The following is a 121896-nucleotide window of genomic DNA, read 5'->3' on the forward strand; positions in this document are numbered from 1 at the left end:
ATGTGATTATGTCCATAACCATTATCCTGTATCAAGCAGTTTTTTTAACAAATTTACTTACAATTTTGCTTCGACTCTTATACTTTTATATTCTGATTATTCAGTTCAGATACACAAGTGTTAATGTCCGTTTGTCCTACCGTTTCAGTGCTTCGATTTTATGGATGTTGTCATCCTTGTTTTCGTAAAGGAATGTTTGATTTTTGGAACTATCAAAAAAGAATATCAATGTAATGATCATTTGTGATGACCAAAAAGTAATTAACATACATGGCAAATATGTAAAAAAAAAAATAATAAAAATTGAAATGGTTTAAAAAAAAACAAGGATGACAATATCCATAAAAGCGAAGCTCTGAAACGGTAGGACAAACGGACATTAACACTTGTATAATGTCAGAACTGAATAATCAGAATGCGAATGTATAAGAGTCAAAGCAAAATCGTAAGTAAATTTGTTAAAAAACTGCTCGATACAGAATAATGATTATGGACATACCTACATTTTTAGGACTTGATTATACAGTTGCTTCGCTTATAATATTGTACCTTGTTGTCCCAGGAATCAGTATACCAAAAATCCGACCAATCGGATAATTAGGTCACATACAAATTTGTTGTTAAAAATGTAAAAAAATAAACATGTTTAAAAAGGACGTACGGACATTTTGGTAATGATTATAGAGTTGCTACGCTTTCTAAATTGTACCTAACTACTAAAGGAATCACCATGCAAAATTTGAAATCGATAGGACAATTATACAATGTCTAAATTAACGAAAAAAGCTATCCGTGACGGACGGACGGACGTACGGACGGACCGACCCTAATTATAGAAAAGCTTCGCTTTTAATAACATTAGAGTAGTGTTTCTTTTTATTAGGGCCTGTATCACATATGATAAATAGGGACCTGTTAAAGGTTTCTTCAAATTGGAATTTGACCCTCTGTTGTCAGCTAGGATTATACACGGTCTAGTTACCTAAATAATAGAAATATATTAGAGGGACCAAAACTGGCCTTTTTACCAAGAAAACACTTCGTTGAATTATTCTAATTTTTTAAGATTTAAATTAAATTTATTTAAATAAACAAAATTTCTTCAATATTTATTAAAAGCAGGAAATTAATGTCCTGATTTTGACTGTTTTGAAACAGTTTATATTATGAATTAAGCCCCCAAAGGCTAGGTGTTTAATATGAAATGTAATCAAATGAATTGACTTTTTAAAAAAATCTTATAAAGAATAATAATACAAGCTATAAAACATTGAAGAAAAATAGAATAAAAACATTAACCATAAACAGTAATTAACCTTAAAAGAATAAAACTTGAAATCTAAGTATCTTATAATCTATTCTAGCCGGAATACCCACTTAACTCCGAAGGAATTTCCGTTGAAGTCGAGATACGCAGACTTATTTCAGTCAGGGAAAAGGGATAATTAATAATTTGTAAACAAGATGCATACAATCATTTGAGAAAATTTAAAGATATGAAAATATGTGTGTGGCGTAGGATGCCGCCAGCCAATTAATCGATATAGAGAAGCTTTTTATAGGTCCAGTGAAGGTTTATAACTATTTGTCGTCAGAGGGTATTACCATATTCAGATAAAAAAATAACCCCCCCACCCCCTATAAAAATAAAAATTTTACTTCTAAAAATAAGATCAAGAGTGGAGGGACGATTTAGTCCTGTCCCCTCCCCTTCTTCACTCAAGTGCCCGTAGAAGCCTCTAGGGGCGTAGCCGCTAGTATATAGATAAGCTTATTACTGATTGGAATGTTTATTGAAATCCTTTGCTTAATTTAGAACGTCCTTAAGTTGCATATAAAATGATGAATATATGTAAAGTCATTTTACTGATTCCATTATTCCGAATTTTAGTGTTGCTTCTTATTAAACCATTAGGGGCTTATGTTTCAGTGTCTGCGTATGTTTGTATGTGTGTGTGTGTGTGAGTGTGTGTGTCTTGGTCCCCTAATACGCCTGCGAATTTTAAAACTTTGCGTTGCTGTCTTAGTCTAGACTTAGATGTCCTCGTATTATGTGAATTAGAATTTATGACACATATTATAAAATAAAGGATTAGTGAGCATTATCTTTTGTTTGTGATTAATAAACAAAAAAAGAGACAGGATGATAAACATAATGTGAAAATCAATTGAATATTAAATGTTACAAAAATACTTGAAACAATGAATTTCCTTTTCCTTATTTTGCTATTTCGGTAAGTTTTATTATTAGTTTTATTTTTTAAACTAGATGAAATCTAATCAAATAGAGCCTTTAGCTGAAAACATATTCAGCCCCAAATTAATTTATTAATTAATAACTTCAAAATTCTTTTCTTATGTATAAAAAAGTAAGTTTGCTTGTCTGTTGCTTAATTTTTCAATAACTACCAATCCAAATTAGTTCTCTATTTCAGGGAAGCTGCACAATTGTTCCGATATGGTTTAAGGCTATTTTATTTTTATATTTAAGAAATGAGGTGTTTTAGGCTATTTTCCCAATCCTCTAGATGCAAGGGGCACAGCCACTAGTTTTTATGAACACTGAACAGACATTTTGTAACTAGTTGTACTACAGATTCATATCAAATTTTAGATTATCCAGTTCTTCATTATTTGCAAACAAACCTTTAGCTGGAGCAAGTTATAAACCTCCTACAAACATATCCATAGGTAGGATTATTACAATTATATTTTAACATTGTAAAAGAAAAAATTACAACAATATTTCATGGAAAATAACATTAAGAGTATTATTAAAAAATACATATTTCATTCGTCAATATTTAGATGAGATCAAATTTTTAATAATAAACACATACCCTATTCTAAAGTTTTTGATCTCTGAGACTAAAAATAAGAAAATTTTCAAACTGTAAGAAAATATCCTTGCTATGAATGCGTTTAATTCAAGGGAAGAAAAACTGTAAAAAAAATGCTATGAAGTAGTATATTGTCTTGGTCTTAATTTTTCTGAAATGATAAGTGTTCTACTGACAGCCACGATCAATATGTAAATAAGACAGCTTCGTAAATAAAAAAAAGAATTAAGAACATTTAAAAATTGCTTTATTTATTTGCAGAATCCCAAAGACAACCTTTCAATTTAGGTATGTTGGATTTACGCGCATTCTATTGCTTTGAAATATCACATTTAATAAATAATCATATGTGAGATATTTCTAGCAATAATCATTATTTTTTTCTAAGCTTTTCAAGTCAGGAAAGGGAAGCAGGGTCTTCAATTTGAGAAAAGATTAATGGCCGACTTTTTCATGTATCTTTTTATAAATATAAAAATTGTAGAATTAAAGCAAATAATTTCTGCCTAAATTAGTAACTGCTTGTTTAACAGGATTTAAGCAATTTGGCTGATCGAAAAATACCCATAAAAAGCCGAGTATCATTTTGATAATTTGTAAAAAAAAAATTATATAATCCAACAATTTAACAAAAAAATCAGTATTTCAAGAAGTAGTGCCAATTGAGAGAAATGAGCAAACTGAATCACCAGCTAAGACAAACCAGAAAAGAAGAAAACCCTACAGGGCTGTTAGGTAGGACTGTGCCGTTTAACTAAACAATGAAATTCACATTTTTGTGAAAAATTGTATTTTTTTCATATTTTTAAAATAGCGTTTTATGCCTCGTTAAAGTCTTCTGTAACTCTTTTACTCTTGTTACTTTTTTGTTACAGCTAGTCTTTTTAACACAAAATTATAATTTATAACGCCACTGTTTGCATAATGTTAAATAATTGAATTGTTATTTTGATATAAATTCTAAAACGTTTTAAAAATATTATTATTATACCAGTTGTGGAGTTGAATTCATTTTTATAGAATCAGAAATATAATCAATGATTACGGTTTTGACCCTCTAAAAAAACGTAATCCCCTCTCTTGGCGAAGATATCATCAACGCCGCTATGATTTTTTAAATGTACCATTGCACTTTCAATAGAGGCGAAACTAGAATGGTACATTTATGTTTACATATCAGCGTATTCATAAACATTGATTTCCTTATTTAAATCGACATAATAGTAATGGTATATTCTAGTTATTATTTTTGTTTTACATAAAATTTTTTAATTATAAATAGTATTTTATACATTCCTACGATTAACATAATTTAAAAATAGTATGTATAATTTCATTTATGTCAATGTTAAAAGTGTAAACCACCATTCCAGTTTCCCCTCTCTTGAAAGTGGAATAATACATTTCAAAAATCGTATCGCCATTGATGATATCATCACCAAGAGAGGCAAAATTGGAATGGTAGATTACAAAAATCATATCGGCGTTGATGATATCATCACCAAGAGAGGGAAAAATGGAATGGTAGATTACAAAAATCATATCGGCGTTGATGATATCATCACCAAGAGAGGGGAAAGTGGAATGGTAGATTACGTTTTTAGAGGGTCAAAACCATAATCATAGATTATATTTCTGCTTCTAAAAAAATGGATTCAACTCCCCAACTGTATACCAATATTTATTTTTGGCATATAGAATAGTCAAATTGCAATGCAATTTCTAAACGTTATTTTATTGTTTCTATCCTTGTTGACCATGCATATAACCGAGGTACAGTCCACGCATAAGGTTTCCCAAGTTATCCAAAGAAATAGTGAAAAGTCTGCAGCATGTGGAAGAAATACAAGAACCAAGTTTATTCGATGTTGAGGAATATATCTCTTTAACTTATTGAGTCATATGAATAGAACTAGTTAATTTTCATATCATTTAGAATAGTTATTTTTCGCATCGTAATATAAACAGCTTTCTGCTGATATAAAAATATACAATTATAAGATTAAAACCTCGAGATGCTAAAAGCACGGGCTAACAAAATTGGCTTTAATATTATGATTGTACATTTTTATTTTCGAAGATAACTGGAACATGATTTATCAGTGTTCTAATCCAACGTATATTTATCGGTTTCGAAGCCATACTGGAAAATGCTGCAGCTAGGCTTAAGATCTTTAGAAAATACCCTCCTTACAAATTTGTACTACAAAATAATACTTTCTTATGAGCCATCGACCCTTCCTTCTTTATTAACAGTTTGTTTGAATTGCGTCTAAAAGACAGCTTCCCTGATGATCTTAGCCAATCAAGTTCAGTCTTTTTTTAGATCAAAGACTAACACAAACTGACCTCTATCCTGTTATGTAAATAAAAGGTCAAAAAATGTAAATTATAATATGGAATTGAACTTTGGGTTAATGAAATATTTTTGTAATGATTAGAGGGAGAAAGAAACAAACAATTTATTGGAGAAGATTCGTTCCGAGTCTGGAGAAACCGAAGCTAGGATAACTACTGGACAAATTAGACTTCAACATGTTATACAAGTTGGAACAGGTAGATGGTAGAATCATACAAATATTAGGTTTACTAAGCTATTAATATAAATTTAATTAGATTTCAGTTATACAAGTTGGAACAGGTAGATGGTAGAATCACACTAATATTAGGTATACCAAGCTATTAATATAGATTTAATTAGATTTCAACATGTTATACAAGTTGGAACAGGTAGATGGTAGAATCATACAAATATTAGGTATACCAAGCTATTAATATAGATTTAATTAGATTTCAACATGTTATACAAGTGGGAACAGGTAGATGGTAGAATCATACTAATATTAGGTTTACTAAGCTATTAATATAAATTTAATTAGATTTCAGTTATACAAGTTGGAACAGGTAGATGGTAGAATCATACTAATATTAGGTATACCAAGCTATTAATATAGATTTAATTAGATTTCAACATGTTATACAAGTGGGAACAGGTAGATGGTAGAATCATACAAATATTAGGTATACCAAGCTATTAATATAGATTTAATTAGATTTCAACATGTTATACAAGTGGGAACAGGTAGATGGTAGAATCATACTAATATTAGGTTTACTAAGCTATTAATATAAATTTAATTAGATTTCAGTTATACAAGTTGGAACAGGTAGATGGTAGAATCATACAAATATTAGGTTTACTAAGCTATTAATATAAATTTAATTAGATTTCAGTTATACAAGTTGGAACAGGTAGATGGTAGAATCATACTAATATTAGGTATACCAAGCTATTAATATAGATTTAATTAGATTTCAACATGTTATACAAGTGGGAACAGGTAGATGGTAGAATCATACAAATATTAGGTTTACCAAGCTATCAATGTAGAATAGATTATTCAAAGTTGTATGTATAAAATTTGTAAGCTATAGTTGCTGCAGCGCTATTCATAAACAATTGTTAAATAATAATTTTTTAATGTGAAGCTTTTCTATAATCAGAGTACGTGCATCCGTAATGGATAGCGCTTAACATGAATATGAACATGTTAGGAATGTCCTATTCCAACATTGCATGGTGATTCCTTTAACAGTTAGGTACAGTTTGAAAGCGTGACAACTCCAAAAAGTTAACCTTATGTCAATTTAAAACATGCTTATTTTTAACTTTTTTGATAACAATATTTATATGAAATCATTTTCCTATACAATTTTGTTTAGAGTTGTAAATTGATATTCTGCTTGTTAGGTTCTAACCCTCTACCACCTGGTTTTAGAGATTTGCTTTTATGTCATCCTTGTTTTATTTTAGAAAAGTTTGAAGAGCCAGAGCCAGAATTTCTAATTCAAGAAGTGGAAGAAGTGAGAAAACCGAATGTTCAACCTGTTTATAATGGAAAGGTAAATATGTTTTTATTGAGTGAGTATTATAGATTTTAGAATTAGTTTTGTTTCATCATAAACGATTTGAAATATTATTTCGTTCAGATCTTTGGTTTTGAACTTATCATGTATTTGAGTTTTTTTTAAAAAGCCTTTATTTCATTCATAACAAATTTTATCTTTAAAACATGGAGCAAGACAAGATTTTTGGGAATAATACCTCATACAGTTTTTGGTGTTGCATATTTTCCCCCTAAAACTGTTTAGGGTTTCTATGGCACCCCCATAATATCCAAACTATATTTTATTAAATTAGGGATTACCGTCCCCTATTTAATGGGAGGGTAGAAACACCCATTTATCTTTAGTTCTGTCCTCTTTTTACTTCTTTTAAAACTTAATTCTCTGTGTTGTAAGTGTAAGAAAACTTACTAATTGAATTAGGCGAAGCATAAAACTAAATCTCGGACATGGAATATGGTTCCCGGACAAAAATATTTTACCAGTCACAAATATTACCTGAATATTCTTTTTGATAGTGCTTATCTGCCCAAAGGCATGCTGTAAATATTATTAATGAATAAATAATGAAATTTCAAGATGAACTTCAACTTTAAACTGACAAAAAAAATTCTTTATCCATTTCCTTGAACATGAAATAAGAGCACAACGTGTATAATCTAAACAATTTAACCCGAAGTATGAAATAGAAACCCTTTTAAGATTCTTATCATTGAGATTAATGGACTTATAAATGAATCCTAATAACTTGATTGGCTAATAGCAGCCAACCTGAACGGTAATTAGTAGCAAAGCAACTCTATAATTCACTTTGTCCGTCCGTCCGTAACTTTATGGGGGAAACGTGATTTTCTCAGCTCAAGATAGACAGCTGAAATTTTTAGTGAAGATTCCTATGACGTATGCCCATCTAATCTATACATTGTTTTGTCCACCTGTCTGTTATTTGGGGTGCTAAATCGATTCCTATTTTTCAAGTTTTCGTGATTTTCTCAATTCCTTTTCAAGATAAAGGGCTGAACAGGGATTAATCAATTTTAGATTATTTTCACGAAGTTTTGATATATGATTTGTCTATTAATGAGGGTGCTAGATCGATCCTAGATTTTTAGGTTTTCTTGATTTTCTCGATTCTTATTCCGGATTCATGGCTGAAATTATCAGGAATTGAATATGCTCATATTATACATATATCTATCAAGTTTCATTAAGATTTGTCTATTAATTTGGGTGCTAGATCGATTCCTAGATTTTTAAGTTTTCGTGATTTTAAAGGTTTTCTGTTTTTGCATATTTTATCATGTTAGATGTTTATTGTATGAAACTGTTTTATAGTAAATTTTTCCCAATATCCATTCATAATATTGAGCTTCGCTACTTATGGATGTTGTCATCCTTGTTTTAAATTAAAATATATGTTTGATTTGTTAAAATTTCACGTAAATTTTAATCTAAAAAATATTGTGATTGTTGGATTGTTGCGCTACATATGAGTTAACCCAAAATATCTTATATTTTATTTATCAGAAAGAAAGAGAAAATCCGACAACACTAAGAAGAGAAGAGTCCGAGGAAGGAATACCAGTGACTAGAATGACAGAGGTGTATGAAGAAAAAAGAATGAAAACAAGACGTGTCACTCCAGGAGAACAGAGACAAGATAAACGGTAAATATCTTCTTTTTTTGGTGATTCATAGCAAGGGAAAGTTTAAAGAGGTTAATTTATTTGAAGATGGAACTTCCAGCTAATTGTAGGTCAATAAACAGTCTATTAAAGCAGGGGCGTCCAAGCTTTTTTATATGGAGGGTAGGGGGGGAGGGGGGGGGGGAAATTTTGAAAATAAAAATTTTGGGGGTGCCGTAGGCATTTTGCTCATTTTTTTTTTTTTTTGGGGGGGGGGGTAATCTTTATTTCATAGAGGCATTTTTTTTTATTTGGGGGGGGGGGGGTAAAAATTAAAAATCCAAATTTTTTTTTTTGGGGGGGGAGGGGGGTAATCACCCCTTTACCCCCCCCCCCTTCGACGTCTATGTATTAAAGAACAAGGATGACAAAATTCATAGGTAGCGTAGCACAAAAGAAACATGGGTGGACAAACGGAAAAAGTGGGTTAAAGAGAAGATGTTCAGTAATCATAAAAAAAGAGGGAATATGCAATTAATATTTTTTAATCACGAAACTTGTAATAAAATAAATAGTTAAAACAGACTGACGGACCAAGTAAAATATACACTTGATGCTCATTGGTAGAGGGAATCACCAACAAATATTTTAACTGTCTATCTTTAATAGCAGCTGAGAAAATCACATTTTCTGAAAGCGTTACAGACGGACAGAAAAGGTGAATAAGAGTAGCTTAGCTACTAAAAATATATTTTAGAGTTTACATTTGTAACAATTTGAAAATTTAAATTTTAGGGTGTTACCGAACTTGCAAGAGGTACAGCCTGTTTTTCAACCTAAAAGAACAAGGTAAAAATTATATAAAATTGTTAGGTAATTTCACTTATACCGAAAATGGATCACATAGAAATAAAGTATGGTTAGGTTAGTTTTGAGATTCTCTAAGACAAGAACGTCCAAGGGGGTGGTAGTGTCAAAGGGGTGATTTCCCCACACCCCTTCCCATTTAATGTTCAATGGGAAATAAAATGAAAATTACAATATTATTATTACTAGAGTTGGCTCAATATAACTATATCGCTATTGGCTAGTTTTCTATAAGTACATATCTATTTATCTATTTCTCAATAAATCAATTTTCCTCCCCCGCCATTACTATCTAAAAGAAAGAAGTAAATATTTATTGATTTAAATGATTTCAAAAAGTTTTTTTTTTAATTATATTTTTTTCACATTACCACCAACAAAGGGTTAATATGATTAAAATTTTAGTTTTAATATTTTAACACGAAGAAAGTGTCGCCACAATCGAATTCTTTTAAAATACAGTTTTCTTATATTTACTCTATTATGAACGTAAATTTTTTATTTATGAAAAAAGGATTAAATACTTCACTGTAATTCAAATATCAACATGAAGTGAAAAACTTAATTCATTCCATAAACAAATAGAATAAAGGTCTTATCGCTTTGGTAAATGAGAGTTTAATGAGGATTATTGGAGCACTATGAGTTTTAAACACTTTACCATTGGAAGATTCGAGCTCATTTATAGACGTTTATTTCCTATATAGATCTGTCATGGATCTTGATGCAATAAAGCATGCCGTTTTGTAAATGTTAAAAATTGGAAGATTTTATTAAATAAAAGTAATCGCAAATATACTTAGTAAATGAACAATATAATTCAACATTGATAAAGGAGACAGTGGCACTAAATGCTGCAACTTTAATTATACTTTTTTAGTTTGTTTGAAAGTGACCAAGCTGATTTTACTTTGGATTCTCCTGTAGATTTCTTTCCTGAGGGAGACAGATTTGATGAACAGTTTTTTAATCAACAGGTAAAGATATTAAATGATAAAACTACTTAGGTTATTGTCTGTATTGTACCTTATTTCCAAGTATAAATTTTTACCTATTCTGCTGCAGTTACCATTGATTTCCCAATCCCAATTGGTTAATTGTTAACTGGATGTTTATATGACTAATGCATCACATGAAAAAATGTTCATTATGATATAGTTCAAACGCAACTCAGACCCCTAAATTTGTTCTTCTAAAAGTCTACTGACATTACATTAGGGTTCCTAAGACTTCTTCCTTTCTGTAGATTTAAATCATTGGTGGTAAAGTTAGAACACTGCTGGTTTGTACAACCCTAGCATGATTTAATACAAGTCCTAAAGCTTTAAGCCAACAAATACGAGAGCGTATGACTTTGGAGACCAGTATAATTTGTAGTCCAATACCCCTCCCTCCCTCCGTCCTGCATTACAAGTAAGAGTATGACTATGGCAGGTGTTAAACTCTGTGAACTCTGGCCCACAGAGTATTTTTGGCGACCCGACACCAAACAACATTAACAAAAGAAAGACAAAATACAATTCACATCTCAATTCCAAGAATGTTCCTCAGCAGCCGGAGCAGCTAACAAGAGGTGACAGCCAGCAGCCACAATATGGACAGTTCAGGTTTGATTTTTCATTCTGACAAAACACTAAATCATTATAAATTTTTTTCTAACTTACTATCAAATCTAAATATACAAAGTTTTATAACTATAATAAACTGTTTTATTTTAGTTCCAATAAGGATACTTTAACCGGGCAAGATGTGGATGGAAAAAATACTCAGATTATAATAACTCTCAACCACAACCCAAATATCAAGGTAAATAAAATGATCTTACAATGACAATTAAGACCATTTTTGCATAGCTGCAAAGAATATGATTTTCAAAATGGCTCCGAAATCGATTCATAATTCCGCTAAATTAAAAACCGTTGTTGAGCCGTAATAAAAAGATATATCAAATCTTGTTATAGATAACTATTAACTATCCACGAAAGTATGAATTTTATTGTATAAGTCAGACTCCTGTCTTTAATTATAGCAAAGAATATCTTATTTTCCCCTATGGTTCTCAACTGTAACACAATGTAACAGATGGACGGACGGAAAAGGCTAGTACAAGAGTAGCTCTGTTACTAGTTTGTTTATGCAGGTGTGGAGCGAAAGTGATAAAGGTGGCTGGAAGAATAATTCTGAGCCTTCTAAGCCTGTTGGTCCACCCGCTACTCCTCCAGGTTATGGAACAGGTAAATTAAATTTATATGCCAGATATGTACTGTTTTTCAGCCTTTATTGAAAAACGATCCACAACAATGAAACATATACACAACATTCAATATAGAATGTCTGTTTCGAGGCTAACAATTGCATCTTCCCTAAAACTGGTTTTAGGCAACTATGGTGGAATATGTTTAAATAATTATTTGGCTTGTTGGTTATACCTTATACCTGTATAAGACCCCTATGTGTACAGCCGCTTGTGTGTCCGATGAATAATCAAAGCAATATTTGTAGATCGTCCAGGTAGCAATTCTGATGAACTTATCATAGCTGCTGTAGAGGCTGAAGAGGATTCAACTGAGACTAGGAATAGAGATCAGGAAGATTATGTATATTTTGATGAGAATTCAAATCAACTTTTGGATAGTTATGGCTTTCCACTCTCACAGGTTAGAAACATAGTTTTGTAACGGTAAGAATGATTACAAAAAATTTTAGATTAAAAAATCAATGTTTATTATTTCTTTAATTATTAGCCTTAAACTCATTTAGGAATAAGTCAGGAATTATAATTTTCTCAATGTTTTAGGATACTACAAATCGACCGGCATCAAACAGACTAAGGTCAAATGGAAGACGCAGTTTTAGAATAACAGAGAATACTCTAGAACAAGCAAAGAGCAAAAGTTATGAAAGTAGAAATGAATTAACCAGGTAGAACTTTAAAATAATAAAAATCCAAATAAGTAGAATGGGGTATAAACACCATTATCTGATTTATTAAATATTTTTTTTACAATAATTTCATACAATTTAGAAACAACCAAGATTTGTTACCACCAGTAGCAAGACCACCAGCCGGAGCAGACTCAATCAATTTTAAACTGCCAGAGTTTCCAATACCACCGCCAGTTGGTCCCTCAGCTGCCCCATATAAATCACAGCCCATTACAATATCACTAACAACACCCAGGCCCCAGCCACCAAGTCCTCCCCCACGACAACCCCCAAGTCCTCCCCCAAATTTTGTTGTGGGCCCTCCATCACCCCCACCAACTTTTATAACAACAACCCCAGATCCTATTGACAGTTATTATGCTCCAACTTCTTATAAACCACGGCCTGTGCAGCAAGTGCCTTCTATTCAGTCAGCTGACACAATTTACAATGCTCCAATACAATCAGCTGACACTAGTTACAACGCTCCATTACTATCAGCTGACACTAGTTATAGTGCCCCTGTCCAATCAGCTGATTCAAGCTACAGATCTCCAATTCAATCAGCTGATACCAGCTACAGTGCACCAATACAATCAGCTGATACCAGCTACAATGCACCAATACAATCAGCTGATGCTTTTTACAATGCTCCATCTACAAGCTATGGTGCTCCTATTCAGTCATCTGATAATAACTATAGAGTGCCTAAACAGTCAAATACATTTTATACTAACCCATCCTCACAATCAGATGTTTCACTTTCTACCTCAAGATTTACCCCAACCCAATCATTTGCTACCAACAATCAAATACGACTCTCTCAACCAGTTTTAAGTAATGATTTAAATGTTGGAATTTCAAATGCTCCAGTTAGCAGTGGTCAGTTTTATGGTGTGCCATCATACAGTCAACCTGCTCAGGACATTAGGCCTTCATATAATCCACCTGCTCAGGATTTTAGGCCATCCTATAATCCACCTGCACAAGACTTTATACCATCCTATACTCCGCCTGTACAAGACAACAGACCAACATATAATCCACCTGTACAAGACTTTAGACCTTTGTATGCTCCAACTGCCCAGGACAATAGACCATCATATAATCCACCTGCGCCGGATAATAGACCATCATATAATCCACCTGCACAGGATAATAGACCATCATATAATCCACCTGCACAGGATAACAGACCATCATATAATCCACCTGCACAGGATAATAGACCATCATATAATCCACCTGCACAGGATAATAGGCCATCATATAATCCACCTGCACAGGATAACAGACCATCATATAATCCACCTGCACAGGATAATAGACCATCATATAATCCACCTGCACAGGATAATAGACCATCATATAATCCACCTGCACAGGATAACAGACCATCATATAATCCACCTGCACAGGATAATAGACCATCATATAATCCACCTGCACAGGATAATAGACCATCATATAATCCACCTGCACAGGATAATAGACCATCATACAATCCACCTGCACAGGATAATAGACCATCATACAATCCACCTGCCCAAGATGTTGCACCATCATATAGTTCTGTTGCTCAACAAGATGAGGGAAATCGTCAGGAATGATAGAATAGAAATATTTTCTACTATGATAATTAGGGTTGGGCCGGATGACAGATATTCGGCTGATTTCTAATACCGGATATCTGGTATCTGGCCTGATAAAACTTAAAAATTAAATAACTTTTAAGTTAATCCTACTTCTAGGCAATTGATCTAATAAACTTTCTTGGGTAGGTAAAACTTACTTATTGCTTTATAGTACCAAGAATAAAAACATAATGCCTGTAACTGTTTGTTAACAGGGATTTTTGTTGTATATTATAAAAGATTATATTGCCGGATAGCAGGCCATATTGTTTCAATATCCAGTATCTGGCCAGAAATCCGGCCGAACACTAATGATAATATTTCAGGTTCAATGTTGTATTTGTTCCTTAGATAAATTTTTAATAATAATGCCTCCATTTAAAAGTAACAGATCTCGATAACCACTTGACCGATATGGTTCTCTTTCACAACAAAGATTCATATAGGTCTGGGGGAGGTTTATAACTAATTTTAGGAAGAGTACCTTTACCATAGATTTCGCCCATATAAAAAATTACCTCCTCCCCAAATATTTTTAAAAACTGTTTCTTCTCTATACAATATGGAAAGTGGATGGTCGAAGTGCTTACATAGCTTACTTAGGCTCCAGGGTGAAGACATTGTTATCTAACACAATAATAAATCTATCTTATCATTATATGCCCAGGGAGGTGATATCCACTACCATGTGCACGTAAACTCCCCCTCTCAGCTTCAAGATGTGGAAGGTGCAATAAATGGTATTAGCAACCCCAGCCTTGCTGGCCCCCCAGCCCCACCACCTGGTCCCCCTGCCCCACCACCATTTACTATACCCACTACAAGGCGTCCCAGACCCCCGCCAACGGTTGTTATACCTCGTCCGCCTGTACCTGTCAAACCAACGTACAAGTTAAAACCAGTCAGTACTATTAGTTTAAGTCCCATACGGGTGCCGCAAAGTCCCCAGGCTGCGGATGTAAATAAAGCATGGAGTTGGCCACCTAAAATGCAGGTACAGTTTTTCGATTAAAGTTGTAACATAACATTTCTTATTTTACAAATTTTCATTCAAGTAATAGGGCGACAAAATTAATCGAGGTTATAATTTATCTATAATATATTAACCTTAGCATATGGAATAGAACTATTCGGAACTAACTTATTATAGGTTTTGTCATGTGCTCCACACTACACCAGGGAATAAATTTTTACGTGATAATGTTAAAAAATGCGGTTCAGGGAAAGAAAACGAAGTTGCGGGATTCATCGTATTTTCACAATCGATTTTTTAGAAAATGTGTCCCACAGGGGCTAGAAATAGGAGAAAAGCTACTTGAAAATACGAAGAAACCCGCAACTTCGTTTCCTTTCCATGGTCCAAAAATGCGACTAATTATTCTATAAGCTGATATAGAGAATATGTCTCTAGATTTTCTCTATTATTGAAATATCTTAACAATATTTTTTTATATTTAGGAAATGTTGAAACTAAAATGTGTTTTCTGGTGTGATTTTCAACAACAAGAGTTTCAACATCATCACTGAAACCAGAACAACTCAACATTTGAATCTCCAACCATTTTTTGTTTAATAAATTAAGCAGCATCCAAGATGTTATTGTAATTTTTATGTTACTGACTGAGCACAGTGCGTATGAAGGTGCTTTTACTTTAGTGTCAGAACCTAAATTAAGACATAGTGCATTTCATTACCCTAGGTTAGGTAACATCATTCTACTTTTCAATAAAATCCAAAATGCAGCCGTTTTTGAAAAAATTAGATTTGAAAATTTCAAGTTCAATTTTCACCCACTAGGAGTTATCGCATAACCATGACAAGAAAAGCAAAGATTATTTATTTAAAATTTTGAACAAGTTTGCTTTTATAAAGTTATTGATAAAACCACTCCTGAAGTGAGTTGATTCATGGCCATTTTTATCAGTTGCTTTGCTAAGGTCACGGAAATTCACCCTTAAATAAATCATATATAGAGAGGTTTTATGACAGACTTTATAAAAGCAAAGTTGTTCCTTATTTTAAAAAAAATAATCTTTGCTTTTATACGGTAACTCCTAGTGGATGAAAATTGAACTTAAAGTTTTCAAATCTAATTTTCTTAAAAACGGCTGCATTTTAGATTTTATTGTAAAGTAAAATGAAGTTACCTAACCTAGGGTATTGAAATGCACTATGTCCCAATTTAGGTTCTGACACAAAAGTCAAAGCACCTTCATACGCAATGTGTGAGAGACGGACATGCTCTATTTGTAGAGAAGCGACCTACACAAATGATTTATACACCAGCTTTGCTTATGCAAATAAGTCCTAAACATTGTTTTAATATTATTTTATGTAATTATTTATTCTCATTGTTATTTTTAATTAGTTATTATTTTGTTAAAACTAACAAGGATGACAACATCCATAAAGCGAAGCACTGAAACGGTAGGACAAACGGACATTAACATTTATATAATGTCAGAACTGAATAATCTGAATATAAATGTATAAGAGTCGAAGCAAAATTGTAAGTAAACTGCTTGATACAGGTTAATGTTTATGGACATACTTACATTTGATTATTATTATTATTTGACTTGATTATAGAGTTGCTTCGCTTATAACATTATACTTTGTTGTCCCAGGAATCAGCATACCAAAAATCAGATCAATCGGATGATTATATCACATTAAAATTTGTTGTTAAGAAAGTAAAAAAAATCAACATGTTTAAAATGAACGTACGGACATTCTTGTAATGATAATAGAATTGCTACGCTTTCTAAATCGTACCTAACTACTAAAGGAATCAAAATGCAAAGTTTGAAATCGATAGGACAATTCTAACATGCCTAAATTTACGAAAAAAGTTATCCGTCTGGATCTACCCTAAAAAGTTGCCATTGTCGTATACCATTGTTATTTGTTGCTTGTTAAAATGAATATACATTTAATTATAATAATACTTTTAGTTATATGTATTGTCACTGCTTAAGAATTAGATGAAGTGATTCTTAAACTTCCTTGAACATTAGCAATTTAATATTTGGCTACAACCAAAGAAACCTTGCAAGAATATTCTATTTTTAACCCTCCTCGTAAAAGGAGCTTGATCTAATGAAATTACTGCACAGTAATAATCCGAATGCGTCAAATGAGTTGATGTGCAAAACTTTGTTTTATACTTTATATCTTTCTAACATGGTTTATACAGCTGAAATTCATCTCGAATATGAAATGGTGCAACCTTACTGGTGGATACTGAATTTGGAATAGCGTTGCCCACATGTTGCAAATTAAGAGAAATAATGTTAAATAGTATAAAACTAGGTAGGTTTGTACTATTTAGGCATAATTTATGTCCATTATATGAAATTTATGTGATCAGGGCTGATAAATTATCTACATGTGGGTAAACAATTTTTAAAAACCGAGATCTTATTAGCGGTTTGATGATTGTATTTAAATGTGTTGATATTGGTTGGTTTATAGCAACACTTTCCAACCAATTTAAGAGATTAAGAATAGAGATGTGAGATTGAACATGGGCTAACTAACTTAAATCATTACAAAGATAAATACAATTATTACAATATAAGGAAGTAGGACTTATGGTACACCTCAGCATGACAACGTTCACAAAGTGAAGCTTAATATAACTGCATTGTTGGACATACAAACAATTAAAGAGTTTTAACATTTTTGACATTGAAGAAATAAAATCTTACTTAGAAATCTGAAAAAAAAGTTTAAAATTCTTAATTTTAACATACGAATTTTCTTGTAATTATATATTATATTTGTATATTGTTCTATAGTGTTATAAAATCCCTGCCAACAGTTAAAATGTATAAGAATAACTAACATGACAAAATGAACGAACAATGTTACATACAGACAGACGTACTGAGGTAGGGATGGACGGACAGATCGACCGTAAAGGTAAGAAGGCTTAGATTAACTATATGAAGATAAAATAGAATTATGACAATTGGAACTGTTCATGATAATTGTAAGGTTCAGAATGAGAGACTGACTGACCTACCAAAATTGAAATATTCCTGACATTAAAGACTTTTGAGATAAAATCAACCTTATTCGACGTTCACTCAAAGCCCCAAAAATAATGGACTTAAAAGTGTATTAAACTGTATATAAGACATTTGCGAATATATTGATACCATTAATTTGCCTCTTAAATAAAAAAAAGTATGTTTTTTTTAATATTTTTCTCTTGCTACAAATCAAATTTCAAATTTGAGTCACCAAAAATCCTAAACTAATTTTTGCTCTAGAAGAATCAATTTTTGGAGTTAGAAAGTGCTTAATACCTCATTTTAATCGCCTGGCATTGCTTTATAATATATAGGAAATAACTTGGTTGTTTATAGAACAGCTGACTAAAAAATTGAGGTTTTGTGATAAACCCACTTTAGTTGTTGCTCCATAAATGATATTTTTTTTCCCAATTTTTTTGGCTGTAAAGAAGCTTTATATATTCATATAACATCCACCTAAATTTGACTTTTGGTATTTTATTTATAACATCACCAGAGGGAATTGAATTTTGGAAAATAATATCAATTTATCTTTTACACTGCTATGCATTGTTCTTGTTCTTGTTTCTAAAAAATATTTATATTATTAAAAAGAGAATTATTTAACGCTTCTATAGGTATGTTTATCATTTTTCTAGGCTAAATATAACTATAATTACACCATTTTAAAGTTAGACATCATAACATATTAACACAATTATTGAATCGGTCTGTATTATTAAGCTGGCAACCCTTAAAACAGCTGCATTTCATTATCCTATTATATAAAGTAGTAAGCTTTCTTGTCTTCAGCTTAAGATTTCGACAATTACAGTACCTATTGAGTTCTCTGTTTTATGGAAGCTTCTTATAGGTCCCTGGATAGTTTTGGAATTTTGAAAAAAATATCAATTTATATTTTACACTACTATGCATTGTTCTCGTTCTTGTTTCTAAAAAATATTTTATAATTAAAAAGAGAATTATTTAACCCTTACAGATCGGGGGGGGGGGGGCTCTTGGAGCCCCCCCCTCTAGTTTTTTCGATCTCATGGAGTGCTGTGACTTTATGACTTTTTAAGTTTAGTAATTATACGTCAGCAAGAGTTGATTTTATTAGGATATCTGGTCTGTGTCGGTCGTGGTGTCCGGTCAAAGTCGGTTGGGTAGCACCAAAATTAGAAAAAAATTCTAAAAAAATCTTAATTTCTACATTATGACTTTTGTGTATAAGGAGAAACCCAGGAATAAGGTATAACCAACAAGCAAAATAAATCCAAAATAATATTTGGGGGGCAAATGGAGAGGTCGTCAATTTAATGATGTGTTGCCCCCCAATGACAGCTGAAAAACACGTATAGGTTTCGTGATTTTCTTCCGAATTAATTTTGTTATTGGTATACGCTGGGAGAAACCTAAAATTTTTTTGGTGAATACTTAGATATCAATGACCTTCTGAGAAAAAATGTGTTATGACCATTTGACCGCTCCCTGACCGACTTTAAGACCGATTTTTGTCCGGCTTTTACTACAGACATATATCATGAATATCGTGGCTTCTATTACAGCTAGAGTCCTATAATTTTTTTTGGTAAATTCTTGAGCAACATCAAACAGATAAAAATATTAATCGGCGCCACCAACCGCCGTTTTACCGCCGTAACCGCGGAAATTGGCGGTTTCCGTTATTTGCCGTTTTTTGGCGATGATCAGAAAAAGTAATTTTTTTGATATGAAAAATAAAAGTTCGTCCTAAAATTTGGTCATCCTAGCTGCAAAATTGGCCGCTCTACAGCTGTTTTAAAATTTAGCGGCTGGCCGCTAAAAAGCGGCTAAGGAGCGGCTAAGGAGCGGCCTGGCTGCTATGACTAGAAAAAGTAATTTTCTCTAAAAATACACATGAACCACCAGAAAAAATTTTTACGTCTTTATCTGTAACAGGAGCCGAGATAGAGGGGGGTGCTCTTTGACCCCCCCCCCCCCCCCAATCTATTAAGGTGGGAATTGGGGCCCGAGCTGTAAGGGTTAATGCTTCTATAGGTATGTTTATCATTTTTCTAGTCTAAATATAACTATAATTTCAGTATTTTTTAAACATCATTATATTCAAGTTATTGTAATTTTAGATAAAATATCAATATCAAGAACTATTGGAACAATTTTTACCTTGCAAAACAAGCTGTTATAAAGTGTAAGATCCCTCACAATACCTATCTGTCTGTCTATAATGCATTACACATGTAATGCTAATAAAGAGGATGCTCTAAGAGTGCTATTATAATGTGAACTTCTCATAATTGAATGGGCTTCCTGAAACCAGAGACCATGAAGTTGGCCTAGTCACTACAAGGGGGAGTGCAGGAATATCCAGGGGGAGGTGCTTGCAAAAGGGTAATTTTTTTAGGGATGGGGGTAATCACCCCCTATAATATATTATGGAGGGTATAAACCCAGCCGAGCGCTGCAGCCATAGTCATTATTTTGTAGACAGAGGTATAAAAAATTTCAAAATTGTAATATTATTAAAATAGCAGTCACTCCTAGGTTTTATTTAAGCAATGTCCACTCCAATGTTTTTTACTCCGACGTTTGTCCACCTCAATGTTTTTCCACTCCTACATTTGGCATGGAACCGATTGTTGGTTGGGGTGCTAGTTTGATTCCTAGATTTTTAAGTTTTCAGGATTTTTTACTTCTATTAAAAAAAATTTAAAAGGCTGGGTTTATACCCCCCATAATATATTATAGGGGTGATTACCCCCATCCATAAAAAAATTACCCTTTTACAAGCACCTCCCCCTGGATATTCCTGCACTCCCCCTTGTAGTGACTAGGCCAACTTCATGGTCTCTGGTTTCAGGAAGCCCATTCAATTATGAGAAGTTCACATTATAATAGCACTCTTATAGCATCCTCTCTATTAGCATTACATGTGTAATGCATTATAGACAGACAGATAGGTATTGTGAGGGATCCTACACTTTATAACACCTTGTTTTGCAAGGTAAAAATTGTTCCAATAGTTCTTGATATTTTATTTAAAATTACAATAACTTGAATATAATGATGTTTAAAAAATACTGAAATTATAGTTATATTTAGACTAGAAAAATGATAAACATACCTATAGAAGCATTAAATAATTCTCTTTTTAATTATAAAATATTTTTTAGAAACAAGAACGAGAACAATGCATAGCAGTGTAAAATATAAATTGATATTTATTTCAAAATTCCAAAACTATCCAGGGACCTATAAGAAGCTTCCATAAAACAGAGAACTCAATAGGTACTGTAATTGTCGAAATCTTAAGCTGAAGACAAGAAAGCTAACTACTTTATATAATAGGATAATGAAATGCAGCTGTTTTAAGGGTTGCCAGCTTAATAATACAGACCGATTCAATAATTGTGTTAATATGTTATGATGTCTAACTTTAAAATGGTGTAATTATAGTTATATTTAGCCTAGAAAAATGATAAACATACCTATAGAAGCGTTAAATAATTCTCTTTTTAATAATATAAATATTTTTTAGAAACAAGAACTAGAACAATGCATAGCAGTGTAAAATATAAATTGATATTATTTTCCAAAATTCAATTCCCTCTGGTGATGTTATAAATAAAATACCAAAAGTCAAATTTAGGTGGATGTTATATGAATATATAAAGCTTCTTTACAGCCAAAAAAATTGGGGAAAAAAATATCATTTATGGAGCAACAACTAAAGTGGGTTTTTCACAAAACCTCGATTTTTTAGTCAGCTGTTCTATAAACAACCAAGTTATTTCCTATATATTATAAAGCAATGCCAGGCGATTAAAATGAGGTATTAAGCACTTTCTAACTCCAAAAATTGATTCTTCTAGAGCAAAAATTAGTTTAGGATTTTTGGTGACTCAAATTTGAAATTTGATTTGTAGCAAGAGAAAAATATTAAAAAAAAATATTTTTTGATTTAAGAGGCAAATTAATGGTATCAATATATTCGCAAATGTCTTATATACAGTTTAATACACTTTTAAGTCCATTATTTTTGGGGCTTTGAGTGAACGTTGAATAAGGTTGATTTTATCTCTTTTGTAGTTGTCTTATTTTATATCTATTATCTGTTACAATATTTGAAAAGGGAAACCCAGAGAGAGAAAGTGTAAAGAAGTTGTATCAACTTTTTTGCTTTTTATTTAAGATAGCTAGCCGGTCCTTTCAGTAAGTAGTAGATGTAAAATTTTTCATAGAATTCAGATATGCAATCGGTTTTTTTGTAGACCTCTTATTTTTTAAGTAATTTAAGTTTTTTTAAAAAATAATTAAGTCGGTTTTAAGGTACTAAAACGCAACAAAATAAAAGAAGAAAATAGCCAGTATAAACAAAAATAGTAAGATCTTTAATTTGACACCTTACTTTTAAAATTCTGTTGAGTAATTGTTGAAAAAATCTATTTTTTTAACCTCGGTTTAATCAAAACATTAAACCTAAATATTTTCTCATACAGACATAAAAAATATGGGTTCATATATACCATTAGAATGAGAAAAATAATATGAATCCATTGTAAGCAAAATTGAAAAAGTTTAAAAAAATTGTAATAAAAGATAGAAAAAATAAAAAAGTTATTTTAAGAATTGTAACTACTAAACTAGCCAATCACAAATCGCAAAAATTGACGAATCAGGAAGCTTAATCTATAAAATTAACCTATAGAATTGCCAGAAAAAAAGGATAACGTTCATACAATATATACAATAGATACTACAATAAATATAGTGATATTAAAGAACATGTAAAGAATGAAAAATTATGAACAAATATGCATCAGTCTGTTTATAAACTTCAAAACAATGCAGTTAAAAATACATTATTGTTTCTTGTGTTTAAAAAATATCTGCTACATTGCATTGTCTTTTGTTTAGGTTTTGTTCAGGTTTGGTTCAAGCTAACCCTTTAAAGCCGAAAATTATGATTCTTAAAATAAACTTATTTTTTTTATTATAGTTTTATAAAACTTTTTCAATTTTGCTTAGAATAGATTCGTAATATTTTTCTGATTCTAAAGGTATATATGAACCCATGTTTTTTATGTCTGTTTGAGAAAATATTTAGGTCGAAAGTTTTTATTAAACCGAGGTTAAAAAAATAGATTTTTTCAACAATTACTCAACAGAATTTTAAAAGTAAGGTGTCAAATTAAAGATCTTACTATTTTTGTTTATACTGGCTATTTTCTTCTTTTATTTTGTTGCGTTTTAGTACCTTAAAACCGACTTAATTATTTTTTTAAAAAACTTAAATTACTTAAAAAATAAGAGGTCTACAAAAAAACCGATTGCATATCTGAATTCTATGAAAAATTTTACATCTACTACTTACTGAAAGGACCGGCTAGCTATCTTAAATAAAAAGCAAAAAAGTTGATACAACTTCTTTAAAAAATTGAACAATGAAAAGATCTAGTGTTGTCTATTTCAGACAAATTATTATAACCGGGTTCTAATGTTGAGCTCATTGCGAGAATAATAAATCTATAAATAAAGATGTATGACCAGACAACTACCTGGATCCCCTTGTTGGGGACCTCTTTCGTCTGCTAGCAAATTGCTTTCTGCTATTTTGTAGCGACTTAGCTGTGTTAATATTCCCGTTGATATTGGTTTATTTTCAAAGACCCAATTGACATTCGGCAAAGGGTCCTCGAGATGGGGGACAAACAGTTATCTAACCCCTTCCCTGTCTGGAGTTTTACTTTAATGCAAGAATCTTGAATAAAAGGATTACATTTGAAATAATCTGGTATTGTGGGAGTGATTGCTGTCCATTACACTTCAACAGCCGAGGAAAACTAAAGGGAGCTGTGTCTCCTTTTCTGCCCAAATAACATTAACCAGGGCTTAGGTAAAGTAACGCATAAAGGATACATACCCCTTACTTAATTACGTCTTTTGTCTTGAAATACTAACTTTGCATGGTAATGAAATGCGCCTTTTTATGGACAACTCTTATTATAAATGTCTCACGCCTGACATAGCAGCAGATAGTACTATTTTTACTGACGTTAGTATGACAAAGAAAAACACAAAAAATATAATAACAGCTATTTAAATTTGACATATATGAAAACTTTAATTCTTGTAACGACACTTTATAGTTGTTAAACGTGTATCGTGCCTTTTCTTCCAGACATCACCATGTCAAGAAAAATTAAATTAATTGTAGATTTCTGTTATGTAAAAATGGTTTTAAGATGTATATATTGATGAATGAAGATATCGGTTATGACGTATTGATTACCCTCATTTTAAAGTAGTTTTGGCCTTGAGAAAAGTCCTTTGTAATTCCTAAATATACAAAATATGAAGTTGAGAGGTGATCATAAGTATGATAATAGTACTGCAAACTGATGTGACAGATATGAATTATTGATGGGATTATAGATGTATGGTTGATATGTGAATGTGTGAAGAATATTTCTCCCTGTCTGGGGACTGCAGATTTGTTGGGTTAATGTGGTTATATTCTACATACATTTACAGGATGGGAACAATAAATTATTACTTTTTAAAAGATTTGAGTAGCATTGCTCCTGTAAGTAACATTTTCCAAGATATTAAAATATCTATAGAGCACATATGTACAAACCTCCCTGTTAAAAGTGGTATGAGAGTCTTCCTATCACAACCCAGAATTGTTTGTAAACACCCCTTCGATATCTAATTTCATTACAACTGCAAATATCATATTTTAATAATTACTATTTCAACCATCAGATAAAACAAAGACTCTTTATTTTGTAATTTGTTTTCTTATTTACTTTGCAAATAGTCCCTGCACATCAGAGTAGTTTAGCTTAGTTGGTCACCCTGTACAAATACTTAGTCCCTGCACATCAGAGTAGTTTAGCTTAGTTGGTCCCTCTGTACAAATACTTAGTCCCTGCACATTACAGTTATTTAACTTTGTTGGTCACCCTGTACAAATACTTAGTCCCTGCACATCACAGTAGTTTAACTTTGTTGGACACCCTGTACAAATACTTAATCTCTGCACATTACAGTTATTTAACTTTGTTGTTCACCCTGTACAAATACTCAGTCCATGCACATTACAGTAGTTTAACTTTGTTGGTCACCCTGTACAAATACTTAGTCTCTGCACATTACAGTAGTTTAACTTTGTTGGTCACCCTGTACAAATACTTAGTCCCTGCACATTACAGTAGTTTAACTTTGTTGGTCACCCTGTACAAATACTTAGTCTCCGCACATTACAGTTATTTAACTTTGTTGGTCACCTTGTACAAACACTTAGTCCCTGCACATTACAGTAAGTTAACTTTGTTGGTCACCCTGTTCAAACAATTAGTCCCTGCACATTACAGTAGTTTAACTTTGTTTGTTACCCTGTACAAATACTTAGTCTCTGCACATTACAATTATTTAACTTTGTTGGTCACCTTGTACAAATACTTACTCCCTGCACATTACAGTAGTTTAACTTTGTTGGTCACCCAGTACAAATACTTAGTCCCTGCACATTACAGTAGTTTAAATTTTTTGGTCACCCTGTACAAATACTTAGTCCCTGCACATTACAGTAGTTTAACTTTGTTGGTCACCCTGTACAAATACTTAGTCCCTGCACATTACAGTAGTTTAACTTTGTTGGTTATTCAAAAAATTAGTCCCTGCACATTACAGTAGTTTAACTTTGTTGGTCACCCTGTACAAATACTTAGTCTCCGCACATTACAGTTATTTAACTTTGTTGGTCACCTTGTACAAACACTTAGTCCCTGCACATTACAGTAAGTTAACTTTGTTGGTCACCCTGTTCAAACAATTAGTCCCTGCACATTACAGTAGTTTAACTTTGTTTGTTACCCTGTACAAATACTTAGTCTCTGCACATTACAATTATTTAACTTTGTTGGTCACCTTGTACAAATACTTACTCCCTGCACATTACAGTAGTTTAACTTTGTTGGTCACCCAGTACAAATACTTAGTCCCTGCACATTACAGTAGTTTAACTTTGTTGGTCACCCAGTACAAATACTTAGTCCCTGCACATTACAGTAGTTTAACTTTGTTGGTCACCCAGTACAAATACTTAGTCCCTGCACATTACAGTAGTTTAACTTTGTTGGTCACCCAGTACAAATACTTAGTCCCTGCACATTACAGTAGTTTAACTTTGTTGGTCACCCAGTACAAATACTTAGTCCCTGCACATTACAACACTTTACCCCATCAGTCTTATATACTTAGCAGGCTTATTAACACCAAATACAAAATACATTTGTCATTCAGGCTATTTACTATTGTACTGGAACTAAAACAAATATTTTATCAAAAAGGTTCAAAAGGCACTTTTATGACTTTCAAAGTAATTAATATCATAAATTTAAATACACAAACCCCTTGTCTTTATGTATTTATCATTATATAGAAAAGGTTTTAATTATTCATATCTTTGAAATAATTTTTTTAAGGCAATGAATAAATTGCGGACTGAGAGTAAAAAGATATCATTGCTTTTTAAAGTCAAATTTGTGAAAATATATAATAGAAAATGTGATTGTATTAAAATTCTATTCATTTTATGTATTAGATATTATGTCAGGACGACATCATCATGACAGTGTTATAATATGTCAAAACTGCAGCTCAGAGGTATTTCTAAAGTTTTATCATTTTTACGTCAGTCTGCAGCCGTCTCGATTTGAGAAACGATGGCTTTCAAGCCCAGATTTTAATAAGAAACTAAAAAATAAAATAAATATACTGAAGCTTTTACAAAATCCTATATTTTTCGTGAGTTAAGGTGTTCTAAGGCTTACGCTAGGGTAGGAAAAACTTGGTAGGCTAGCCTAGCGGCATTGGATTTGGCCTCAAACAAACATGTCGTAATTTGTTTTTGTTTTAAATATAAAAAGGATGGCTTTTTGTTTAAGAATAAAGTAAAAAATCTATTGATAAAATGGCAGCTCGGCTACAAATAGGTGAAAAAACCGCGGCTATAAAATGTTTACTTTTTTGCGAATTTTGGTTTAACGGAACAGGCAGCTGTAAATTGACCAAAAATAGTTCAGCTCTAATTCTTTGGATAAATAACCTTTGCATATCTTTATATCCCTGTCTTACCCTGGATGAACAATTATAAGATAAAAAGTGATTAATTCCTAATAAGTTACTCATAAAATCTAAACCAGGATGGCAAAATACATACTAAGGGTATGATAATTTTCTATTGATAACTGAAAAACAGACGCACGGATATGAACTTTTTGAAGAGTAGATGCTCATTCAGTGCCTAGTTGTCAACTTACATCTTCAGAACTAAACCTAATAGGCTAATAAGCAAACTTATTCAATCATATTTCCCTTACAGACAGATTTACAAACTTATACAATACAAAACCTTTTATGGACATCTGTACTGAGCAGATATTATGACTTATATAACAGTTTCGCTACTTACTAGTCTGATATTTGATCATCGTAAAAGGAAATATGAAGAAAGACTGAGATATTCAAACTTGACCTTCAAAGACAAGGCCCACATTCATTAAATGTCACAAAATTTTAACTTTTTTTACTTGTTTTCTCCCATTTTCCTATGTGCCTTTAATTAAATATATTTGTACAGTAATATATTAATTTTAATATATTAGATATGTGTTTATATCAATAATTTTCATATCTCATGTTAAAATAAATCAACTACTATAATTCCTTCAAAGTTGTTATCTACCATATTTTGTAATGTAATAAAAGGTTGTTTGGTGAATTGGTTTGGAATTTTATCTAAGTTATTTAATCAAGATCTAGAGCTAGCTAGAGATACATATGTAGATTGCTTCACTAACTTTCATCACTAAATAATCTATATACGGTGATGAAAGACCCCTCTAAAATTTAGATGTTAGTTTACAGTTGACAAATTAAATTTTTGATTTTTGTACAATATATGTTTAGTGTTTAGTTTATGAAAGTTAAAATATACTGGGTATCTATAAATAAGAAAACAGATGCAGTTATTTACATAAAATGTTGAATTCAATGGCGTGATGAGGATTTCTCCAAACTCCTTAAACTAAAATCGAGGGGGAATTTTATAGATAACAAGATAGGTGTATTTTTATAATTAGGAGGGGGGGGGGGGGGTAGAAACAGCCTCCTAGATGTCCACCAACCAACCACTCATAAGTTAAACAAGTGTCCTTGAGGCTTTAGTTGGTAAGTTGACCGGCGAACATTTTACTTTTACACCCCACTTAACTTTAGGTTGGTGAGACTTTCTTAGTTTGACACCCCTTTAGCTATATTAATGGGGGTGTAGACCGTGAATTGGGGCGTACGAGCACCCTATATACACCTCTTAATTCAGCTAGAGGGTGGATTGTTTGAATTAAAACTAATAAACTGTAAACAAACAAAATTTACATTTCGCTTTAAAGGATGGTATCTTTGTAGGTTTGTGTGTGAGTATGTGGTGATGTAATGAGTCATAAATAGTGAATAAGAAAGACGGGTATAATTCTGACAAATAATCATTTATCATAAAACCTAATAATTGTATGAACATTGTACCTAATGTATAATCTTTGAAAACTGTTGAGGGCATAAATTTATTTGATAATTGACTATGTATATTTAATGCATCATTGGATACATTTAATCTTTTTAAAGAAAAAACAAGGATGACAACATCCATAAGTAGCGAAGCACAAAAAATCATGGATGGGATTACGTACAAGTAGATAAAGTGTATTTATTAAGATCAAGAATAGATTTATCCTTGACTTAAAAATTTGGAAAATCGGACTATATGGAAAAATAAGGGAAAAATTTAAAAATAGCCAAAAACCTGCAAAATGGCAGTCTGACCAACATGGTTGTCTTCTTTAAACGTCAGGAAATTAAATTTTGATATCTATAACTGAAAAAATTTGAAAATCGGACCATAAACACCAAAGGTATGGAGAAATATGTAAAAAAATACAAAAATAGCCTAAAACCTGCTTAAAGGCAGTCCTACCATCATAGTTGTTTTCTTTAAACGACAGGAAATTAAATTTTTATATCTATAACTGAAAAAATTTTGGAAATCAGACCGTTAACACTAAAGATATGGAGAAAAATGTGAAAAATACAAAAATAGCCTAAAACCTGCTAAAAAGCGGTCCGACCGCCATCGATGATATATTAATAGTTAATTGTGCTCCTTAATAATAAGAACGTTGTCATAAAATTTCAGCCTTATATCTTTTAAAGGAGCCAAACTAAGACGGACATTTCAAATTATAGAGTAGCTTCGCTACTAAAAAGAATTGACTGAGCTTTAGTTTATATTTTCATTCTTCTTTAGGTGCAAACTCCATTACTGCAGCGTTCTATCCCAACGATAATAATAGGTAAAAGTGACTGAGTAAAAAGCTTTTTTCAAAGCGACTCCTATAAAATGTTGTATGAAGATTCGTATGACAACTGGGAATCTTTGCTTTGCAACTAGTTATGAGCCATCCTTGTTTTTATACAAATCAATAAGTTTCTTTATATTTATCGACTCCCTTCTCCCTGATAGATTAATTTTGACATATCGCATTATGATCTTACGATGTACATTCGCTTCCGCATATTATCACAACAACAGCATAGATTTAATGACCACAATGGCAAAAATGATAGGGGTTTTTAATTATATGAGAATGAAGTAGATTTACAGTAAGTACTGTTGTAATAATATGCTGTTCTGGTGATTTGGGACAAAGAAACATATGCAGAAGTGAAAGCAAAGTTGATATTCCATAATCGGTCAGCTGAATATAAGTTGCCGATTGTGTACACAGTTTTCTCATCCTTTCTCAATATTTACTACCAGCCAAAAAAGCTATAAACCTACAAAAAATCTAAATTTTAAAAATTGAAATTTTGAATGAATAATACATTCAAATTTGGATTTTTTTTGGAAATTTTAAGTTTTTTAGCTAGTAGTAAATATTGAGATAGGATGAGGAAACACCGAGGAAACTGTGTACAAAATCGGCAACTCAAATTCAACTGACCCATAATCCTGTTAACAATTGTAAGATGAGATCCGTACAAGAGTGAGGGGAGGAAACACCACGGACAATTCAGATGTCACCCATCTACCTAAAATACAGGTCTAATATAAAAAATGGTATACCTTGCAAATACCTTGTTATTTAAATTTCAAGCATTACATAGATTGATAATAATTTGGTTGATGGTGCCATGTTTGTCCTGAAATTACTCATTCTTGTTCATATATTTACATGACGCTGTAGCTAATGTTTAAAAATCGCGGCCTACATCAACCTAAATATATCTTTAACTATTATAACTTTTATTTATATAGGAATGTAGAGAGCTGGAAGAGGTACGTGTGGACAGTCTGATTATAGATCCACCTGTAGAAAGAAAGAAAAGTAGGGTATGCGAAGCTTATTCATAAGTTACTGTAAACCGCCGTTATATTTCTCTCTCCATGGATTGGTTGGTTATTAGAATCCTCAAAAAAAACTATTTCAATCAGTGTGGCGTGCACAGCGATTCACCGGGGGGGGGGGGGGGGGGAGGTGACAAAAGAGGAAGGCATGCCTTCACAATTACTGGATATAAGGGACCAATGTTATAGCCCTATACACCCCCCTAATGCTCGCCACTGATTGTAATTAAACTACAGAGGGTGTTTATTAATGAAAGGGGAAACAGCCAGCTTATATCAACAACGAAATTAATTCGGAAAAAAATCACGAAACCTCTACGTGTTTTTCAGCTGTCGGGTGTCAACACAACGTGAAATTGACGGCCTCTCCATTTGCCTCCCAAATATTATTTAAGATTTATTTCACTTGTTGGTTATACCCTATACCTGGGAAAATGCAGTTTGTACTTTCTTTTCTCAATTTCAAAGCTATTTGCTCCTGTCAAATTGTTTAATTTTTCTAAATAAGCTTCACCTCTAAAAATGAATTACTTGCATATTGTCCAATACTTAAAACCAAATCAGAATTTTAAAATCGGGTTCACTGGTGTCCTGGATAGAAAACAGGTTTTTTTGAGTTACGTATGACAAGACCTATATTTCTATGACCGGACGTGTATGACGGTTCAGCACATAACTTCCATTAAATCACAGCAGATCATTTTTGTGGATTTTTTTAAAATTACTTTTTTACTCAGATTTTCATAGTTTTTCCCCAAAAAATCACAATGTTCTCATATTTACAGCTTAGTTAATCTAAATTGATTCAAAAAAAGGTATAGTAGATGACAGCTGAATCAAAGATTATGTTATTATCAATAACAAGATCTTTCAGAATCAATTAACTAATCTAAGATTTGTAGTCTAGAAGTTGGGTAAAAGTTATTTGAAGTTGTTATTTGAATTAATGTCTAAACAGTTAAATAAAAATTAAGTTTGTTTTGGTAGTTAACACAAAAAAAATACTCACTTGTTCCACCAATGAACTTTAAACTAACATGCTTCAGAATCAGCAATGATTCTGTATAAAGTTTTCCTTGTAATATTGACAAGTTATCTTGCTCAATATTGGTTTCTTGCTGACTTGATGTATAAATAGTTCCTGTGTTATTGTTTGTTACTGCCCATCATCATTGGAAACAGTCGTTTCAGTATTGTGGCTGCTTTTAAAGGTTTTGATGGGTTGTGGTTGCAGTTGAAATGATGGTGGTTGTGTGAAATTTTTGCTAGTGTCAGACACAGACTGCACCAGATTCTTGTTCACTCTGGCCTTTAAGGTATTCAGGTAAACATTGTAACCTGAAAGTATTGGGACAGGGTGGTGTTAGCTGTTTTGGGTAATGAGTTTGGATCTACTGCAGTTCAGGGTAAAATATTGCTGATAACGAATGCTTCCTGGTTCATGAGGTGACAGTAGATAGCTGTTCTCAGAGCAGCTTTTCCAGCAAACAGTAGGCTGTCCAAGCTGGCATTACTAAATATGGAACTGCAGTAGAATATCAGGGACTGGCAAATTGCTTTTTATGTATTTACTATGACTTACTTTTCTTTCCCTCAGGTGGAGAGAGCTTAAAGCATTTTGTTTTTGGGGTTTAGTTTGTTTCTAAGCTCCTTAACAAGATGGTCGATATAGAAAAGATTGTCACATGTAACACCTAAGAACTTAGGATGTCTGACTTATGGTACTGTTTCAACAATGACTACAGTGTCTGCTTCATTTGAAAAGGTGGTAAAGAATATTGTAGATGATTTGGCTGGAGAAATGAATGGGTTCTGACTTTTTAACCTATCATGAAGAACTGCTAAGAAAACTTTTATGTCCTTGACATAAGGATAAATAAGGGGATCTATGCTGTTTGAGTTGTCAGCAGAGAAAACTAGATGTAATTAGAGTGAGGTGTTGGCATTTATGATAGGGGGGGGGGGGGGGGGTAAAATGTGGTGACTCGTGCCACGACATACCAGCAATTTTATTTTGGGTGCTACTCCCTTAGTTTTAGAGATAATTGGATAAAATCTTAGAGGTATCTTTCAAAAAAACGGCGGCGGGACCGCCGCTCCCGCCGCCCGCCGCCGTTTTCCGCCGCCACCAAAAAATTTTTTTTTTTTGCATTTCTCGCCGAATTAGGCAATTTGGAATCATTTGAGACCATGTTATTTTTTTCAAAAATTTTTCCCCTTACAAGCAGCCCTGCGGGGGGAATTATATATTTGAATTAAGAAAACGGCGGCGGGACCGCCGCTCCCGCCGTCCGCCGCCGTTTTACGCCACCAACAAAAAAAATTTTTTTTTTGCATTTCTCGCAAATATTTATTACTGACCCATCAAAAAAGATTTTGTTCCAATATCTTCAAAAGCACAGGTGAAGTACTGAATTTAAGATATACCTTGATATACGAGAATTTGAAAAAAATGACTAAGTCCCCCCGCAGGGCTGCTTGTAAGGGGAAAAATTTTTGAAAAAAATAACATGGTCTCAAATGATTCCAAATTGCCTAATTCGGCGAGAAATGCAAAAAAAAAATTTTTTTTGTTGGCGGCGTAAAACGGCGGCGGACGGCGGTCCCGCCGCCGTTTTCTTAATTCAAATATTTTTTACTTACCAACCTAAAAAGATTTTGTTTCAATATCTTCAAAATCACAGGAGAAGTACTGTATTTAAGATATACCTTGATATACGAGAATTTGAAAAAAAATGACTAAGTCGGGGGGAGAAATGCAAAAATTTTTTTTTGTTGGCGGCGGAAAACGGCGGCGGACGGCGGGAGCGGCGGTCCCGCCGCCGTTTTCTTAATTCAAATATTTTTTACTTACCAACCTAAAAAGATTTTGTTTCAATATCTTCAAAATCACAGGAGAAGTACTGTATTTAAGATATACCTTGATATACGAGAATTTGAAAAAAATGACTTAAGTCCCCCCGCAGGGCTGCTTGTAAGGGGAAAAATTTTTGAAAAAAATAACATGGTCTCAAATGATTCCAAATTGCCTAATTCGGCGAGAAATGCAAAAAAAAAATTTTTTTGAAAGATACCTCTAGTTGGGGTAATAACTGACCCAGCCCAAAAGATTTTATCCAATTATCTCTAAAACTAAGGGAGTAGCACCCAAAATAAAATTGCTGGTATGTCGTGGCACGAGTCACCACATTTTACCCCCCCCCCCCCTTTACAGTTCAAATAGTGTATGGTATATGACCCCTCCTCAGCCTGTTTGGCAGATTTGTATGCATATTTAGATCCTCTGATAACAACAAATTGTTGTCTACCTCTAAGGTATTCACATAAAAACGTTACATGTACTCATTCAAGTCTAGTGCATTAATATTATGCAGTAGAACCTCATTGTTTACAGTGTCAAAAGCCTTTGAAAGATAAAGTATAACAGCATCATTCAGGTAGGGACAAATCATGCAGGCAGGATAAAGAAGTGACACAGGGCAGTAGCTGGAACCCTAATTGTCAAGTTTCCCTGGTTTCAGTAATGAAATAATTTTACCAGTCCTCCATATGCTTGGTGTCTAGAAGTGATTTACTTGTCAATACTACAATGAAAACATTGTACTAAATCATTGCTGATTCTGATTTGTTTAAACTTTTTTGGTGGAACCTGAGAGGAACCTTGTATCACATCCAGGATCTATGTTTTACCTACAAATCTTAAAATAGTCAATTGAGGTTATTAATCTTGTTATAGCTGTCATCTATTATACTTTTTTCATTTTGCATGAATTTAGAATAACTAAGCATGAAATGTGAGAATATTGTGATTGTTTTTTGGGAAAAACTATGAAAATAATTAAGAAAACGGCGGCGGGACCGCCGTCCGCCGCCGTTTTACGCCGCCAACAAAAAAAATTTTTTTTTTGCATTTCTCGCCGAATTAGGCAATTTGGAATCATTTGAGACCATGTTATTTTTTTCAAAAATTTTTCCCCTTACAAGCAGCCCTGCGGGGGGAATTATATATTTGAATTAAGAAAACGGCGGCGGGACCGCCGCTCCCGCCGTCCGCCGCCGTTTTACGCCGCCAACAAAAAAAATTTTTTTTTTGCATTTCTCGCAAATATTTATTACTGACCCATCAAAAAAGATTTTGTTCCAATATCTTCAAAAGCACAGGTGAAGTACTGAATTTAAGATATACCTTGATATACGAGAATTTGAAAAAAATGACTAAGTCCCCCCGCAGGGCTGCTTGTAAGGGGAAAAATTTTTGAAAAAAATAACATGGTCTCAAATGATTCCAAATTGCCTAATTCGGCGAGAAATGCAAAAAAAAAATTTTTTTTGTTGGCGGCGTAAAACGGCGGCGGACGGCGGTCCCGCCGCCGTTTTCTTAATTCAAATATTTTTTACTTACCAACCTAAAAAGATTTTGTTTCAATATCTTCAAAATCACAGGAGAAGTACTGTATTTAAGATATACCTTGATATACGAGAATTTGAAAAAAAATGACTAAGTCCCCCCGCAGGGCTGCTTGTAAGGGGAAAAATTTTTGAAAAAAATAACATGGTCTCAAATGATTCCAAATTGCCTAATTCGGCGAGAAATGCAAAAATTTTTTTTTTGTTGGCGGCGGAAAACGGCGGCGGACGGCGGGAGCGGCGGTCCCGCCGCCGTTTTCTTAATTCAAATATTTTTTACTTACCAACCTAAAAAGATTTTGTTTCAATATCTTCAAAATCACAGGAGAAGTACTGTATTTAAGATATACCTTGATATACGAGAATTTGAAAAAAATGACTAAGTCGGGGCTGCTTGTAAGGGGAAAAATTTTTGAAAAAAATAACATGGTCTCAAATGATTCCAAATTGCCTAATTCGGCGAGAAATGCAAAAAAAAAAAATTTTTTGAAAGATACCTCTAGTTGGGGTAATAACTGACCCAGCCCAAAAGATTTTATCCAATTATCTCTAAAACTAAGGGAGTAGCACCCAAAATAAAATTTTTTTCAAAAATTTTTCCCCTTACAAGCAGCCCTGCGGGGGGACTTAGTCATTTTTTTCAAATTCTCGTATATCAAGGTATATCTTAAATTCAGTACTTCACCTGTGCTTTTGAAGATATTGGAACAAAATCTTTTTTGATGGGTCAGTAATAAATATTTGCGAGAAATGCAAAAAAAAAATTTTTTTTGTTGGCGGCGTAAAACGGCGGCGGACGGCGGGAGCGGCGGTCCCGCCGCCGTTTTCTTAATTCAAATATATAATTCCCCCCGCAGGGCTGCTTGTAAGGGGAAAAATTTTTGAAAAAAATAACATGGTCTCAAATGATTCCAAATTGCCTAATTCGGCGAGAAATGCAAAAAAAAAATTTTTTTTGTTGGCGGCGTAAAACGGCGGCGGACGGCGGTCCCGCCGCCGTTTTCTTAATTCAAATATTTTTTACTTACCAACCTAAAAAGATTTTGTTTCAATATCTTCAAAATCACAGGAGAAGTACTGTATTTAAGATATACCTTGATATACGAGAATTTGAAAAAAAATGACTAAGTCCCCCCGCAGGGCTGCTTGTAAGGGGAAAAATTTTTGAAAAAAATAACATGGTCTCAAATGATTCCAAATTGCCTAATTCGGCGAGAAATGCAAAAATTTTTTTTTTGTTGGCGGCGGAAAACGGCGGCGGACGGCGGGAGCGGCGGTCCCGCCGCCGTTTTCTTAATTCAAATATTTTTTACTTACCAACCTAAAAAGATTTTGTTTCAATATCTTCAAAATCACAGGAGAAGTACTGTATTTAAGATATACCTTGATATACGAGAATTTGAAAAAAATGACTAAGTCGGGGCTGCTTGTAAGGGGAAAAATTTTTGAAAAAAATAACATGGTCTCAAATGATTCCAAATTGCCTAATTCGGCGAGAAATGCAAAAAAAAAAAATTTTTTGAAAGATACCTCTAGTTGGGGTAATAACTGACCCAGCCCAAAAGATTTTATCCAATTATCTCTAAAACTAAGGGAGTAGCACCCAAAATAAAATTGCTGGTATGTCGTGGCACGAGTCACCACATTTTACCCCCCCCCCCTTTACAGTTCAAATAGTGTATGGTATATGACCCCTCCTCAGCCTGTTTGGCAGATTTGTATGCATATTTAGATCCTCTGATAACAACAAATTGTTGTCTACCTCTAAGGTATTCACATAAAAACGTTACATGTACTCATTCAAGTCTAGTGCATTAATATTATGCAGTAGAACCTCATTGTTTACAGTGTCAAAAGCCTTTGAAAGATAAAGTATAACAGCATCATTCAGGTAGGGACAAATCATGCAGGCAGGATAAAGAAGTGACACAGGGCAGTAGCTGGAACCCTAATTGTCAAGTTTCCCTGGTTTCAGTAATGAAATAATTTTACCAGTCCTCCATATGCTTGGTGTCTAGAAGTGATTTACTTGTCAATACTACAATGAAAACATTGTACTAAATCATTGCTGATTCTGATTTGTTTAAACTTTTTTGGTGGAACCTGAGAGGAACCTTGTATCACATCCAGGATCTATGTTTTACCTACAAATCTTAAAATAGTCAATTGAGGTTATTAATCTTGTTATAGCTGTCATCTATTATACTTTTTTCATTTTGCATGAATTTAGAATAACTAAGCATGAAATGTGAGAATATTGTGATTGTTTTTTGGGAAAAACTATGAAAATATGGGTAAAAAAGTAATTTTCAAAAAAAAACCACAAAAATGATCAGCTGTGATTTAATGAAAGTTATGTGCTGAACCGTCATACAAGCCCGGTCATAGAAATATAGGTCTTGTCATACGTAACTCAAAAAAAACCTGTTTTCTATCCAGGACACCAGTGGGTTATTAATAATGATTTGCTCTCGTTTATGCATAGATCCCTTTCAGACACCCGAAGAAGAGGCAAAACTAAAAGCAAAGCGACAGTTCAATGAAGACCTAAAGGTAGATTTTTTTACACCTGAGAGTAATATTACTAATTCTTGTTTGCTGGCCCCGAGCAAACAGAACAGATTAAATTTATCTTTTTCATTTTGTTTTTAATACACGTTTTTCAGTAAAGCTCTAAACATACTAATAGAACTTGGAGCCATACTGAAAAATAAATTTTATAGTAAGAATTACCTAAAATCACACCTTTTCGTTCAATACCATTCCTTTTTAGGTTTATATAGCAATGATAATAATAGTTCTGCTGTCAACATTAATAACAATAATAAAAATTTACTTGGTTGCCCTGGCCTCACCACAAAGCGACGAGTAAGTATACCTAGTGGCTATTAGTTATAGGAAGCTTGTAACAAATGCATCATTTTTTTACTAAAAAAGTTTATAGTTTAATGAAACGAGGATGACAACATCCATAGAAGCGAAGCTCTGGAGTGTTGGGACAAACAAAATTGACCACTTCCAGTAAAAAAAAACTACTTAAATACAGGATATTGGGATCATGGAAAGAAAACGAAGTTTCCGGTTTCGTCGTTTTTTCACAGTAGCCTTTCTCCTATTTCTAGCCCCTGCGGGGCAATCATTAACATTTAACCTTCAAAAGCTACTGTGAAAATACGATGAAACCGGCAACTTCGAAACACTTTTACAATCAACATGTTTTAAATAACCGTACGGACTTTCTGGTATATGAGGATTAAAGGTACCACGCTCTATAAAAATCAGAATGGCAAGTAAAAATTTGACAAGACAATAACACAATTAAATTAACGCTATCCGTAACTTACGAACCTACTTCAAAATTGGAAAAGCTTCGCAGATATAGATTTTAATGAATTTAAGAATATTAAAACTTACTTTGCTTGTATTTTTGGAATGAATCTTATGTAAATATGAATAAACAAAAGGATGCTTTGTTTAGGCCAACTTTCAGACCACTAACACAACAAATAGGTTCAGATTTCAAATACAATGGAAATGGATTTCTACCATGCAATGGGTAAACATTTTATGCCTTCTTAATATTTTAAAAATAGTTATTTTAAAAGCGAAGCTTTACTATAATTCGGATCAGACTGGCTGTTACGATATAATCTTTTTTGGTACATTTTGAAATGTTAGAATAATCCTTTTGATTTTAAACTTTACAGAAATTATGTCCTGATCGCAACCAGGAAATTTTAGGCGATTCGAAATAAAAAATCTTTAAAAAATATCTTCCTAGACTTTTTCGGACAAAAAATTGCCAGAAAAAAAAGTCTTCTAGTAACATTAATCTTTTCAGTGCTGCGTGTAAAATGATCTATTTATTTGTATCATGACTAGGTATGTTCCTTGCCAACCTGACCACCTGTCACCAGAAGTGAATGCAGAAAGAATGGCTGGTGCTATGACATAAAATTATCCTGTATATCGTGTTCAAATTATATCAAATAAAGTACTGTTAACGTAATTTTTATTTTATGATTTTTTACATATCACAGATTTTAAAATATTTTAATTTACATAATTTACAGAAATTTTAAAAAATATACAATTTACAAAAAGGATTTTTGGTGCTTTCCATCAAAGTACGTATCGAGTAATCAATGAGTCAATACCCTAGCCTAACCTAAATTAGTAATAATATAACGAAAACTAACACCCCTTATTTCCAATATTTGTATGTGCTCGATAAGGTGCTTTGAGGGAAAACTCTGGATATTCAGGTTGCTAGATACTATCTGGCAAGACTTTTAATAAATAAAAAGTTGGACATCTTTTATTAATGAAAGAAAATATCAAAATAGTATTTATTTATTGGCGTGTACTTTAAAAACAAGAAGTGCAAAAGAATATATATTTCAAAAGCTTTATAAGTAGGTATATTCTTAATATTACCATTAGATAAATAATTAGCATTGCTTAAAAAATCTTTAATCTAAAAATGGTTTTCATAAACTTTTTATTGATGATGGTGATTGAAAAATAACTGAAGAATGTTGCTGTATTTACTATTCGTATGATTACTTCCAGTTTTTAGCCATAAACCTAATAATCCAGGGAGAATTTGAGAGTCCAACTATCACCAACAGCAGTCCATAGCACAGCAAAACAACCAGCACCTTATTTGAAGCTATCCAGCCGAAAAAACGGTTTCTTTGAATCTGTTGCTGGTCATCAGCTGATTTTGTACTCTTGCCGCAGTACACCATCAAATATCTAAATCAAACAATATTTTATTCCTTTCATTCAGAATAATAAAAAGAACAAGACCTAACTATAAAGGATTTTTCTCCTGCAAAATCTCCTCGCTTTTTATGACATTTAAAAAAAAAAATTTTTTGGCTTTTAAGACCAATATTCGTATTAAAACAGTTTCTAATCTAGATATCAGATCTATTTAATTTCTTATTTATCTAGTTCTTGCTTTTTTTAGTTTAGGCATTTGTTAAACCTTTATTTTAAGTTAATCTTTAAAAAAAACCAGGAGGATTGCCAATCTTTAAAATCAAAATCAGTAAATCAGCACCAAACAAGATGTAGCATTGTTATTTTGCCTGGCACAGATAATAATTTTTAAAATATGACAATGAAAACCGCCGGAAGCAAATTTTCATACACTCTTTGTACCTGGCATGTACTAGTCTATTATCTCTGACCAGGATGTGATGTTCTGGAATACTTCCTCCTTCACTATCCTCTACTATTCCCCGCTTAGGACAATCACTGTGGATCTAGTAACATTAAAGTTTTTAATGCAATACAAAATGAATTTAACACAAAAAATAAAACTAGGTATACATTACAATTTATCTATCATACGATTGTATATGTTTATCTTGAAGTTATACTTCATTAAAGCTTTTGTTGTAAGAGAAAATAATATATAAAATCGGACTCACCTTAACATTTTCATGGTTAATAACTTGGTTGATAGATAGGCAGGACAGAGTTGAACCAAGCAAACTCCTGCTCCAACCAACCCCACTAAAATCAAATTAAAATTAAATTGGCCAAAGTTCGGGGAAATGTTTACAAAAAACAATTGCAGTAATATATCTCATATAAAAGATAAGTAGATTAAATTTCCAACATGAAACATCAATTTGCAAATAGATGAAGTTTAAGAGAAGACTAATGAGAGTATTTTCCCTTAGAAATTTTAGAAGTGTTTCTCATATACCTAGCATTTGAATAGATCCAATTTCCCAACATTTATAGATGAACAAAGAAGGTAATAAAATATCTCACCTAGTGCTGTAGTTCAAACTTAAAATAAGATCACTTGACAAATAAATGCCCTCACCAAACTTTGATGTCTTCGATCTGAAAATTTAAGAAGTTTCATATTTCCGTCTATTAAACAATCAGCTGTGCCAATTGAATCTAGGGCTTTTTAGAAAAAATGCCTGAAACCACCCAATTACTTTAGTGAAAATTCCCTAAAATGAAGAATCAAGATCTTAATTGGTTAACAAGATTTCAACGGACATTAACAAAAAACCATAATTTTTCATCTTTAGACTTAAGAGGATAGGTTATCAAGGATAAAAGTGTCCTTGTGGCCATATAAATGACAATTTGCCTCTTTGAAAAAAAAGGCAAATAAATCTTTGATACTGGGAGTAAAACTAAACTCAGGCAGTGTACCTGTGTTGTTGAAGTCCATGATTAAGAATGCTGAACCAGTTGTCCAACCTACTTCCATGAAAACCATGGAATGTTTCTCCAGACTCGCATCTTGCATCCCAACTAAAATAATTTCAGTTGATAAATTTTAGAGAAAAATGGAAAAATTAAGTAGGTATAATTTTGTTTCAATACCAACTTTCAGGGCGACCACCGCCTTTTTGATATTAATATTGAAAATAACGTACTACAAAAAAAATACAATGAACACAATAACGTACATTTTTTGAAAAAATAACGTACCATAAACCACATATACAATATACATATATCTATAATACAAAACAGTACGATGTCTTTCGGTCTGTCTGAAGCTTAAGATCTCGGTATTCGATGAACTAATTGGGATCTACTCTTCAGGGAATTGATATCCTATTATATAAAGTAGTAAGATTTTTTGTTTGTGGGATATGGTCCTCCTTTATATGGAAGCTTCTTATGGGTCCCTAGATGACTTTAGGCTATTAGATTTTTATAGATTTCGGGTTTTAGGCTATTTTTATGTCCTCCAAATTCCTTCCAATATAGAGCCTCTAGATGCTAGGGGAGGAGTCGCTAGTCTATAATACAAAGTAAAACTATATCTGTCTGTCTGTTTGTAACGAAGGATATTGCTAACCGCTGAACTGATCGGGTTCTCCTTAACAGGGTAGCTTCTCATAGGTCATGGGAAGGTTTATAACTACCTCCCCTAAGAAAATCTACCCCAATTTAATCATGTAAATAGTACCACCTAATAATGAGGTTTTTATTCATTTATCTAAGTACGATTAAATATTCCAGCAGCTTCGCCTCTAGCCTCTAGGGGCATCACCCAAAAGGGTTTTGTAAAGTCCCCCTCTTATAGGTATAGAATTGATCGTTCGTATTTTGTAAAAAAAAAAAAAGAAAAAATGAGTGAGTTTTTTTTAAAGGGAGTTTACTTGTTATATTTTACAAAAAAAAAAAAAAATTTAAGGCGGAATTTTTTTATGGGGGTTGGGGTTGTCCCAACCCCCAAATAAATAGCCTAAAACCACAACAGGATCAGTAGGTATATTACCTGAAAAGCAGAACCCAATCGGTTCATCAGTTGCCGAGATCTTAAGATTAAGACAGACAGACAGACATTGTTTACTTTGTATTATAGAAAGTAGTATCTCATTCCTATAAGTAAATGAAAACATAAAAATCAACTAAAAATGATCTCGCTAACTGATGAACAAATGTGATACTCCTTGAAAGTGTAACTTCTCATATGTCATGGTATATAAGGTTTGTAATTACAATTAGTTTAGAGAAATTTTTTTTTGATATTTAGTGAAATACTTGATTGAGTTGAGTTTTTTTTATTTTACGGAAGCTTCACAATGACGTCATAGATCCTGGGATAAATTGGTAAAATGGCGCGCGAAGCGCGCAGAAATTTTTGAAAAATAGTTTTTATGAAATACAATAACATTAATGATTACTAATACTAACCATACATTACAGAAAAACGTACAATAACGTATACTGAAATGTTCATATTGTACACAAAAATCAATAACGAACAAAAACGTACCAAAAAACCTAAAAATGGTGTTCAATATGAACATATTGAACATAACGTACATAGTGGTCACCCAGAACTTTTAAAAATAACAAGGAATATTGTTAATAGGGAAATCCTACCTTTCTGTATCTTTTTTTGAAACTTCCAGAATGAAGTTAGGCTTGGGATGATTTTGTTTCAACTGAATTCCAATATTTTTCAAAATGTCCGGATAACTGGATTGTTTCAGAGTTCTAAATCAAGTTTAGGTTATTTTCTTACCGTTTCGACAATACAAAAAAATAAAATGCAGCGACAATATTTCGGGAACAGACTATTGAATTTCTAGACGTAAAACAAGGATGACAACATCCATAAGTAGCGAAATAAAAAATTCACCAAACCTTCTTGCGTATTTTTATATTTATTAATATTCTTATTTTGTAGATTGATAGACAGACCGACGGATAAAGTAAATAAAACCTCTTTGAACAATTTGAAATTTTATTTTTCATACAAACACAAGCTAAAATTTAAAAACAGGGAAGATAAAAAAATTAAAATTAAACGAAAAAAAAAATTTAAACCATCTGAAAAACAGTCTTATGAACACAAGAACCACTTTTATAAATTGAGATAGATAATGAATTTTATAAATTGGGAATTTAATTTTAATAGATATAAATAATTGCAAAAAAAATATAAGTTGTTTTTCTATTATGCTTTCTTCGAGCCTTTGAACACATTATTTTACATAAGTAACATTTTACTGAACAAGTAAAGAATATCTACCTCAGTTTCAGCAATGATTGGCTACCCTCAAAGATCCATCTCAGTAGATTCAATTGTTTTGGTGTTAATTTACATTTTCTTTTTTCAAGTTGATTCTTTAAATCAACTAAAGTTGGATAAACATTGACAGCTTCTTGGATACCTTAAAGAATAATTGAATGAATGGAATGTTATTTAGTTAAAAGTTAGCAGCCACATGTCTAATAGTATTCATAGATAATAATTAGTATACATCAACCTCCAATAAAATCGTTAATTTGTACAAAGTATATTTTTATAAAAGCGATATGAAATTGATTTTCATGTGATGTGTTATAATAAACCAGCATTAAAAAGTGATATTTGGCTGATGTATGTATTTCATAAGATACTCTTAGTGTCGCCTATGCATTAAAGAAATGGCAACTTGTATCTACAAAATATTTTCTTCAATAATTGAATATATGAGAAATTAAAAAGAAGCAAGTTAAGTTTATGTATATACCTTTAATATCCTTATTTCCAGCAGAATCCAGGTAAAATGGAGGGAAAGGTGATAAGGACGAATCATGTCGGTAGGATATAGCTGCACCAACAAACAAACTTAAAATTAAATATTATTATTACTTTGCATATTTGTAATTGTCTACCTACCATAGTCTTGACAAAAAAAAGAAAAAGTTGAGATTATACCTAACCCATGAAATGTTTACTTTGGATGAAAAATATATATTTATCAAAGGGGTGGTAAGTTGTAATAATTTTAGCAGTTTGATTAATGTACTATTGCATTTTACAGCATTTGATTATGTTTTGCCGTGTTATTCATTTTGCACTTTAAACTCAACAAAACATTTAATGTTATTTCTTCAAAAATCGCTTAACATTTAAAAGTTTTATTAAAACCAAGGCCTTGCAAGGTAACTCATTTTTTAGTTGATATAACTATATTAAACAAAACCTAGTAATTTCACAAAAAAAACTCAAAATCACTGCTGGAAGGTGCTTAAAATCACTTGCTTTGGTTCGTGTATATACCTAGTCCCTTTTATAGTTTAATATTTACCTTAACTGAACATCACAAGCAATGATATCTCTATGTAGACATTCAAGAATTGCCTCACTCGTTGTACTAAAAAATTTTGAATATTTTTTTTCTTTCTTTATACTACACTAGTGGCTTCGCCCCTAGCCTCTTAGAGGTATAATTACATCTTCTATTACTTACCCAGCAGAACGAATCACAAATTTTCGCACCTACCCAGCAGGAAAACATTTTGCGATTAAATTCGCGAAATTCGTAAATTTCGTAAAATTCGTAAAATTCATAAAATTCGTAAAATTTGTAAAAAAAAAAAAAAAAAAAAAAAAAAAAAAAAAAAAAAAAAAAAAATGGGGGGGGGATTTTTTTGTTTTTGGGGGGGTTGGGGGTGACCCACCCCCCAAGAAAATAGCTTAAAACCACCGCAGGACCAATAGATATATACCCTGAAGAGTAGAATCCGATCGGTTCAGTGGTTATCGAGAACTTAAGCTTCAGACGGACGGACAGACATCATTCTACTTTGTATTATAGATTAACATAGTTGGAAGTCTGTATCAAAAGATCTCACTAGCTGCTAGAACGTTATGGTTCTCCATTCCTATAAAGATTGTTATATATCAAGGAAAGTTTTTTATGTCTATTTTTTTAATATTTAAAGAAATACAATTAGGGTTGTGGGGTTATACTCTTCTCCCTTAAGAACTCGGACCCTAAAACCACCAAATAAATAAGAAAAAAAATAACTATATATTTCATAAATGTACCTTGAATCAAAAAATATGTTTTCTTTCTCTTTGGAACTGGTCGAAATAAAATGGCCTCGTGAGCGCAACATTACGTCATCATAATCAGCTGATCGAACAATGACGTCATCATGATCAGCTGCTCGGGGCGTAATGGCAGCTTCAGTCAAATCGTTGCTAGATCCGCTGTTTTCAGGCATTTTTATATGTTTGTATCACGATGCTTTTTATGTTACTTATCCATTTTATCTGAAATTTTTAATAATCACTTAATAAGAAAATAAATAGGTATAAAAAAACTTATTTAAGTTAGCTTTGCGAACGGTGCAGCAAATAATATGTTTATCAATACAATATTAGGAATACTTGTAAAGTTAAAATATCACATTGATAATAATTGTATCACAATAAAGAAAATAATTAAATGTTAAATGCTCAGGAATGGGGTATTCCTGTCCAGTTTTTTGTTTAGGAATGAATATTTCTTACCCGAGGGAATAAATGATGGACCGATAGGTCATCATTTATTCACGAGGGTAAGAAATATTCATTCCTAAACAAAAAACTGGACAGGAATATCATTCTCATTTAAACAAAAACTCATTTTTATGCTAAATTATATGTATTGAAAATAAGTGTTCTTTTCAAAAAAATATTATAAATATGAAAAAAGGAGATTATTTTCTTTCTGTTAGTAATTAATAAAAATTATAAAATCTTCCAAAAAAAATTAAAAATCTTCTAAAATCATACCAGGGATATAAATGAGATACCAGGGAAATAAATGAATATTTACATCCACTATTTAAGGGGTTGTTTATATGGGAATGAGTGTTCAATTACACATAAGTTTTTATTAGAATCTGTGAAAAATATGAAATATTTACAACTTTAACTATTAAATCATTTTTTAACTAAGTAATGATAACTCTGCAATTATTCTCTCATTTCTATGAGACCTTCCATCTCCAATTTCACGAGTAGTTTATCCGCCCTGACAAATATTTAGTTTACTATTTCTAAGTTAATTTCAATTACAATAAATTTTAGCCACTAGAAGCACACTACCACTAGAAGCACACTGCACTAACTAGATACCTAAGTAACAAATGACATGATAAAAAGAACCAAAAAAAAGGCTTTTACCATACAAATATTGATTTTCATTATGTATTGTCAATTTAACATGGCCTTTTTATGGTATTTTTTACGTAATTGCCACCCACGTACAGAAAATCAGTTGGGAGGACATACATAAATAAAATTAGTTATAGAGGAGCTGAGCTACTAAAGTCATACATCAATCTATATTTTTTTCTAAATTAAGTTATTAAATAAAAGGCCAAAAGTAAACTTTCCTAGCAGTTGCACTGGTTTGTTTGATCATATCCAAAAGATCCAAAAGCTTCTTCACACCAATATTTGCTCTTCTTTCCCTTAACATATATTTTGTAATAAAATGATCAATATCGGCGCGTAAACTTGATTACTATTAATCATAGAAAAAAGTTTTATTTTTCCCTCAAAAATGCCTTGTTGAGAACCAAACCTTTCCAACCCCGTCCCCCTGTATTGGCTGTATTAGGGGGGTGCATCATGCCCTTTTCAAGGTAGATGTATACTATACATTGTATAGGGGTATAAGGGGATGGACATCTTTTGGCACGCCTCTGTACAAAACTTTACCTTAATTGATGTTCAATTCTTCTTGCACCATCGGCATCAAGTATTCTAGCTTGTTCTATTACAGTCATCAACTAAAAGAGTTTCTAAATTAAATTTGAAATGCATAACGCAAACTTTTGACTGTAAGAAAGATTTATCTTACATAGACCTTACTATGTAATGCATAAAAATTACTTGCCTGGTCCCCTCTATGAAGATTAGGAATATGAAGAACATCAGTGAAAGCAGTTATCATTTCCATTTCATCCAGCACCTCTTTCCTGCTCGTTGTCGCAATAATCAACAATCTTTTACCCTAGAATAAAAATTCTTGTACTATTATGTGAAAGAAGGATAACAACATGCATGAAAAGCGTAGCTATTATTTCAATATAAACTAAGAGATGGACGATGGAGTAGGAATGGATGCAAGGAAATTTAGGAAAATTTACATGTTCGTAGCAACCGTGAAATCCTATTTCCTTCCCCCATACAAATTCTTAATTTAAGCACATCAGATGAGCGGACAGTCTCAGTTGTAGAGTAAAAGAGCTCATTTGGTATTCATAAAGTTTGAGCAGAGAAAAAAATTTCCTCTTTACATTTTTGTACAGTCGAACGTACATTTCAATTGTAAATAGCATCGCTACAAGAAATTATAAAATCGTTGAATTCTAACCCCAATTTGATAATTGACATTTCATTATCCTTTTATGATGATAAGATAGTAAAAGTATTGAATAACAAAATTAAATATTTGCACATTTATAATTTTAATATTTGTTTGTCATTGCCTTATCAAATTCAATTAGTTTAAATAATTATAATTGCTTGATATATATTTCCATCACGTCTCCCATTTATTTCTGTTCAATAAAAACCGGTTCTGAACCCAAAAAATTATTATTACCTACTTACCTAGTAGAATTTTTTATGAAAAAGTAAAGAAAGAATCATAGGATTAATTTCTTTTTCGTTGGCCAATACCTCCGCCCCTCTGAGCCAACAAAAAAGAATTAATCATTTCCGTATTCGCGGACAACTGTCCATAAACGCTAATTAACTCTACTTACTGGAGGTGGCAATTTCTTGAGAAGGACTAACAACGCTTGCAATGTAAGATTAGAATATCTTGGACCTATAAAAGTTATATTTCATTATGCTCACAATCAAGCAAACTTGTTAGGAACGATGTCTTTATAGTTAAATAACTTGTATGTAATTCAAAAATATATCAAGTAGGTACTTTCTTTATATCGAAGGTAAATATGTATACAGGAGTGAGTTTTAAGGCTTAAAACAGTAGTAAAACGATAAAACTTTAGTTAAGATAAATTTTTTTTTGTCTAAGGTTCTTTTCAATAAGGAATTCACATATTTAGATAATATTATCGTTCTACTACTGTTTTTGAGCCTTAAAACTCACACCTTTACGGAATTTTAGCACAACCTACGGTCTACCTCCCCCTTTATAAGGAAAGAAACATAAAAAATTTTATTTTTTCAAACGCTTAATAAAACTTACCAATAGGTCCATAGTCCAGCAATCTTTCAATATTATCTACTAATACACAAGACATGCTTGACCTAAACAAGATCAAGTTTTGACTATACAGAAAATCTTTAAGATAGTTATTTTTGTGATTATACTTTCTCATAGGTGGGTATGCCTAATTTATAAGTTTGATTTTGTTTAGATGGATTAAAATAATCCATAGGTCACTGAGAATGCTATACTAAAATATGATGTTGAAATATTAATATCAGGATTTGGAAGCTTATACCAATAACATTTCTTGATTGATTAGCCATAGTTTCTAAGTGTTTGAACTCAAGTCGTCATGGTGTAGGTTGAGACACTTGTATAGACACCTACCATATTTAAAACCGGCAAGGAAGGGGTAATAACGAGGAGCCCTCCAGAGACAGTATATTAAGTCATAATATACTGAAACGTGGAGCTTGAGCTGGCTATAATAATCTTACAAAAGTGTCTCGTATTATTCCAGGAGAGTCTTAGGTCTAAACTCTAAGAAACTGTGGCTAATCAAACAAAAAGCAAGTATATTACCAATCGATGCCCCCTAATAATAAGGAATAACATTTCTTTTGTGTCCATGGTTGTAATTTGTATTACACTACAATCCAATTCCACATATGACGAAACTAAAACTATCCACGACATAAACAAGCTTTACCTGTAAGCATCATCAAAGACCTTCTTGATGCGAAGACATTTAGCAGATTCTGTATATCCAACCATATCCTCTGGACTACAAATCTTGATGAATGGAAAGCCAGAATTCTTAGCAAGTGTTGCTGCAAGTGCTGTCTTTCCTATACACAAGTTTTATTTAATTACGGGGATGGACAGAAAAAAATGTATCATGTTCACTTTTAAGAACTAAGGCATGCGCCTCTAGCCTCTATGGGGCTCTACAATGGAAAATAATATAGCCTAAAACCAACCTAAGATATGTATTAGACGTCAATAAAAAACCTAACTTTGTCGGACCACCCATCTCCGAGATTTTTAGCTTCAAACAAAAAACTTTTCTACTTTATAATATACTAGCGGCTTCGCCCCTAGAGGTGATAAAAAAAATTAAGGTGAAATTCGTTAAAGGACCAAGGAAATCTTCAGCAAAAAAAAAAAAAAAAAAAAAAATGTTTTTTTTTTTGTTTTTTGGGGGTTGGGGGTGTCCCACCCCCCAAGAAAATAGCTTAAAACCACCACAGGACCAATAGGTATATACCCTGAAGAGTAGAATCCGATCGGTTCAGTGGTTACCGAGATCTTAAGGGACAGACAGACGGACAGACAGACATCGTTCTACTTTATATTATAGATAGACTATTTGACACCCATAAAGGCCTCTAGGTTTACTTGTTGTTGAGGGTGGGGAAGTTAACCTCCCCCATATATACCTATTCAATTTTAGTTTATGTGTGGCGGAATCGTTTTTGTATAAAGCCGATATATCTTAAGAGAGTGGTGGAACTCTCCCCCAAAATAGTTATACACTTTTCCAGGACCTCTGAGAAGCTACATTGTAAATGAGAACCATATCAGTTTAGCGGTTAGCTACCTCCTTCAGTATAAACAGTCAGACAGAAAGACAGACTCATTGACATCTTGTAACTTTTACACAAGGATTAAATATTTATAATTTAATGTCCAACAAGTTGCTCAATACGAAATGGTAGTGAAAGTTGTTTTTCTTTATTAAGCAAACACTTATTACTATCTCAAATAAAGTTAGATTTTTATACCTGAGTTTGGAGCACCTTCAATGAGAATGCTGACCAGAGGAGAGCCGTCATCACTGGCAGCCTGCTGGACAAGGAGCTTAGCATCGTCCAGGACACCTTGCACCTCGGGACCCCACAGGATAACTCCCCTAAAGTTTGGAAATTTAAAAAAAAAAATATATAATATCTGAAAATAAGTTGACGGGACGGTCACTTAAGTTTAGGTACCACTGCATGCTTTAAAAATCTTTAAGGGGGGGGGGGGGGAAGTTTGTACAGTTATAGGAAATGAAATTCAGTACCAAATTTTGCCCTGGCCGTTTGGGCTTGTTTTTATAGTTATCAACCTAATTCTTTTTGTAAGCGCTCTTATATGATTGGATCTACCTGTAAAACTCTAAAATTTCATTTTGGGACTTTCCCTTAAAGGGGCTAGTGGAGCAAAAGACCCCCAAACACTAAAATTTTAAGTTCTGAGCCTATTTTCAGAGATATTGAGACGATTTTTTTAATGAAAACAAAACCGAACTAAGTAGCCAATACAAATTTCATTTTGGGACTTTCCTTCTAGGGGCTAGTGGAGCAAAAGGCCCCCCAAACACTAAAATTTTAAGTTCTGAGCCTATCTTCAGAGATATTGAGATGATTTTTTTTATGAAAACTTTTTTCACAAAACCGAACTAAGTAGCCATTACAAATTTCATTTTGGGACTTTCCCTTAAAGGGTCTAGTGGAGCAAAAGACCCCCAAACACTAAAATTTTAAATTCTGAGCCTATTTTCAGAGATATTGAGACGATTTTTTTAATGAAAACACTTTTTAACAAAACCGAACTAAGTAGCCAATACAAATTTCATTTTGGGACTTTCCTTCTATGGGCTAGTGGAGCAAAAGGCCCCCCAAACACTGAAATTTTAAGTTCTGAGCATATTTTTAGAGATATTGAGATGATTTTTAAAATGAAAATATTTCTAACAAAACCGAACTAAATAGCCATTACAAATTTCATTTTGGGACTTTCCTTCTAGGGGCTAGTGGAGCAAAAGACAAACACTAAAATTTTAAGTTCTGAGCCTATTTTTTGAGATATGAGATGATTTTTTTAATGAAAATATTTTTTACAAAACCGAATTAAGGAACTATTACAGATTTTATTTTGGGACTTTCCTTCTAGGGAATAGTGGAGCTAAAGGCCCCCCAAACACTAAAATTTTAAGTTCTTAGCCTATTTTTAGAGATATTGAGACGATTTTTTAGTGTTTGGGGGTCTTTTGCTCAACTAGCCCCTAGAAGGAAAGTCCCAAAATGAAATTTGTAATGGCTACTTAGTTCGGTTTTGTTAAAAATATTTTCATTTTAAAAAATCATCTCAATATCTCTAAAAATAGGCTCAGAACTTAAAATTTTAGTGTTTGGGGGGCCTTTTGCTCCACTAGCCCCTAGAAGGAAAGTCCCAAAATGAAATTTGTATTGGCTACTTAGTTCGGTTTTGTTAAAAAGTGTTTTCATTAAAAAAATCGTCTCAATATCTCTGAAAATAAGCTCAGAACTTAAAATTTTAGTGTTTGGGGGTCTTTTGCTCCACTAGCCCCTTTAAGGGAAAGTCCCAAATTTCAATTTTTAAAGTTTTACAGGTAGATCCAATCATATAGGAGCGCTTACAAAAAGAATTAGGTCGATAACTATAAAAACAAGCCCAAACGGCCAGGGCAAAATTTGGTACTGAATTTCATTTCCTATAACTGTACAAACTTCCCCCCCCCCCCCTTTATATCTAAAATTGGTACAGAAATTGAAACAAATTCAAATGACTTTTAAAGGCGTTAAAATAATTACCTCGAGCACATAGCATCAAGAGTATCCTGTGAAGAACCAAAAGCAGGTTTAACATCATTCTCGAGAGCATGAAGGAAGTCTGCTCTTGTTACACACATCTTCTCTGCGGCCTCGCTGTCTATCTCAACCTTAAAGTAATAATATTAAGAAAGAAATATAAGAAAAGGATATTTTAATCAGGATTCTTAAGGGAAAAGACAAAGAACGATAAATTGGTATACAGTACATTCTCCATGATGAAGAACACATTTTCCATTCTGTAAAAAGGGGCAGAGGGGGGGGGGGGGGCGCAATGACTTCAGAACTTAAACAGTGAACAAAATGGTCTAAATATTGAGCTAGATTCTTGAAACTTGGTACATAAGCTAGTCCTATAGGTACTACATCTAAATGGCAAAAAATACAAAACTTTTTGTTTTTAGGTTAGGTTAGGTAAGAAGAACCCTGCGGAAATGGGATTTTTAGGCCTTTTTGGTCTATTTTGAAATCATTTTTTCTAAATTTTGTGTTGTCATATATCAAAATATAGGATTTTGAGTTTCAGTCCCCAACTTGCTCAATCATCTTAAATAATGTCCTTATGAATAGACACAGTGTATTCTAGAAAAAAAAATTACAAAAAGACAATAAATATAAGTTTCTAAACTATTGTTTTAAATGTTTAAACTAGGGATGGCAATCCATCAAATTTTTGGACCAGATTCGGATTCTTACAAGAATCCGTCCAAAAGATTTCCGCGGATTCCGGATTCTAGCAATATTTTAAAAGGTTTTTTTTAAATTTAAAAATTTAAGTGCTACATATGTCCTAAAAATTAATGTTCTTGGTGTTCTCTATAATTCACTTCCGAGAATCGAACCAGATTTTAAAAGATATTATACATGGATAATCTTTGCCTTCAAAAAGGGGGAGTTGAAAAAAAACACTCAAGACGCTAATTTTAGCCTACCATTTAAGAATTCAAATCCGCTATTAAAAAACGGATTCCGGATTCGGATTCCCAAATTGGCCTAAAATTGGGCGGATTCCGGATTCGGATTGCCAACTGAACATTACTAGCTTGGAACACTAATCAAATTCATTAAAAGTACTAAAAGTTTTGGACTGAAGATTATTAAGCGTGGCGCATCCGCTCGTCACCGGGGAGGTGATAGGTTCGAATCTCGGGCCGACACCACGCCATAACTAAAGACATTAAAAATGGTTCCTACTGCTGCTATGTCAGGTGCACGACATAAATAGAATAGGGGAAATGCCTTGGCCCATAAACAGACGCAACTCACTACCATGCACATTTAGGACTTCTTAGACAAAGGTCGTGCAATCAAAGGGTTGGATGTCTGATGGATGTTACTTAACCTAATACCCTTGGGTGTTAGAGTATCGCATCCCAATTACACTTGGATGATGCTCTGGATTCTCTAGATGATCACTTAAATCGAAGGAGAATCCCGCCCTTATGAGAAATAAGGTGTCTATAAAACTTTGGATACCAATGCAATTTACATTCCAAAGCCACTCCAATCCTGAGTACCTACATTTTATAGGTTTATTCTTCTAAGGGTATTTTCCTATTATTTTTTGAAGGGGGGGGGGGGAAGCTTTAAGTCATCACAGTACTAGCAGGAATATTATCTGAAAAGCGCAAACTAATCGGTTCTCAACAGTCATCGTGATCTAAAGGGACAAACAATTGGAAGGACAGTCGTAATTCTACTCTGTAAAAAAAATGTAAGTAGATTCTAATTTTGAAATATTGAATGTTTGTCTTACCTTTGATGATGCTTTGACCAGCCTATTGAGAGCACAGGACTGTGCAGCCCTCACTAAACCTTCAATCTCTGCACCAGAGAAATTCTTGGTGATGGTTGCCAACTCTGTCAGGTCAACATCAGAGGATAGCTTCTCATTCTTTCTCATGGTTCCCGTGTGAATGTTCAGGATTTCCAGTCTTCCGTTTTCCTTAAGTCAAATGTTATTGTTTAATTATAATTGTTAAAAGCCAAGCTTTTCTATAATTAGGGTTGTTCCGTTCTATAGATCTGATTTTTGGAATACTGATTCCTAGGACAATAAAGGAAAATACTATAAGCAAAGCTTCTCTGTAATCAAGTACTAAATTAAAGAAGTACAATGTCCTTTAAGCAGTATCGTGTTATGCAACAAATTTACGTACAATTTTGAAAAAAACTTATACATTTATATTCTGCTTATTCAGTTCTGACACAAGAGGTAATGTTCGTTTTTAACACCGTTTCACAACTTCGCTTTTATAGATGTTGTCATTCTTGTTTATTGTATGGCTCTGCTCAACTAAATGTCTAAACTTACCTTTGGGAGGCCAATTTCTACTTGAACTTCTAATCTGCCAGGTCTAAGTAAAGCTTCATCAATCATATCTTTTCTGTTGGTCATACCTTTATAGCAAATTTGAGATGTTTTTTTTTTATATTAAAACAATAGGTACCACCAATGTATAAATATTTCTAAATAATTGAAGTCAACAAATTTTGAACCTATGGCAGTTCCGACTGATTTTTAAGTTAGGTTTTCCCCCTTAATTTTTATTACTATCTCTTACCTTCGACATCTCTAGTTTGCTGCATGCAAAAAAAGATAATAAATTAATATGATTTGATAATAGAATTATGTAGTTTAAAAGATCAATTCTTTTAAGCCAAATTAAAAACATAAAAGAATATCAAAGAAAGAAACATTATCATATAAATAAGTTTTACCAATAACAAGGATATTATTAAGTTGATCCACACCATCAATCTTTGAAAGAAGTTGGTTGACAACCGTGTCATTGACACCAGTGTTGCCAGCCACTGAGCCTCGAGTTTTGCAGATAGCATCGATCTCGTCGAAGATTATGATGTGCAGGCCAGAATTTACACCTTAACATTATTTAAACTAATGTAAAAGACATAATAACCTTATTTGTTAGAGAAACTTAATTTTTTTTAGACTAAAGTCAGAGAATAAGAGGGGGGGGGGCGAAAGTGACACTTTTTGAAACCAAAACTAAAAGTCAACAAAGGAACTCCACTCAAAAAAGAGTTACAGGTCTGAGATTTTGCATGGCAGTAGCTTTATAGGGGTAAAATATGGAACTGTGAAGAAACGGCGGCGCAACCGCCGAAAACCGCCGTTTCCCGCCGAAATTTTTTTTGCCTTTTCCCGGCGGTTTTCGGCGGTTGCGACGCCGTTTCTTCACAGTTCCATATTGTACCCCTATAAAGCAACTGCCATGCAAAATGTCAGACCTGTAACTCTTTTTTTAGTTGAGTTCCTTTGACTTTTAGTTTTGGTTTCAAAAAGTGTCACTTTCGCCCCCCCCCCCTTTTTATATACTGTATTAAAAACCCAGCCCAGTAGATTAGAATATGTTATGTAATATGTTCCACTTTCCATTTAATTTTTTGTAATATTGTGTTTTTAGACTATATAGTATAGGTATACCTTTTACTTTTCAGTGGTAACTACAAAAAAAAAGATTAGGAATAATATGCGTACTTTTATATACAGCTAAATAAAATCATGATTATCCCGATGTCAATATATATATATATGTATGTCACTTGAATCTCCTCAACTAACTTATGTTAACTAAATGAAAAGTCCGAGAAAATATTAAATTAAGTCAACACTCAAGGTCATCTTCTAATTGAAAAGAAACATTTTTCCCTACTACTTTTTGGGGATTAGAAAAGAGGTGTGTTTAATATTTATCTTACCTAATCTTTTTTCATCGTCCTCTGCTTCTTGGAAAAGTTTTCTAATATTAGCCTCAGATTCTCCAACATATTTGTCCAGGATTTCAGGACCATTCACAATTTTTGGTTCTCTAGACAACAAGATGATATTATATACCTTGAGGCATATGTTTCATTAAATAAGGTCAAATTTTTAACAGCTCGTTCCATCCAGAATATTTTTAAAAACTAATATATATACTAATACCTACGCACACCTACGCTAACTCAAAAGGTTATAATTAAATCAGGAAAACTTTAAACACCGTTTGTTGTTTGATTATTTCAACCAAAACAGAAGATTTATTTTCTTATAACTTGGTCGGGGAATGAATCTAATCTTTTTATATAAATATCTTGCTTGAATAAGTACTAAAGATCTCCAGATTAATAATGCAAAGGAATTTGAGGAATTAAATTAACATTACGGGTCCTGACAATGTCACATTGATAAAATATACAATATTGTAATAATTTCGATTTTATATTTAAGTGTAGGTATTAAATCAATTTATCAAGGGGGGGGGGGGGAAGTTCTGACACATTTGCGTAAACCTGGTGTATAGGCTTTATCTTTGGACTGAGAGGATAGGTTATTAGGGATAAAATCATTCTTACATGATGAACTTCCCCCAGATTTAAGATTTTTTGGATAGGCCTCCAGGTGGTCTCTCTACAGGTAAAAATGAAAAAAAATTTTTTTTTTAAGAGTTAGATGTCAGCTTATGAGACAAAATATGTATGTTTTTTCTTCAAATATGTGAATAACAATCAAAAAGAAGCATATTTTGTTTTATAAGTTAACCTGTAACTCTTCAAAAAAAAATCTTATTTTTAATTTTTACCTGTACAGAGACCACCTGGAGGCCTGTAGCTCCGGAACCTGGAGGCCTATCCAAAAAATCTTAAATCTGGGGGAAATTCATCATATAAGAATGATTTTATCCCTAATAACCTATCCTCTCAGTCCAAAGATAAAGCCTATACACCAGGTTTACGCAAATGTGTCAGAACTTCCCCCCCCCCCACCTTGTATTCAAAAAGGTTACCTACCTTGCATTTAACATTTTTCCTATCTGCCTGGCCATCAAAGTTTTACCGGTTCCAGGGGGTCCATACAACAAAATACCCTAAAAAAGAAATACCTCCAAATATTTCAATTAAAATAAAACCTTTCAATTCTATTTTAAAGATTTTTGCTAAAGAAAAATTTCTCAGGCTCATGTTTGTAAAGCACTTTTCTGAGAAATAATTTTAGGTTAGTTTTAAAATCTTTTTTCTTCTGTTTAAAACCCAAGGAGAGCAGCTGTCATAAATATCCATAGGTGTATATTCTACACGGGATACACTGCAAAAGGGGGTAAGGGGGGGGGGGGAGGGTAGAATAAAAATGTATGGAAGGTGAAAATAAAAAAAAAGAAAACGATCTGAAAACATTTTTTCCATTTTATCTCCCTCCTTGGGGAAAAAATTGAAAAATATGTGGGAGGAGTAAATAAATAAATAAAATAAAGATTACTGATAACTTTTTTCTATTTTTCCCCTTCCTTGGAGGAACAAACTAGTGGGGGGGGAATGAAAAATTTTGCAGCAGGGGATAAATGATTCTTGAATATACACCCATGTAAATATCTAAAAGAAACTTACCTTAACATGCTTGCAGCCAAGGTCTTCCATAATTTCTGGTGGAAACACTCGAGATGCAAATGCACGTCTAAACAAAAAGTTAGTTATATTCATAGCAGCCTCAATGAAAAATACTCAAAATCCTATGCACTGAGTGGTTCTCAACTTTTAAACTAACCTGAAGATTGCATTGAATTCATTGCCCAGACCACCAATCCCCATCTTAGTGAAGTCCCAGTCAGGATTTATTATAGACTGACGTTCAACCTACGAAAAACAATAATTCTATTTTATAGGTTTGTAGGGTAAGGGGGGCTGTTTTCGGTAAGGGGCTATTTTCGGTAATTTCGACCCAACTTCGGAAAATGTCAATTTTTACCACGTCGTCAGACAGAAAAAATCATAAAAAAAATTTGAATTTTGTGAGATGAATTTTAAGGGTACTTTTTAAAAGTCAGACGAAAAAAAAATTCAGTAGGTAGTTGATCGACCTACACAAAAATTGGTAAGACCTAGAACTTTCTTGTTAAAACCCTTTAACTAAGAATTGCCCGCTCTATACAAATCCGATGAAAGCTTTAAAATAGAGTTGATATTTTTTTCAAAAATGACAAAAGTTGGCGCCAGGGGAAATTTCGGTAATTTCAAAAGAAATTATAATTCAACTTTTAAAGAGAGTGTCAATGTAAAAATTTCTCATCATATTATCAAATCTTAACATTTTCTAAGCACCTTACAATAAACTGATCAACCAAAAACGTCCTATTAACAAAAATATTAAGGATTTAAGCCTTGATTTTTCGGTATTTTGGGAGGGAAAACTGAAAAAAAACAGGGAAAATCTGAACGTTTTTCTTTATTAAAATGTTTCTAGGGATATTTAAATTGTCATATATAGTTTAAACAGTTTACTTACTGTTAAGCATTTATTTTATGACATAAAATTGTTAATTCATGTTGTAATAGTGTAAAAATTAGGTAATAAAGATTTAATTAAATTCGTATTATTGACAAAAAAATACCTCACTGTCTACAAAGGGTTGAATCTTAGAGGTTATTTGAAATGATAATATCCTTTTTTATTGTGTCGGACAATAAATAACTCACTTAGGAGATTTAAATTACACATTTACCAGACTGTTTATAAAGAAATATTGCACCTTTATTAGTTACTTTGTAATTAAAGGTGGGCGATAGATGGGCCAACTGAAGTTACTTGAATACTTATAAGAAATCCCGTTTTTTGCTTTTTTATTGTATTTGATATTAAATAAAAAATATTGCTTATTTTATCAATTTCTAAGTAACTATACATTGGTTACAAGCAAGGATTGTGTAAAAAGTAGGCTTAACCGTTAGGAAAAATAGAGAACTATGTCAAAAAGTTTAGTTTTAGCTAGGTATAGAAGGAAAAAAGACAATTAACTGCTCATTTATGTAGTGCGGAAATTTTTCCCTAATCTTGCACATAGTAAAAGTCGGCGGAAAAAGCCGTTTTTTAAGGAAACGATAGCCCGTTTTGCCCTAACTTTGAGATTATGTGAATGAGATACTGTTAAGGTTTGATAATCTGATGAGAAATTTTTTCGTTTACAGTCCCTTTAAGGTCATGTTTTCATGTTTTTTTTAGTCAAATCTAATATTCAATAGGTATAGGCTTTTTAAGAATTAGGCCTAAAAATGAATAGAACAGGTTTAAAACAAAAAAAATTAATTTTATTTTTTGAAGCAAATTTTTGTAAAAATATTTTTGACATAGATGGAATAGTCCGATCTTTGTGAAATTTTTTGTGGATAATCCCAATAACATAGACTAATTATGATTTGTTAAACTTGTTTGGGGCTAAATATAAAGTTCAATTTGAGGTTTTTCAGGATCAGACCTAAAAAGTAATAAACACGTTTTTTTCTTATATTAATTTTATGTTTTTTCAGAAAATTAAAAAAAAATATCGAAAATTCTCGTCATTTAAAAAAATCATTTTTAACATAGAAGGAATAGTCCGATCTTTATGAAAATTTTTGTGGATAATCCTTATAACCTTAACTAATTATGATTTATTATGCTTGTTTGGCCGCTTTTCATCGATTTTTTTAGGTTGAAAAAAATTTACCCAGAATTGCCCCCCCTACCGGGTAATTTTCAGTAATTTCTTTAAGTCCAATTTCGACCAACTTCTAAATCCCCTAGGATAACGTCCTTTTAGGACCTGATAGTCCTTTCCGTAAGCTTTCTAATGGGCTTGGTTTCATTTGAAAATATTAATATTTAATATACCCCATTTTTTTTCAATAAAAACTGAAAAATTATCGAAAATTCCCCCCCCCCCCCCTTCCCTTACTCTAGGTATACAAGATGGCAATTTTCGCGACAGTGGCAGTGCTGCCGTTTAAAATCCAGGCCAACTGTTTCTCACTAATCCAGCCTATTTTAACAGTGCCGTTACTCTTTTTATTGCTTATGTTCAATATATTATGTTGTGGGTAACTAATTAAAACAAATAATTTACCTTTCCCTTACTTTTGCCCGTCAGCTTGAGGAGACTACCCTCCATTTTTTCAAAGATAACAGCCGAGTTGGGTAGAAATATTCCACTCTCTGAACTGTGTGGCTTCAATGCTTTTCCAGATTTCAAGCTTTGAATATCAGTGCAGAATATTTCTTTCACTGCAACCTAACAAAATATACCTGTCAATTTTATATGTGATATATAGTAAGTTATTTTCAGTAGGTATTAAAAAACAACTTTGCCCACTAGAAGCGCATTAATATGGGAAAAACAACATTAAACATAAAGAAAATTATTATTTTCGTTCAATAAAACGTCAGTAAAATAGTTTGGCATTACCTCTTAATTGATAAAACCTGTTATTGTAAAACCTAGTAAAATCCTATTATCTAAATAATCCTACATTGGCTTTTGACAGATATAGCTGCAAGGTATTAGCGATACCAAATCTAGGAATCTAATTTTAACCTGCAAGAGCTTTTTATCACTGTACCCAAAGGCCAGAGATTGTCCAAGTGTAAGAGCCAGGTGTCCAAACTGATTCTGAAATTCTTCTGCCATTTGATCACTGTTAAATTCATCATTTGCGTTGTTTTTCTTCGTAAAATAATCAACCTCGAGGGTAACCTACAATATTTAATTAGTAAGAGATACCTTCAATTCTCATTTACAATATAGTTTTTAAAACAATACCGACCTGAGTTATGTATGCTCTAGATTTATCAAATGTATAAGGTCTGACCCCAACTTCTTGTCCAACAGAGAGCATGGCCCACTTTCTTTGTGGCATAGAAAATCCCATCTCACCTAAACAAAATATAATAGATAGAAGTTAGGGTACCTAGATAAATTAAATAGAACGAGAACAAATCAGAAATGTTGTTAGTGTGTTGTTGTAGTTCTGGAGTGACGGAAAGGTTCGTATTTATTTATGGGATGAGTGCTTTTCTGTTAGGGGGGTGGGATTTTTCTAGCGCGATTTCTATTAGGAAAATTTAGATATCCACTCCAAAAATGGTTTAACTAAAGCCAAAAAAAGGCTGAGCCGCGGACAAGATTTAGCTGATCTATTTAAATAAAATGTATTATTGTTTTCATTGAACACTTTGTATCGTCTGGGCCACAGGATGTCAGTATATCAACCAAGATCTCGTTAATGGATGTAAAAAAAATTCATGGAAGTTTTGTATTGGTACAGGAATTTTTTTTTTGTATTTGAACTGACTAAATAACTTTCATGCAGGGTGTCGGAGCCGTTTAATTTTGATGCGGCTCCGGGGAGCCGTATCTGGAAATACGGCTCCGGCTCCTACCTTAATATTAATATATCAATTTTTGTTCATTATTGAATTTGATAAAATAAAATAAATACAGGGTGCCGGAGCCGTATAATTTTAATGCGGCTCCGGCTCCGGCTCCAGCTCCGGCTCCTACCTTAAAATTAATATATCAATTTTTTTTCATTATTGAATTTGATAAAATAAAATAAATAATATAAAATATTTTGCTTTAATTTGATTATAGCTATATAAAAGTATAAGGATGTGTGTCTATTTGTTAAGTAACAATAGTTTTTCAGTTTATTATATGGAAATAGACCGTTGCCAAATTATAATATTACTTTAAAAAATCATTTTTAGCTAGTCCGGAGCCGGAGCCGTTTTTGACGAAAAATACGGCTTCGGATCCGGCTCCACCAAAAATGTTGCTGCTCCCGGCTCCGGCCCCAGAACACTGATAAATAATATAAAATATTTTGCTTTTATTTGATTAAAGCTATATAAAAGAAGAAGGATGTGTGTCTATTTGTTAAGTAACAATAGTTTTTCAGTTTATTATATGGAAACAGACCGTTGCCAAATTATAATATTACTTTAAAAAATCATTTTTAGCTAATCTGGAGCCGGAGCCGTTTTTAACGAAAAATACGGCTCCAGCTCCACCAAAAATGTTGCTGCTCCCGGCTCCCGCTCCGAAACACTGCTTTCATGGATATAAAACATTTCCAGATATCCAATCAAACCTAAAAAAATTAAAATAGAGCATGCCTGGCTGAATGGAAGGATCTGTAACAATGGAGAATATGAAGCTGCGTCCAGGTGCAGGAACAACCTCCAGATGAGGGGTGCTTGTAGGATCATAATCTGCACATAATCCTTAGTTTCAATTATTAGTTTAAGTTAGCAAAATGGTTTAAAAGAAACAGCTATAGTACCTAATCAACTTACAAGATGTGATTAGAAATTCTTAATTATTTCTGTTAGGTTACACTCTGAGACGGTTCAATCAAACTCCAACCTAGTCCATCGCCTAACCTCGGTGTGGGTGTTTCCCTAATTGAACTATCATAACTTATTGTTTATTTTGTTATCGAATGCGGACTAAGTATTGTTTACTTTATCAAATTAGTGCAATTGCACGTATGAGAAATTTGTAGTCTAACCTGCTATAAATTTTTAAACGCACAGGTCATATCAAAATGTTTTATTATTGAGATACGCATCTTAGAAATATCACTTCCTTTCTATTGAGAATTTTCAATTCGGGCGTTTTCTCTCCTATTCTTTTTTATCAAGAGGTATAGCATCATTCAGGTGGATTTTGATCGATTTTTAAAAGGTACAACCCGTGATTTTATTAAGTAGGTAAGCAGTCGACGTTAAGCCTTTTTACTTTTGTTGGTGAATCAGATCACCAGCTTAATATGACAAGGATCAGTCCCTAAAGCCGACACCACACCCCGATTACTTCTGCTATGAACTTCGGGGCATTTAGTCACCCGTAGACTTCGAGCTGACATTTTTATATTCTTCTTAGTCTCTGAAAAGATTGAGGTCTAGATTACAGTTAATCTTGATTATTAATGATTAACTAAATTAAATTACTGTCTGCAAATATGAAAACATTTTGAAGGAAAAAGTCTTTGAAATGATGTTGATGGGAAAACTCAGATTTTAATCTGATATTATTGTTTACTTGTATACCTATAAGAACCTTTTTTATATATAATATCTATAATAGAGATTGTACAATATTATATATCATAACTAATTACGGTGAAAAAGGGTAATCTATATTTTAACCAGTCAAACTTTACAGATTATAAATTGGACAATATAAACAACACTGATAATAAATAAGTATCTATTTAAAACATCCATGCAAATAAAAGACACAGAGAGTATTCAATCACACAATTATTAAATGCCACCTATAGTAATAATTAGAAAAAGTGCTAAATCAGTTCTAAACTATTTAAAGATTGTCATTTTCCTATGTCCAATGTTCTTTGATTTGTTTGGGCTATTTTTAACCAACTGCTGCATATGTAGAGACAGATGTTATGTCTCCTAGTTAAAAACAGGACACACAAAATCCAAAACAAACGACACAGCTTAATGACAACAAATTACGATACAATGAGCTTACAAAGTACATTGATAAATAAATACTTGACTAAAATCGATCACATTGTTGCTCTTCAATAAAACATAAAAATTAATTGAAATTAAAAGTTTGTCTTTTCTTAAATTAATTGAAAGGGACAAATTCAAGAGGGAAATGAAAGGATTGCAATTGAATTTCAAAATACAGCTTTCCTCTTTAACACATTTACCAAACAGTTTAACTAAAACCCAATCATCATAGACAATCATACACTTAATTTACTTTGTGTATACACCACGGTTGCTTTATTCATAGATACTTGAAATTTTAAAAAAGAAAACATTACGTACTTCACTTGTACATTTTAAATTAGCATTTAATGTGTGCTCTACAATTAATTAGCTTGTTTAAAGTTTCTTTTCAAAGATGTTATTAAAGATTTTACATTATTATTGTCATATTTTTAAAACAGTGATATTAACATCAAACAATATTCTCTTTATTACCTAGGGTAAGGGGGGGGAAATTTCGGTTTTTTTTCGGTTTTTTTGAAAAAAAATGGGGTAAATATTAATATTTTCAAATGAAACCAAGACCAGTAGAAAGCTTACGGAAAGGACTATCAGGTCCTAAAAGGACATTATCCTAGGACTTTTAGAAGTTGGCCGAAATTGACCGCAAAAAAGTTACCGATATTTCCCCACCACCGGGGGAAATATCGGTAATTTTTTTCAACCTAAAAAAAATCGATGAAAAACGGCCAAACGGCCAGTCGAACATAAATAATCATAATTAGTATAGGTTATAGGGATTATCCACAAAAAGTTTCATAATGATCGGACTATTCCTTCTATGTTAAAAATGAATTTTTATGAAAGACGCGAATTTTCGATTTTTTTTTCGAAAAATTTTTTTTTAAAAACTTAAAATTAATATAAGAAAAAAAAGTATTTTATTACTTTTTAGGCCTGATCCTAAAAAAGCTCACATTGAACTATAGATTTAGCCCAAAAAACATGAAAATTGATTAAAAATTGACCTCAAAAATTGAATTTGAAGCAAAAGTGTCATCTTTGCAAAAAATCTTGACTACATTTTAACCTTAAAAAAATCGATGAAAAAAGGCCAAACGACCAAACAAGCGTAATAAATCATAATTAGTATAGGTGATTGGGATTAACCACAAAAAAAATCATAAAGATCGGACTATTCCTCCTATGTCAAAAATATTTTTTTTTCAAAGGACCAGAAATTTTGATTTTTTCCTCGCAAAATTTTGATTCAAAAAATAAAATTAATTTTTTTTTGTTTTTTATCTGTTCTATTCATTTTTAGGCCTAATTCTTAAAAAGTCCATATGGAATAATAGATTTGACAAAAGAAAACATGAAAACATGACCTTAAAAGTTGAATTTTAATTTCTTTTGAAATTACCGATTTTTCCCCCGGCGCCAACTTTGGTCATTTTTGAAAAAAATATTAACCCGATTTTAAAGCTCTCAACGGATTTGGAAAAAGCGGGCAATTTCTAGTTTAAAAAGTTTTTCAGATCAGCTCTAGGTCTTACCAATTTTTGTGAAGGTCGATCTTTACACACCTACTAAAAAATTTTTGGAAAAAAAAAATTTTTCGTCCGACTTTGAGACCCAATAAGTACCCTTAATATTCATCTCACAAAAAATTCATTTTATACTTTTTTGTAGGCAATTTAATAAGGAACAAATTTGCTTTTATGTTTTTTTCTGTCATTTGAAAGGAACATGGAGAAAAAGGTCATTTAATGAAGGTAGGTCGAAATTACCGAGAATAGCCCCTTACCGAAACTTCCCCCCCCTTACCCTATGCTGTTATTAAAGAAGGAAAATGGCAATAAAAAGATATAACCTACATATTTTTTTCTCAAGTTGTATCATATGAAATGGGAATGGTTAGGATTTACAACATGAATTATTGTTGACAAAATTGTGTATGTATTTGTTATTATCGAATATTTAATTATATTTGTCCCCACTCAGAGCTAACGGCGAACAGTGCTTTCATGTTCAACTGAGGTCCAACCAAAGGGTTCATCTAAAAAAAACAAATATTAAAACATTTTTTTAAGTAGCGAATCTTCTATAGGTATAATATTTCTAATATATTTATTTCCTTACGTCCGTTTCTATTATAATATAAACAAAAATCTGATTTACTCAGCTTTTATGAAAGATACTCGCATTTGAAAAAGGTTTCTAATAAACATAATAATGACCAGATCTAATTTTAAAAAGAAAATTGCATCTCAGTATGGTTATTATTAATGAAGAAAATCTGAGTTACACAATTCGAAAATTCTGAATTTACTTCCAAATTCTAGATTTTACAAGATTTGATTAATTTGAATAAATTTGCATACTTTATTCAACTTTATATAAATCAGAACCACTTACAAATTGGTTAGACTCGACAATTTTACATTTCAGTTAAAAAAACACCCAAGAATAGTTAGGACAATGACTGACAATGTAATATTACTCGCCATCTTTACAGTTGCCTTTTGTAGCCTATAGAATTTGAAAATAGGGGGAAGGGGGTATGGGATAAGGTAAGAAATTTTTTACAATAGGTAAAGATTTTAGGGCTGATAAATTGTCTGAAATTAATATCATGTTGTTAAGACTTTTTTTTGAATAGCAGGTATAAAGAATTGAAATCACATTTTTTTTTAAAGCAATAAGAACATACCTACCTACCTACCTATATTTCTTATGTAACAATATTTTTATATAAAAAAGATTTTTTTTGTGATAAAAGTAAGAGTTTACTTTATTGAAACTGTAAGTTTGATGTTCTGTTTGAACTATTCAATTATCTTAAATATATAAAGAACGACAATCTTAAACGTAACAAGAGCAACAAAAAGATAAAAATTCATCAATAAAAAGCTAGGTTAACTGTATTATAGAAAATATTATGAAATTGCTGTTAAAATTTGCATCAAAATCTACTTTTATATGACAATGTTGCTGACAGTCGAAATAATTCTAGTTTTAAAGTTGCTGTGCATCTTAAATATACTTTTTCAATAAGACCAATCTTCATACTCTTATAATACGGTTTCTTTTGGTGTAAATGAAATCAATCATTTAGCAAGAAAGTTTTCCAATGAAGAAGGATAATGAACTTTAACTTGATTAATATCTTTTCTTTCTTCATATATTTTTTATTTTTATTTTATGTGTTTTATTGTGTTTTGTGTAGGAAACAAAAAGAGGATGTTGCGCGTATAAGACACTTTTTTAAACCAATCCTGAAACTGTCCCCTTTAATGCTGTTCTTAAAATAAAAAAAAACTTTTTAGCATCCATCCTAAGTACATTTCAAGGGATTTTAAGGGGTCGTAGGCTAAAAGAAAAAGATTACTCTTTAGTATTAAATTGTAATGCCATACGTATACTTCCACACTGGTTACCGTAGTAGCAGAATTTATCAAATATGTTACCAGGGATGTAAGTAACATGTATCGTATCACAAACAAACAAAAAATGTTATTTTTTTAGTCGATCTTTTACAAAACTCAATTTGTATGTTACACTTTTTCACTAATTTTAAAATCTAGAGAGATCACACCTGTGCGGGTGCCACGTAGCAACACAGCCAGAACAACCAACAATAAATTAAATAATGATACCTGTGCCACGTAGCAACACAGCCAGAACAACCAACAATAAATTAAATAATGATACCTGTGCCACGTAGCAACACAGCCAGAACAAGCAACAATAAATTAAATAATGATACCTGTGCCACGTAGCAACACAGCCAGAACAACCAACAATAAATTAAATAATGATACCTGTGCCACGTAGCAACACAGCCAGAACAAGCAACAATAAATTAAATAATGATACCTGTGCCACGTAGCAACACAACCAGAACAACCAACAATAAATTAAATAATGATACCTGTGCCACGTAGCAACACAGCCAGAACAACCAACAATAAATTAAATAATGATACCTGTGCCACGTAGCAACACAGCCAGAACAAGCAACAATAAATTAAATAATGATACCTGTGCCACGTAGCAACACAGCCAGAACAACCAACAATAAATTAAATAATGATACCTGTGCCACGTAGCAACACAACCAGAACAACCAACAATAAATTAAATAATGATACCTGTGCCACGTAGCAACACAACCAGAACAACCAACAATAAATTAAATAATGATACCTGTGCCATGTAGCAACACAGCCAGAACAACCAACAACAAATTAAATAATAATACCTGTGCCATGTAGCAACACAGCCAGAACAACCAACAACAAATTCCTGTCAACATCAGGGATACCTTAACAGAGAGGGATACTTCATTTAAAAATAATTATTAAACCTCCAGCTTTAATGCCTTTATATAATAATGTTCCTAATATAAACTGTGTTTTAGCATGCTTTTTTAGTCAAAATTATTCTCTATTTTTATTTAAAGATTGAAAGCTTTTTTTTCTGTAAAAATTTGAACTGTACCTGGATGACACTTTTGTGTGGACTAGCTGGGATAAACATGGGCAGGATACCACCCACTACCCCCCACAGGAGGGTAAAGAAGAGGACAGGGACTAGACTAGCCCCCATACCTCTAACTCTGAAATCAAGACAATATTTTAAATAAATAAAATTAAAAATACTTCATAAATATTTAATAAAATCACAATTATAATAATAACTATAAGACTGCAGATTAAGAATTGGATGATAAAAGTATTTAAAGTTTTAAAATGGATTATATCTTTAATATTTTTACTAATCAATACTGCAGCTTAAATAATATAATTCTATCAGATCAACAATGAGCAGAACAAAGTTTTTTTAAAGCTCACAAAAAGAAAAAGTTAGGCATTGTTTTTTTTTTAAATTTCTGGTTCTTTTCTTATACATTTAATTAAATGGTACGGTGGCACATACACTTTCTTTATGTACAATAACATTAACTACAGTCCCAATTAAAATCTAAAATGTCATAAACACAGACACACACACGTTTTGAAAAATTATAAAATGAAAAAGGAAAACCACAGCTAAATCAGTAAGAAATGCAACAGAGTTGTATCAATAAATAATTTCTAAATCACATTATAAATAAATAATCAAAAAATCACCAATAAATAAGTACTCACAAGTTGACTAAAGATCTATAAAAAATAATTCACCAGAATCAATAAATGGCTTTAGTTTATATTACAGCAGCAAAAATGGAATTCGTCTTTTCATCTAAATTGCTGACCATTACAAGAATTGAGAAAGAAATAAAAATCAAAATCCATTCATTCAACAATAAAATAATCATTGCATTTAACTTAAATTTGAATGAGATTTGAACTTGTAAATGAGTTTTGTGTCCACTATATTATGAAGAATTTAATCCTCCAAATTTCTGAAAGCATTCTGCATAGCCTCATTCAACTCCTCGTAGTCGGCTTTGATCTTAGCCTCACCGTCCTTAACAGGATCCTAAAAAAAGATAAAAATATAGTAGGTAATAAATCTTTGAATAAAACTGCAATGCCAAAGCTAAGCAACATGAACAATCTAACCGACAATATACATTTGTACTTTTTTATACGGTATAAATGAAAGTTGAGTCTTTAGGCTTATGTAACAATAATAAAAAATATCTTTAATTCAACAGAAATCTTTTCAAAATCCCATAATTTGATTTACTTGGTCATTAATTAAATTAAATTCGGTTACAATCTAACAATTCTTCATTATTTTGGCTGAAAGAGCTTATGCTCATTAGTTTTACCCCTCAACAAAGAATATAAATTCATATTTAATACAGGCGTGTTATGTTTAATAAACCTTGCTTTCCCCTACTCTGTCCGTCTATGTGTACTATTCGTTTTTTTCAAATATCTTTGTCATTTTTTATAAAGCTAGATTGATATATATTCAGAACAAAACACACACATTAATGCGAATTATTCATGTATTTTGTAATGTCCACCTTGTTTTACAACTATGTTTTAGATAATAATAACAAAATCTTAATATAAACTAAACATTGTTCTGATGATAATCTATTCTAATGTTGCCGAGACAATATTTAATCATAATATTAATCTTCAAGTAATCCATATTTCGGGGAATTCTGTTTGCTTTTAATTATCTTTCTAATTTATATAAATCCCATGACTTTGTACTTTACTAAACAGAAGAAAATTTTAAAATTTAGTTTTTAACGAAAATAAAGGGGTGTGGGGAACGAATGTGCGAAAATGCTATTTAAAAAAAACTAGGTATCCTTAATCACAAAGGAAATTGACAATAAAGGTGGTACACCACTGAAATCTAGCATAACAGTAGCTTCAGGTTATCAAACTTATACATTTATAACATGATTGACAATATACATTAAGTTTAACAAATTGATGATGGCTGTATTATATGAAAACATAAAATGAAAAGAGCAACAATTAAAATTGGTTTACATACCTTTCGGTTATATTTACTTAAAGGATGGCTTTTCAGCATAAATTGTCTATTATAATAAAAAAAAATCCACGACCAGGATCAGCCTTTACGTACCTAAGTATAAAATCGAAATAAAAAAAGTAAGTATAAAATTGAAACAAAAACTTCTTTACTAAATTATTACCTTGAATTTCATGCTAGCAAGCTGATAGATTATGTTGCTCATGGCCTCTCTGATGACATTCCATGTGACCTTGTTGTCCTGAGTAGCTGTGGTCTCCACGGCGTGCCTGGCCAGGTCGTAGAAGGTGATGATGTTCTTCAGCATACCAACGGTTTTGTAGAAGGGGCAATACCTACAAAATAAAACGTCTAGGTATAGTAGCGCAATAAAAAAGGTTATTTTTTGTTGTTGAAAATAAAGCATAAGTATTTGACATATTTACCCAATCGTTTGACAGAATTAGTTAATAACATACCTACCTTTGTTATACTAACCTAATAAGTTAAAATTACTTATTTTCTTTAACATAACAACACAATTACCTATCGTAAGGGCTGTAACCGTTCTGTTGCAAGAAATCGTCCTTGAGTAGCTTGGCGACCTCCAGAGTAATCTTATCAGTCTCACCCAAGGAAGCCTTACCGACCAGCTGCACGATATCGGAAAGGTCCTCTTCCTCCTGCAAGATCTGCTTCACCTGAAAAATAACAAAGTTTAAAACTTTAAAAACCCGCAAATCTGAGTGAAAATCTACAAAATAGTTTTGTTTGGGCATAAAACGGTGGACTTAACACAGGGCAAAAAAAGACATTGTGAGAAAATCAATAAGGGCTAAATTCAAGTGTATATTTGCTGTAATATTTTAATTGTTTTAGGACGGGAGGGGAGGGGACATTGGACTGTTAAGGCGGGGGGGGGGGAAGGGAGTTTTGACACATTTGCGTTAACCTTGTGTATAGGCTTTATCTTTGGACTGAAAGGATAGGTTATAAAAGATAAAATCATTCTAATATGATGAACTTCACTAGATTTTTTGAAAATTCCTCCGGGTTCCGGAGCTGCAGGCCTCCAGGTGGTCTCTGTACAGGAAAAATGAAAAAAAGAGTTAGAGGTCAACTTATAAAACAAAATATGCATCTTTTTGAATGTTATTCACATATTTGAAGAAAAAACATGTATATTATGTTTCATATGCTGACCTCTAACTCTTGAAAAAAAATAATTTTCTTTTTATCTGTACAGAGACCACCTGGAGGCCTGCAGCTCCGGAACCTGGAGGCCTATCCAAAAAATCTTAAAACTTCGTGAAATTTATCATATAAGAATGATTTTATCTTTTATAACCTATCCTCTCAGTCCAAAGATAAGGCCCATACACCAGGTTTACGCAAATGTGTCAAAACTCCCCCCCACCCCCCTCCTTACACTAGTACCCAACGTTTTCTTGTTCGTTGGCTAAATTTGATTTGTTGGTTCAAGTTGTTATGCTATGAGGTTGTACATCAATTTATCGCCAACTGTTTTTATCCCTTAAGATCACTGATTTGTTTACAGTTTGTTGTTTCATTGAAAATGGAGTCATATTTCTTTTAAGATAACTTTTTTTCTAATACAATGTTAACTAGATTATTATATAATATGCGCAAAACTGCTTTTAAATCCTAGTGTCTGTGCCCTCTTGGTCGAAAATTAAACAGCCCAAAAAATTAACAGGGCGTTAAATTAATAGTTCAAAATCAAATAAATACAAGCAAATAAAATAATAGTTAATTTGTAAATGATAACAAGACAAATATCTTATCAAATACTACAAAACTTGATCAAACTGTTTTTTTAGAGAATAAAAGAGGAGGTACATCATTAAATTATAAAGAGATATAAAATGCTACGCATCTGAAAAGATAATACAACTAGACAAAACAAGGAAATAAGATAAATAAGAAGAGGAGAATTAATGTTAGTCTAAGAAAAGTTTTGTTGAACTTGGTTAATCAAGACTAATTTCCAGTAGTTTTCTCTAGCAGCAAATCTCTGCTAATCTAATCTAATTGAATAAATATTGTTCAAGTCTTCTTATATAATTACAATTTGTTTGAGGCAAAGCTATTCTTTTTTTTACAATGTCTGTCTATCCTCCATTTTAGATACGGGTAATATTAAATTATATTATTGTTTTTGTGAAAGTTCCTTATTTAATAATTGATTGTCCCATTAATCGCTGCGTCCGACCGTTAGGGGAAAGATGTCTTAATGTCTAGTCTGCAACATGAGATATGATTCTGAATTTAATTATACTTTTTCCCAGTCAAATAATCATTTACTTTGCAAATGTACATCTGTATGACTGTTTAAAAATGCAATAGAATGTTTTAGATTTCTGTATTTGCTTTTTATGGATGTTGCTTTTCTTAATTTTAATTATAATCGACTGTATACATATAACAAACTTTAAGTAAACAACACAGTACTGATTAACCAGATTTTTAATCGAATTGTCTAACTATTCGAGGATTAATCTGAAGCGGATTGTTTTTTCTTTTCTTTTTTCAACACTAAAATAAGTGGAGGGTCGACATAATCTTTAAGTAACCCTAGAGGCATAATAAACATAATAAATTGTATTGACCAACCTTAGTTCTGAGAGCAACAAACTCTGGGAAGTTCTTCTCATAGTAATCATCTAGAGCTCCAGTGTATTTACTGTATGACTGCAGCCAGTTAACAGACGGGAAATGCTTTCTCTGGGCAAGCTTCTTGTCAAGACCCCAGAAAACCTAAAATTGAGTTTGATTGAAAACTTTATTTCTATGGCATTCAATGTAAGCATTATTTTATATGGTTACGTTCTGGCTATTTATGCGACATTAAGCCACACTGCGTTATATACTAGAGACGTTAAAAATCGAATCTACAGGTTGTTTGTCAATTGTATAACATTAATAAAACATTAAAAAGGAGCAACTAATTACCATGCAAAAATAATGCTTCCTGACAAGAGTTGTAAAATTAAAGGATAGATTGTGTAACTTACATAACTTATGATACCCACAGCGTTTTCCTCACACATTAAAACTTTAAATTAAACTCAGATCACTTTTTGGGGCAACAATGGCCAAATGATCCAGTGTCCCCCCTTCAGTGAAAGATGGACGGGTCAATTTTTTCAATTTTACCTATATTTATGTTGTTATATCCATAAATTTAATCTCTTATTACCTGTACAATACCAAGAGTAGCAGCAGTGACTGGATCTGAGAAGTCACCACCAGGAGGAGACACAGCTCCAACAATACTGACACTTCCCTCTCTCTCAGGATTACCTATACACACATATAGCATGTTGTTCATGTGTTCACTAAAGTTTCTCATGTATGGAGATGAGATACAATTTTAGGACGTAAAGGAATTTTATTTGTAAAGATATTATTACCTAATACTTAAATCAATAGGTCGGTCTCGGATATAAATATCCTCATTATATTTTTGTTGAAAACAAAAACATATGAAATTTTTTTTTAATAAGTGAATTCTTACTTAAGGTAGGTACAGCTAGGCTATTTTGGAGAATTTATGAACATGCCTAAGATGTTTTTTTACTTACCCAAGCATTTGACCTTTCCGGCTCTCTCGTAGAAACTGGCAAGCCTAGCTCCCAGGTAAGCGGGGTAACCAGAGTCAGCAGGCATCTCAGCAAGACGACCTGAAATATTTAATACATTAATAATAAGTTCTGTTGTTTAGAAGATGTACCTATATCCTGTTTACCACATGCTTTTTGAACAAAGAAAATAATAGCCCAGTAAACAACAAAATAGCACATAATTTGTCAGTATGTATGTTTATAATTATATGATGAAAAATTTTACTATTTACCTGAAATTTCTCTGAGAGCCTCAGCCCATCTACTAGTACTGTCAGCCATCATACTCACATTGTAACCCATGTCCCTAGATACAAAAAATATTTTGGTTAGAGAAATAGAAATTTCAAAGGTCGGGGTAAAAAATATATCTCAACGAAAGATAAACTATCTTTCAATTAAACATATCTTATTTAGCAGCTTGAAAAAAATTGTTTAAACCTTTTTCTTTAGGTAAATCTGTTATTAGTTTTTACCTGAAATATTCTGAAAGTGTGATACCAGTATAGATACTGGCCTCTCTAGCGGCTACGGGCATGTTACTGGTGTTAGCCACCAAGGTTGTACGTCTCATAATGCTTTCGGTTTTGCCATCAATTTCAACTGTCAGTTGGGGGAAATCCTAATCAAATAAGTCAAATTAAAGATAAATTCACAGACAGATAAACATTGTCAATGACATAGTAGAAAATGACGAATCTTTGTCTATTATTGCCGTAATAAAGAAAAAGAACAAGTTATTTGAAATATTCTTTATATACCAAGTTATTTTGAATATAAATTGCTAAAATCCTTTATTTTTTATCCCACAAATAAAATTTACCTAAGTTTAAAATAAATACAAATTTCTGTCACGCCTTGGCCTTTATCCTTCAATAGCATTAAATCTTTATATGGAAATCATACCTCTCACAGTCTCTCTACCCTTAGTAGGCTCTTATGTATGTTTAAAAATATATATTTTCACAAGTTTTAATGGATTGTCATAAGCTCCGATAACAAAATGGATGCATTTTTGTGCATAAAAAAATCTTAAAACCATATGTACATAATACACAATATTTTTTAAAGCCTTGAGGCTTGCATACTACAAAATGTTTTTTAAAAGCTTAGTAATATCCTTCAAAATAATGTTAAGGTGAAAAGTATTTGTTTATCACTGAACTAATAATTAATATTTTGAAAGTACGTAATTACCTGCAATACTTCGCTCATCTCATTACCACGTTCACCACATCCAACATAGATAATGACATCAGAGTTAGAATATTTAGAGAGAGACTGAGAGATAACAGTCTTGCCGCAGCCAAAAGCACCAGGAATGGCAGTTGTTCCACCCTTAACAAGATAATGATTAAGTTCTTAATATAAAAATACTTGAAAAAAGTTTATGTTATGCATAATATATTAAACTATCCCTCTCTCCAAATCTTATATGTTTATTTATTTCTTTGCATAGAGGTCTTGTTATTGTTTACCTGAACTGCAGGGAAAAGACCGTCCAGAACTCTTTGTCCAGTTAGCAAAGGATGATTGCAGGGAAGATTTTCTGTCACTGGTCTGGGCTGTCTTACCGGCCAAACCTGAGTATTTTAATGTTGAATATCTATAAAAATTGAGGAGTTACTTGACATTGAAAGATTGGATGTTTCTAGACAAAAAGAAAAACCAATGCAAACTACATGGATACAGCTAAAATATTTATTTCCAACCAAAAAGTACCTGTACAAGGGTGTAGGGAGTCTTAACACCATCAAACTCTGTCTCAAGAACGACATCTTTGATGGTATAGTTGCCTGGTGGTGCAAGATAGGTGACTGTACCGCGGGCCTTGGGAGGCAGCATAATGTCATGTCTGATAAGATTGTTCTCCTGAAATATTGGAGATAACATAAAAATAAAGGGGGGGGGGGGGAAATGTGGTGACTCGTGCCACGACATACCAGCAATTTTATTTTGGGTGCTACTCCCTTAGTTTTAGAGATAATTGGATGAAATCTTTTGGGCTGGGTCAGTAATTACCCCAACTATTGGTATCTTTCAAAAAAAACGGCGGCAGGACCGCCGCTCCCGCCGCCCGCCGCAATTTTCCACCGCCACCAAAAAAAATTTTTTTTTGCATTTCTCGCCGAATTAGGCAATTTGGAATCATTTGAGACCATGTTATTTTTTCAAAAAAATTTTTCCCTTACAAGCAACCCTGCGGGGGGACTTCGTCATTTTTTTCAAATTCTCGTATATCAAGGTATATCTTAAATACAGTACTTCTCCTGTGATTTTGAAGATATTGAAACAAAATCTTTTTAGGTTGGTAAGTAAAAAATATTTTAATTAAGAAAACGGCGGCGGGACCGCCGCTCCCGCTTTCCGCCGCCGTTTTCCGCCGCCAACAAAAAAATTTTTTTTTTGCATTTCTCGCCGAATTAGTCAATTTGGAATCATTTGAGACCATGTTATTTTTTTCAAAAATTTTCCCCTTACAAGCAGCCCTGCGGTCCCGCCGCCGTTTTTTTTGAAATATACCAATAGTTAAGGTAATCTGACCCAGCCCAAAAGATTTCATCCAATTATCTCTAAAACTAAGGGAGTAGCACCCAAAATAAAATTGCTGGTATGTCGTGGCACGAGTCACCACATTTCCCCCCCCCCCCCCCTATCTTGAGTTTATTGCATACTTACTACCTATTTACCTTTATATTTTCTTTTCAAGAATATTACATGAAGAAATTCTTATGTTATGCAATGTTAAAGAGAAAAAAGCTTAGCATCTGTTTCATAGTTGAAATATCTCACGACAGTATAAACATCCAAATATCTTTTATACCATAGGTATAAGTCCATACATATTAAAAGCTGACAGACCTATTATTTTTTAAAATAAAACTTTTGTTCCTTTAATGTCAGTATATATCACATAAATGTGATAAAATTAGCTTATATTTATAATTAGTTTAAATTGATTGTGAACCTTATAATCTAATAGAACGACTACTTTTTAGTACAAACTAGCGGTTTGTATTGGAACTTGGAAGAGGTAGAGAGGAGCCTAAAAATGGATTGAAACCATCCAGATGGGCCTAAGACTTAAATCAGAATATATAATGGCCTAAAACCATCACAGGAGCTATATGTTGCTTACCCAAGAAATAAAACGCAATCGATTCAGTAGTTAGTGAGATCTTACGCTTCCGACAAAAAACCTTACTACCTACTTTATATATTAGGATACTAAGTTTTACCTGAACAACGCCATAGACATCACCTCCAGTAATGTGGGATCCAATTCTGAGCTTACCAGGCTGGAAATCCCATTGTTCGGTAACACTCAAACTGGGGGTGTTGATTCCCTAAAAAAATAAAAAAGTTCAATACCTTAACACTAACAGTTAAGTTTATTACAAGTGTTTCACAAAACATAATCATAAGTTTATTAGTATTATATCTAATAAGAAGAAATGATCTACAAGAACATCAAATGGTTATTACCTATAGACCTAGTGGTAATATCGTTAACATTTTATATTCTCTCAAATGAACAAGATTTACAGGAGTCAGCTGTATTTGACATACCTAAGCAGCGGATTTTATGGGTTTTTTTCTATCAATTTCTAATTATTATTTAGAGTGTAATTTTAATACACATGGCAAGAAATTATCCTCCCTCACTTATTTATCTTATAAATATAAATTACCTTAGGAATATAAATGCTCTGTGTCAATTCGTTGATGTCCTGTTGTAAAATAAAGATGTCCTTACAATGTTAACTATTAGAAAAAGTTAAAATGAATTCTATTAAAAAAATATCAATATTGATTGAATAATTCAAGAGAATATATTCATTATGAAAGACATGTTTCCTTGAGTGGACGCTGAATTCCATCAAAAATGGATCCCATAATACCAGGACCAAGTTGTACAGACAGAGGCTTCTCAGTTCTCAAGACTGGATCTCCGACGGTTACACCGCTGGTCTCCTCATATACCTACAATACGACCATTACTTTAAATCTCCAAATATGGCATTGTTTTAAAACTTGTTTTGTTACTTTTTGTTGCTGAAACTAGGCCCTGTGCATTATCAAAAGCGAAATTTAAATACAAACTAGCAAAATCATCTTTTAATGTCAAGCCGTCATCTAGAAAATCAAAGAGCATCATCCCATTGTTATGGGATGCGTTACTCCAACGAATACAATGGATATTAGGTTAACTAACATCCAACCATTAGATTGCACGACCTTAGTTTAAAAGTCCTAACTGGACATGGTATTTACATGCGCCTTATTACCCCTACTCCTATTATTAGTGTCACGCGTCTGACATAGTGACAATAGGTACCAATTTAACGTCTCTCTAGTATGACTCTGATCAGCATGGTTCAGACTCGAACACGATACCTCTCCGACAGCAAGCAGGCATTTACTCTAACTGTATGCTGTAAGTTTCAGCGGCTAAAGTTTAACCTGAATTGTGGCCATGTCCTGTTCCAGCCTAATAATCTCTCCTACTAGTTCGCTGTATCCAACTCTGACCAACTCGTACATGCTAGCTCCGGACATCCTTTCGGCTGTTACTACAGGACCAGACACAGCGTATACATATCCATACTAAATTAAACATGATTTCATTGCTAAAAATAATTGTTAGAGAATGTTCAAGATGAAGATGTGTAAAACAAAATGCATAGATATTTCTCTTTGAAAATAATCCATTTAAATTCCTATGTTAATTAGATACGTAAATTTTTATTTAACAACTTTTTTCAACTCAAAACTTTCTCTATGCATGCCTGTCTCTATGTTAATATTCAGAGAATTATTTTCTACCAATTCAAGACCATCTAATTTTAAAACAACTTCTCCCTCTTCAGCTATCTTTGAAAAATGAATGGTTAAGCATAAAACAGAAGTTTTTTATTTTCCTGCCTAATAAAAGTAACTTTTTACCTTGGATTCTTTGTCTTCGTCCCTAATTTTAGGGAGACCCTTTCTTGCATTTTCCATTGCCCCAGCCATTTTTGCTGAAAATTAACAACATATTTTAAGAATCTACAACAATCTATGTACTTTCGGTAAAAATGTTACCTACCCATATAAAGCATGAAAGATCAGACATAACGTTTGTAAAAGAGAAGTTCAATGAAATGCAATTATTAAGATAGTGTGCTAAAAGTAGTGAACCTTAAAATGTTTTTGATGATATTCTATAAATATAGGTTAGTAATGAAGATAACCAAAATAAAATTAATATACGATGTGGGTTTTTATAATAAACAAAATGTGCAATTTGTGAATATATAGTTTTTATTTTTAACTTAATTTTCAATAGAAATTAACGAGAGAAGAGATAGCATGAAACTGAAAAAAAAAACATTATTATTTAGGTGACACTAATTATTATAAAAAAGGTACTTCGGATGGTTTAATGCTAGATATGAAGATTAGGGCCCTAGGGGTGAAGCAACTAGCGCGAAAATAAAGGAGACAATAAGAAAAAAAAGTTTGTCAGTCCGTTCCATACTATATATACTTACTTGAAAAGTTATAAAATACAGCTATATAGTAATAGAATTTTTGTTAGGCAAGGATAACTAATAAAGATGATAAAACTACCAAATGGTGGTAAAATCTAGTTTAAACCAATTGCTATTTTTTGTGATGAAATTTGACATTAACAAGTTTAAAACAGAGCTTTGAAATCACACAAAAAATCAATTTGTTGTACACATTATCTGGCTAAATATCTCATAATTTTCACATAAATTCATATGATTTTATTATAACAAGTGCTAGTCATGTTATATTAAAGAATATCGGAGTCACATGAGAGAATATAGAGAGGAGGAGATAGCTAGAGAGAGAAGGAGGTTGTTTCTTCTGACAGAATTGTGAGTGTGTCTAGTGTCCTTATGAGTGTGTGTGTGCGTGTACACAAAATCAGCTGATTAACGTATTTTTTCACTTTAATTGCAATAGTAAAGCTAGCTCTTACACAAATTATTTCTTTGTGTTATAAATAAAGTATCAATGGTCTCAGTATCAATTATAGCTTTCAATAAATTCATATTCATATAAATCAACTTTTAAATAATTCAAGAAGAGAAAAAATCTCAACTTAATATAAATGAGTAAGAAGTTAAAAGAAAACAGGAAGAGAAATCATTTCCAATGACTAAAGAATGTATATCTAATTAAAACTAGATAAGCTATCACTTTCTAAAGATTACTTATCTCATTTCAGTAAAAAAAATTGGTAAAAGAATACTGAAAGGGTTAAATAATTGTGGGGAAGGGGGAGTTATCGATCAATAAAAACTAGTTTCAGTGCCAGCTTGTTGATCCGTCTGCTAGGCAAATAATTTATATATCGTCTGCTTGTTTGTAAACACGAAAAATAAAGAAGCTAATTGAGTCAGAGTTTTCATAATTAAACGCTGATTAACAAAAAGAACACGAAATTAGGGAGGGTTCATTTTTTCTAGCGGCGATTTCTCTTGGGAGCGTGGGGGTAACTTCTCCTAAACTAGATAAAAACTTTACCAGGACATTATAAAGCTTCCAAGACACAATGTCCGATAAATTGATGAACATCCCAAATGGTGATACACAAAATTACCCCTTCTGTAGATTACAATAAAAGGTTAAAACGTTAGAAACTCAACTTAATGAACCAACCAATCAAACTTCAATAAAAGTCCTCAAAGTTGTTGAGCTAACAAATAAGAAAGCGTTATTATAAAACTATGAGGACCAATGTTTCCTCCCTGTAAAGCTTTACTTTGAAGAACCGTATTTTGTCCAGCGATTAGGGAGATGCTGAGCTATACCCTGAAAGAACAAGGATAACAACATCCATAAAAGCGAAGCTCTGAAACGGTGTGATAGACGAACATTGACTCTTGTCAGAACTGAATATACAAAGTTTGATTATAAGTTTTGACAAGATTATACGTAAATTTGTTACAAAACTTCTTCAATACAGAATTCTTTTTAAAGGACATACTAACATTTTTAGGACTTGCTTATAGAGAAGCTTCGCTCAAAATATTGTACCTTATTGTAATAGGAATCAGTAATTCAATCGGATGATTTATCACATAAAAGATTGTTGTTAATAAAGTAAAAAAATCAACACGTTTAAAATGGACGTACAGGCATTCTGGTAACGATTAGAGAGTTGCTACGCTTTCTAAATCGTACCTAACTACTACAGGAATCATCATGCAAAATTTGAAATCGATAGGAAAATTCTAACATGCCTAAATTAACGAAAAAAGCTGTTCGTTACGAACTGACGTATCCCCGATAACAGATATTGCCTAGCTAATTGTAGCAGAATAAAAGCTTCGTTCATTTTTGTTTCCTTTTGCAATATATCACCAATATTTTCAAAGCAAAGCTTTTCTATAATTTTTGTGGGTCTATCCTTCCGCTCGTAAAGGATAGCTCTTTCCTTTAATTGAGACATGTTATATTCTCCTATCTATTTCAAACTTGCATGATGATTTCTTAAACAGTTAGATAAAATTTAGGAAGCGTAGCAACTCTATAATCGTTACCAGAAAGTCCTACGTCTATTTAAAACATGATAATTTTTTTCTGTCAACTTTTTGACCTAATCATCATGCATCCAGTACGTAATTCCATTTACCTATCGTTTATGTTTCAAATGACATATCTTATATAAATCTATATACAAAATTTTCTTGTGCTTTGCTACTTATTGATACATGTTGCCATTTTTTAAGTTCCAGATAGCCTATATAGTATATATTCGTATAAAAATTGTGAAAAAGGAAGTAAATTGTTATCTGAAACTAGTAATTGTTCTCTTCTAATACTTTTTCCAATACTAATCAGATTTCAGTTTCAATGGTTTGATTTTACGTATTTATTTTATATTTAGTTTTCTAGCATCTAGTGGCTCCGCCCCAAGGTTCTTTTTTAAGTTATTGTTTTAAGACAAGCCTTTGATTTTTTAAGTGCTATTTTTCTTGGATGGTGCCCTAACACTTACCCAACTAGGTTTAATATAACAATAGATCACAACCCCCTACTTTAACATATCCTAATTAGATAAAAGATGCGCTATTATACTCAAAAATGTATATAGATCTAAGTTCAAGATAAGAGGCCAGGATTCTAGCAAGTAATTCTAAATGAACTATTTCTAGCAACTCAATACCTTTATTTCTCCAACTTATGCGTACTTCGTCTTAAAACCAGTTTTACTTCGATTTAATTTAACCCGACAAATTTATTTGCAATTTATCTTACAACTTTGCCAAAAAAACTCATATATATAGTTCCATTTTTTCAACAAGTTTTTATAGAAAAGATAAGCAAGAAACTTATAAGATAGCAAAAGTTTAGGAAATATAAATTGAATTGTGTGGGTTCAATCAAACTTTACTTTCAGGATATTATGGTTGTATTATCTGGAACAAAATATTTTCAGGTGTAAATTGAAAACTATTGGTACATATTTACCTCTTTTGGTCTTCTTTGCCTATTTGTTAATATTTTACATTTAATTAGTAGTGTATATGCTGTATAATTAGGGCAATTTCGTCCATTCGTGCAGCTACGTTCTTCTGATTATTGACTAGGAAAATTGCAATGCATTAATTGCTCATGAAATTACAGCTGTTGATATTCTTGTTTTGGAGCCCCTAATAGACACAATTTTCTTGTTGGATAAAATATTTGTGAAATCAGTTGATTGATAAAATGTGAAATCTATTTATAGAAAGATGCAGAAATGATGTTGTTTAAATAAATATAAAATGCATCCAATATCTTATTTTTATGCCAACAGATTGATTTATGGACCAAATCTTGTGGACCAAATAATTTACATTTTTAATTCAAATTAGGTATAAAATACTTTTTTTTGAAAGCAATTTAAAACAGAATGGGAGGGGGGGGGGGGGCTGGAAAAAACGGGATTGTTGTGACAGACAAAACTACACACAAGTAACTTGTAGGGGAACTTCGCTCTAATAAATAATAAAAATGTTATTTTGTAAAGAAGTCTATAGACATGAACTGTAAACTTTGAATGAGAAACTTGTTTAGTTTTCTGGTAAACATTGGTATGTCTTTATTTTATTTTCATTTTTATAAAAATTTACATTTTCTTGTAAACATTGTTTTTGACAAAATATGATTATAACACACATAAAAAATGTTCAAGTAAATTCCGAGAAAAATGTAAAGTTTTTTATACCTATAATATTTTAATATTAGAAATATTAAAATACCATTTTGACGACATATGTGTTAACTTAAGTTAAAAACAAATTTTATTTTAATTACTTGAAATTTTTTTATGTTTTTTTTACATTTTCGAAAGGTTGAATACCTTTTTTCATATAGGTATCTAACACATAAATGAGGTTAGGATGTATTCAAACATAATTGAAAATATAACCTATAATCTAAAAAAAATAATTAAGATAAGGTTTTAAAAATAAAAAGAAGTGGCTTAACTATCCTACCTAGTACAAGTTTGGGATATGTTATTTTTTATAAAAAGAACATCCTGTTGTTATGCAAAATACCTTATGTATTTTTAAAATATTTTATGCTTTTAATGCTGTATATACAGAATTTTTTTCATAAACATCATAAAATATGGAATTTTTTGTCTTATATATTTTAATCAAATTAGAAAAGTTGAAGAAATCTGTCTTTCTTCTCAGTATTAATTATAGACTGGAAAAAATTTTCAAGGTTTGGAAATGTTATCGTTTTATACAATTGTAATTCAATATTATGCTTTATTGTTACATATATTATTTATGTATAAATTTAAACAAAATTATGTTTTAGTAGATCAGTTTTCTATATATTATTAAAATATTTTTTTTTGCAAAAAAAATAGATTTTTATATGTATTTCAAGAAAGTATTTGTTTAATTTTTTTAAAATTTTTAACTACGATAATAAACTTTTATTTGCATTTACTGAAAGGATATAAAAACTTGATACACATAGCAAGGAACATTACATTTTCTTACAAACATTTAGTTAATTTATATGCATTTATATTGTACAATAATACATGCATATATCTACATGTAAAAACTGAAGTTATACTACACAATGACTGATTTACGGTTTCCTTTCTCCTCCAATTTGGCACGGCTGAAATATAAATGTTTCATTTTACTCTTACTTTAGTTTACATATGCATAGAAAAAAAGATATAAACTGGAAATATTTTTTTGGCTCCAAAATGGTTATATTTGTTATTAGTTAAATAAATTAACATCTACAAATTATCAGAAAATATTCAAACTTAACACTAATAAATAAAACCGGACAGCTTGAACCCAGTGCAACATACAATTTTTGGACAAAAAACTTAGAATGGGGATGAAAATAAATATTATGAGAGCCTCAAAGGTTTCAAGTTGCCCGCCAGTGCTAGAATCACACTAAAAAAGTAGAAATATGAGGGGTTTAATGTGCTCCATTCGTCGATTTAAGGGATTTTACCAACCTAACTTTTAAGTTATACCAAAATAAAAAAAACCCTACGATAAAGTTCAAAAAAATATTTTACTCAAGACTAAAATATTGTCTTAAACCACCCCAATGGACGCACAATATAAATATATAACCTAAATTAATTTGTAGTTTTCCCTCAAAAGTTTGTCATTGTTTGATTTCTAAGTTTGACATAACTTTCGGAAATGTCTGGTTTTGTCACATTAGAAAAGATAATAGAATTAAAAGAAAGAAATAAAATATTTTCTTTCTGCAAAAACAACCTAATAATTACTTTGCGAGTTTATAATGTAATAGAATCTAAAAGAACGAAGTGTACAAAAAAACAATGATTACAAAAACCATAAGTTCAAAAACACTCCTAATTATGGATGGACAAACGCTCAAAGTCATCTATAGATCAGATGTTCAGTGTCATAAAAAATAAATAATTATTTACCAAAAAATAAAATCACGCAACATTTTTACATAAAATATCAAGTGATCTTTTGTAGTATGACAGACAGACGTATTAAGTAAATTATATACTTGATGTGCAAATAAAACAGACAAAGTATATCATAGTGTAGATACGCTACTAAAAAAATCAAAATTACTGATGATATTGTAACATAATTGTTGATAAAATGGAATATTCAATTATATAAAATTTTAAACTTAGATAAGTTTTTTTTGTTTGTTTTTCAGTCAAATGCAGGCTTAAGGTCAAAAGGACAATAATTCACGAATTTTTATTTTAAAGATAAATATATATTAAACATGAAACTTATTTTAACTGGTTTCTGCTTCATCTATTATATAATTGAACCCTTCAGGTCAAGTCTGATTGTTTGATATTTTTATTTCTAAATTGGACCTGGACAGATAAAAAGAAGATGTTACCTAAATGTTTCTATTTCTTCTTTTGAAGAGTTAAATGCACTGTAGTCTATGGGGAACATACAACTTTTACTCTGAAAAAAAACACAAAAATTTTAGATATATTTTAGAATTTTAGCCAGATAGTTTAGGAAACATACCCTGGGAAATATTTAATAGAATAAACAAAAAGGTTGTTTTTCCTAAGCTTTGAGTTTGAACTAGATATAAATGTATTGTATGATATACAACAAAGTTCTCAAAATAAATAGAAAGATATAGTCAACTTTCTTGGATAGAGTGAACTTTAGATTCTAGTTTTAGATAAAATGTGCTTAATTAAACATAACTCCGGGAAGAAAACTACATTGTAAATTGAAATATTAAATCATACAAATCAAAAATATGTAATTTTAAAATTTTCTTAAAGTTGAATAGGTATGGTTTATCTTTTCTTTATATTTATGTATGAAATATGTATCCATTTATTTTTGCATATCATTTGCATTTTTCAAATCCTTTGAAATGGAAAATTTTATTCATGCAACAGTAAAAAAGAATTTAGTTTTTTTAATGTCTTAAAATAAGATTAGACTGTATGAATCCTATTCCTTTGTTATAGTTAAGAAAGGTGATAACTAGAGAACGACACTAAACTGGATTATTTTGAACCAGTTGCACTAAATACTTGTACCTGTGCCTCCACAGGCCCGAATATGAATTGTCCAGGCCCATTTGGCTGTTTTCCTATCAGGAAGTTGAGAAAGGATAATTTGTACACTTGGTAGGTTAAAGCAACATCTTCACCGCTTGTCAACGCGCTGTAAGCCTTAGAAATAACAAATTTTCTATTAAATTTAAAAATTGCATAATTAATTTTTTTTATTTTGTTCTATTAAAATGTTAATAACACAATAATAAAGTTAAATTACTTCATGTCTGTATTGAGGACTATAAATCTTACATGTTCAGTTTGTTCATTAAGAGCTTTGTCCCCTAATCTGCCAGCATCCATGAATGCTGTATAGAAGAGCTTCAACTCCTTTTTACTGATTTCTCCTTAAAAGTAAAATTATTATTACTGTTTATAAAGTAGCTTCATTACTGAAAACCAACGATAAAGTTTGATGCAACGCAACGTAACATAAATATCTTTTTCGCTGTATATTTAATATCTGTGTGCTGGTATTATATTCTTTAGTTATGCTGTAATTTGTAGAACAATTGGCTTTAGAAAATTAAGTCATTTAAAAAAAATTTAGGATAAACCATAGGTACACGACTTTTAAAAACATTTTTAAAGACTACGCTTAACCAGGATAACCTTTTTGAGAATGGCTTCATGACTAGGTTTGACTCTAACCGGAATAGTTAAATGTTAATTGGCTTTAACGTATTCGGAATTATGCTACATTAAGCTGTGTAATCTATACCCAAACCAAACATTTGTCAAACAACTGGAAAGGACTAAAATATTACCTTATTACCGTTAAAAATATTTAAAGATTAAACTAAAAGCAGATACTAAAATTTTATGTAAAATATTTAATTAAATGGCTCCATAATGTGCAAATTTTGTGGGCTACATATTAGGACAAGGAGGGCAACAGCCATATTTAGCAAAGTACCTTTTCGACTTGATGTACTGTTCATGTTCTGGTCCAGCAATCCAGGAGAACTAAGGATGACTGTTGCGCACCCTTCTATGTCCAAACACCCAAGGATATTAGGTTAAGTAACATCCAACAGACAACCAACTCTCTGTGATGCACGACCTTTGTCTGAGAAGTCCCAACTGTGCATGGTAACGAGTTGCGTCTGTTTGGGGTCTAGGCATTCCCCCTACTCTAACTATTTATGTCGCGCATCTGACATAGCAGCAGTAGGAACCAATTATAACGTCTTTAACGGGTTACATACAAAGTAAGTTGTGTACAGGATAATTTCGAATCGTCAACAACAAAAATCAGCAATCAATCTTAATTTGATTTTAAAACTATTGCTCAGATAAATTTTGATAATCGGACCATAAACACTAAAGATATGTGGAAATCAGTATAAAAATTAACAGCGACAAAAAGCTGCTTAAAAGCAGTCGGACAGCCATAAAGATGCTAAATGCTAATATATGCTCCATAATGCTTGGAATGTTGTCAAGAACAATCAAAGGTCTAGCTTTAATAGCGGCCGAGTAAATCTCATTTCCCCCATAGCGTTACGGACTGACGGACGGACAGACATAGTAAATTCTAAGGTATCTTCGCTACTAAAAATGTATAATAGAGTGATAAATATATGCATATTTGTTAAACAAATTTATTTACCCTAAAGAAAATGATGAATAATAGTTTTATTAAAAAACATGTTTTATCCAGCTTAGGTAAAACAAGAGTAATTATTCTTTAATGATTCTAAACCTCTTCAATATAATTTTTTTAGGCTTAGATCCCTTTGTTTTGAGATTGTAGGGAAATGATTTTACATTGGATCCTATCACACAACTTTTACTGGGACGGAATATACTTGAGATATATATATTTACATAAATATGGAGTGGGCGAATATTTTACTCTCCCTTACTCTCTCTATTTCTAAATTATACCTCTCTCCAACTATAAATCTATCTCCTAACACTTCTGTTTGAAATTTGATCAAGATCTAATTGAAATTAGATATCTCTCTTTCTGTTCTATAGTAGATAATTATGCTGTTTTGCATATTTATGTTACAAAATATTTTTTAAATCACTAATCCTTTCTTAAATGATTTAATTTCTATATTCTTGCATCTTGACTGTCAGACTGACGGAACAGGTAAATTATATAATCAAGTATCCTTAAACTTCAATTGTATATTTAAACAAGGATGACAGCATCCATAAGTAGCGAAGCTCAGAAATTATGAATGTATATTATGAATGTATTTACAATATACCAGTGTCATCCTATATATTTGATGAAATAGGAAAATGACGAAAACTTCAAAATCACGCAACCTTTAAATCACTAAAAATTAAAAATCTAGGAATCGATCTAGCACCACAATTTTTAAACAAATCTTAATGAAACTTGATGAAAATATGTAGAATATGAGCATATTCAATCCCTGATAATTTCAGGCGCAAATCCTGAATAGGAATTGAGAAAACAATAGGAAACCTAAAAATCTAGGAATCGATCTAGCACCCCTATTAGTATAAAAATCGTAATAAAACTTAAGGAAAATATGTAAAATGTAAATTTAAGCAATCCCTGAAAATTTCAGCCCATTATCTTAAAAAGGAGTTGAGAAAATCAGAAAAACATGAAAATGTAGGAATCGATCTAGCACCCCAAATTACAGACGGATGGACAAAACAATGTATAGATTAGATGGGCATATGTTATAAGAATCTTCACTAAAAATTTCAGCTGACTATCTTTTATAGGAGCCGAGAAAATCACGTTTCCCCCACTTTGTCTCAGACGGACGGACAGACGGACGGACATTTCGAATTATAGAGTAGCTTCGCTACTAATAACAGCCGATTAAATAACATTTCCCCACGGCGTTACCGACTGACAAAAGGAAGAACAGATCGAATAATAGAGTAGCTTCACTAATAAAAACTGTGATTATTTAATCCTACCTGAGCCGCTCCTGTTAATGGTTTCAAACAACGTCTTGGGATAATACTGTAGCCACATTGGCAGGTCATCCATTTTTCGCGCTTTTCCTGTAAATTAAAACCAGTAATTATTTAATGTAATAACCTTTTGTATTTTAGTAGCAAAGCTTTTCTATAATACACTTTTTCTGCCGGTAGTCTGTCCGTAGCGCTATGGAAAAATGAAATTTTCGTAGCCGCTAAATAAGATTGACAACTAAATTTTTTTTGAAGATTCCCTTGTATCAATGAGCATCCAGTATAATTAAATTGGTACGTCTTTCTCTAGTTCGTGCATCAAAGGACATCAACACTACATTTTCATGAAAGTTTCCTGTTTTTCATGAGTTATTGCATACTCTCTTCCTCTCTTTTTACTTCTTTATGATTCTCTTTGTCCTATTATCCAATTTTGATCTTTTTAGTGTTTCGCCTTTATATCTATAATACAAAGTAGCTTGATGTAAGTCCGTCTGTCTGTCCGTCCGTCCCTTAAGATCTCGGTAACCACTGAACCGATCGGTTTCTACTCTTCAGGGTAAATATGTGCCTATTGGTCCTGTGGTGGTTTTAAGCTATTTTCTTGGAGGTGGGACACCCCCAACCCCCCCAAAAATAAAAATTTCCCCCTCCCCCCCCCAAAAAAAAAATAAAAATTTCTGTTGCAGCACCAGAATTTTTTTTCTTCTTTTTTTCTTCTTTTTTTTTTCTTTTTTTAAATTACCTCATGGGGCAAAGCCACTAGAGGCTAGGGGCGAAGCCGCTAGTGTAATTATATATTTCTACGCTTTCACTTAAGAAAAAATATCTCCGGTTTAGTAAGTGTACATTAAAACTTTTAAAATAAAAGTATTAAATATTAGCTTTCAATAAGTAAATTTGTCTTTTATACATTTGATCTTATGGACGTAATTGTCTTATTATTTAGAACTCATGATCTACAATGAAATTCTACAATGGTAACAATAACAAACAATTATGTTCCATAATAATTTTATTGTAGTGGTGTGTCACGAAATTATCCTAAATTTTGAATAAAATCTATGCTAATCAAAACTTAACAAAATGATTAAAGTCAGACTTCTAAATATAAAATTTTTCCTATAGAAACAGAAGTATAGGAATAATTAAATAAAATAAAATATCACCATTAGTAATAGTTGTTAAGTAAATCGCTTTCTTTAAACCCTCAAATTCAACCAGAGTCGCCAATATATATGTTAACAGAAGCCGCATGAAGTTAACAATCTGCATGTAGTTGCTTCTATACCTGCATTTTCAATTTTAATAACAATGCATTTGCCAAGCCGCGAGGGGCTGCAGAGCCAACATTTTTGAACACATTTTCATTTTACTTTACCCTTGCTATTTACTGTGTGTCTCCTCCCTCCTCTCTTTCTCTCTTTGATTTTCCAATAAAACCAATATTGTCCCATGAATTTACAATCAGATGAAAACTAGATTATTCCCAAGTTTAATTGGATATTCGTGTATGAAACTGAAAGTTAAAAAAATGTATCGACTTCATGATTTATTGGTATCGATACTTTTTTTCTAATTTTCCATTTGTCCTCAAATAATAAAGTGTTTAAACCAAGGTTATTTTCTCAGCTGTAATTAAAGATATATATCTGTGAAAAGATTCCTGTGACCAATGTAAGTGCATCTACGCTATTGTCTGTTCGACGTTTGTCCTGTACGTACATCCATAGCAAATATTTTTTTAATTAACAATTCTTGCAAAAATTTCCATTAAATATAAGCATTTACTTATCAACTTATAACTTAATCCTTTAATCCATTCCGCACGCCACTGGAACTTCTATAACTATGAGATTCGCTACACGTAGATATTGTCTTCCTTGCTACTTTCTTATTTCAGTTTTATGTACATGATTGATCAAGCTTCATAAATAAAGAAGTGAGATAGAATAAAATGTAAATTTACTTTTACACACAAATCTACTACAAGAGAAAAACAGGGGCTGAGTTAATGCTTTTAACAGAAAAGCTTCTTAACACTTCGGCTTTAATCTGTTTAGTCTAATGCTGTGAAAGGAAATAATAGTAAAAGAATAGCTGTGTTGCTAAAGCATACCTACAGTATGTCCCCAGACATCTACCCATTCTTCTATTGAGACATGGTCCTGAAAAATATAATTCATCTAAAAATTCATTAACACTTAATTATGCTCTTTACTACATTTGCTAATTTAATAAAAATCTAAGTATAATAATCCAAAATTCATGGTTTCATAAGTATGGCCGGATGGAACTTAATTTTTAAGTAACGGACAAGCAACCCTCTGATTACGCGACCTTTGGCTGGAATCTTACTGTGCTTGGTATTATTTTCGCCTGTTTACTGGCCAATGCATTCCCGCTACTGCCACCATCAGTGTCCCGTACCATGGCAACAGAAGGTAAATATTTTAACAGACTTGAACCTGACACCTCCCCGACAGCAAGCAGACACACTATCATTTACACTAATGCTACGGGTATTGGCTAAGGCATTTACTCTACAATACGAAGAAGTTTAAATGTCTTCAGTTATGACCCAATTTGCGCCTGGAACAAAGTTTATTATCTCGGCGACAGACGCACAGTTTAAAATTCTACCTTCTCCTGTGATGAATCATTATCATTGTTGAGAGCATGGAAAGGGTCACAGAAATCAAACTGTTTGGCTTTGGCGGATCCAAGCTTCGCAGAGGTTGTCAGGAAATGTTCCAAAAACAAAGAATGCACTTCCCTAAAAAGAAAATCAGATGTATGAAAAAATGTATTATATTCCTACTAGCTGCATGGGGTGTCAGCGACAAAGCAGCTAAACGTACAGCATACGTTTCGCTTCTTTAAGACAAACAAACAAGTTCTAAGTGTAATCTAAAATAAACGCGGCTAATGTTAACGAGCCCAAGATAAGCATTTTATGTTGCTTACTCCCCATACACGTTGTGTCTTAACTGGTTCAGATTATTATTTGCTTTTTTAGCGTATACAAGCTTAGGTTGTGGTGTGCTGTAAGGCGTTTGGCTTTCACCAACCTTAAATGAATTCTTTCTTTTTTATCCGAATTGTTCAGAAAAACGAGTGTGCTATTTTCTATTACAGAACAGTATAAACATGTTTTGTACACAATCATATATACATATGTAAAATATTAATGATTGTGATTAGCATTAAAAAACAATTACATAACAAAATTATATCCAATACAATACATGATGTTAAGTACGATGAAAACAGTAAACCACAAGAGGAATAAATAAAAATTTACCAAGCAACATTAACCCCCATCCCCAATAAGCTGCAGATAGCCTAGGTTACCGAATTTTAATTCAGCCACCCTCATCCTTGCAGCTTTGGCAAAGCTTTAGTCGCAATCGTGACAAGCCAGATATCTTATATGAGAAATACATCACTCTTAGCTATAGCCCTATTCATCTGCTACAACCTTCCTTCCCAGCCGCAGTCTAAAAATTTGAATTACTTTGCAGCTGCGCGGCGGAAAGACCTGCTGCCAAGCTCACATATTTTGTTTACCTCATCAGGCATTTCTATTCTTCGTTGATTTGAAAATTTTCCGAGTCACGAAATTAAAGTGTTTAAATGTCACTCAGGGTTTGCATAATTAATATCATTGCCTTGTAAACTTTATTTAGCTTGCAACATAAAACAAGGAAAATATTCTATCAAAGATTAGATATATTAATTAGGATAAATGACAATAAACCCTCAAGTATTGATCTATAGGAAGAGTTTATGGAGAGAGAAAAGGAAAAAACTCAAAAATAAAAGAAAGGACAAAAAGCGTTTAAAGGTAACTAAAGCAAATAAAAAGAAAGACAAAATTATCAAATGGTAGTGAAAACAATTTTAAACCGTTTACTGGGATTTTTCCTTTATTTAGGCTTAAATTTAAACTTGGAAAATTTTTTCTGCGAACAATATGTATATTTGTAAGACAGTATAACAGTATGTCTTCAAGTGTTTAAAAATTTATAGAAAAGGTAACAGAGTAAACTGAGAAATGCAAGATATATTAGTTTTTATTTTGTTTGTTTTGTCACATTTGAACTTTAATAACAAATATCCTCTATACCGACGCACCGGACGAAGTAATTTATGGTTTAGAAGTTTATTAAGAGAAATATGAACGAAAAAAAAATCCATTTATCATACATAGTTGCCAAGTTACTCTAATGTCCCCATAACGTTACTGGCCAACGAAAAACATTGAGTCACATAAACAAATAAATACATCTTAGTGGAGAATTTGTTGCAAATTTTTCCTTTGATGATGATAAATTGAAAGTCATTTTTTCTAACAACCCACCTAACAATCTTTTTAAGCTAAGTGCAACTACTCTATTACATAATAATAATAATACCATTAGTAAAACCTATACAGGGTGATTCAGAATAAACTGAGTTTATCGATTTTCTGATAAAATCAGAAGGAATACAGAAAAATAACTATACATCCTTGTTCTCTGTAAAAAATACATCAAACTTAGAAAAGGTCTTTTTCAATATCTCTGAAAATAACGGCGCATTTTAGAGCATAAATATTTCAAAAGGTGCGTATGATGTATTGGTAGAATTTTGTGCTTTAAAGTTGATTTTTAAAACTTTATTTACTTGAAAACAACATCTTAAAACGGCCAAAAAAATATTTTACCAATTTCACAAATAAAAATTATTTAAAATTCCTTCATTGAAAACAAATATTCAGTTTTTCTTTTTGTATACTTGCATCACAATCAAGAAATGTGAAAAAAAGTAGTATAATCATTTTACCATAAACAAGGATGTCAACATCCATAAAAGCAAAGCACTGAAACGGTAGGACAAACGGACATTAACACTTTTATAGTGTTAGAATTGAATAATCAGGATATAAATGTATAAGAATCCGAGCAAAATTGTAAGTAAATTTGTTAAAAACCGCTTAATTCAGGATAATGTTATGGACATACTTACATTTTTAGGACTTGATTGTAGAGTTGCTTTGCTTTGTTGTCCCAGGAATCAACATACCAGATCAATCGAATGATTAGATCACATAAAAATTTGTTGTTAAAAAGTAAAAAAATCAACATGTTTAAAATGGACGTACGGACATTCTTGTTATGATTATAGAGTTGCTACGCTTTCTTAATCGTACCTAACTACTAAAGATATCACCATGCAAAGTTTGAAATCGATAGGACAATTCTAATATGCCTAAATTAACGAAAAAAGCTTTTCGTTTGTGACGGACGGACGCACGGACAGACCTACCCTAATTATAGAAAAGCTTTGCTTTTAAAAACTCAATTATATTTAGTTGCTCTATCTGTGTATGAACATAATTGTCCTCTTCGTTTCACACGTGGTATAATACCTAAAAACATTATTAATGGATACCAATCACAGAAGATGCCAATTGTCCAGATTTCTTTTCATTTGAAAAATATCACCTCTTCAGATTAAATATCATTAGGGCTTGTCAGCTGTGCGTCAGCCGCCTGTAAGCCTCCGGGAAATCAACCTTTTACACTCAGTAGGAGGTCTAAAGTTAACCTAAATCTCCAATGGACGGCCTATAAAATCTAGAGCAGTATTAGAATTAAAACTTACTTTAATGAAAGATAGTAGATAGAATTTTTGGACCAATCCATGTAGTGCCGCACTCGCTCATTCAGTCCATCAAAGTCTTCCTAAATTAACAAGGATGACAACATCTATAAAAGGAAGCTCTGAAACAGTCGGTCAAACGAACATTAACACTTGTAGAGTGTCAGAACTGATTAACCAGAATATAAATGCATAAAAGTCGAAAACAAATTTTAAGTAAATTTGCAGAAAAACTGCATAAATACAGGATACTGTTTAAGGACATACTTACTTTTTTAGGACTTAATTATAGAGATATTTTGCTTATAACATTGTACTTTTTGTCCTGGGAATCATTATTCTAAAAATCAGATCAAAATAATAATTTTATCACATAAAAATTAGCTGTTGAAAAACTTAAAAATTAAAGTTCAAAATGGACGTACGGACTGGTAACGATTATAGAGTTGCTGCGCTTTCTAAATTGTATCTTCCTAATACAGGAATCACCATACAAAGTTTGAAATAGATAGGAAAATTCTAACATGCTTAAACTAACATAAAGATGTTACCGTTCCGGACTAGTTAGAATCTAAATAACATAGATTATTCATAATCTAACTATGTACGTACGTTCATCAAGTAGGAAATTTTACGACAGATTGACGTCAAATTTTTGTTCATACTTCTTAATATCAACCTGTGTATTAAATATTAAATGCACTGTCACTCGAGAATATTGAAAATGTTCGTATGCTCCAATGTCTGGTTTATTATTTCGCTCTTATGAATATGTTATCCATGGTTTAAATCACTATTCTATTAATGTAAAACGTTATTGAACAAGGATGACAACATCCATAAAAGCGAAGCTCTGAAACGGTAGGACAAACGGACATTAACACTTGTATAATGTCAGAACTGAATAATCAGAATGTGAATGTATGAGAGTCGAAGCAAAATTGTAAGTAAATTTGTTGAAAAACTGCTTGATACAGGATAATGATTATGGACATACTTACATTTTTAGGACTTGTTTATAGAGTTGCTTCGCTTATAATATTGTACTTTGTTGTCCCAGGAATCAGTATACCAAAAATCAGACCAATCGGATAATTAGGTTACATACAAATTTGTTGTTAAAAATGTAAAAAAATCAACATGTTTAAAATGGACGTACGGACATTTTGGTAATGATTATAAAGTTGCTACGCTTTCTAACTGGTACCTAACTATTACAGGAATCACCATGCAAAATTTGAAATCGATAGGACAATTCTAACATGCCTAAATTAACGAAAAAATCTATTTAAAAAAGTAAAAAAATCAACATGTTTAAAATGGACGTACGGACATTTTGGTAATGATTATAGAGTTGCTACGCTTTCTAAATCGTACCTAACTACTAAAGGAATCACCATGCAAAATTTGAAATCGATAGGACAATTCTAACATGTCTAAATTAACGAAAAAAGCTATCCGTGACGGACGGACGGACGGACGTACGGACGGACGGACGGACGTACGGACGGACGGACGGACCGACCCTAATTATAGAAAAGCTTCGCTTTTAATAAAATGTCAAAGGGTACAATAAACTAGGATAAGTTTGTGAAACAGTAACAAAGATAAGTAAAAAATAAAATATAGCCCTTAAAAATTTACTAATAAAGGTATATAAGAAATACAGTAACACTTGTTGATGGCAACGTATTATAGACTGATTTTTATGTCTAGTAAAAATGGAAAAGATTAATCCAACTTTAATTGGCCCCGAGGGACTGAAAGCCCGGGCAAACTAAACTGGTATTGATTTCATTTAAAAAAATGTTTTTATTTATGGCAAATTGTCTGATGAGAAGGAAAAATGAGGTATCTACATATACCAGAAACAGACCAATAAAAATTTTATGTTATAGTATTGCTTTTTGTTTTAAAAATTGTCTGGAATAACTGTCTAGACATCCTTAAACATTTCTACTTGACTAATATACTATATATCCAAATAACTTATGATAATAATTAATAATTATATCAAAATTATAATTTTATTTAATTTAGAATTGCAAAATAATAAGGATCTTAATAATTTACAAAAAAATAATCCTTTTCCAAAACCAAATATTTTGTTCCTTACTGTTCTGTGTTGTTGCATTTATCAACTTTGTTAAAGGTGATGCCAAAGTCAAACTACCACAAATGTGTAACCAAGGACCACATGCAAGCATTCGTCATTCTGTTTTACTTAAGTTAGAATCCAACAAAAGGGGCGGAGGATTTAGAATTTTTTTCCTCTTCTTTCTTTGGAAGAAAGAGAGGTTCTAGCCCCCAAGAAAATTCAATTGGTTCAGCAGTTTCCAAGTTTTTTTTTTAAAGGGGGCTTTGGTTCAAGGTGTGACGGGGGTTCACCTCCACCCTTATTTGTTTTTTTTACAAAGAAAAAAATTATGTGGACATTTTTTTTTTTGGGGGGGGGGTTGTGAGGGAGTCAAAAGTGCACCCCATCCCTCTTAAGTAATAGTTTAAAACCACCACAGAGCTAGTAGCTCTAGAAACTCAATTTTCCTGAAGAGTAGATCTCAATACTGTAATTGTAGGATATCTTCGCTTTATTGTAATGAAAAAAAAGAATATCTTAATTCTAAGTAAATTTCTAAATTATTTAACAAAAAAATTGCAACAGCCAATAAATTTTAACGCCACTTAAAAAAAGGAAGAAAAGATATAGATATCAGATGCATGTTGCAATTTATTATCTTTATAGCAAAACTACTTCATAAAGTATCTAATTTGTTTGTGTACCGGTAACTTAAAATAATCCCTAAATGTTACCTGGGATATCACGTGATCAGAGTTGAGGTCAAGAACATGGTAGAAGAAATGTTTGAATTTAGCCCGCTGGAAATCAGTGAGTAGCTCCGATCCTTTCACATATTCCTCACCCTCGTCATCATCAGCTCTAAATAAAAAGGTTTTTCATTTTCATCAATATTAACTATTTAGACGAAGCCCAATCTGTCTTACTTTTGATTTATGAGACGTCATAAAAAAGAGGGAGATGAGAGGAGAAGTGGGAAAGAAAACCCCTAAAAAAGCGATGGACAATCTCCCCTTTTTATGATTTCACAGGAATCAAAAGTAGGACAGATTGGCCCTCGTCACCATTTACATTCAAGCCCCTTACCGGACCTTTATAGGCTAGAAAATGGAAGTTTTTCGCGACATTTTATGTAGACATGCAATACAAACTTAAGATTAAATAAAAAATTGCGGTCGCATGAGCCATTCCAGGTTTTCTGGAGACCTGGAGGATCATACATGTAATATGAAATAGACTTGAATACCAATATTTCATATTGTTTTGTACTACTATAGGACATATTTGTAATTCGGTGATATGAAATCCTTTTTTTAGGTAAAAATATGTTATTTATCTAGATGATCTTGCCTGGTTTACCAGAAAAACCCGAATGGGCGAGTGTGTTCTACGCTGCCCCCCTCTCAGTCCTCTACCGATTAGAGTTAAAATGTCAGCAATATTTAGAAAACAAAATTTTAGTTAATTAGAGTTTTTAAAAATGTTCCCTAAATGTTCTTAATTCTATTACTCTCATTTATAATATAATCGTTTGTATGAGAGATAATTTTCATTTTGATAGTAATTTAAATCTAAAGATCTTCTCGTGGTGCTAAATAATACTGTGTATAAATGTTTAATAAGCTCCCTACTATTTTACCAACAAATACACCTAAACTTTAACAAAGTTGAAAATGTCTAAAAAATTCTCCGAGTTGGGTTGAAGTTTGTAAAAATATTATAACAAATAAGATACTTTGGCGGTTTCATGTTGAATAAATACTATATAGACAACACGATATGTGGATAGATTCTATGTTTTGGTATAGATAATGTATTTTAGAAATATTTAACTTGGTGATTTCCTATAAGTACAGAAACTCCCCTTCTATATTTATATATATGTATATATTGAAACAATGATGACAACACCCATAAAAGCGAAGCGCTGAAACTGTAGGACAAACGGACATTAATACTTGTATAGTGTCAGAACTGAATAATCAGAATATAAATTTGTATGAGAGTCGATGCAATATTGTAAGTAAATTTGTTGAAAAACTGCTTGATATAGAATACTGTTTATGGATATACTTACATTTTTAGGACTTAATTATATAATAATGTACTTTGTTGTCCCAGGAATCAACATACAAAAAATCAGATCAATCGGATAATTAGATCATATAAAAATTTGATGTTAAAAAAGTTAAAAAATCAACATGTTTAAAATGGTCGTACGGACATTTTGGTAATGATTATAGAGTTGCTACGCTTTCTAAATCGTACCTGCAGGAATCACCATACAAAATTTGAAATCGATAGGACAATTCTAACATGCCTAAATTAACGAAAAAAGCTATCCGTTACGGACGTACGGACGGACCGACCCTAATTATAGAAAAGCTTCGCTTTTAAAAAGGGAATGTGTTTTTTTGCTATGCCTAATCCAGCAACAAATATGATCATACTTAACCTACCTATCCTAAAGTAATAAAAAACAAAACAAAAAAAAACTGTTTGTATATTTAGGGCGTAAATTAAAACGCAAATATTCTATAATTTTATGAACGGTCGGTATCTATTTTTGTTTTATATGCACTTAAAAGTAAATATCTTTTGAAATAGCTCTTCTAATACACAATAATCCATTCTTAAATTCATCTGGTAGACTGTAGTAGAGTTTGTGTTATGTAATTTTGAGGTTGTAGTATGTGTAGTAAAATATTACTTTTTATTGCAAGTTGTCTTCTCAATGAAATATTAACTATTGCCATTGCTTTTAACCATTTCAGTCAGTCGAAAACAACAAAGACATTTAATATGAATTTTTAATTATTATTTTTCTAAATTAGAAACTATTTTTTCAGTAAATCTACTTATTACGTTGAGATGCCAGTTCGATTGTAAAACACAGACACGTAATTTGTTCCCACAAAAATGACGGATTTCCATAATTGAAATATAACAGCCTTATTTAAAATCAATCGTTTTTAGAGGCGAAGCTACTCTTTAATTAGAAACTTCCGTATGTCTGTCCGTCTATCAGAATTTAAATCGGGAGAACGTGATTTTCTCTGCTCGTATTTGTGTAAGACGACTCAAACTTCTTGGCAACATTTTATCATTATGAAGCTTAACAAACAGTAAATTGTTCATGTTAGTCGGACTGTTCAAAAAAACATAATTCACGATATCTTTTGCTTTTGGTCCGATTTTCAATATTTTTGTGAATAATAAATAAAAACTAAATTTCCCCTCCTTCTAAACAATTTTTGTGTCAATAGATGAAAGGACAAGCAGTTTTATTACTCATTTTTCACATATTTTTATGTATCTTTGATGTTTTAGATTGATTTCTACTACTATTTTTTGGGTAATAGTATCAAAATCAGGAATATAATTTAAAATTTTCAAATACTTTAGTCTGTTTCGTCTGATTTTAAAAGATTTAGGATATTTACATTAGAACATAGTTTCTAGTTGTTCTAATAGTTGATTAAATGTAGATAAAAGACCAGGCAGCTTGATTTCAGTATCAAATATGCTTCTGAAATTATTCTAGACAATTCATTTGATTTATTGGCATTCACTTCACATGTTAGTTTGCTTTGTTTGTTTTCTATATATCTCCTAATATTTGTTTGCTTCGCTACTTATGGATGTTGTCATCCTTGTTTATTATATGATATACTTAGGATATAATTGTCTTTTTAGAAAAGCCATGCTTGTTTGTATTTCCTTACCTTTTGTAAAAAATCAAAAATTTTCCCACCAAAAACAAACTTTACTTATTCTGCAACTTTAGGCTAATTGCAGAATGGAAATTGAATTAAAAGATTTGTGAACAAGTGTTTGATTAGAAGCTCAGCACATCTGTTTCTTTTCGCTTTTTAAAACTTTGTCTGCTTTGCTAATCCAATCATAAACTTTTCAGGTTTTAATTATTTAAAATCACAAGAATCACAAGAACAACAAATTTGTCCAAAAAGTTAAATTCAGTATGTTTTATTTAGACGGACGATTTTAGAGTTGCTATGCTTTCTAAATATAAGTACCATACTGTTACAGGAATCAGTTTTGTCATTTAACAAAAAGAGCAATTGATCTAAGAAAACGGCTACAACGATGGTATTAAGTTGTTGTCAGAGAAACTTTATATTATTTATTTCTATAAAGAATTTGTCTACCCCCAATAACCCCCTATTTAATTGGAGCGCAGCCGCTAATATTATTTGTGATATATATATTATGTACACCTTATTACATATATATAAAAGTTTTAATTATTTGTACATATATAATATTTATTGTTTTCTCAAGTGTATTTGTACTCGACAGCTATTCCCACTCGTACTCAAAAAAGTTTTCCGAATGTTTTGGTAGCGAAGGTTCTCACTCTATACAATAGACGTCCAGGGGGGGGGGTAAAGGGTGATTACCTCCCCCCCCCCAAATGAATTTTGGATTTTTAATTTTTACCCCCCCCCCCCTCCAATAAAAAAAATGCCTCTATGAAATAAAGATTACCCCTCCCCCCCCAAATGAGCTTGGGGGTGCCGTAAAGCTGTCAATGTAAGACATCACAAAAAAATCAAAGCGAAATTAATTTAACCGCCAAAGACCTATCTATAGATTTCTGAAAAACTAGGATAGTCTAAATTTTTTTTATTTGCCAATCATTTGTCCTAGATAAAAATCTTTTGCGTATCAAATTAATTAGCAAAAACATTATATTATTGAAATAATGTTTGTTTGTTAATGCATTGGTTACATCAGATATCTCAACCAATGGTACAATGGAAGATACATGATTGTCTCGGGGGTAAGGAATTGTTTTCATTTTTTTAAAGTTTCTATAAAAATTCTATAAAACTTAGTGATACAGTCCCTAAAGGCTATCTAAATAAAGGCTAATAAATGTTTTACGTTATTCTGATTAGCCAATCTACATATATACTTGCAATTTACTGAAACTTGATAAGGTGCAAATTATGGGTAAATTTAGACAGTTATAATGGTTTGTATTTAACTGCCTATTATTCTAATTTTATTGTAACCAGAGCAAATAAATCAAATTGTACTTTGCGGTTCAGTACATTTAAAATTATTTTATTACATATATGTATAACATGAGAGAAGTATATGTAAGTATAGTTTAAAAAATACAGGGCTCGGCAGCCTCAGTCGAAGCTAACCTGAGTAACGCGGCTTTTTAGAAACTACAGCTGCAGACAAACTAATCTATGCATCGCAGACAAAGCATTAGTCGCAGCAGCAACTAACCGTTCAGATTTAAGAAAGCTTGGAGGTTTTGACAAAAAATCAGCCACTCTAAGCTGCAGACACAATATTTTGATTAAGCTACAGTGCAGCTACCCCTCCGACTCTGATTTATTTCAGATGGATTAAAACCGATTCTTAGCCATAGTTAGTTTAGTTTTACCTGTTTTAATTTTTTTAGGGGGGGGAGGGGGAACTTTTGCTTCTTCTTGTGGAGAAACCCGTAGAAGCTAAGGGCGACATTTCTAGTTGAATATAGAGGGTTAAACTATGGGACCGATTCAATTCATATTTCCAACCCAATTAAGGATATTTTACAAATTAACAATTTGGGAAATTTTATTGATTATTTCCAAACAATTAAAATTTAATTTTCCATTAATATTAATCTAAAACAAGTATATTTTTTAGCACAGCTGCTAGGTAATAAGGGCTTGTTCGTCCCACGAATGCCATTAAAATATCTTTTTTTTTACTAAATTGGCACAGTCTACTCTACAGACATTACACAGTCTAAATAGTTTTTAGTTATAGTACCTCTATGTAAACAACTTTCTCTTCTTTTCTGTATATTTATTTCTTTTGCTGTTCTTTCAAAAAAATTTGAATTTAAATATTGATTTGTTTTAAATGTTTAATATTCCCTTGTATAACAAAGTGGTTGTAAATCTTTATTTCAAAAACTGATTGATATTTTACATTATTCATGATTTATCTATGCAGCCATTTTTATACTCTTCTCTTTTTTAACAAATTTAAGCTTTTTGAATTATGTTAGCTGATAGTTCTGTATATTCTATACTTTAAAACAAGAAATCCTTTTTTATCCAGAACATAAACTTAATAACGTTATATCCGAAATCAAAGTATTAGCCTTAGTATAAAAATTCGTCTATATTTTGAAACATTTATAACATAATAAAAGATTGGTTCACTATCAGAATTTTCATCAATAATAAATCTTAATCTTTTAAGAATATAGAAGCACAGTTGGGTATATATTAAGCAACCTCATCAATATTATGTTAAGATGGCCGGATATAAGTGCGCCAAAATTTGTTCCTGATCGGCCAATTAAATGGCTTACACAACTTGTAGAGCTTTAAATTGACCAACTAACCACCTTTTAATGGTTTAGTTAACTAAGTTATACCTTTTTGTTACATGCATCCCCATATGCAAAATTTACAAACTACTGGATGTCCTAAATATACGATCAAAGGTTTCTAAAATGGATAGACGTACAGACATACCTTACTTATAAATAATTGTGCTAACAAAACTGATGAACCTGTGTATAAAGGTACTCCAAACATGCTCCTTCCAAACTGATTTAGTGCGGCCTACTTCACCCAAGGACTTCTTGTCTGCTAGAATTTATTATTTTTATCTAAGTTTTACTTCAAGAATACTCTATAAGTAGAGTTTGTAAGTCAACTCTTCCTTCGGATGTCTTGTGAAATAACTAATTTTGCCATTGTTAAATATATATAAATATATTTTTCTTGCACATCCAAAGATACAAACACAAATCAGGGATAAGGGATGGGAAACGTAGGAAAATATTATTTCAGGCCTATTTCAAGCATAGGCCTAAAAAAACCAGTTATGGGATGGCGCAGTAGTTCATTATAAATGGTAATGAAATAGCTGTGTGTGTGTGTGTGTAGATGAAGTATAGGATAAAATTCAGGTAAGCATAGAACTTTTAATAGGACCAATATGACCAATTCCTTTTATTTCAATTATGTTTATCTCTCCTCAAAAAATTCAAATTGTTTACTTTACTAATTTGAATTTTTCAGACGGCTTAATGTTGGATTGGCCTGAAACAGATTTTAGGGTGTTTTGTTTGCATTTTATTTATGAGTAAAATTGAATTTAAAATGTTATCATTGCTTACTAAAATTCAAAGTCGAAAATAAATAAATTAAGTATAAGTGAATAAGTACCTCCGTAACATTCTACCAATTAACTGTTCCATGTCAAATTAGACATAATTAAATTTTTTCTTTAAAAACTTAATTTTTCTTTAAAAAACTAAATTTTACGTTTAAAATAAACAGAAATACTCAAATAACTGTGCATTAAATTATAGCAAAATTAATAAAAATAATATATAAAAAATTTAGACACTTTTATTATTCAGATATAGAACTAGTTTTTTGTTTGTATTAATTTAAGGGGGGTTATCATTTCTGCATAAAATTTTTAAAATTTGAATGGACCAAATACAACAGTTTCTTTATAAACTAACAAATTAAAATTCTTAGCTACTTACATTAAAAAAAAAATAATTCCTCCATTTTTGTTTTTTTCTATAGGTTCCTTTTCTGATTGCGTAACTCTAAGCAGATTTGAAAATAAGATGTTGTGATCAAACATCACTTGTTTATGTTTTAATATTATTGTTTGAGAAGCATAAATTTGTTTGTGTTTTGAAATTTTATGTGATGCGCAGTGCGCACTTTGCCCCGTTTTAATTATATTGTCATCCGCCAATTGGCTATTGGTTGGTACAAAACAAGCCCAAATTACCAAACACTATTAGTTTAGAGTGGAAGCCAATAGGAGCCATCCGCCAATGACGTCATTTAATTAGGAAATGTTTAATGTTGCATTATCCCTTTTGAAGCCAGGCTGGGACCTAATTTATGGCCAGGTTTCCTATCCCTTATCCCTGACACAAATACAAAAAAATGTTTAATATTGAGTGGGTGCGCCCCTAGAGGCTTTTAGTGTCATTTTAAAGAAAAAGAAAGAAATGAGTGGGAGTTCGTGTTACACCCCCCCTAAAATCTATGGAGACAGTAAAATAAATAGACATCTTGTCCCTTATATACATATAATAAAATAGTTCCATTTTCATTGATGCGGATATCTGTTTACTGTTCTTTTTTTAAATATTTTATAAACTAACTTAAATTAGACGGGTTAAATAGTATTGATTAAATTTAGCAACAATTTTATAATTTTTAATTGAAAAGATAAAAGAAGTTAATTTTGTGATTGATGCTCATCATGTTCCCATTTGAAATATTTTATTCATCAGACTAGGCTAATTTTCCTAATCGACAGTTGGGGACCAATACCCCCCCCCCCCTTCCCTACCTTCCACATTATCAAACTACTCTGTTGATCAGGTCCTACAATCCTTCTAAAGATACTTCCAAACTGGACCTGTCTGCTTTAGCCTTCAGAGCCATTCTTTCTCTCTAAGTTACAAGGCAACACCTATAACTCCAATTGTTAACATTTGAATTTTTAGAAAAAAAAACGTATTTATATGCTTGTTTAAGTTTGGTTATATAGGGGAAGAGGGGGAGGTAAACGGACCACTATTAGGTTAGAGGAATAATACAGACTTTATATATTTATTTAGCAAGATTGGAATGAAGAAGGGATTTGACCTAAATTCTTATATAACCATTTTGTATGGCTTTTATTTTAGCTCTAGTTTTAATTTCATTAAAAGTATTCTTTTGCACTTGATGTCAATAATAAGCACAGAAATAAAAAGATCATAATTTTAAATGTTCATGGTAAAATGTTGCTGGAATCGATTATTTCCAAAAAATAGTGCTTAAAACAATGTGCGGACATTATATGTACGTTTAACCGTTTTGAAGCTAGCCTTTAAAGTTAATTATTTTGTGTGTGTGTGTGTGGAGATAATTGAGAACAATTAAACTCGATCTGCACAAAATCACAATTTTTTTAAATACATTATTATTTGAATTTTTAAGTAACATATTTTAGTAATTCAAATTATTAATATACGTAGCAAAATGTTTTATGAATGTCTTTCATCAGATTTGAATAGACTTTTGCCAGAAGAAACTAAATTTAAAACTATTGAAAATGAATTATGTATAGAAAATATATATAAAGAGAGAAAGACAAGGTAAATAGAAATGGAAAGTTGTTTCCAGTTCAAACTTAATTCAGTTTAACATATTTATATCATAGTTATTGTAAATTAATACCTAATACTGTTATAAATTAGACAGAAAACTTTCAAAGATAACGCACTTAAGTAAATTTGCAATGTTGTCGCCAAAACCAAATAAAATTAAATACATATAAGATTGTATGGTGTGTAGGGTTTGTAATTACAAATTTCATATTCCTAATTACAATTTTCAAGGATTGTTGATTAGGTTTGTGAAAACCTGAAAATTTGTAATTTTTATTTATTGACAGAATTTAAATTTTTGTATTCACCTAACTCAAAGTGCAAAAATTATGGAAATATGTTTATGAAAATCTGATGGCTTCTTCCCTTGTATTTAGGGCCACAAGATGGGAAGAGGTTTAGGTAAAAATCTGAAAAAAATATTAATACGACATAGATGATTTTAATGTATGTTCACCAATGCTTACTAAATGTAGAGTTCTAGCTAAACGATTATTGCTTCTGTTTCAAAGCTTGGCAGCAAAGCAGCAATGGCCCGCAGCCACAATCAATTCCGAAGCTATCTGTACCATTTCTGGCCAATTTGCAACCGACGTTCCTAAAAGGCCATTAATTGGAGACGCAGTATTAAAAGCAATAGTTTAAAAGAATTGTATTCCATGTATATACAACAAGTACCTTGGTCAGTATTGTAAATATATATAATAGGGATTAATATTTTATGCTGGCATAATTATTTATTCAGAGCTTTGCCAATAAAGCAGTATTATTATGTCTGTAGATACACTACATATTTAACGTTATACGCCCCTTTTAAGTGGCGAAGCTACCCTATAACTCACTTTGACTGTCCGTCCTAAAAAGAAAATGTAAATACTGGTCTGCTATTTGAGATTTACGGCTCATTTTTGTTTGTGGAATTTATGCTATGAGCAAAGAATTTGCTCTTTGAAATAGAAGGCTGATTTTTAAAAAAACTTTTACTGACCCTTGCGCTTCTATTACTTAAAAAGCATGTTCGTCAGTCAATCCGTACTACTCTAGAATATGCATTGAACTCATTGATATCAAGCTGGAAATTTGGAATGATACTATCAAAATGTATCAAATGATATGTATATTTACTATTTTTGTCAAAGTTAAAGGAATCTAGTGTCTAATATCGATTTGGCATCTGAAAGTATATTTAGTTTTATGCATAAATTTATCATGAACAACATATCGTGAACAGCATACTTAAAGCTTTTTATACATACTAGCGGCTTCGCCCCTAGCCTCTAGGGGCTTTGCCCCAAGAGGTGATAAAAAAAAAATTATGGCGAAAATCGAAAGGACGTTGGAAATCTCCTTCAAAAAAAAAAAAAAAAAAAAAAAAAAATGGGGGGGGATTTTTTGGTTTTTTTTTGGGGGGGGGTGGGGGTGTCCCACCCCCCAAGAAAATAGCTTAAAACCACCACAGGACCAATGGGTAGATACCCTGAAGAGTAGAATCCGATCGGTTCAGTGGTTACTGAGATCTTAAGGGACAGACAGACAGACGGACAGACGGACAGACAGACATCGTTCTACTTTGTATTATAGATAGTGCATAAACTCATATTTAGAAGAGAAGAATTTTTTTTTAAATTTGTCTAAAAGTTTGTCTTTTACAGTGGGGTTAGGAGTAAATAATGGGGCATGTGGGTCAGAGTGTAAGACAGACAATAAGTGGGATGTAAAACATAGTATAAAAAATGCTAATTAAATGTATTCGTTTTAATTACTAGTTTCCTATTCTAACCTGATGGTTAGGTGTAAAATCCTACTGGTAAATATCAAAATAAATTTAAAACTGTGATAAATTTTTAAATGTTTGTATCACGAAAAAAATGTGTACCTTATTTTAAAGGCTGTATGACTTAATGCCATATTTGGCTATTAGCGTTACAAGAGAAGGGTTGAGTATTGGGGTGTCTGTCAACCTAGGGAGTTCTATATAACCATAAAATTTTTGTCAGGGGGATATTTTTTAAAATTTTTAAATGATAAAAATAATTTTTTCGCGTGTTGAAAATAGGGAAAACTTATTATTTAATTAATAGATCTTTATAATGGCGGAGGTATGTAGATGATGAATTCTATTCTCCCGACTTTCAAACTTTTCCTAATTCAAACTTTGTTTCAGAAAAATGGCTGCCTAGAATAATGATGTCTACGTGTAAATGTGTATTATATATATTTGAAAATAAATATATAGAGAAAGAAAAATTAACTCTTTCTTTTTTACATTTTTTCTTTTTATCCTCTCTTTCTCTAAATCTCTTAATCAGTGGCGTGAACAGGGGTTTGTTAGGGGCTACGCATAGCGCGCCTGAAAATTTATCCACACACCTTACCTAAACCAAAATCGAAAGGGATGGGGACTCGGGGAGATTAGGGGGTGGGTCAAATACAGACAACAAGAGGGAAGAAATTTTATTATCCTAGGGAGTGTATCCACTGTCCTCTATATCAACCACACTATTGAACATACTTAAAGTCAATTGATCGTCATTTGATATGTAAATTGACACGCGACGCACCTCTTTAAAATTAAAGGGGGGAGAGGGCTGACTTTTTACCTCATTACTCTTCGCAGAATTAGGAGGGTGTAGAGCCTTTTTAAGGTGGATTGGCACCCAGGGGAGTGTATCAACTCCCCATCTGCACGCCTCTATTCTTAATATTACTTGTAGGTTTAGCTTTGTATTGTATGCAATCGTCTTTGATTAAATAAACTGAATATACAAAACATACGAAATAATAACGTACAATCTTTTTAAAAGGATTATTTGTGGTATTTTGATGAGAAAATAAAATAGTTTAGTCTATTTTGTGTGCTTTATCAGAAAAGGGTTTTATAGAAAAATATTAAATTCTTTGATTATGATTAGTAAAACTTTTAATTTTACGCCAAAATAGTCAGAGGAAAGAAATTCAATTATAACTTTTATAGAATTGTTTCGATATTTAATCTTTCTCTGTGTCTTTTGAATTTAAAAGAAAATTTGTGTTATTGTATTGTACTATGTAATTATTTTGCAAAATAATGCAAATCTACCAAAAAATTGAAATTTAAAAATGCATTAATATTTCCTAAAACATTTATCTGAACACTTTCCTTATCAAATTTTCAAAAACAGAAAAACTTTATTAAATTCTAAAAATAAAAGTTATTCTAGATTGTTTCATAGAAATAAAACTTTTCTAAAGAAAACTATCTTAGTGTAAATTAAACTTTTTATTTGGTTTTGTTTGTTCTCAGTTATTTATAAAATATTTGTCAAAAAGAAAAAGATATAATTATTCTTTTAAAATCTTAAAAGTTTCTCATATTTAAAAAAAAAGAAACAATAAAAGAAGAGGGGGGGGGGGGGACCCAAATGTTATGATACTGGATATGTCAACTTTATTGAGATCGTGCATGTGATTTGAGAGAGTAGATGGGAGAGAGAAAAGAGGGGTGAGGGTTATATCAGGTAGAAAAAGACGTAGTGCATTTAAAATGCAAGTAGCAGTGAGGAGAGACGTCTGACAGACAACCCACAATTAGAGAGTAGCTTTGCTATCAAAAAATAAAATTTATTTTTCAGTGTTAGGAAAATATCTTAGTATCAAATAATTGAATCTTTACTGAAAAAAAATAATTGTTTCCTAAGAGGAAATTGTTAAAATCCTTTGCAAATTTCTCCACAGTTTAATATTCTAAATATACTGTTTTTATGCAAAAATTGTTTGTATTCTTACTCAAATTTTTTAAACAACATTTTTTCTTATCCAATCAAATATCTAATGCTTTAATCCTAATTTTTTTTATTTAATTTAGCAATTACTCGCTAGTTTTTATCGAAGCATTATCTAGTATATTAAAGACAACTCCCTGGAATTGGATTGGATATCCTTTGTCTGCAAGTTCTAACTGATAACTATAATGCTTAATGAACAAGATCCTAATTCTAACACTTATTTCCACAGGTCTTATTACCCTCCTCGATAAAAAGCTGACAGTAGTTTACACAAAACATCAGCATCCCTGAAACCATTAGCTACCTGCATTTTATTCTATACTTTATCTACTTTGGACTTTTTTAGCTAATCATTCTAGTTCAAAGTTGTCAAATCTAACTACTGCACCATCCCGTAACTGGTTTTTAGGCCTAGTTGGAAAAAAGGCCTGGAATAATATTTTCTTACGTTTCCCATCCCTTATCCCTGCAAAACAAATCTTGTAGAATTTAAATTTGCTACTAAATTTCACTGAATAAAAGCTGCCTCTGAATCGCTAACTTTTCGTTGGGGTCTTTGGTCCATCGGGGAAAAATAGAAATGAATTAATTTTTAAACTACGTATAAATAAATGCTCTAAAATAGAAGATTCAGTGGCGTGCGAACCGAAGGGGGCATTTGGGGCAATCACCCCCCCCCCTAGCGATATTTTGTATAATATAAACTTTTTACCAAAGAAATTTTGTACATCCCCAATGATGATACACAAAATTACCCATTATATAGATTACAATTAGTGGATGAAATGTATGGAAACTTGACTAAATTAACCAACCAATCAAAATTCCATTAAAGTCCCCAAGTTGTTAAGCCAACAAATAAGAAAATTTTATATGAAATATTAGGGACTAGTGTAATAAATAGCCCAAAAAACCCTCCCTCCCTGCATATTTAAAGAAAAACATTTGCGCTTCGCACCCTTCCAAATGGTTTCTGCTTTTCATCACATTGTATATTTTGTTTTTATTTCTATAAAAACATGTGTAAACAACAAATATTTAATCAAAAAGTTATTTTATAAAAAAAAGAAACAGCATTGATATTTATCTAAGCCTTTTTCTCAACACTGTATGTCTGTCTAAATGAATAACTATTTATGATGTCATATTATTTTCAGGATAAGTTTATCATTTTTTTTTGTGTACATACCCTTACAAAACAACATGTTTTTTTTATGGCAATTTTCATTAAAAACCCTTAAAACTAACTACACTCTATATTCCTAACTTGATAAAATATGCCACTCTTGTTGTCTTTAATTCATTTTAGTTCAAAGAGGGAGTAAATATTTTTAGGTGCGCTTCACGCACCGCCCTTATAAATCATTGGAAACACCACTTAATCAAAGATTAACAGAGTTTTAAAGTGCCATTTAAAGAGGGTAGAATATGTTAATATAACTTTTTAGCTTCTCTATAATTCACTATGGCTGTCAGTACGTAATGCTAAGGGGGAAATGTGATTTTTTCAACTGCAATTAAAGATAGAAGGCTAAAACTTAATGTTAACATTCCCATCATTATGGAGTATAATTAACTATTAAAAATTCATGGAGGTCGGACTGCTTTTCAGGACGTTTTTGACTATTTTTGTATCTTTTAAATTTCGGGTATAGTCCCTTTTGTGACATTGCCTCTTATAGTGCATTTCATCGTATTTTCACAGTAGCTTTTCACCTATTTATAGCTCCTGCGGGGCCAATTGCCTAACCCTGCGGGGAAATCACCTGACCTAACTTAACCTAGAATAACCTTTTAAAAGCTACTATGAAAATACGATGAAATGCCCCTTAAGAGGCGTTGCCACAAAAGAGACTATAACCCAAAGTTTTCCATTTTTCTAAGAGATTTTTATATCTGTAGATGAAAGGACAAGTATTTTTTTTTATTTTTTACATAGTTCTTTATATCTTTTGTTTTTATGATACGATAAATTTTTTTGTGGATTATAAGATTTAAAAAAATAAAATTTCTGTTTCGAGCATCCAGTATGTAATTTACTTTGACTGTCATCACACAACATACAGGAAAAAGGATTTGTGACTTTTTCTATCTAAAATATATATTTTTTTCAACAGATGCTCTTTAAATCTACTTGTCTGTATTCTTATTAATGATTTTTTGTGCTTTGCTACTTAAAGATGTTGTCATCCTTGTTGTCATACAATAAAGAAATATTTAAAATCAGTTTTACATATTAGGTTAATTTTTGGTAAATTATTTCCAAAATGTGTGTTTTTATCTCCCCCCCAAAAAAATTTTTTTAATGGGGTTATTCATCCTTCCTGCTGAGATTTTATAACATCCCCTTCCACCCATAAAAAAATGTTTTGTGGTGGGGAGGGGGGGGGGGGAAGGTTAAATTATCTTCTGTACTCTTTTTTCGAAGATGCTTTCTAGCTCCCTTTCCTTTGGTCATTGCAGGGTGGGGAGAAGGGATGGGGGAGAAGAGATGGGGGGGGAAGAGATGGGGGATATAAATGGGAAATAGGGATGGGGGAAGGGATGGGGAAGAAGGGATAAGGACTAGAAGGCCCATAATCAAATAATCCCACCCCTTAAAACGCCCTTATTTAAAATTAGTATATATAATCAAAATGCCCCCCCCCTAAAGCAAAGTGCCCCCCCAGGGCACTTTGATTTTGAATAGTCAAAATCTTCAAAATGCCCCCCCCTAGACAAAGTGCTTCGCACGCCACTGAATGATAATCATAATAAATTCCTGGAGACTTAGAATAAGCGGCGGCAGCATCTCCATTGACAAGTTCATGACTCCCATGATGTGCAACACCGCCCACACCAACCCCTACACCCCCTCCAGCACTGAGCTCTCCACCATCCTTACCCTTACCAAACAGGAAACTACGGGTTCCCCTAAAAAATAAAAGGCTTTGTTCATATTTCATGATATTACAATTATGTTATAGGGTTTTTGTTGTAAATATAGTCCTACATTACAAATACAATTACAAAACATTCACTAAAATTTGACAAAATGCAAAATCAAATAAAGTAGGATGTGCACTATAATGGTTTGGGCAGGGGAGGGGGGGGGGGGGGGTTTACTCGAGAACCCTTAGAGCTAGAGTGAATCCGAAATTAGCTCACTCTAGCTTTAAGGGTTCTCGAGTAAACCCCCACCCCTGCCCAAACTATTATAGTGCACATCCTCCTTTTATATTTATTTACAAATATATTCTTAAATGAGTGTTATACCCACACACACACACACACCCACTAGCCAATCATTTTTAAAAATGAAAAAACACATTTCTAGCCTCTGCGGGACCTTTCCTATCCCAAATAAAACATCTAATATAATTTTGTTTTCAAATTCTTTGTTTATAGTCTACTTTCAGCTACAGGTAAATTTCAAAAAGAAAACTGTAAAAGGGCAGAGATACAGCTTTATCAATGTTAAATATTAAGAACAGTTTTTTAGTATTTCTTCGAAACTGATTAATATCCGCTGGTTTATAACCATTTCTCAGGCATACTGAAATTTAATTTATAGCATCGTATTACAGATAATTTTCCACAAATAATTAAATCAAATCATAAGATTAATATTAATTTGGTTAGCCTATCCCTTTGGGCTAACAAAGCTGGTTTTTCTCTCTTGATTTTTCATTTTTATATCAGTGGAAAGATGTCTATTATACTATGCGATAAACAATTATTTTTTCATAAAATTATGCTACTCTGGATGTCCTTGTATAAGAAATGCTCGTGCCTGGATACAATTACTCTATTCCAAAAACTAAAATAACTACAAATACTTGATTTAATTGTCCTGTCTAGTAGAAAAATGATGAACGAAAATACTGCAGTCATAGTTATTATTAATTATTACACAACAAAACTACTTTAAAGCACAATTTCTTCAATTCGCCTAACTAAAAGCTTTATTAAAAAAATCTTTTTATTTAGTAAGAAAATTATGATTCTAAACAAAGAAAATATCGCAGTATGATATCTAAATAGTCATCGTGAGTATGAGAATCTTAATTTATGAGAAGATGTTTATATCTTGTAAAACATAATAGTAATTTCTATTTTTGGTTTGTCCGATGGACTCTATAGTTATAAGGTAAAATGAAACTCCCTAATGTGCAACTTTAATAAAAATTATCAATTCAATACTTTTCACGAACCTCTTAACAAGCATGATATAAAGAAACAACTGAGATCAAATATCTTCCAACCTTCCAGAGAAACCTTTTTATGTAAGTTTATTTTATGATTTCCTTTTTTGTCAAATTCAGCAATTCAAATATATTCTTATTTCTTAGCTCTGCATTTTAAAAATCATTTTTGCTGACTATAAAAATGAAGAATGTCTACCCTGTTAAAAAATTAAATTTAATACAAAAATACTACTAATACAAAATGCACCATTTTCTAAATAAAAACAAACATTCTTATCAAAATGCCACTTCAAAGTTTTGACACTCACTTAATTCTAACGCATAAAAATTTTGTATGTCAAAATTCTCTACTATCCATTATGCTGTATTTCATAGTTTCACATACAAGGTGTCCACAAAACAAGTTTCTTAGAATACCTTAATAATTTGGGAGAATGGTACCCCCCCCCCCCCTCTTCGAAACCAACAAATATTGCCACAATTAACAAATCTACAATTAATGCAACAAAGGCCAAAAGAAATGAAATTTGCGGACACCTAGTAAATGATAACAAAATGTGGGAAATTAGTTGCTGCATCAAATAAGTTTTCTTTCTTTCTTCAGGTGTTGTAACAACTTTACTTATCACACGGTGTATAAAACCTCAACTTAGGCAGCCAACACTTTTTGTTTGGAAGTTGATTGAAAAGAATTACTTTCTGAGAAACACTACCACATCCCTGAATAATACAAAATAGCAATCAGTTTCTTTCATAATGAAAACAGAGAAGCGCTGATAATTGTAAAGATCTTGTAATCAAGGTGTTCAGAACTCTTAGAAATTTTCCAAAAAGCCAAAAAATTCCAAAAAAGGTAGAAATTAAAAAAATAATTCATCATATTTTCTATCAAAATTTTCAAAGTGACATAAAAAACAAGAAGAAATACTGGGAAATGACAGTTTTTAGCGAATCATAATACTTTCTTATAGTTATTCAAAATGTTTATTTTTAATATTGGTTTAAAGGCAGTTATATATTTGCATTTTAAGCTTTTTGGAATGCTTTAATCCTGAAAACCCTGATTATTAAATATATATAATAATCACTGCCCCCTTTTATAAGGTCCTTAATACTTTTGAAGTTATAATTCGAAATATATTTTAAGTTTTTAAAGTTTCATGACATGGTAAACTAATTTTTTTTTTTATAAAAATTACTAAAATTTTTACATAATTAAAAAGTAAATATTATAATTATTATTATTATCAATTCTAAACTACAGGGATGTGTTGTGTTAGGTTATTTAAAAATATAGGGTTGGAACTGTAATTTAAATGTTATTGTAGTAATTTAATTTTGGGTCTTTATCTACACGAATTCTATTTCATAGGATTTGTTTATCATAGCCTCACATATCTAAATCCTCTTTCAAGAAAAGTATAAACTCTAAAATTCCTTTTTACTAAATTTTTCTCTACATGTTTGTTATAAGCCTAGGTATTTGTGAGTTTATATTTTTTAAAAACGCAGATATTCTATGACTTGGAAAGAATTTCCTTCCGTTAATCAGACAGCTTTAGTAATAATGACTGTAAAAGTTTAAAAAAATAAAACTCCTAAAAATTCAAAACGCAGATAACTTTGATTGCAGCTGTATGTCAATGTTAGCTAATCATATTAAACAGACTCACAACAACTGAACGCTGATCGGAGGTAATTACCAATGTTTCAAACATAGAATTACCAACCTGATAATTATAAGAAAATAAGTTTTAATTATTTTCTTTTTTTATGCGTTTATGTAATAACCAGTTATGACGAGTTTAAATTTCATAAAATCTTAAGCCTAGCCGCTAGCAGATCTACGATATAACAATTTTTCAACTTTCATTTATTAAAAACTGTGTTAACCTGAAATATTAAATTGTTTTGCTGAAAATATGAACGATTACGTCCAATACTAGAGAAGCTAAAATAAGCTATAAGGGAAGATAATGGACGAGTAAGGCCAGGGAAACAATTATCTGCACTACCAATGAAAGGTCAGCCTACCAAAGCATTACAGAAATGTATAACATACATAAGCACTTTTAGAGTAGCTTCACCCTTTAAAATGTTTGTAAAAAAATTCGTGAATATAAAAAAAGTTTGTTTGATGTTGCCTTTTTTAATAGCACAGTTACTTGAATATGGAGCTTGTCCGTTCATCTGTGATTCTGAACGAGCCGGTTAAATTTTTTTTTGTTAATTGGCAAAAGACTTAAAAAAATGAGCAATCCATAAATCTTTTTTCAAAGGCGTACATTAGCTAAAAATTGCCTTTTTCTATTTATACTTTTTTACAATTGAAATTTGCCATAGAAGTTTTAACTTTTTAATACTTGTTATTTCTGCATTAGTTATTGACATAATTGTCCTTGTTCAAAGTACATGTAAATTGTAAATAAGTATATGGTAAAACAGTTTAAATATTCAAATTCATTTCATGAAAGAATAAACAAATAATACTTTTTTACCCCACAGTCAAATTTGAATAGCAGATAAAAAAACATGTTTCTGTGTTTGTGTTGTAAAAGATCTCATGAACAGGAGGATGATAACAATATTGGAATGAGGATGTTTTTAACAGACAAAACACCTCAAATACTTAATTTGTATGCAGGGGTGATAAATCTTGTTAATTAAAATGAAATATAATAAATAATTAATGAACGACTCTACTGTGAAGACAAATTTCTACCCTTGTGGTTTCTTTCTAATATACTGTGTTCTCATTTTAGATATATTGGCACTATCTCTCCAATCACCATCGGTAGGAATCATAAACCCTCCCCCCGCCCCCCATCTCACAAGGAATTTATTTTTTAACTATGGAAACAATAGGTTTTTTACAATCTCAGCAGGACTGGAGCTGAAATGAACGTTTTGTGTGTAGGAATGGTCCGTCCATACATCCGAACTTTAAGAACGGGTAGCTCTGATCGGTAATACAAACATTTCTCTTTTCATGGCGATTCCTGTAACATTTAATTACCATTGAGAAAGAGCATTATCTATATGTTTATACCTATTAATAAGCTCGGCATCCTGCTCCTTCATTTAATGTTTTATCGTACGATTTTAGTCGGTTAGATTTGCTTTTATGAATTTTTGTCATCCTTGTTTTGGATAAAAATACTCCGGGATAGGGAGAGGGGAGTTTATGTTGGGTTCACTGATGATTGGTGGGATAATCCAAATACATTTTAAATCTGTTTTAATCTAATTATGAATACAGTTGCCTCTGACCTACTAAAGTTCATTCTTTTAACTTTCAAGTATTCATTAGTTTCTCAATCACATCAGATCTAAATTAAACATATATTTACAAACCTTAAAAGTATTAGAAAGATTAATACCATTCTTACCAAAATTCCAATCTCTCCAGGAGAAGATTTTCAATATCCAATTGTTAATATTTCTTGATTTTTTTTATGTTATCAATGAATTCTTTAAAGTTTCTTCAAAAGTTCTCCGAGTACCCTTATAACATTTTTTAAAGTCAGTGGTAAAGATTACATGCTAAACATGATAAAAAAAGTTATTTCGAGTAAGAATGTTGAGCTTTCCTTTTTTAAAAGGATTAGCACACACTGTAATCTAAATTTAAAATGACTTTAATTATGTTACAATACTTTTTATCCAGTCTTGTCTGTAAATTTTGAGTATTTTGTGTATGTTCAGTCTACACACAGCTACCCAAAAAAACAAGCGCTCTAATGTAAAAAAAGCATGTAAAATATAACATTTATAATTTTAATTCATGCAAAGCAAACCTTTTCCAGTTTAGTCCAGGAAGGCTAATATAGATAGCACATAACACTTAAAATTTTCTGCTTTCATAAAAAATAAGAAAAATTTCGCAAATTGAAACCACAATAAACAACAATAAAACTCTAAAACTCCTAAAAACATAAGTAAAGGAAATTACGCCCAAAATAACTAATTTTCATCGTTGTTTTAGTATTCATTATAAAAAGTTATAGTTTTATAATGAAAAAATAACGTTGAATTTTAGTACTTATATTTGAAAATTTTTAGTAAAAACAACATAAAACAAATAATTAAAATAGAAAAAATCGATTGATTAATTATGTAGGCAATAGGCAAATAAGTATATCTACTTCCTAATAAAATAAGCTAAAAAACTTTTCCAAAAATTTATACCAATATATAATCTAAAATATTTATTCTATAAACTATCTTAAATAAAATTGGTCTTTGTTAGTTTGTTCAATTATTTCACGAGGAAAGCTATTTTTTTATATTTAGACTAAAGTTCTATTAAATTTTAGGAAATAATTGTTGAGCAATAGCATTCAAAATATTCTTTAAAGCTAATTTACTTGGTAAAATTTTGGAATCAAGTCGAAAATATGATTTTTTTACAACTTGAAAGAATGCCAACGCTTAACGGTTTGGCGCAAAGTCTACTATTGCACAACCAAAAAATACTAGTCTTCATTTTATAAAAAAAAATACCCAATGCACATTGCACAGTGCACGCAAATGCCCAAAAGCCCTATTTTTCTACGTTTTCTACAGCCCCGCACTTTTCGTGCATTATTGGGTCTTAGCTATTGCTATTCGTAAGACTGACTAGTTTTTATGGTATGCAAGCGACGCTGTGTATTCAACCGATTGGCAGCAATTTGAGTTGATTAAAGATTTTACAAGTACTTTCAACATGATCCAATTTTGTTTTGATTTTCAAATTACAATTATTTTCAACAATTTATACAAATTTGATATTTTATTTTTGCTAAAGTTCAACAATACTTTAGACCTATTTATTTGATAGGATTAATATAAATACTTTTAGATTTTATGATTAAGAATTACCTTGTTGCTTTTTGCCATCTTGACTGAACCTTGGTTTTGTTCTCTGCTCTAAAATCAAATAAAAATGCTAGGAAAAATTAAAAGAGAACCAGATTTTAGTAGGGTTATTTATTTTATATTTATTCTGTTGATATTTCTTAGAACTAGTTATTTAGTTGTTTCTAAAATATTAAATTGTTTCTATAAACAATCGCCACCTTGAATTTAAAGTAAAAATTCCAGAAAATCTACTTCAATACACTCAAATAGAAAATATGTAAAAATAAGTATTAAGGGAAATATGTTATATATAATTCATAATATTTGAAGAACATTGGCAATTATGCAAAAGCTTTGAAAGAACAGACAGAATATAATATCAAAGTTTGTTCAGCAAGATAGAGTGAGAGATAGAGGAGAAAGAGAGTGAGAGAGAGGGGGAAAGAAGATATGGCTATAGATGAAATAGTAAGAAGTGTATATAAAGAGAGAGAACATAAATATATGTAAGATTGTTCTCCAACCAGTAACTAATTTATTTCAAATTATCTGACATTGTTCATATAGAACAATCACAAATTATTTATGCAGATGATTAATCTATTCTTTTATTCCTTTTTTTGCCCTTTGATTATATTTCAAAATTTAACAATAATTAAAATGGCATAACTCTTCTATATAAGTTACAGGTTTAATGAATTTAATACATATGAAATCCTAAATTGTAAGTATTCTATGTAAAGAAAGGCAAAAAAGCTTTAGGCCTTCTAAAGTTGAAAAGTAGATGTAAATTTGAACTCACTTTTTGTTGTTTGTTCCACCGTTCAGGGAGCTGTTACTAAAATAATTTTATCAATTAGAAAAATATAAATAATTTCAATTTAATTGAATTTAACACAAGAAAAGTTTTCTAGATTACAAAATTATCGGCAGTAGATGATTGTGACTAGTATGATTGGCTTAAACACCAAAATAGATAGAAAAAAATCGGATTTTAACATACAAAAAAAGATACTATTAAAACTACTAACCTAATTTTATACATTGTTTGGTAATTTCATAACCTAAACTACCTTTCTTAAGTATACTATAAAAATGCCTAGTAGTTAGAGTTTCCATAGAATTACGAAAAAATATGTAAGACGTAGGAAACATGTTTTTCCTGAATTTTTCTGAAATATTTAGAAGACAATTTCACTTTTTATCTCCTTTTCCAAAAATTACAAATAAAAAGATTTTTTCCTTATTTCCTCTCCCTGTTAGGTTTTATAATCAGGAGGTATTAAAAATCCTCATACTTTCAAAAAAGGTTAGAAACAATCTAACTTGTTAAGTTCTTATATTTCATTCAAAACATAAAATAAGAGAAAATAAATTTATCGCCATTACCTTATAGATTTACCATGAGAAAAGTCAAAGTCCTGGCTCATTGTAAGAGTCTCACAGTAAAGACAACCACTTTAAAAAGACACTCTTTGAATTTTATTTATTGATAATTATTGAAACGCCTCAGGATTGTAGGTAAAAGTTTCTGAGCAGAATCTATTAAAATGTCAAAAGAAAAATATCAAAGAAAATATTAAAAAGTTTTGATACGTTTTTCACCTTTTTTAGGGATAACTAGTTATGAAAAAATTTAACTAATTTTTAAAAATTTTGAGTGTCCCTTTGATGCGAAGATTTTCTGATCCTAACATTTCATGAATCATTCATTTTCTGAAAAAAAAGTTAATTTTTATTATTATTTGCATTTTTGAACTCTTAATTTAGGAAAAAATCAAACTATATTTTTAAGTAATAGAATATCCGTCTAACTTTGGGTACTGTACTGTAGGTGTTCATATTTTAGTTTTTCTTTATATTACTTATCCTATATCCTAAATTACTAAATTAGTACAACCAATATGCATGTTTCTATGCAGTGGTCTCAGGAATATAAGAATGGTCATAATTTTTTTCCCCATAATGCTCGTTTCTTTCCTTTCTTCTGGTTGCTAAGCTGCTCTCTGTTTTGTTCTCACTGAAGCATAAATTAACTGCATACTGTTTCAATTCACTATTAATAATCTAAAACCTTGATACCATTATATGTACCTAATCGTCCTTAATAAAGAATTATCACTTTTATAATTGTACAAGAACAATTGTGTTCAAATAAGTTGCTGTAACAAAAGAAAATATTCTTTCAACGAAAATTGAACAGCGTTTGTGTGTGATCTTATATTCAAACATTCAAAGTAAAGTGGCAATTTAAAAGCTAAGCTATTCTATACATAAGATGGGTCCGTCCGGGACAGTTAGATATTTTCGCCAATTAAATAAAGGGTGTTTAAGAAAACAATCGCTTCACCCTTTTAATATAAACCCTACAGTTTTGGTCAAAAACTAACAAAAAATGACCCAAATCATGTCCAAGCAATGACAATGAGAAAACACTATTGAATTTTGATTTCTACTCACCTCTCCTGAGCACTACAGCTCGAGTCCTAGCCCTTGTGGAAAATTTTTCTCTATGTGGAGAGTGCATATTTTAATACAAATTAAGACAGTTTTGTCTTTTTTAAAAAGAATAAACTGTCTAAAGTACTTGAAATCTTGTATATAGACCCCATAATGTTCAGAATTTTTGATGGAGCATGTAAAAACCTTTCTATAGACGCCTTAACCAGATTTCTGACTCAATCCTTGCCAATTTGGCATCATAAAGACACAAAAAAAGAAACCATCTTAAATAATTACAATCTTGTAGATAGAACCAATAATGTTTAGAATTTTTGATGGAGCATTTACACTGTACATTGTACAGACCTTTCTATAGACACGTTAATCAGGTTTCTAACACAATCTCAGCCATTTTGACATTAAAAAGAAAGATCTGTCAAACATCAAGAACTAGAATTGAGTTAGAAACCTGGTTAAGACGATTTGTTGATTTTTAATCTCCATGTAGGGAAAAATTTTCCACAAGAGCTATGACTCGAGCTGTAGTGCTCAGGAGAGGTTAGTAGAAATCAAAACTTAATAGTGCTTTCGCATTGTCATTGCTTGGACATAATTTGGGTCATTTTTTGTTAGTTTTTGACTAAAACTGTAGGGTTTATATTGAAAAGAGTGAAGCGATTGTTTTTTTAAACACCCTTTAGTTTAGAGTGGATCGGTTCAAAACTTTACATGATGCATTCTCTAACAGGTACGATTAAGGAAGCTTAGCAATTTATGTATGGATATTGTCATACTTGGTTTTGCATATTTTTGGTCGAGATCCATGCCACTTTATCTTAGATACTATTGCAGTATTACAATCAGAAAATTATCCCAGCGTGAATTCATCTTGCTTCATTATCTACTTATTCAAATATAATTTTACACTCTACACATGTAATTGTACATTACAATGTACGTTATGATTATGTCGGTTGTTTATATGCAAGGTTACTCTAACCGATGTTTATACTTTGTATATTGTATTTAAGGGGCATTGCATTCACCTGACAAGTTTTATTTGTGAATCGGCACAAGGTTTTAATATTGCTAAAACATTTCTGAAAACTAAGCAATTTATAGACTGCTATTGGTTAAACAGCTGAACGTGCATAATTTCACTTCTTTATAACTGGCATATGAAAGACTATAAACAATCTAAAATGACCTAGATCCAATGATGTGTAGAGCTATAACGAAAAATAATTCTTTTTGGTAAGGTACTATTAAGTATGGGACATTCTAAATTATTATTACATGTCTCCTTACATATTGTTTACAAGAATATGTGAGTATGCACATTTAGCCGTTTGGCCGCTGGATCATTTCTTACATAAAGACAATCAAAATTAGAGGGAAGGCGACAATTTTTACATTTTATTTATAAACATAATCATGGGCTTATATCAATAAGAATATACCTATACTTGTAAGTAGGCAAAGAAACTTATATAAATGCCAAAAACCGAAGTTAAGTTCTGAAAGAAAAATGGAAGAAATTTTTAGTATATCTTATAATTATCCCAATAATTTGTCATAACCTCAGAATTTTACATTTCACCCATTGTTTAATAGAGTAATGTGGTTC

At 31.7% G+C, this 121896-nt stretch overlaps 7 protein-coding genes and 1 long non-coding RNA gene across 12 annotated transcripts; 3 read left to right on the top strand and 5 right to left on the bottom strand.

Moving 5' to 3' along the window:
- The first annotated feature begins 2023 nt into the window (after positions 1 to 2023).
- LOC145312520 (uncharacterized) lies at positions 2024 to 13773 on the top strand. Its single transcript, XM_080151775.1, has 17 exons — positions 2024 to 2234; positions 2615 to 2691; positions 3102 to 3128; positions 3482 to 3575; positions 4620 to 4707; positions 5282 to 5396; positions 6075 to 6092; positions 6655 to 6743; positions 8274 to 8413; positions 9167 to 9220; positions 10119 to 10215; positions 10673 to 10845; positions 10957 to 11044; positions 11379 to 11472; positions 11741 to 11895; positions 12036 to 12160; positions 12264 to 13773. The coding sequence occupies exons 1-17, from the start codon at positions 2203 to 2205 to the stop codon at positions 13771 to 13773; spliced, it is 2976 nt and encodes a 991-aa protein (XP_080007901.1). The 5' UTR covers positions 2024 to 2202.
- A 12658-nt stretch (positions 13774 to 26431) lies between these two features.
- LOC145311669 (uncharacterized) lies at positions 26432 to 38704 on the top strand. The gene is made up of 8 exons (XM_080150629.1): positions 26432 to 26489; positions 29188 to 29233; positions 29910 to 29983; positions 30199 to 30273; positions 37192 to 37248; positions 37469 to 37563; positions 38174 to 38251; positions 38578 to 38704. The coding sequence occupies exons 1-8, from the start codon at positions 26433 to 26435 to the stop codon at positions 38648 to 38650; spliced, it is 555 nt and encodes a 184-aa protein (XP_080006755.1). The 5' UTR covers position 26432; the 3' UTR covers positions 38651 to 38704.
- Positions 38691 to 45259, bottom strand: Parp16 (Poly(ADP-ribose) polymerase 16). Its single transcript, XM_080150628.1, has 10 exons — positions 45017 to 45259; positions 44274 to 44339; positions 43713 to 43810; positions 43229 to 43370; positions 42577 to 42690; positions 40885 to 40986; positions 40486 to 40560; positions 40137 to 40221; positions 39865 to 39968; positions 38691 to 39453 (listed from the first exon to the last, which is right to left on the bottom strand). The coding sequence occupies exons 1-10, from the start codon at positions 45193 to 45195 to the stop codon at positions 39258 to 39260; spliced, it is 1161 nt and encodes a 386-aa protein (XP_080006754.1). The 5' UTR covers positions 45196 to 45259; the 3' UTR covers positions 38691 to 39257.
- A 37-nt stretch (positions 45260 to 45296) lies between these two features.
- Positions 45297 to 45991, top strand: LOC145311671 (uncharacterized). Its single transcript, XR_013876753.1, has 2 exons — positions 45297 to 45441; positions 45828 to 45991. It is a non-coding gene; the product is annotated as an uncharacterized LOC145311671 (long non-coding RNA).
- On the bottom strand, positions 45851 to 62484 carry LOC145311666 (vesicle-fusing ATPase 1-like). Its single transcript, XM_080150626.1, has 21 exons — positions 62365 to 62484; positions 61692 to 61787; positions 60341 to 60450; positions 60112 to 60270; positions 59644 to 59808; positions 57312 to 57400; positions 57155 to 57221; positions 56561 to 56637; positions 55490 to 55599; positions 54488 to 54649; positions 54081 to 54166; positions 53523 to 53711; positions 51749 to 51876; positions 49934 to 50061; positions 48859 to 48997; positions 48186 to 48247; positions 47734 to 47798; positions 46860 to 46976; positions 46682 to 46752; positions 46353 to 46431; positions 45851 to 45988 (listed from the first exon to the last, which is right to left on the bottom strand). Exons 1-21 carry the CDS (start codon positions 62441 to 62443, stop codon positions 45932 to 45934), a joined length of 2235 nt encoding a protein of 744 aa, XP_080006752.1. The 5' UTR covers positions 62444 to 62484; the 3' UTR covers positions 45851 to 45931.
- A 289-nt stretch (positions 62485 to 62773) lies between these two features.
- VhaM9.7-a (Vacuolar H[+] ATPase M9.7 subunit a) lies at positions 62774 to 67664 on the bottom strand. Its single transcript, XM_080150630.1, has 4 exons — positions 67545 to 67664; positions 67306 to 67368; positions 64869 to 65100; positions 62774 to 63536 (listed from the first exon to the last, which is right to left on the bottom strand). Exons 1-3 carry the CDS (start codon positions 67650 to 67652, stop codon positions 65026 to 65028), a joined length of 246 nt encoding a protein of 81 aa, XP_080006756.1. The 5' UTR covers positions 67653 to 67664; the 3' UTR covers positions 62774 to 63536; positions 64869 to 65025.
- On the bottom strand, positions 67662 to 78205 carry LOC145311667 (V-type proton ATPase catalytic subunit A). Its single transcript, XM_080150627.1, has 16 exons — positions 78083 to 78205; positions 77600 to 77743; positions 76992 to 77119; positions 76828 to 76864; positions 76375 to 76482; positions 74858 to 75007; positions 74614 to 74718; positions 74333 to 74473; positions 73612 to 73757; positions 73369 to 73442; positions 73097 to 73195; positions 72712 to 72815; positions 72126 to 72269; positions 70038 to 70192; positions 69676 to 69847; positions 67662 to 68528 (listed from the first exon to the last, which is right to left on the bottom strand). The coding sequence occupies exons 1-16, from the start codon at positions 78149 to 78151 to the stop codon at positions 68436 to 68438; spliced, it is 1869 nt and encodes a 622-aa protein (XP_080006753.1). The 5' UTR covers positions 78152 to 78205; the 3' UTR covers positions 67662 to 68435.
- A 3951-nt stretch (positions 78206 to 82156) lies between these two features.
- LOC145311672 (uncharacterized) lies at positions 82157 to 119560 on the bottom strand. 5 transcript variants are annotated; one of them, XM_080150633.1, is made up of 16 exons: positions 119494 to 119560; positions 119217 to 119285; positions 118630 to 118665; positions 117849 to 117896; positions 116783 to 116806; positions 111560 to 111711; positions 102410 to 102485; positions 96591 to 96717; positions 93783 to 93862; positions 90777 to 90909; positions 90253 to 90301; positions 88137 to 88223; positions 85473 to 85567; positions 85203 to 85337; positions 84533 to 84603; positions 82157 to 83284 (listed from the first exon to the last, which is right to left on the bottom strand). In XM_080150633.1, the coding sequence occupies exons 2-16, from the start codon at positions 119255 to 119257 to the stop codon at positions 83236 to 83238; spliced, it is 1203 nt and encodes a 400-aa protein (XP_080006759.1). In that variant the 5' UTR covers positions 119258 to 119285; positions 119494 to 119560; the 3' UTR covers positions 82157 to 83235. The 5 variants fall into 5 exon arrangements, with proteins under 5 accessions (XP_080006759.1, XP_080006758.1, XP_080006760.1 ...); XM_080150632.1 differs by having other exon boundaries at positions 102410 to 102488; XM_080150634.1 differs by lacking the exon at positions 116783 to 116806 and having other exon boundaries at positions 102410 to 102488.
- Between the last annotated feature and the right edge of the window lie 2336 nt (positions 119561 to 121896).

This window comes from Acartia tonsa, chromosome 2, assembly GCF_053477335.1.
Source record: "Acartia tonsa isolate MP-2025a chromosome 2, ASM5347733v1, whole genome shotgun sequence".
NCBI classification, from domain to species: Eukaryota; Metazoa; Arthropoda; class Copepoda; order Calanoida; family Acartiidae; genus Acartia; species Acartia tonsa.

Bases quoted from the DNA above. Each gene is read 5' to 3' on its own strand.
- VhaM9.7-a (XM_080150630.1), bottom strand. From the start codon at position 67,652: ATGGGGGCTAGTCTAGTCCCTGTCCTCTTCTTTACCCTCCTGTGGGGG. The intron at 67,369-67,544 runs GTACAGTTCAAA...CTCTCTGTTAAG, and splicing joins CACACAAAAGTGTCATCCAG to GTATCCCTGATGTTGACAGG. The intron at 65,101-67,305 runs GTATTATTATTT...TGTTTTTTTTAG, and splicing joins TGTGTTGCTACATGGCACAG to ATGAACCCTTTGGTTGGACC.
- Parp16 (XM_080150628.1), bottom strand. From the start codon at position 45,195: ATGCCTGAAAACAGCGGATCTAGCAACGATTTGACTGAAGCTGCCATT. The intron at 44,340-45,016 runs GTACATTTATGA...AAAATTTTTTAG, and splicing joins AACATATTTTTTGATTCAAG to TACAACGAGTGAGGCAATTC. The intron at 43,371-43,712 runs GTATATACATAA...TTATTCTTTAAG, and splicing joins TGGAAATAAGGATATTAAAG to GTATCCAAGAAGCTGTCAAT.
- LOC145312520 (XM_080151775.1), top strand. From the start codon at position 2,203: ATGAATTTCCTTTTCCTTATTTTGCTATTTCG. The intron at 2,235-2,614 runs GTAAGTTTTATT...ATCAAATTTTAG, and splicing joins TTCCTTATTTTGCTATTTCG to ATTATCCAGTTCTTCATTAT. The intron at 2,692-3,101 runs GTAGGATTATTA...ATTTATTTGCAG, and splicing joins TCCTACAAACATATCCATAG to AATCCCAAAGACAACCTTTC.
- LOC145311666 (XM_080150626.1), bottom strand. From the start codon at position 62,443: ATGTCAGCTCGAAGTCTACGGGTGACTAAATGCCCCGAAGTTCATAGC. The intron at 55,600-56,560 runs GTAGGTAACCTT...CTTGTTGTCTAG, and splicing joins GGAAAAATGTTAAATGCAAG to AGAACCAAAAATTGTGAATG. The intron at 46,753-46,859 runs GCAAGTAATTTT...AAACTCTTTTAG, and splicing joins ATCTTCATAGAGGGGACCAG to TTGATGACTGTAATAGAACA.
- LOC145311669 (XM_080150629.1), top strand. From the start codon at position 26,433: ATGTCAGGACGACATCATCATGACAGTGTTATAATATGTCAAAACTGC. The intron at 30,274-37,191 runs GTATGCGAAGCT...GATCCCTTTCAG, and splicing joins TAGAAAGAAAGAAAAGTAGG to ACACCCGAAGAAGAGGCAAA. The intron at 37,564-38,173 runs GTAAGTATACCT...TGCTTTGTTTAG, and splicing joins GCCTCACCACAAAGCGACGA to GCCAACTTTCAGACCACTAA.
- LOC145311672 (XM_080150632.1), bottom strand. From the start codon at position 119,257: ATGAGCCAGGACTTTGACTTTTCTCATGGTAAATCTATAAG. The intron at 116,807-117,848 runs GTAATTCTTAAT...TATCTATATTAG, and splicing joins AGATGGCAAAAAGCAACAAG to CCTTCCTGGACTAAACTGGA. The intron at 90,302-90,776 runs GTAGAATTTTAA...TATATTTTTCAG, and splicing joins ATGATTCATCACAGGAGAAG to GACCATGTCTCAATAGAAGA.
- LOC145311667 (XM_080150627.1), bottom strand. From the start codon at position 78,151: ATGGCTGGGGCAATGGAAAATGCAAGAAAGGGTCTCCCTAAAATTAGG. The intron at 73,758-74,332 runs GTAATTACGTAC...TTATTTGATTAG, and splicing joins AGATGAGCGAAGTATTGCAG to GATTTCCCCCAACTGACAGT. The intron at 69,848-70,037 runs GTAATTGTGTTG...TTTATTTTGTAG, and splicing joins GGTTACAGCCCTTACGATAG to GTATTGCCCCTTCTACAAAA.